The sequence below is a fragment of the Macrotis lagotis genome, chromosome 7 (assembly GCF_037893015.1).
Source record: "Macrotis lagotis isolate mMagLag1 chromosome 7, bilby.v1.9.chrom.fasta, whole genome shotgun sequence".
In the NCBI taxonomy this organism is placed as follows: domain Eukaryota; kingdom Metazoa; phylum Chordata; class Mammalia; order Peramelemorphia; family Peramelidae; genus Macrotis; species Macrotis lagotis.
In genome coordinates, this window is record NC_133664.1 from 33,398,587 (window position 1) to 33,521,379 (window position 122,793).

Consider the following 122,793-nt stretch of genomic DNA (forward strand, 5'->3'; position numbering starts at 1 on the left):
AATATAACTCTGTTCAGCCTCAACTTTTACAACTATTGTTTATAAATATCTTTTTTGTTTCATTGTTTGCTGGGGGGGGGGGGGTTCAGATCTCTGACTTCCTCTGTTTGAGAATGTACTCCAACTGATAAAAGATGTGAAAATGAGCTGCCATTTAGATCTGCAGGAGGCTAGGCAAGTGACTCCACTGTGGTTGCAGAGCCCCTGTCACAGGGAGGATTTGAATCCAAGTTCTACTGATTCCAAGACATTCCTCTAGGCACTCCCACTCTTCTGTATAACAACTAAAGGCTGGAATCTGATGGGTTCCTTGATGTCCACCTACAGAGCATATCCAGGGTGTCCTTTAACCATTTTTTTAGCTTGGCCTGATTGTGAATGTATATTTGAAGAAGGAAAGAAAGAATCTAGGCCCGTAGTTGAGAAAGAGAGAGACAGAGACAGAAACATAGAGATGAGAGACAAAGAGAGGGCAGGGAAAAGAGAGAGAGAGAGAGAAGAGAGAGAGAGAGCGCAAAGAGCCAGAGAGAGAGTGGGAGACAGATAGAGACGGGAAGGAAAGTAAAAGAAGAAGAGAAAAAGATGAAGAAGGAGAAGGAGGAGGAGGAGGAGGAGGAGGAGGAGGAGGAGGAGAAGAAGAAGAAGAAGAAGAAAGAGGAGGAGGAGGAGGAAGAAGGGGGGGACTTCGTGAATGGATACAAGAATGTTAAGTTTTCTGGTACATTGATAAAACTTTTAAATATATCTTTTCTGAAGTTTCAGTTTACCTGAAAAGGCAAATTATCTTGATTGAGTCAAGACAATTTCTTAATTGCCATTTGCTACCACAAGTTCCTAATGCCTAGATTGTTTGTAGATACTTTGAACATGAATCAGGGTTAAAAAAAAATCCTATTGAATATTTCCTTTCTCCCATTTCTTGTTTTTTAAAGCTAGAAGGGACCTTGGGGCAGCTAGGTGGCACAGTGGATAGAGAGCCCCAGCCCTGGAGTCAGGAGGACCTGAGTTCAAACTCAACCTCTTCAGACACTTAATAATTGTCTAGCTGTGTGGCCCTGGGCAAGTCACTTAACCCCATTGCCTAAAATAATTAGTAAAAGTTTTAAAAAATTATTTTAAAAAAGCTAGAAGGAACCATAAAAAGCATTGAGTTCAATTCCCTAACTTTATAGAATAAACCCAAAGATTAAGTAACTTGTACATAGCCACAAAGGCAGCAAATAGCAGAACTGATTTTTAAACTCAGTTTTTTCAATCTAAACCCACTGTTTAGGCATTTTTAAGTCAGATTTATAATTACTCTAAGGAGCTGTTGCTTGTTTGTTTTAAGTGTGGCATGAAAATCCATACAAGAAAAATGAAGTGGACAAAGAATGACTATTGTCTAGACTAGATATACAGTTGAATGGATAATACATAGAGCTAGTCCATTGGTACTTATGTCCTGGCCAGACATTACAAATGAACAATGAGCTTGACCCAGAATTGAATGTGAGGAGGAGAGTAGGCTGATTCCCTATGGAAAATTTCTGTAGATATGCATAGAATATGGGCTGGGTACTAGCATCTACTGCATGATCAAGGATCATTGAAATATAGCAAGTCCAAAGAAAGAGGGAGGTTTACTAGTGGCTGGGGGCTCAGAACTAATTTCTGATTCAGTAAATCCATAATCCACATATCTCTTGACAACACATCAGTGGTGTCCTTCAAAAACAAGTGAAGCTAAGAGATGTAAGATCTTTGACTCTCTGGCAGTCATTGAAAGCACCTTGCCCCTTCACATAGCTATGTATGTGTAGGATCACCAGGGTGATGAGAGCGTAGGAAAAACCCAGCTTCTAATCTTTCCTGTTCACTGAGATCAGATGAGTGACTATCAATACACCGTGGTGATTAAATAACCCTGGAACAAATGGGCAGGCCACATAGGGGACCTTCGAAACAACCTGCGTATTCCATTGCTATTCATATCTATGAACAAAACTGAGACATTTTCATTGAAACTAGCAATCAAAGGCAGTTCATTCAGGTGCAACTGAAAAAGTATTCAGATTGACTGAAGAAACTTAGTCATGCCTTGTGGGTTTTATTTAAAATAGCAATCCAATTTGGATGCCAGCATTTCAGTGGTGAGCCAGGACAAATAAGTTCCAGTCAAGCCAAGAGGGAGCTGTGCAAAGAGAGGAAAGGAGAGGAGAGGGAGATGAAGAGCAGAGAAATAGAATTAGAGACAGACAAAAAGAAACCTAAGACCCCTTCCTAGTGTTTAGCCCCTCTCATATCTGGACTACTGAAATAAATAAGCTCCCAACTGATCTGTCTCCAATCTCTTCCCTTATCATTCATCCTCCTAGCTAATAAAGTTATTCCAAAAACCCAGATCTGATGCTGTCCCTTAACTTATGAAAACATCTTCTAAATCTCCTTATCATTGATTATCAGAGACTGAGGAATAGAGACCTGGAGAGATAAGACACCAAGAATCAAACAGAACAGGGGTAACAGATGAAAGGAAAAAGAAAAAAGTAGAATTAAGACATGTCTGAGAAAGGAGAGAATTGTCCCTCAAAGCATTTCACAGTAGAAGATGGGGCCAAAAGCACCACTTGCACCAAAGTCTTCAAAAGGACTGAGGGAAGTCCCATGAAAAAGTCTTTCCCTTCCCCATGTTTCCCTCCCCAGTACTTATCAATTGCCTAATATCCTTGTTTCTTTACCCAGACATTTATGGTAACCTGAATTTTTTCCTTAACTACAGGGAATTTAAGGGTTATTTAGAAATAAACAGAGAGAGCAGCTAGGTAGCACCTTGAATAAAGTACAGGACCTGGAGTCAGGAAGACCCAAGTTCAAATTCTGCCTCAGAAATTATTTGTTGTGTGACCTTAGGTAAGTCACTTAGTCTTGTTTCAGTTTCCTCATTGATTAAATAAGCTGGAAAAAGAAATGGCAAACCATTCCAGTACCTGTGCCAAGAAAAACCCAAATGGAGTCATGAAGAGTCAGACAGAATTGAAAAGACTCAACAAGAGATAATTATAAATTTAGATTAAGGCAGAGAGATAGCCATCTAGTTAAATGATGGGAATATTCTAACAGAAGTTTTTGGATTGTTATTGTACTTTTGATATCTAAACTACATAAAAAAGTGTGCAGAGAAAGGAATTACATAAAACTGACTTGTTAGTTTTAGATCAAGATCTCTTTGGTAGCCTGGTGAAGCCTACAGTCCCTGTTCTCAGAACCTGTTCTCAAATGCATAAAATAACATATAAAGAAACACAAAGGAAATCAATTACATTTGTCAAAATAAATGTAAACAAGTTAAGTTTCCACATTTGACCAAAGTCAAAAAACCAAGTTATTTGTTAACAGGGTGAGGCTAATTGATTAAATCCCCAGAGACCAAGGGATCAAAGAGGAACATTGGGTCACCTGTACTTGCAGTAAAAACATCCCTGACACTCCCTTCATCCACAGGTATAACAATATAATGTCAAAGTGAGGGAGACAACACATGGAAGAGAGTTCAGTTAGAGGTCAAAAGAAAGTCCCTAAAGTCCCAGGGATTCATAAACAGGGTGGACCAGCGGGTCAATGACAATCCCTAAGGATTTGGAGAGTACAATGGCGGGGCAGATGATAAGATCTGGTGGTAGGTTCTCCATTTTGTTGGAAAGTTGGTAGTTGGTGATTGCCCATTTGCCTAAGTGATGATAGCAGCCATGTCCTTATTTTTGTCAAGTGGTCAGGATGGGGTCTGGGAGACCCTTGCTATAGGAAAGCATGAAGGGAAGAGAAGACAAGGTGGAAGGGTCTTCTCATAAAGTCATGCCTTCCCCTATACAAGAGTAATCCTATTTCCACAATTTTTTTTTTTAACATTCATTTCCTTCTTCTCACTCATATGACTCCTTCCTAGTTTCGGCTCCTCACCATCTCATATTTGGACTACTGAAATGAACAGGCTACCAATTAATCCATCTCCAGTCTCTTCCCTTATCATCCATTCTCCACAGCTATTAAACATCCATTCCTAAAAACACAGATCTGATGCTGTCACTTAACTTATGAAAACATCTAAATCTTATCTCATTGACTATCAGATAAAATATACACTTCTTAGTCTAGCATTTAAAATCCTTACCAGGATGACTCCCACAAACCTTTCTAATTTTTTTCATACTGTTTCTCTTTATGCTTTCCATTCTAGTAGTCTAACTGGTCTCAATTAACCATTCTGAGGTCCATACATACCAATTTCATCTCCCACTTTCACAACTTTTCAGTAGTTCTCAGAACTCCTAGATTTCTTTAAAGCAATCAAGTACCAACTCATAAAATTCTTCCTGATTCTCCCTCATCCAATTTTTAGAAATCCTTTAAAAAATTATTTTGTTTTATTTTTATACAATTATTATTTAATATATTTAAACTGTAACCCCAAAGTAGAATGTAAGTTCCTTGAGAGCAGACACCCTGGCGGGGGTGGGGGGGGTATCCCTTATGCTTAGCACAGTGACTTTCACATAGAAGAGACTTAGTCAATTTGTTGAATTGAACCAAATAGTCAAAATAATGTTCCCAGCCTCTGAAGATTATTTCCAGTTTATTTGCAAAGGTAGCATTTTTGTAATAAGTCCCCAGATGTCTGATTTATAGACGCCAGTGATTATGTAATGGGAGCCAATTTGATCTGCTGAACTGGGACAGGCCCAGGTACCATAGAGAGAGCATTAATTTTCACCTTTTCCAATGGGGTACATGCCCTGGCCTCTGCCTCTCTTACAAATTGTATAAACTCAATTATATGTGCCAAAAAAATTTAGTCCTATTGCTTATACTCACCCAGGGCAGGTTACTATGGTGTGAAGCACTTCCGAAGGAGACTCAAGCCAGTATAAGACTTTTCTCTTCAGTTCTGAGTGTGACCTTCATTCCTCAACCCCTTCATTTGCCAACCTATTGCTCAACAGCCATTGCCACCAGAACTACAAAGTGACTTGTGGCTAAGGATACAGTTGCTATAGAGAGGATTCCAACTCAGAAATTCTGCTCTTGCAGACCTGCGGCGCTCCAGTAAGAACTTCTGAGAAGGGGGGAGGAGAAGAGGCATGGGACAATGATCCCCCACAAAACATGTCACAAAATCTTAGTGGGTAAGTTTTCTTGAGTTTCAGCCAAGCTGAAATGATATTTGCCATGTTCCTTTATCTGGCTCTTTCCAGATATATAAATATAAATGAAATCTTGAAACCAAGTTGTGCCAAATGAGTGGCAGGGGAAATATGGATGGAATGCCACTTGCAAAATACTTTTATGCTATAAATTTGTAAAATGAGACAGGCTGTCTCCTTAGGTATTTATGATTTGGGGGAAATTTTGTTGCCACAAACTGGTACCTTGTAAGACTCTATTATTTGGTTTTTGAGATAATCCAGTATACTTGACTGTTTTTCCCCCTCTCTTTTTCTTTTGTATTATGTGTTATTTCTGTTGTTCAATACTTCATAATAGTAGCTGACAGTTATAAGGTTTGTAAAGGGCTTTATGTACCTTGTCTCATTTGAAAGCTATAACAGTTCACATTTATGTGGCACTTTAAGGTTTACCAAATGTTCTCCAGATACTATCTTGCTTGGTTCTCACAACTTTATCAGGTAGTTGGCATTTTAATCCCTATTTTAAATATGAGAAAAATAAAACTCAAAGAGGATTGCTCAAGATCTCATACTAGGAAATGGTGAAGGTAAGGATGGAACCCAAGACTTTTGGACTCCCAATCCAATACACTATTCACTACAACAGACTCTTTTCAAAGGTCTTAATCCCTTTAGGTCAATATAGTAGGTGTGGCCTCCCTTAGGGTAGAAACACAAACTGTCCATTTTTATCTCTTAGCTAAACTACCTGTTGGGATCTCAATGGAGTAGATGCTCCTCCTCACAGGTTATTGCTTGCCCTTCATTCTTTTTTCTTTTTTGGCTTTTTGTAAGGCAATGGGGTTAAGTGACTGACCCAAGGTCACACAACCAAGCAAGTATTAAGTGTCTAAGATGGGATTTGAATTTAGGTCCTCCTGACTCCAGTGCTCTATCCACTGTGCCACCTAGCTGCCCCCTTGCCCTTCTTCTTCATAAAGAGAACTATGACATCTAGGAGATGTCATGACTTGCAAGTGAATTGAGTTTACTAAGGGAAAAAAGAATACCTAGAACACTGAGGCTTCTCTGTGGAAGGACTGGCTGCTGGGCAGCATGTTGTAGGGTAAAGGTTAAAGGTGTTTGTGGTCATTAATAAAGGACTGGTCTCAGTTCCAAGACAGGAAGGAGCACAAGTACTTGTAGCCACAAAAATGTAGGGACCCACAGGCATAGTTGTGTGGTTGGTAGGAGAGAATAAAGCAGGACAGTAAGATCATCTTCTCTTCCCCTTTGAAAATTAGAGCTATAAAGGAGAGATGAGATAAATGTGAGGTAGGCTGGAGGGAGAAGGTTCACCTGGGTTATTATGCTATGAGAAAATATACCCTAGGGAAAAAAAAATGTGGATTTTCTAGGCTACTGAAGGCCTTGTTACTGCTACAGGAAAGAGGAATTGAGTAGTTTTGAGCTATTCTACATTTATATTACCTAATTTTAAGTGGGCTCTTACTAAATCAAAGCAATGCTCCTTCTCTATCTCATTCACAAGAGCAGTTGTTCCTTCTCTTTTCTCTTCTTTTCAAACTTGTTATAATACCCCCCCCCCCACCTCCATGCACTCAGGTGAGGATCTGAGCTCATACATCATCAAAAAAAAAATTGAGGTCATCCATCACATCCCTCTTCTCTTCTAATTTTCACCTCACATCTACTTGAAACCCTTCATCACTATCTCCCCTTTAATTCTAATCCCTGAGGAAGAGATGGCCTTTTTCCTTGCCAAGAAATACTTATCTCCATGTACCTTAGATCCATTTTCATCTTCTCCAATAGATTGTCTCCATGATCTAATCTTCATTCTTTCCTTGTCTTTTGGTTCCTTTCCCTATTGCTTATCCATCTCTCCTCCATTCCTAATTTGTTATTCTCTCTCCTCTTGCTTCTTTTCTAACCTGATTTAATCACTGAGAAACCCTGAGGGTTTTACCCTCCCTGCTTAATTTTTTGGTGGAGGGGAATGTTCATTCTTGGCCTCTTTTCCTCATTTCTTTCTTAACTAACCTTATTCATTGAGTGGGTGTTGCCTCCTTCAAAATGTAACCTGAAAAAGACTTACCTTTTTTTCTTTTTTTGGTTTTTGCAAGTATCATTGAAAAAGATTATTTTTATGATTATAATTTTCAAGAAATTTTAACTGATTTTGATATATTAATGGAAGAAATCTTGGATTTCTGGAAGAAGCTTTTAAGGCAGTAATTAGCAAACAATAGATACATAGTTAGAACTAAGCAGAATAGGGGCAGGAATTCACCCAAATTCTCCCAAATTCCATTCCAAACAATTTTAAAATAATGTCTCAAATAGAATTCTGCACTAAGGAGAACCAACAAAAGGTTAGGGTGAAACAGTTTTCCAGCTCAGGACAACTTAGGTAATAGGGAGGAAAGGTCTGCCTCATGGGGTGGTGGTCCAGCCTGCTACACAGTGGAAAGGCCAACAGCCAGGCTTGGAGGTACCAGCAGTTTTGTAAGCTCTCAGTCAATAGATGATAAGGGGGTTGGACAACTGATTAGAGAGAGATTATAGATGACCTTTTGCTAGCTGGGTTCAGATCCTATTGCATTGCCCTGATGCAGTTCTGGGTCATAGCTCAAGAGTGAAGAGAAAGTGCCAGAGGGGAATAGGGACCTTAGTTACAATTATAGGGTGGAGAAGATGTTTGTGGTCATTAATAAAGGACTGGTCTCAGTTCCAAGACAGGAAGGAGCACAAGTACTTGTAGCCACAAAAATGTAGGGACCCACAGGCATAGTTCTAGGGCAAAAAGGAGAGATTACACTTGTGGCTGCAGGGGAGCAGGGGCCCTGGTCAGAGTTCCAAGGTGGACGCAGTGCTTCTGGTCCTGGTCACTCACAGTTCCAAGGTAGAAAGGAACACTAGTATTTGTGGGGAACTTGGGGACAGTTCTAGGATCATGAAGAATAGGCAGGCTTTCAGAGCACATCAGATAAGCAGAACTCATCATCTCACATAAAAGAGATACAAAGGGAAGAGCTCTTACAGTGGAAGGGAAAATGTAGCCTTGGACCATACTCTCATCAGAATTGGCTGAAAGAGAAGATAACATACATACTTAGTTGAGTATATTTTCCACAGAAAGAAAAAGGAGGGGATGGGGACAAAAGAGGTAAGTGGGACTGATAGAAGGGAGGTAGTGGTAAGAAAAAAAAAGTTTTGTAAAGGAATTAGACCTAAAAGAAAAGGATTAGGTTTTTTCCTCTCTATTCTTGAGGGTTCTTATCTTCTTGGAAGGGGAGAAGGTTTATGTTTATTCCTATGTTTACTCTTATAACATTCAATTTACATCAATGTATGGCATGGAAACAATGTAGAGACTGTCAGACAGCCTTGGGGGGGGAGGAAAGGGAGGAGGGGGGAATAATTGTAGAATTCAGAGCCTTGCAAAAAATGATGGGTGCATATTACTATTGTATATAATTGGAAAACAAATAAAATGTTAAAATGTTAAAAAAAATAAAAGGAATTAGAAATCATAAGTATGAATGTGAATGGAATGAACTCACACACAAAATGGAAGCAGATAATAGAATGGATTGAAAACCAGAATCTAACAATATGTTGTTTATAAGAAACACTTGAAACAGAAAGACATGCCTAAAGTAAAAATAAGGGGCTGGAGCAGAATCTATTATGCTTCTGCTGTTTAAAAAAAAACAGTAGGGTTAGGAATAATGATCTCATACAAAACAAAAATAGAACTAATTAAGAGAGATTAACAGGGGGTGGCTAGGTGTTACAGTGGGCAGAGCACCAGTCCTGGAGTCAGGAGTACCTGGGTTCAAATTCGGTCTCAAGACACTTAATAATTACCTAGCTGTGTGGCCTTGGGCAAGCCACTTAACTCCATTTGCCTTGCAAAAACCTAAAAAAAAAAAAAGAGAGAGAGATTAACAGGGGAAATTACATTTTGCTAAAAAGTACCATAGACAATAAAGTAATATCAATACAAAACATAATATGCCAAATGGCATAGCATCCAAATTCTTAAAGGAAAAGTTAAATGAATTACTAGAGTTTATAGACAATAAAAGTATATTAATGGGAGACCTGAACTTTCCTCTTTCAGAACTAGATAAATCTAACAAAAATATGAACAAGAAGTTAAAAAGATGAATAGAATTTTAGAAAATTAGATATATACCATACCTCTGGAGAAAACTGAATAGAAATAGAAAAAATATACTTTTTTCTTAGCTGCACATGGCACCTTCACAAAAACCGATAATGCATTAGCATATAAAAACCTCACAACAAATGCAGAAAAATAGAAATATTAAAAGCATCTTTTTCAAATCATAATGCAATAAAAATTATATCCAATTAAGAACTGCAGAGATACAGATTAAAAATCAATGAGAAACTTAAATAATCTGATCCTAATGAATCAATGGGTCAAAGAACAAATCATAGAGACAATCAATAATTTCATTAAAGAGAATGATAACAATGAGACAACATACCAAAATTTATTAAATGTAACCAAAGCAATACTTAGGGAAAAATTTTATCTAAAGAGTTGCATCAATAAAATAGAGGAAAAAACAGATCACTGAATTGGGCATACAATCAAGAATTCTAGGAAAAGAACAAAATAAAAATACCTAATTAAATATTAAATTGGAAATCCAGAAAAATCAAAGGAAAGACTAATAAAATTGAAAGTAAGAAAATCATTGAACTAATAAATAAAGTAGGAGCTGATTTTATGAAAAAAATACAGGAAGGTAAAAATAAAATTACAAATAAAATTGAAAACAAAAATGACAATTACAATAAAATTACAAACAAAAATTACAATAAAATTACAAATCCAAACAATTTCATAAATATTAATTGCTCATGGAAAGGCCAAAACAATATAATAAAAATGACAATTTTGCTGAAATTAATTTACTTATTCAGTGGCAATAATTATTTTATGGAGCTAGAGAAAAAAATATAAAAATTCATCTGGAAGAACCAAAGATTATAATTTCAAAGAAATCAATGAAAAAAAATGATAGAAGTTGGTTTAGCAATAACAAGTCTCAAACTGTATTACAAAATGATAATCATTTTTTTTTAAGTTTTTTTTTTACAAGGCAATGGGGTTAAGTGGCTTGCCCAAGGCCACACAGCTAGGTAATTATTGAGTGCCTGAGGCTGTATTTGAACTTCAAGGCACTTCTGACTCCAGGGCTGGTACACTGCATCACCTAGCTGCCCCCAAAATGGCTATCATTTTTAAAAGTACTGGCTAAGAAATAGAGAATGAATCAGTGGAATAAATTAGGCACACAAAACATAATAGTAAATGACTCCAGTAATCTGGTGTTAATAAACCCAAAGATTCCAGTTTGGGGGACAAGAATTCATTATTTGACAAAGGTTCTGGGAAAACTTGAGAGCAATCTGGCAGAAATTAGGTTTAGACCAGAATTTCATCTATATATACCAAGATAAAGTCAAAATGGGTAAATGATTTAGACATTGCTAATATCATAAGCAAATTAGGGGAGCATGGAATAGTTTAACTCTCAGATCTATAGATAGGGAAATAATTTATCTTTCTAAACAAGAGATAGCCAGCATTACACAATGTAAAAAAAAGGATGATTTTGATTATATTAAACTAAAATGTTTGTACACAAAGAAAACCAATGCAGCAAAAATTAGAAGAAAAACAAAAATTGAGGAAAACATTTTTAAAGTAAACATCTCTTATAAAGGTTTCGTTTCTCAAATATATAGAGAACTGATTCAACTTTATAAGAATACAAGTTATTCCTTAGCTGATAAATGGTCAAAGGATATGAATAAGCAGCTTTCAGAAGAAGCAATCAAAGCTATCTATAATCATTTGAAAAAAATGCTCTAAATCACTACTGTTAAACCAATGCAAATAAAAACCACTTTGAGGAACCACCTCACATCTATCAGATTGGATAATATGAAAGAAAATGAAAACAACAAATTTTAGAGAGCATGTGAAAAAATCAGGACACTAATGCACAGTTAAGGAATTGTGAATCAATTCAATCATTCTGGAAAGCAATTTGGAACTATTCTCAAAGGGCTATAAAAGTGTAAATATCCTTTGACTCAGCAATATCACTACCAGGTCCGTATTCCAAAGAGAGTACAAGAAAAGGAAAAGGACCTATATATACAAAAATATTTATAGCTGCTATTTTTGGTGGCAAATAATTGGAAATTGAGGATATGTCCACAATTGCGCATATGAATGATGGAATACTGTTGTGCTGTAAGAAATGTTGAGCAGGAGAATGCCAGAAAAATCTGGGAAACTTAAATAAACTGATGGAAAGTAAAGTGAGCAGAACCAGGAGAACATTGTACATAGAAACAGCAATATTGTATGATGATCAGCTGTGAATAACTCTCAGCAATACATCGAAGGACTTATGATGAAAAAGGTTATCCACCTCCAGAGAAAGAACTGATCCTGTTTGAAAGCAGATAGAAGCATATCATTAAAACTTCCTTCTTTTCCTTTTTCATCATCTTCTCCTCCTCCTCTTCTTCTTTTTCCTCCTCCATCTCCTCCTCATTTTCATTCATATATAATTTATATAAAATTTCTTTCCTTCTTATTTAGAAGACAGGGGAAGGAGAGAATTTGGAACTCAATTCCAAATGTTATTTTTTTTTTTACATAAAATTGAGAAAAAAATATGAGAAAAAATAAAACAGTAGGCATAATGGAATTTTGCATTTGCTACATCTCCATTGCATAATGGTAAAGATAATTGTTTATTTTTTATGTATAATCTATTTTATTTCATAAACATATACATGTGTGTATAAATATATAGATATATATGCACACATATATCTAATTGAAAAAGTCCAGTAGTGCTTCCCTCCAAACATCCCTGCACCCCCCAGCAAATTCCAGACTAGACTCGACAATATTACAGTGAGGCTATGGACTAAGAATTTTATAGCTCTGTCTGTGTATCAGAAGGCTTTCCAATCATCTTAATAGACAATTCCACTTTATATAGTCTTGGACTTGATATTCAGTCTGGGTCTACAACTATATAAAAAAGGACAAAAATAAATTAACCTTTTTTTTTAAGAAATGCAGAGACCAGAATATAAAAATACTTAGGTGTTCAAGTCTATAAATCAAAGGACACTCCAGTGTCAGTGATCTTGGGTTCAAATTCTTACTTCCCCTGTCCTCATTGTGTGGAAAAATGACGAGGTCCCTGAGGGTCTGTCCAGCTCTATGGACCTATTTCTTCATTGGGATAAGGAGGTAGCTCTGGATTTTAAAGTACTAATGCTGTCAGTTCCCAGTAAAGATAATTTTTTAAAAAAATAGTTAACATTTACATAACTTCAAGATTTTTTAAATACTTCATAAATACTATCTATTTTTATCCTCACATCATTCTTAGGAAGTGGATCCTAATATTATCCCTATATTAAGAGATGAGGTTACTGAAGCAAACAGAGTAAACTGAGATAAATAAACCAGGATTACACAGGCAAATAAGAGTCTGAGGTTGAATCTGAACTTAAGTATTTTTGATTCCTAAGTAAGTGCAGGGGTACAATAGATAAAGTGCCATATCTCAAGTCATGAGTTCGAATTTGAACTCAGACATAATTTGTCCCTAGGCAAATTACTTCACCCTGTTTATCTAAGTTCCTCATCTTTAAAATGAACTGGAGTGCCAAGGAAATCCCAAATGGAGTCACAAAGAGTCATACACAATTGAATAACAACTAATTTCTGACTTCAGTGTTAAAGGTCCATGGCTCTATCCATTGTTCCACATTGTTGGCCCTGGTGAGGTTCATTTACAATATTGATTGTGATAACCTGCCTTTTATTTTTTTACTAATATCTTCATTAATTATACAGGCATACTTCATTTTATTGTGTTTCACAGATGTGTTTTGTTTTGTTAAAAACTAAAGATTTGTGGCAACCCTGTGTTGAGCTAGTCTATAGGCACTATTTTTCTAGCAGTATGTGTTCACAATATGTCTGTGGCACATTTTGGCAATTCTTACAATATTTCAAGCTATGATCAGTGATCTTTGATATTAATATTATAGTTGTTTGGGAGTGTCACAAACCATGCCCTTATAAGATGGCAAACTTAATCGATAAACTGTTGTGTGTATTCTGACTGTTCACTGATCAGGTCATTCCCCCATCTCTCTCCCTCTACCTGGGCCCTATTCCCTGAGACACACCAATATTGAAATTAAGCAATAATAATAATAATAATAATAATACAATGACCTCTAAGTGTTCAAATGAAGGATAGAGTCAATTTATCTGTCAAACTTCATTATTGTCTTATTTTAAGAAACCACCACAGCCATCCCAAACTTCAGCCACCATCACCTTCATCATTCAGCAGCCAGCAATACTGAGGAAAGATCCTTCACCAGGAAAAAGATAACTACTAGCTGCAAGCTTAGATGATGGTTAACATTTTTTGCAATATAGAATTTTTAATTAAGGTATGTTCATTGCCTTTATTTTGGATATAATACAAGTACACATATAATAGATTACATATAATTTAAATATAACTGAAACCAAATAAATTATATCTTTATTGAGATATGCACTTTATTGTGGTGAACTAGAACAAAATTTGAAATATCTCTAAGCTATACCTATATCCTTGAAAGATAGATAAAAGACAGATACAGAGAACTCCTAAAGATTGTAGTTGGGAATATAAACATACACATTAGTAACTATCAATGGTTCCTTTATACCTTTGGTTGGGGTATTAATGAGGACTGAAATTACCTTTTACTTCCTTTCCCAACACATGGTAAGTATCTAATAAATGTATAATCTAATCTTTACTTTTTTCTCAGTTATCTTGTGAATCAGTCCTTCAACTATCTCATAATCCTGTAATCTCTAGGATAGATCTATTTCCTTCATGTACTTTTTCATAAAAATCCTGCTGTTTTCTTTATTTTGTTATCTTTAATTTCTCCTCTGAACACATCTTAAACTATGATGTTAGAAGTGTTAGTATTTATGCTAGAAGTGTTAGAAAAATACTGTACTCTCTAGTGAAAAGTTTGCTATATAAATCTTTGCAGATCTTTTAAATTTTATTCTGTTCGTTGTCCTTCCATTTTCAACCTTAAATGTCCTGGGACATGGAAGATGGCTTTTTTTTTTTTAACCAAGCATCTTTTAAAAACTATTGTTACTCTCCACTGTTTCTCTTTGCTTTTAATTAAAAAAAATTTTTTTTTCAGATTTTTCAAGGCAATGGGGTTAAGTGGTTTGCCCAAGGTCACACAGCTAGGTAATTATTAAGAGTCTGAGGTCAGATTTGAATTCAGCTCTTCCTGACTCCAGGGCTGTGTTCTATTTACTGCACCAACTGGCTGCCCTGCTCTTCGCTTTTAAAAGGTAGCATCCACCATCTTTCTTCATAAGATTTTATTACCAAGTTCATTTCTTAAATTTGCCTTTGCCAACCATTTTTCTCTGTGTTAGGTAAGTAAGGCAAATGCTTTTTAGATTCTTTTGGTATCCCTGAGATACCAAATGATGTACAGCAGTTAAATCTCTGTATAAAATAATTCTAATTGGTTTCTATTGTCCATTATCCATTTTCATTTTTAAGTGCATATTTAATTAGTTCAAGATAGAGTTGTTTCGACTTTGTTTTTTAACATATTCTTTTTTAACTTTCTATTCTTTTTATTTTTTTGATAAGGCAGTAGGGTTAAGTAACTTGCCCAAGGTCATAGCTAAGTCAGTATCAAGTGTCTGAGGTTAGATTTGAACTCAGGTCCTTCTGGCTCTAGGATTGGTGCTCTATCCACTTAGCTGCCCCAACTTTTTATTAATTCTGACCTTTACTCCAACAAATCAATGATCTAAATGTTACACAGCTATTATAAGGATTATTGCCATATAAGTTATAATTATAAAAATAGCCAGTATTTGCATAGTATTTCAAGTCACAAATCTCTCTACAAATATAGTTTCATTTTACTTTCACAATAACCTTGGAGAGAGACACTATTCTTATTTCTGCCTTACAAAGGAGGGAATAGAGATTTATGATTACATAGTCAATAAGTGTTGGGAACAGAATTTGAACCCAAGTCTTCCTGCCTTCAGGTCCAGAGCTCTAGTCATATCAGCATACTACCTCTGTAATACCTGTAATACCAGCATATACATCCTGATGGTGCTTGTATTAAATCATTTCACTGCTCAGAGAGACATTTGCAAATTCTAGCTGCTTCCTGCATTTGTTAACATTTCTCCCTCTGTTTGCAGAATGCTATGGAAGTCTAGGCTCCTGAATGTTGCAGAAATTCCAATCAAGAAGGAGAGGAAGGTAGAAGCTGATACTAAGTATGAAAACTTAGTCTTTCAAAGAGAATCTTCACTGTTTCCAAGTGGAACTTTCCAAAAATCAGAAGCAGGAACATCTCAGGCCATCTCATCCTTTACAACATTAAGCTATAGAGATGATTACAGGCTCACCGTTCCCTGTTCATTATGCAATCAAGAAATATGTCCATCTGAATTTCTTATCCATAAGAGAAAACACAAAGCCATGACCACGATGGGCTACACGGTGATAGCTGGAGAAAAACTAGAAAGAGGCATTCTTATCTTAAAGAGGCGATTCCTTCTCTCTTCGATAATTGCAGCCAATTCACTTAATGAAAAAATCAAAACAAGCATTGACAAGGCTTATGAGTTCCTTTGTATGCAGGACAATCCTTCTTATTACACGATTCTTAGCAGTTCTTTCAATAGCTCTGTACACCTTAAGAAAACAAACAATCCAGTTGTTAATGCTGTTGCCATCTGTGAAGACCAAAACAAGACATGGAAACAAGTCATGGAAGACAGATATGTTTTCCGGAACAGATATGGGAAGAAATCCAATACATGTTTCTTTGGCTTGTTTGATGGACAACATGGCTCTACAGCAGCTGAATTCATGGCTGAAGAACTTCCGAAATTTTTGTTGGACCAGCTTGCTCTATTTGATTTTTCTTATAAGTTGACCAAGGGAGAACAAAGCTTTATCAACTCTTTTGACACAGTGTTTAAGGAAGCTTACAGGGAACAAGAATACTTGTTTTCTTCCCAAGTGATGAGTTCAACTTCATGCTATGATTATGAGTATATCCATAGGGCTTTTGCTAAAGCTTTCTGGAGGATGGATAGAGTTTTGAGACTTGGAAGGAAGGAAGTATCCAACTTCTATTGGAGTGGCTGTACAGCAGTTGCCTGTTTACTGGAATCTGATGACCATTTTGGTACTAGTACCTCTAGGAAAACTGCCAGTTTACCTGAGGATTCAGAAATGAAAATGGAAGAACAGCCTTCTCATTTTTCCAACCAATCAGAAAGTAACTCGGGAATATTACATATTGCTAATGTCGGTATGTAAGTTGCCTAGTAATAGCCAAAAGTTGACCTTATTATATTTCTTAGTAGCAAAGAAAATGTCTAGTGAGGAAAATACTATATGACCAATACACGCCAAATTTCAATATTATTCAGTTCAATTCCACAGATATTTATCAGGTAACTTCTGAAACTAGGGACAGCTAGGTGGTACAGTGACTAGAGTGTTGGGCCTGGAGTTAGCAAGACTCATCTTTCTGAATTCAAATCTGGCCTCTGACATTTGTTAGTTGCATGACCTTGGGCAAGTCACTTTGTCCTGTTTGCCTCAGTTTCCTCATCTGTAAAATGAGCAAAGGAAATGGCAAGCCACTTCAGTATCTTTGCCCAAAAAACCCCCAATGAGGTCATGGAGAATCAGATGTAACAGAACAAAAATAACTGAGAGTAGAGCATTATGTTGTAACCTGGGAGACATGCAAATTCTGGAAATAAAATGTGGTTACTTCTTCAAAGGAAATTACTGCCTAGTAGGGGATCTGACACACATACATACTAATTAATTCAAGATAAGTTCATAAGAGAAGTAAGTCTGAGAAGTCTGGGAAAAACTTATCGCTTACTGGGATAAAGCAGTGAAGACTTTCTAAATGGGGTAGAATTTGAATTGGACTTGGACTAATTTGGTTTGACCAGAACTCAATAGTCTGGGGTGGAAGGCAGGAAAAAAGTAGAACATTCTAAGATAAAGGAAACAAAGGCAATGAAATGGGAATATTCAGGGTGCAACAGAAACAAAGAACTGCTTAGTTGGGGCTGGATTATAGAATATCTGGAGGGCAATCTTTTAGGATAAAGTTGAAGAAGCTGACATGGTGCTAGCTCATGAAGAACAAAGAATAAATTAGGGAGTATTCATTTTCCTGATGGGATTGAGTCATTAAATGGTTTTGAGCAGAGAAGCAACATGGCCACATTTCTATATAAAGGAGAGAGGGGCAGGATGGTTTGCAAGGGGACAAGGAAGAGGGTGAATTTAGAAAGATCCATCAGGAAAGAGTAGCTTACTTAAAACTTTCAATGCAGAAGCATGTTATGTTGAAAAATATATATTTTCCGCAAGTTTTATTTGTTATTTAGTTGTTTTAGGTTCATTTATAGAGTATTAGGAAGAAACTAACATAACAGCAACTGTAATTGATCCCTTGTGAAATTTTTATTTTGGCCCAAATTTGGCACAAAATAGTCAGCACATGGGGTGGCTAGGTGGCGCAGTGGATAAAGCACCAGCCCTGGAGTCAGGACTACCTGGGTTCAAATCTGAGCTCAGACACTTAATAATTACCTAGCTGTGTGGCCTTGAGCAAGCCACTTAACCCCATCTGCCTTGCAAAATCCTAAAAAAAAAAATTGTCAGCACAGGACACAAGGAAATATTTTTTTCAATTTTGAAAAAGTCAGTAGAGTTGTGGCAATATTAGAACAGAAGAAAAGTCTGGGTCAATGTGGATAGAAAACAGGTTTTTGTAATTGATAAGATATGTGAGGGAAAGAAGACAGAGAATAACAAGTTTAGGAATTAATTTGGAAGATGGGATGAATGGTAGTGCCAATGATAAAAAAGTGGATTTAAGAGGAAACAAAACAATTTGTTCCAAATGTTTTATTTTTTCCAATTATGGTACATGTAAACATTTTTTTAATATTTGTTATTTTTTTAAATTTTGAGTTCTAAATTCTCTCCTCCATTTCTTTTCTTCTCCAGTCATTGAGAATGCAAGTAATTTGATACACATTTTTTGGTATATTGACTGCAGGGCACCTATTTTAGGTGCACTATTTTCTTTCTCACACCAAGAGATGTGGTGCACTTAGGCGGATCCAGGGGGCTGCCAAATTCCACTGCTGCTTCTAGTGAGAAGATAATCCTATGGTCTAGGCCACCTGTGTGCAGAGTTGTGACTACAGCTCCCAGTGTATCTATCCTGCTGCTTTGTCACTTGCTGGTCACCAGAGGACTTTGAGATAAAAATGGTGAAATGGAATAGATGATCTTTTGATTCCTGCATAAATTGGAGGTAGAGTTGCACAAAGTCATCAACCTTATTTTCTCTTCTAGAGTCATCACAGACCAATGGCAGGACAGGGTCAAGACTAATGGTGATAGTTCTAGATGCAGTGGATGACCTTGCCATGTTTGATGTCTAACCAAACTCTAAGCACTCTACAATGCTTACTTTGGCCACCTTCATGGCTGTTGGACTGAATTGTTCTCATCTGCCATTCCACTAGGGGAAATCTTTAGTGCTTGGGGTAGACACCTCTACCCCCACTCCAACTCATTGATGGGATTGAGACGTCTCTGTTACCCTCAACATGATTTAGCCCACCTGCCAAAACAGTTTTCCAGGCTGTGGCTACTGCAAATACTATAGCTTTTTGGGGTCACAGGTAAGAGTTAGGTGGATTAGGTGGACACCCAAGGTGGAAAGTACCCTAAACCCGAAGTACTAGTCTTCCTTGAACAGCCTAGCATGATATTTTCAACCACATTGTCAAATGCCTTCCCTGAGGATGAAAACAGCGTCTAGATCAGCTATTGTTCTAATGGTCAATTCTCCAACTTGAAAAGGCTACAAGCCAAGACTAAAGGAACGTTGATGCATAATTTTTTTAGGGTTTTTTTTTTTTGCAAGGCAAACGGGGTTAAGTGGCTTGCCCAAGGCCACACAGCTAGGTAATTATTAAGTGTCTGAGACCGGATTTGAACCCAGGTACTCCTGACTCCAGGGCCGGTGCTTTATCCACTACACCACCTAGCTGCCCCTGGTGCATAATTTTTTGTTTGTAGATGACTGTGCACTTGATGCAGCCTCTGAAGCTGAGATGCAACAAAGTATGGATCAATTTTCTGCTGCTTGTGCTAATTTTTGTCTAACAATTAATACTAAGGAAACTCAGAAGCTCCATCAGTTGGCTCCACACCATCCATATGTGGAACTATCTATTACAGCAAATGGAGAAGTTTTGAATATGGATAAGTTCACATACTTTGGTGGTATACTTTCCAGGTGATAATGTGGTTGACACATGTATTGCCTGAGCTAACTCTGTATTTGAGAGACTCCAAAGAAGGAGAGAAGAGGTATTGACTATCAAACTGAAGGAATACAGAGACATTGTGCTGACCTCATTGTTGAGGTCATTGTGAAACCTGGACAGTCTACCATCACCAAACTAAGAAACTGAATTGCTTTCATCTGAATTATCTTAGGAATATACTGAAGATCACCTGGCAGGAAAAGATACCACACACTAAAGTCCATTCTCAAGCTAAACTGTCAAGCATTCAAATCTTACTGTCGAGAGTACTATGTGCTATTCTGGCCTGGCCATGTTGCTCAAATGTCAAAGATACACCTGCCAAAAGGACTATTTTATGGAGAACTCACAAAGGGTGAGTGCTCACATGGTGGTTAGAAAAAGTGATATAAGGCCACTCTCAAGAACTTTGGAATTGATTGCATGATTTGGAAAACACTGGCACGAGACCACCCAGTAGGACATGCCATTCTCTGGGAAGGTGCTGTGCTCTATGAACAAGAAAAGAAATGTGAGATATGCAAATTTATGAGAATTTAGAGAATCCACCCCAAATGTTCACATGTCCTAATTGTGCCCACCCTGTGGGAGAGCCTACCAAACTTGACTCCAACATAATGATGTCATTTTGGTCCTCTTTAAGAACAAAAATAACAGTCACCCATTTTGATTTAGACTATACATATGCAGTCATGTAAAACATATTTCCATATTAGTCATGTTGTGAAATAAAATACAGACCAAAAAACCCCAAGAAAAATATGGAAAGTTTACAAAAGTATGCTTTGCTCTGCATTCAGACTCCATTAGCACTTTCTCTGGAGGTGGATGGCCTTTTTCATCATGAGCCCTTTGGAATGATCTTAGATAATTTTATTGCTAAGAACAGCAAAATCATAGTTGATCATTATATATTATTGCTGCTATTACATATCTGTTGTCTTGGTTCTGCTCACTTCACTTTGAATCAAGGTTTTCTGAAAGCATCTTGCTCGTCATTTCCCATCACAGTCGTATGCTACAACTTGTTCAGCTATTCCTCTCAAATTTTTTTGGACACCAGCAAAAAAGCTTCTATAAATATTTTTGTACTTATGAGTCTTTTTTACTTTTTTGTGTGATATCTTTGGTATAGATATAGTAATGGTATTGCCAAGTCAAAGGGTTTATAGCCCTTTGGGAATATTTCTACAATTTGGAATTTTGATATATTGAATTGAGTGGACAGACTGGAGTTGCAAGTGGAAATGTTATATAGGTAGTTGAAAATGTGAGGGCTTTAGCCTTAGATATTGAAGCTATTTGCAAACTGTGAATGGAGTGGTTCAAATTGGCTTGCTTATTTTGGTAACACACAAGTTAATCCTCCTAGGTCATGTTCACTCTCTGAGGCAAACAATAGCAATGATTCCCATTAGAAAAGATTTCCTGTAAGAAACAATATCATTTAGTGGCTATTGAGTTGGATAAATAAATAAAGAAGACCTAAGACCACAATCCCATTTCCAATGGTTACTAGCTGTTTGATCTTGGGCAGTCATTTTGTCAATAATCTTTCCATTTATTTATTTATTTATTTTGGCAAGGCAATGGGGTTAAGTGGCTTGCCCAAGGCCACACAGCTAAGGTAGTTATTAAGCTTCTGAGGCTGGATTTGAACTCAGGTACTCCTGACTCCAGGGCTGGTGTTCTATCCACTGTGCCACCTGGCAGCCCTTGTCAATAATATTAAATACCTGCTGTGCAGTAAGCCTGGATAGATAGAAAGACAAAACCATTCTATACTCAAAGAGCTCATGGTCAAACAACATGTATACAATATGAATACATACCAAGTCAATTCTAGTTGAGCTCTTGTCAGAGTGGGGAGGCACTAGCAGCTGGAAAAAAAGGAGAGACAGAAGAAAAGCCTTTTGAAGGAGGTGGTGTTGAGCTGAACTTTCAAGTAAGTTGAAAAGTCAAAGAGGCCAAGGTGAGGAGGTAGCAGCCAACTTGGCCAGGTTGTACAGTGCCTGAAGAGGGGTAATGAGTAATGAGCTTGGAAAGGTCATTTGGACTAATTAATTCACTGGGTTATTGTGGGGCTCAAAGATAATATAAGTAAATTTACAGTTGTGCTTTGTACATGTTAATTACTAACATCAGGGAACATGTCCTCTCATGAAGCTCATTTTAACAATACATTCTCTAAATACATCTTGCTAATAGTGTCTATTCCAGAGTATCTATCTTAGAATAACCCTTTTTAATTTTCCAAACTAGGAAACTGAGTCTCAGAAAGGTATAGTGACTTTCCTAGGGTCACACTTTGAAGTATTCAAACTCAAGGGTCTTCAGATCTATTAACAAAATCTGGTGCTTCTGTTAATTGGGTCAAGCAGCTTTGTCTTAGGACAAGTTGAATTATAAATATAAATCATCTTTTTTGAAAAAAATAGGGACTGGACTTATGATTTTATTGGTGGACAGAGGTTCCCAGGTAAGAAAATTTGTTCTACCTATGCAAGCTGTTACTTAATGTGCTAGTTATATAGTCTTTTTGCTCCTCCTCTTTAACATTTACTTTTACATTTTGAATTTTCAATTTCTCCCTTGCTCTTCCCTACCCACTAAAAAGGACAAGAACCTATATGTTCTAAAATATTTATGATAGTTTTCTTTATGGTGGCAAAGACCTGGGAGTAGAGGGAATGCCCGTTAGGGAATGTCTGAACAAGTTGTGGTATACGGTTGTGAGGGAATACTACTACTGGGCTGTAAGAAATGATGTGCTGGTTGATTAAAAAAAAAACCCAAAGAAAGGCTTGCACAGAATAATGAAAACTGAAGTGAACAGAATCAAGAGAACATTGTATACAGTAATAGCAATATTATGTGAAGAATATTTGTAAATGGTTATGGTATATGATTGTGAGGAAATACTACTATATTATACATTGTTATAAGAAATGATGAAGGGATGCTTTCAGAAAAACCTGGAAAGACATATATGAGCTGATACAAAGTGGAATAAAGAACCAGGAGAACACTGCGCACACAGTAATAGCAATATTGTATGATAATAATGTGAATGACTTAGTTATTATTCTCAACAATAAAATGATCCAAGACTACAGAAGGACTTAAGGTGGAAAATGCTATCCACAGAAAGAACTGATGGAGCCTTTTTCATTTCAAGGCAATGGGGTTAAGCGACTTGCCCAAGGCCACACAGCTAGGTCATTATTAAGTGTCTGAGGCCAGATTTGAACCCAGGTACTCCTGACTCCAGGGCCTGTGCTCTATCCACTGCGCCATCTAGCCGCCCCCTGATGGAGTCTTAAAGCAGATCAAAGCATACTTAAAAAAACCAAAACCACTTTATTTCTTTTCATTTCATTTCATTTCCCCCTGTGGTCTGTGTTTTCTTTCACAACATGACTAATATGAAAATGGGGTATAGGTCTTCAAGAAGACTAGTACTTCTTGTGTGAGGACTGCCGACCCCTTTTCAAGGATGCTTTCCACCTTTGGTGTCATCTGATTCACCCAATTCTCATCTGTGACTCTTAAGAAGCTGCAACATGCACAGCAACTATGTCCTACCTAGTAGACCATTTTTGCAGCGAGGTTAAACTAAAATATGGTTAATTGAGGGGTCTCATCAATGGAGAGTAAGCAGAGTGCTGATAATAACAATCCAAAGGAAGATTCCCTGAAAACTATTTATGGGTCAAAGACCTTTGGTGCATCTCAACTATTCAGTGAGGATGGAACCACATTCATAAGTGAGAAAGATATGACCTAGGGAGATGGGTTGAATACTTGCACAGTATTCTTAACAGACCCTCATCAATCAAAGCCATTGACCATTTACCCTGGTTGAAGTCAATTCCTCTCTAGTTGAACTTTCAACTAAAGAAAGGGTTTGAATGCCGTTAGGCTCCTCTCATGTGTCAAAGCACCTGGTGTTGATTCTACCTCAGCTGAGATCTACAAAGCAGGGGATTCACTGATCATGCCAAAATCTTCTGTTATTCCTCTAGCAGTTCAATGATGGCTCCATTGACCATCTTTACAAAGAAAAGGGAAATAAGTTGCCCTGTGACAGTTCACAGGAGCCCTGCTGGCAAGTGAAGGCTGATCCTTCACCTGGAAGATGGTCATCTACTTGAGAGCCAGTGTGGCTTCTGAAAAGATTGAATCATGGTTGATATGGTCTTTGCTGCCCAACAATTCCAAGAGAAATGCCAGGAACTGAACAGAGATCGTACACAACATTTGCCAATTTGATTCCGTCAGTTGTGAAGGTTTTGGAAGATCATGACAAAATTTGGCTGGTTGGAGTAGTTCATCAATTTCCTGATAGCATGCTTCATGGGTTCTGGATGGTAGGCAATACTCTCATGCTTTCCCAATCGCCGCTGGAGGGTAGCAAAGTTGCATCCTTGCTTCCATTCTTTTTAGCATGATAGTTTTTGATTTTGTTTTTGTTTTTTTAGGTTTTTGCAAGGCAAATGAGTTTAAGTGGTTTGCCCAACTGAGGTCGGATTTGAACTCAAGTACTCCTGACTCCAGGGCCAGTGCTCTATCCACTGTGCCACTTAGCCGCCCCTTTAGTATGATGTTTTTAGCAATGTGGTTGATGACTTCAACAAGAACGAAAATGGCATCGATATCAGTGAGTGAAATGATGGTAAATTATTTAACTTGAAAAGGCTAAAAGCAAAGACCAAATTGGAGGGAGAAGTGGTACATGACTTTTTGTTCTCAGATGATTTTACACTCCATGCAGTGTCTGAGACATGGAGAGAGCATATGGTTCAGTCCAAAATGTTAAAATGAACTGTCTGTGCTGGAGCCTACAAAGCTCATATTGGACGCACTGTACCTTGACCCCAAGAATGATGTCATTTTGGTCCTCTTCAAGAGCAAAGGACAACCAGCTAACCAATATGGAAATATATTTTGCATGACTATACTTAAACATGTGTATATCAAAAACAACATCAAATTGCTTGCCTTCTCGCCGAGGGAGGAGGAGAAGGAGGGAATTTCAAAATCAAAATTAATAAAATGTTAAAATCATTTTTATATGTAATGAAAACACATATTTGAACATAGAAAAAAAGAACTTCTAGAATTTTTCTTTTAACCAACCAATAGATTCCTTTTCTTTTCTTTTTTAAATCTCTTTGGGTTACAGACCTAGCAATAGTTTTGCTGAATCAAAAGGTATGTTTTTTTTTTTATTTTTTAAAGTTTGTACAAGGTAATGGGGTTAAGTGGCTTGCCCAAGGCCACACAGCTAGGTAATTATTAAGTGTCTGAGGCAGGATTTGAACTCAGGTACTCTGGACTCCAGGAGCGGTGCTCTATCCACTGAGCCACCTAGCTGCCCCAGGTATGTATTTTTAAAGTCCTTAGGATGTAGTTTCAAATTGTTTTCCAGAATGGTTGAATCAGTTCACAATAACATCAACAGTTCATTTGTTTCCCAACTTTTGCACGTTACCTCCAGCATTTGTCATATTCCTTTTCTATCATTTAAGCCCATTTGATAGATCAGAGATCTTTTAATTTGCATTTCTCTAATCAATGGTAATTTAAGAGTATTTTTATATGGCTATTGATTGCTCTGATTTTTTCTTCTGAAATCTGCTTTTCTTGACCACTTATCAATTGGAAAATGGCTCTTAATTTATAAGTTCCACTTCCCTTTACATTTAAGAAATGATACCTTTATCAGAGAAATTGTAATTGTAAAAATTGGTTTTATTTATGCAAAATTAAAAAAAATCATCTAGTCAAAATTATCCATTTTACCTCTTATGATCCTATCTCTAGTTGGTCATGAAACCATCCCTTATCCATAGATCTGACAGGTACAACTTTCCATGTTCCCCTAATTTGCTTTTGCTATCACCCTTTATGGCTAACTCATTTTGACCTTATCTTGGTGTATGAGATGTTAGTCTATGCCTACTTTCTTCCAGACTGCTTTCTAGTTTACCGTATTTTTAAAAATCAAATAATGAATTCTTGCCCCCAAAGTTTGGATCTTTGAGTTTTTCAGTGGTGGTCAGTTATTTCTTCATATCAGATAGCTAATCTGTGTTACTGATCAACCACTTTATTACTTATTTAGTTCCAGAAGATTTTTATGATTACCACTTTGTAACACAGACTGAAATCTGGGCTTGGTAGACTGCCTTCCTTCCCTTCTTTTTTTCTCAGTGATTCCCTTGATATTCTTGATCTATTGTTCCTGTAGATAAATTTTATTATTTTTTCTAAGTCACTTATTCCCTCAAGATACCTAGAGAACTGGGAGGTTAAGTGACTTGGGTTAAGTGCCAATGTGTCCGAGGCAGAACTGAAACTCAGGTTTTCATGAATTTGAGGCTGGCTCTCTAGTCATCAAGCCATGTTACCTCTCATAGAGCAGGAGGGTACCTGGAATGCAGGTGTGCCAGTCCTAAATCCATATTGTCCTTAATGCAAAGCCAGTCAAGTTTTAACCTAGTTCTGGGATTGGAATAAACAAAAGGCTTAACCTTAAAGGAGAATTTCAATCAAAAGCAAATTCAGATTCCTTAGCTCCCCTAGGTTCCAAGTCAATGCTGGAATTGAAGATAATTTCAGAATAGAACTACTAGTTCCAAAATCATAGTCCCGGATTGCTATCTCTTTTTGGATCAGAACAAAACTGTTGAAATTGTTCCCTAACCAATCACAAAGAGAACTGAGATTGGATGACCAGGCACTACAGTAGGTTTGTATGGCTTTTTTTTTTTAAGGTTTTTGCAAGGCAAATGGGGTTAAGTGGCTTGCCCAAGGCCACACAGCTAGGTAATTATTTATTTTTATTTTTTTTAGGTTTTTGCAAGGCAAATGGAGTTAAGTAGCTTGCCCAAGGCCACACAGCTGGATAATTATTAAAAGTCTGAGGCTGGATTTAAACTCAGGTTCTCTTGACTTCAGGGCGGTTGCTCTATGCACCTCACCATCTAGCCAGCCCTACATAGCTGTTTTTCCAGGAAAGTCAGGTTCAAATCCGGCATCAGACACCCAACAACCACCCAGCTGTGCAGCCCCAGGCAGGCCACCCAGCCCCATTTGCCCTGCACCCCCCCCCCAAAATAATAATAATAAAAAATGTGCTTCAGTCTGTGTTCCAACATCACCAACTCTTTTGTGGGTGGATCACATTCTTTATGATAAGTCCATCACAAAAGTTACTTCCATATTTTTCCACCATTGCCATTGCTGATTGCAACTCCCTCCTTTGGTATTTCTCCACTCCCATGTACTATATTTTCTCTCTCCTTTCACTCTGTCTCTGCTGTAGGGTCGCTGAGTGGCGCAGTAGACAGATCCCTGGTCCTGGGGCCAAGAGGCCCTGAGCCCCCATACCACCCCTTAGGCCCAGAATCCACCTGGCCCTATGGTCCTGGGCAGGCCTTCCAATCCCAGCCCCTTGCAAGAAGTAAAAAAGAAAATGTGTTATATCTGACTCTCCCCCCATGGTCCATCCTCTCCTCCTTTATTCACATCCCCACCCCTTCCCCCTGCTCCCCCCCTTCTTACTCCAGATGTCTATACCCCATTGAGTATATATGCTGTTTCCTCTCCTAGCCAACTCTGATGAGAGAGAAGATTCCCTCATTCCACCTTGCCTTCCTCCCTTCCATATCATTGCAATGGCTCATTGTAATAAAGAAAAATCTTATTATATGAAATATCTTGGCCTATTCCCCCTCTCCTTTTTCTTTCTCCCATTACATTTCCCTTTTTTCTACTGACTCCATTTTTACACCATATTTTATTTTCAAATTCAGCTTTCTCCTGTGCTTCATCTATAAAAGCTCCTTCTACCTGCTCTGTTAATTGAGAAGGTTCATATGAGTATTATCAGTATCATTTTTCCTATACAGGAATACATACAGTTCATCATCATTAAGTCCCTCATATTTTCCCCTTCTCCTCCAATCTCTATGCTTCACCTGAGTCCTGTACCTGAAGATCAAACCTTCTGTTCAGCTCTGGCCATTCCAACAGGAACATTTGAAATTCCCCTGGTTCATTGAAAGTCCATCCTTTTCCCTGGAAGAAGACATTCAGCCTTGCTGGGTAGTTCATTCTTGGCTGCATTCTAAGCTCTTTTGCCTTCCGCTATATTCTATTCCAAGCCCTATGAGCTTCCAATGTAGTTGCTGCTAAGTCCTGTGATACTGACTGCAGCTCCATTATATTTGAACTGTGTCCTTCTGGCTGCTTGTAATATTTTCTCTTTGACTTGGGAGTTCTGGAACTTGGCTATAATATTCCTAGGGGTTGGTTTTTGGGGATCTCTTTCTCGGGGGGATGGGTGGATTCTCTCCATTTCTATTTTGCCCTCTGCTTCTAGAATATCAGGGCAATTTTCCTGTAGTAATTCTTTGAAAATGATGTCAAGGCTCTTTTTCCTGATCATGACTTTCAGGTATTCCAATAATTTTTAAATTATCAATTTTGGGTAAAGTGTGCTGCACTTAGCATCAGAAAACCTGGGTTCAAGTCTACTATTGGCTAGGAGACTTAAGTAAATCACTGAACAGGTTTTAGTTTCCTCATCTATAAAGTGCAGATACTATTTTTACTACCTGGCTCTATGACTTGTTTACATGGGGTTGCTGTGATAAGCACAGGAGTTAATGAGAATAAAAATGTTCTGTAGATATTGCAATATTTTAAAAAGGTACATTCTGATGCTTCATGGGGATTGCAGTTGAACTTAGATTAAGCAAAACAAAAATAAAACCCCCAAACATAAAACTACTAGAGTTCTGACAAGTTCTACCCAGTTGGAAATACTTTGAGAGAAGATAGTGACAGAGTCTGCCTTCTGAACCAAGGGTTAGCCTCCTTAGGCATGTTCAGAGGGAGTCATCACCCAGTAAGTGGATATAGGTCATGAATCAATTCTTGGTCAAGGCAATGCACAAAGCAAAATGGTCTGAAGATGGATTGCCACCCGGTGAGGTCTCCTTCCATCAATGAAGGTGACTGAGTGGCTGAATACGGACAGAAGGTAAATGGTCTATAAACATTTATTTGTGAGATTCTTGTCCAGTGACTGAGTTGACAATACTATTGGAAGAACTTATCACATCAATATGGACCTTTTCATTATAAATGAAATCAGAACACATGAAGTTCATGCATATGCAAGAATGATTCTCCTTGGGGAAGCAAGGAGTGGGTTTCATTGAGTGCAAAGAAGGCACAAACATGACTTCATAGCTGATTTAATAATTTTATCTTTACTGTACTAATGAAAATAAGCAAAAAAGGCTACCACGAAAAGAAATATATCTTATCTGCAGACATCTGCTGCAGACTGATAGATTCAAAAGAAATTCCTAAGCTAAAGAAAATGAGTTTTGGAATTTCAAGGACTTAGGTTCAAAACTCACCCTTGATACTTCTTTTATAATCCTATCTGGGTTTCAGACTAGATGACCTCTAATGTTCCATTTCTAGAATTATTATTGTCCAGTCATGTCATATGTATACCTTGATATTTGGTGACATCAATGCAGAAATAGGGATAAAGGAGGATGTTGAAAATATGATCTCAGATTAAGAAATGAAGCCAGAAGCTTTTAAGACTATAAAGCATTCTATTTATAGAGCTTGAAAAATTTCTTCAAGTAAAGGTTTGGAAATAGGAGACACTGGATATAGAAAGCAATGAGAACCAGTGTAAAACATGAAATCCATATTATCTTGACAGGAAATGACTGGTTGAGCATCATCAGAATCAGCTGTTTTTAGGTATGATTGACTTGTTAATACAAATAGAAAAATAAAATTATAATAAAGATGGGAAATTGCAGTATGTAATTATAACATTTCCAACTGACCTACTCAAAACAGTTAAACAGAAAGACATAGTGGCCAAAGGCAACTTAAGTTTAAAATAAGAAAATTGTTTTCAAAATCTTAATAGTGAAGAAGAAAATTAAAGAGCATTATTGCCTCAGAAAAATAATAAATGGAGAGGGGAAAAATGAGATTGCAGAACGCTTACCATAGGACTCTTTGATAATTGAATGATCATATTTGGATTCACATTGCAGATCCTTATACTATAATGGTGAAGTGAAAATGGCACTAATGAAGGAATGAGGAAAATAGTTGTGACAGAGCAGTATAGAGAGCAAATCCATGCTGAAGGAGATAGAGCTCTGAAGGCATTTAAGCCTTATCTGCATAAGAGGGATATATTAAATTACTGGGAGAAAAAGTTCACTATCTAGAAAAGAGGGAAGACATTAATTGATGATTATTGAGTCATATGCTGTTCTTATGCCCATAAATCTTCAAGTATGACCTTTACATGTACTGAGGCTATCCATAATGCAAATATAAAATAACTCAAATAAATCTCAAAGATTTATTAGCTTGTGAAAGTTTTACTGTAGGTAGACTTTTGCAAATGACTTTCTATAGCAGAAGACAAATTTCTTAGCCACACATTATTTGAAAAGCAGAAAATACAGGATCTTACTATGTTCCTCATTTAATTACAGAAGTTTTACTTAGATCAGAGTCTTTTCTACAAGCATTTCCTGGGGCAGCTAGGTGGCACAGTGGATGGACCACCAGTCCCAGAGTAAGGAGGACTTCAAACACTTGATGATTGCCTAGCTGAATGACCTTGGGCAAGTCACTTAATCCCACTGCTTTAAATAAAAAACTAACTAAAAGCATTTCTTATATGCATGTTATCTCTCTGTAATAATTGTTGACTGTTTTCCTTAATGTCAAATGTTTGTTAAAGGATGTGATGCTATAGATGTTAAATGCCTCCAGATGCTCAGATTAACATCTGAGATCATAGGAACACAGATCTAGAGCTAAAAAGGAAAGTAATTTAATTCAAAGCCTTTGTTTTACAGATAAAAAAAAGGGAGGTCCAGGGTGGATAAGTGATTTGCTTATGGTCACAGGAATAGCATCAGAATTGAGATTTGAACTCAATTCTTCTGAGTCCAGAATCAATGGCTATTTAAATTTAGAGATGAAGGGAACTTCAGAGGTCCTATATGCCAACCTTTTCATTTTATGGTTGAGAAAAGTGGAATTCTGGGAGGCTAAAATCACTTGCCCAGTCACAAAGGTAGTAAATAAGAAGACAGGATTACCTTAATGAGAACTGTCACCACTCAAGAATTAGTCCAGAGTGAAAACAGGAAAAATTGAAGTAGGAAAGGAATGCTTATTTGTCAAGCATTCAGATGGATGAGATGGATATCCAGATGGATGAGAGCCAAACACTGAGTTGGTAGAACAGTACATATTTATTAGGACAATGAACTGGGGCTAGAATTGGGTATGAAGAAAAGGGGCTGAATTTCATTAAGGAAACCATGAAGCAGTGAACAAAGGCTCCCTTTTAAATGTTATATAGATGGGAATTATGAAATACAACAATTACAAAGAGTAGAAATACTATTCAAATGCAATTTAGAGGTTTAAGTAGCTTGGTTGCATCAGTGTTTATGCAATTTGCTCATGGTCAGTAGCTAAAATGTCATATCCAATCCTAATGAATCAAAGACCAGTTTTCTATACTATAGCACACTCTCAACATATAATAAACAATTACCATCCAACACAAAGAAACTTTTCTTGGGAAGTTCTCTTAGAGCCATACCAACATTCCTTGGTTTAACCTTCAGATTGACTTGCTACTGGAAATGATAGAACAGGGCATGAAGGGAAAAGCACTATGGAATCAGAGAATCTCCATTCAAATCCTGGATTGTACACATGCTAGCTATATTTTTTGAAACTTTAATTTCCCCCAGTTACATGTAAAACTTTTTCACATTCATTTTTAAAACTGAGTTCTGAATACTCTCCCTTCTTCCCACCCTATTCCCCTTCATTGAGAAAACAAGTTATTTGATATAGGTTAAAAATGTATAGTCATGAAAAACATTACCATAATATTCATGTTGTGAGAGTAAACACGGCCCCCCCCAAAAGCAAACAAAACAGGAACCTCAAGAAAAATGTTAAAAAAAAAAAAAGGATGCTTCGATTTGTATTCAGACACCATTAGCTCGCTCATTCCGGATGGACAGTCTTCTTCCAGTTGTCCTGAATCACAACAGGACTGAGAAAAGTCAAGTTACTCACTCAGAGTTGATCATCCTGCAGGGGGGCAGCTAGGTCACTCAATGGATAGAACATTGGCCTTGGAATCAGGAGAACAGGAGTTCAGATCCAGTCTCTTGACATTTACTAGCTTTGTGGCTTGGGGCAAGTTGCTTAAGATTGCCTCACATCCAGGGCCATCTCCAGTTGTCTTGATCCATGTCTGGCCACTGGACCCAAAATGGCTCTGAAGGAGAAAGTGAGGCTGGTGACTTATCATAGCACCCCTTCACTCAAATCCAATTCCCATGCTTGTCATGACATCACCTCCCTGATGTCGTGGTCTTCTTGAAAAATGAAGCACAGGGGCGGCTGGGTGGTGCAGTGGATAGAGCACTGGCCCTGGAGTCAGGAGTACCTGGGTTCAAATCCGGTCTCAGACACTTAATTACCTAACCGTGTGGCCTTGGGCAAGCCATTTAACCCCATTGCCTTGCAAAAACCTAAAAAAAAATTAATAATTAAAAATGAAGGACAAACATTAAAATACTATTACTACCACTCTCTCTCTATATATAATATGTTTCCCATTGCATCTGCTCATGTAAGTCTTTCCAGGTTTCTGTTCATCATCTTTTAGTATGATAGCAGTCTATTAAAAACAACATAGTACAATTTGTTCAACCATTCCCCAACTTATGGGCATCCCCTCAATTTCAAGTTGCTTGTAACCAGAAAGAGCTGCCTTATAGATTTAGATCTTTTTCCTTTCTGCTTTTTCATCTCATCTGGAATATAGACCTGGTATGGCATTGCTAGGTCAAAGAGTAGACATGGTTTAGCCCTTTGGGTATAGTTCCAAATTACACTACAGAATTACTGAATCATCTCACAACTCCTCCAACAATGCATTAATTAATGTCTGTTTCCCTACATGCCCTCCAACATTTGTCATTTTCTGTCCTATTAGCTAATCTAATAGGTAAAAGGCAGTATCTCAGATTTGTTCTAATTTGCATTTTTTTCCAATTTGATAGGACTTTTTTTTTTCAAAATGTCAAATATTTGGGTTTATGCCAAATATGGTCATTGACAAAATATATCATATGCCTATTCTATTCCATGAGTCAGGGCATTTTTAAAAAAAAACACGATCAGATATTATCGATAACCTCATCTGAAAATTATTCATATCCTTTGATCATTCATCAATTGGGGAATGGCTTTTTTTTTTACAAATTTGGCCCAGTTGTTTGAGGAGAGCTTTATCAGAGAAACTTATTTCAATATATTGTTTTCTAGTTACTATTGCTAATTGTAATTCCCTCTGTCCTATTCCCCCACCTCCATTCATTCTATTCTCTTTCATCCAGTTTCAAGTGTTTTTGTATCAGACCAACCCCCTCCCACAATCTTCCTTTCTATCACCTCCATCCCTCCAATCTCCACTCCCATCCTTTTCTCATCCCCTTCCCCTCCTACTTCTTCCAGGGGAGGAGATTTCTATACCCAATTGAGTGTGCATGTTATTCTCTTTCGGAGCCAATTTCTATGAGTAAGGCTCACCGTCTCCCACTCCATGGCAGAACCTTTTGTTTGCCTCTTTTATGTGAAATAACATACTCTATTCTACCTCCCCCTTTCCCTTTCTCCCAAAGTCTTCTCTCACCCCTGAACTCCATCTTTTAAATATATTATCCTCTCATATTCAGCCTCCGCACGTTCCTGATTATATATGCCTCACTAAATGAGAACGTTCATGAGTTATCAGTATCACCTTCCCATGCAGCTAAGTTCAACATCATTAAGTCCCTTATGAGTTGCCTTTCCTGCTTACCTTTTTATGCTTCACTTGAGTCTCATATTTGAAGATCAAATTTTCATCTTTTTTTTTTCTTGAAAGGCAATGGGGTTAAGTGGCTTGCCCAAGGCCACACAGCTAGGTAATTATTAAGTGTCTGAGCCCAGATTTGAACCCAGGTACTCCTGACTCCAGGGCTGGTGCTCTATCCACTGTGCACCTAGCTGCCCTCATCTCTGATCTTTTCATCAGGAAAAGTTGGAAAATCCCTTACTTCGTTGAATATCCATCCCCCAAGAATATGTCCAGATTTGCTGGGTAGTTGATTCTCGGGTGTAATCCAAGCTCTGTCTTCCAGAATATCAGATTCCAAGTCCTATGATCCCTTAATGTAGAAGCTACTAAATCTTGTGCTATCTTAACTGTAGCTTCACAATAATTATTTTTTTCTGGCTGCTTACAATATTTTCTCCTTGACCTGGAAGCTTTGAAATTGGACTATAATTTTTTTTCGCAGTTTTCCTTTTAGGATCTCTTTCAGATTATTTGAGGATTTGTGTGTCTCCACTATAAGCTGCTAACTCATTTTCATGACTTTTCCTGCATCACTCTCATTGCTCCTTCCAATTTTTCCTCTATCTCCTTAATTTTCATATTTTTGAGTTCTTCCAAATTCACATTTTTCTTGGAGACTTGGAATGGTGTAAGTTTTGACTTTATCTTATTCTGAGTGTGTATTTTGATCTTCCTCATCATCATAGCAACCGTCAAGATTTTTTTCTCTCCTATTGCTTGCTCATTCCCCCAGCCTGTGACTTGATTTTAACTTTCTTAAGGTAGGGTTCTGTTTCCAGGGTAGAGGGTACAACTGTCCCAAGTTTTTGGGGGTTTTTTGTAATCATTTTCAGATACTTCAAGGGACCTGAAAGTTTTCAATTCTTCTAAGGTCTTATGATCTAAAGGAGAGGTTTTTACTACTCTCCTGGCCTATGCTTTGCTCTGTGGGTGACCAGAAACACTCTTTTCTGCTGCAGAACTGTGAGGAGTGTCCCTGGTCCTCCATGGCAGCAAGTTCTGTGGTGCTTTAGCTCCATTTCCTGGGACTGGGTACCCAGACTGACCCAGATCTGAAAATAGGCAAAGCAATGGAGTCCTCCCTTGGTGAAATCTCCTTATCACTTTACTGTCCATGGGTTGAGAGTTCCAGAATAGTTGCCTCTGCTAACTCAGTGGGCTCGATTCACTGGAACCTTCTCCTTGCCTCTCTGGGCTGAAAGGACTAAAAACTGCCACCAGTGCCACTGACCCACAGTTTTCCCACTGTCTGGCTGGACAATTTTTTTTCAGTCTTTTTGTGGGTTCTACCACTGTAGCATTTGGTTATTATTTAAAGGTACTTGGGCAAATCCCTGCCTTTATTCCACCATCTTGGCTCTGTCCTACATGCTAGCTATATTACTTTGATGGAATGGAGACTGCATGATCTCAAAGCCCCTTCTAAGTTTTAAATTCTTAAGACTTAAGAAAAGTCTAAACTCTTAATTTCATTGAATATTCAATGAACAGAAGTCATAGGATGGAAGAGTTGGAACTGAGAATGCAGTTTGTCACCTTCACTCCAATGATTCTCCCTAACTAATGACAGGTCTGTTGAATAAATGCATTCCTCAAAATTATAATTCAATTTTAAAGTATTTAATGATCTTCATAAAGTTTACATAAATAGGGTAAAATTTAAAAAACTGAAGCTACATTGTTGACCCTCATCTTATAAAATTATGATCCTTAAAAAGTAGTAAATTAAAATTTTATAAACAGAAATGTGAAGGCACCAAACTTTCAAGGCATCCTGCAATAATATTTAGTTATTTAGTAATAGAAATAATTTCACACTCATTTATATTTTATATTTAGATTTTCTTAAAAATGTATATATGTAAATTTCATTTTCACTGTGGATATATTATGCCTGATGTCTGTGAATATGGTTATGGGCATTGTCAGGTTGGAATTTTTTCACACTTTTGTTTTCAAGCAAATGGTCTATTAATTAACCAATTCTTAAATCTAACCAAAGGTATTAAAAATTACCTGTTATAATAAGGAAAAGACATTAAACAGGTGGATTATATTTCATCTATTTTACTGATCAGCAGCAAACTTAAAATATTTAGATTCTACTCATGGGTATTTTTCATAAAAATTGAGTTTTGCAATGAATGTTGAAGCTCTTACTTTAACCTTTGCTTATTAGTATCTTATCTATAAAAAGATTCTAACAGGCATAAACCAATGTACTTTCTTAGATCTTTATATGTATCAACATTACTGAAAATTCCTAAAAACATTCAAAATTTCATGACGATAAATTTTGAATTAGTACTGGAAGAAACCTCATTGAATCTGCATTTTTGAAAAGTTATGGCAGCAAAAATCTAGTGATTTGTATAAGGTGTATAAAAACGTGGAGACACCAGAATCTGAATGAAGATTACATAAGCAGACTGTTGGATAGGGCACCAGCTGTGGAATTAGGAGGACCCAAGTTCATATCCACCTTTAAACATTTGACACTTAATCATGTGACCTTCGGCAAGTTATTTAATGATCACATCCAAAAAAAACTGAAGCCAGTGTCACTTTAACTATGTCATACTGCCACAATTTACCCAAGGGGAAAAAGCACAACACTAGACTTTTTATGAGACTACTTTCACTTTGCAAAATGCTTTATCTAGACTATTATGTCATTGATCTTGACAAGGACTTCGTGATATTTAAATTATCCCCATTTTATATTTGAGTAAAGGAAGGTTCAGGTCATTTATGTCTTATCAAGCTGTGAAAGGTTACAGATGGTATTTCAGTCCAGGTCTTCCTGACTTCATTCTACTCATTATAATCATCCCGATTCTTCTTCATGGACTAAAAATTGTTAAAGTTTGGGTTATTGTAAACACTTTAAAAAAATCTTAGCCCTACTTTAAGTCTCAACTAATTTATTATAGTATTAAGGAATGCTCTGATAGTACTTTGAAAAACTTTAGTTGTTTGGATTTAATGCTTTAAAAACATTAAGATGCATGTAATTATTGCTGTATTTTACTACTATAAAATTGATTATTTTTTCCTTAAAAAAAAACTCTAGGTAATGTACATGTAGTCTTATGTAAAGGTGGGAAAGCCCATCTTCTTACAAGAGAACACACAAGCCGAAGCGCACATGAAAAATACCGTGTACTTAGCAATGGAGGAAACATCAGCAGCAATGAACCACATGGATTCATCGAAGGGATTACGCAAATAACTCGTGGACTTGGGTTTCATGGAAATTTGAATCTGAGAAAGTCTGTTATTCCAGTACCCCAAACAACCTCTGTCCCTATAGATGATACGTGTCAATTTCTTATTGCTGCTACTGCTGGACTTTGGGATGTTATAAATAAAAATGAAGCTGTAGCAATAGCAATGTCATTATTTAGCATTTATGAGGAGATATATAAAATAAAGATGCAAGAAATTCACAGGTCACTCCAAAACAGAGTACCTTTTTTACCTAGTATATCTACAAGTATGAATGAAGATGGTAAAATCAAATTATTGTACCATAATATTTCAGCATTTGAGAAAACATCCCCAGAGAGCACAGATAAAAATTCACAAGTAAGCCCAAACAGCAAAAAAGGAAATTCTTCAACTTCAGAAAGACTGGATAAATATACAGATTCAAAATCTAAGTTAAATAGTAAAACATCAATTTCAAGTTCAAGACCTTTTTATTTGTATGGTACTGAAGATAGTGATGAAACAAACAGCACATCTCAAGAATCATCAAATTCAAGTATAGCAGAGCAAGAAAGAGACAGGAATTTCTTTGATAATGCAGCAGAATATGTAAGTCAAGGACTTGTCAGAGCTGCTCTTGCAGCTGGTTCCAAGGAGAACATTACTGTGCTGGTAATGCTTTTCAATGGATGTGCGCATCAGCTCTCTGGAAACAGAAGCTGATCTACCTTCTCTTCTGGACCACAAGAAGCATGTACCAAAAGATAAATAGACTGGATGTGTAGAGTGTGTGTGTGTGTGTGTGTGTGTGTGTGTGTGTGTAGGGGAGGAGAAGGGAACTGTTTCTCTTTTACATATGTGGCACAATAAATGTTTTATGATTTAAAGAAAAAGAATGCTAAATACAGTCCTGTTTTATACCACTTTATTAAAACCTGAGCACCTCAATATAAAACTAAACACTGGTGAACTCTCATTTTCCTTGCTAAGCCCCAATTACTGCAACTTTACAACCTGCACAAGTAAGTTTCCACTAGCATTTCAACATTTAAATAGATTAAATTTTCTCTGACACACTCGGTAGATTTCATATAATGAAAATAACTAAAAGAATTAGTGCAATATATGGAACAGATCAAAGTCAAATGAACTTTAGAAAACAAGGCTGCAGAGCTCGTTATCGACGGACAGCAGTACTCATGTTACAGACACAGTAGGCTTCATTTTATTACTCTAGTCATGGAGGAATAACTCAAATCCCCTTCAAATCCAAGGGAGAAGGGAAGGGAAGCGATAAAGAGGAAATAATTAGCTGTTTTAGTAACTGTACATTTTGCATACTTTGAAGCAACTCTTAAATATTACAGAACGTATTAAACATAAATGGAGACTACAATGCAGTACTCTATTTACAGTACATTTGAAGATCCAAGTTTAAAATAATCAAGTTGAATGTACATAATTGTTAGTGCATTGACTAGATCATGTCCAAAGGGATCAAAAAACCCCACCACAAAACAAAACAGAACCACCCCATGTAAATGGCTAGCAGTGATTAAAGAGAAATCACAGACACTTGGTTTGTTTCATTTGAGTTGAAGAGTTCTTATGTTTGAAAACACTTCTCTGTCAAGTTGCATTTATTAGTTTTGTCTTTATAAGAGAAAATGGGGATAAACTTGATTTTTATCACCATTTAAAAACAGGATAGGCTATAATTTAGATACCATGAACTAAAGTTCACTTTTTCTGAGGACATGGATGGTTTAAAGTCTTTTGTTTTTTTAATGGTTAAATTATTAAAATGTGGAATGTATGCTTAAAATAGATACCGGCAGAAACTATCATTTTTAAGAATACTGCAGATAAGCAGAAGTATCTTTAGGACCTGCTTCTAGAAAGAATTTTAAAAAACCCCCCCAACAATTTAAGGAGTCCCAATTCTGTGTCATAGATTATATCTGCATCAACATGGGGATTTAGAGGAACTAGCTGGTTAATTGTGGGTCCGTACAATAATTCTATATTTCTAATGGCAAGAAATGATTCCCCACCCCAACCTTCCAACGAAGCAAATATTAAGAGCTTCCACTTGTCCCTTCTATTGCTGAAACATTAGTCAAATAGTGACACATGCATGTTATTAAAAATTAAGTTCAAAACACATAAAATAATTCTGTATTAGAAACTTGACTATATTATAAGTCTCTTCTCCTTTTTAGAAGTTGTACTGGGCCAGGTTAAATGCTCCAATTCCACTGTTATTAATAATTAGGAAGCAGAAGAATATTCCACATAGAGTTTAGTTACTACAACACTGACTCCTAGTTGGTTGTGTGGGTTCGGTAAGGTCTACACCTCTTCCTCTGGCAGAATTGGCTCCTGGATTCTGTGGTTCATTCTTCGGCAACTTTTTGGCTGGAAGAGTAAACACCAAGAACCATCAAGATTAAAACAATTACAGTTGACCTCAGCTACACATGCATACATTCAAAAAAGAAAGGAAGTCACTTTATGATTCTAACCCCATTGTTTTATTGATAAAAGTTGAGATTTTGTTACCTTAAGTTCCCCCTCCCCTCCCCCTTAGCCCCAAACCATTTGATGGAGATCATAACCACGGTAGGAAGACACTACTTAATATTGGGAAGGGGAGGGATGTTTCTCCTGTACCAGACCCCTATTAGTTAAAAACTGCCAGTCACTCAACTAGCTCAGTCAGTAGGCACAAATAATTTTAGCAACACCTAGGTAGCACAGTGAATAGAGTACTGATCCTGGAGAGGGGAGGAAATTTAATACTTACTTAGCTGTTTGACCTTGGGCAAGTCACTTAAGCTCACTGCCTTGCAAGGACCAAACAAAAAGCTTCCAAAACAAGAGTTAGAATGGTGTCAAAGTGAGAAGAGCCTTGTTTATAGGTTTTCCCTCTAAACTTCTGAAGGTTACTGTGTTTTACCATTATGGTTTGGTCAGATATCGAAATACAGAACACTAACTGGTTGGTTTAATTAATATATAAATTAATTCTGACTTGGAGAAACTTTTTAAAAAAATCTCAAACGACAACTTGAAAGTGTGATATTTTAGTATTTTGATGAATGACTATTGTGAATAAGCTCTAAATATACTTGAATCAATTATTTAAAAGTCAAAATTGATAAATAAGGTTAAAACTTTTGTTACTCTAGAATTCTCTTTTGTTACTAATTCCATTCTGAAATGACTAGAAAAAAAAGTATGCAATATCCTAGACTTCTACTAAAAAGTCTTTTGGAGATTTTAAGTATGAAAACAAATGTGATAACTATGGAAACATTTAAACATTAATAGGAAAAAATATGTCCCAAATGAGAGAACACCAACACAGGAATAGGATAAAATAAGGAAAACCCAAGAGCAGACATTATCCCAGGTAAGATTCTCAAAAATTGTCCACTCTAAGAGTCCTTATGAGACAGATGAAACACAAGGGGGTAAAGGAATTTGCTCAGGGTAACACAGTATTATATGTGAAGGGGATGGAAAGTGGGAGCCTCTGCACAATGTCTGATTCACTCTACCATGGAGAGGGGAAAGGCAGAAGGGAGAAACAGAGGGGGGTAGGAGAAGGGAAGACAGTCATAAAAGGGGTTCAGTGACCTTCCCTAAGACACAATACAATTTAGCAAAACTGAGATTTGAACACAGGTGCCATGACTCTAAATTCAGCTCTATTAAGCATAGTTTTCTTTCTATTATATTTCATTTTTCTTGATACTAATTAATTGTTATCAGTGTATCTAGTAGTAAAGTAAAACAGAAGGACAGGTCTCTAGGGTAGGGGTTGGCAGATGGCAAAAAAAAAAAAAAGGAATAAGAATAGGTAATGAGGAAACAAAACTTTCACTCTGTGGAAAATATAAGAACCTTACAGCATCATTTATAAAAAACTATTTGAAACAATCAATAACAAAGTTACAAAGTATAAAGAAAATCATGTAAATCATCAGCATTTCTCTACATTACTAATAAAAACCCCAACAGCGAAGTGATAGAAAAAGAAATTCCATTTAAAATTATTATAAGATATTTGAGAGTCTATCTGTCAAGGCAAGTCCTGGGATTATATGAAGATAATTACAAATACAGAACACTTCACATAAATACAGATCTAAACAACTTGAGAAATATTAACTGTTCATGGATAGCCTGAGTCAATACAATAAAAATGGCAATTCTATCTAAATTAATTACTTACTGCCATATTAAACTACCAAATAATTATTTTATAGAAAGCTAGAAATAAAACAACAAAATTCATCTAGAAGAATGAAAAGTCAAGAATATCAAGAGAAATGATAAGAGAAAAATATGAAGGAAGTGGCCTAGCAGTATCAGATCTCAAATCATATTTCAAAAAGGTAGTAATCATCAAAATAATCTGGTACTATATAAGAAATGAGTGGATCAGTGCAATAGATTAGGTAAAGAAATCACAGCAGTAAATGCCAATAGTAATTTAGAGTTTGATAAATTCAAAGATTTAAAACTTTTGGGACAAAAATTTATTATTTAACAAAAATAACTGGGAAAACTAGAAAGCTGTCTGGCAGAAACCAGGCACAGAGTAATAACTCACAATGCACAACAAGATAAAGGCAAAATGAGTACATAATTTAGATATAAAGTATGAAAGCAAATTGGGGGATCATGAAAACATATACCTGGTTAGCTCTATAGATAAATAGTTTATGACCAAATAAGAGATGGAGAGGATCATGGGAGGTAAAATGTATAATTCTGATAAAATGAAATCAAACTGGGGAAAATTCTTTTTACGTATCACAATTCTTTGATAATAAAGAACTGATTCAAATTTATAAAAAAAAGAGCCATTCCCTAGTTGGATATGAAAGGTTACAGAGGAAGAAACAAAACTACCAAAACATGAAAAAATGCTCTAATTCAATATTGTTTAGAGAAATGAAATTTAAACCCCTTGAAGTCCTATTTCACACTCACCAAGATTGGCTAACATGATTGAAAAAACCAATGACAAATATTGGAGGGGATGTAGAAAACAGGAACTAATACTAATACACCTATGGTAAAATTGGGCAACCATTCTGGAGAACAATTTGGAATTATGCCCAAACTATAAAATATATATGCCTTCTGATTCAGCAATGTCAGTAATAGTTCTATATCCCAAAATTCTGTCCAAAAATATCACTTTTTTTGTGGTAGCAAGAGTTGGAAATTGAGGGTACGTCCATCAGTAGGAATCCCCTGAAGGAGTTGTATGTAAGATTGTGAAGGGATATTGCTGTGCTGGAGAAACAATGAAGGAGATGGTTTCAGGAAAATTTAGAAAAACTTTTGAGCTGATGCAAAGTGAAGGGGGCAGAAAACAGAACAGTGTACAGAGTAATAGCAATGATCAACTTTGAAAATTTTAGTTACTATAATTAATACAATGATCAAAGACAATTCAAAGATTCACAAAGAAGAAGGCTATTTACTTCCAGAGAGAGAAAGAACTAATGAAATGAGTATTAGATTGAAGTATATGTTTTTCTATTTTGTTTTTGGCAATGTGGCTACTACAGAAACAGGTTTTTTAATTTTTTTTTAATTTAAGGCAATAGGAGCATTAAGTGACTTGACCAAGGTCACACAGCTAGGCAATTAAGTGTCTGAGGCCGGATTTGAACTCAGGTGTTCCTGACTCCAGGGTCAGTGCTCTATCCACTGTGCCACTCAGCTGTCCCTGGAAACACACTTTACATGACTTCACATGTATAACTGATATAATACTATTTGTTTTCTCAAAGATGGGGGAGGGGCTAGAGGCAATTGTGAACTCAAATTTTTTTCAAAAGAATGTTAAGATATTATTTTTTTTAAAAAAGAAACTATTCCAGGGGTGGCTAGGTGGGGCAGTGGATAGAGCACTAGCCCTGGGGTCAGGAGTACCTGGGTTCAAATCTGGCCTCAGACACTTAATAAAAATTACCTAGCTGTGTGGCCTTAGGCAAGCCACTTAACCTCATTTGCCTTGTAAAAAACCTAAACCCCCCCCAAAACAAACAAAAAACCCCAAACCAACAACCCCCCCCCAAACAAGGTCTCTCTGTGTGTGTATATAAATGTATTCATACACCCAAATAAATAAATAAATAAACAAACAAATAAATAAGTATATGAAAATAAAGCTTTCAATACAAATAAGTAACTTTTTGACTTTCACCAGCAGTCCTCTGGACTTACAGTTAGTTGTTGCACTGCTTTTCAAAATTCTTTGTCTTTACAATGTTGCTATTTTTATATAAATTGTACTTCTCTCTCTTCATTTTACATCAATTTTTACAATTTTCCCCAGATTATAATAAAAATGCCTAAATCACTAAAAGAAAAATGCAAATTAAAATAACTTTGAAGTGTACCTCACACTTTTCACATTGGCTAATTTGAATGCCCCCCCCTAAAAAAAGGGAAAATGACAAATGCTAGAAGGTTAGTAAGAAAACAGATATTTTAATCCATTATTGGTAGAGATGTAAACTAATTCAACTTTTCTGGAAAGCAATTTGGAATTATGCCCAAAAAGCTAATCAACTATCTACAGACTCTGATCTAGGGTAAGGTATATGCTACCCTTCCAAAAAAGAGTCAAAGAAAGAAGAAAAGGATTTGTAATTTATAAAAATATTTATAGCAGCAATTTTTGTGGTGGCAAAAATTTGGAAACAGGAAGTCTATCAGTTAGGAATGGCTCAAGGTGGTGGAATACTATTATGCTTTAAGAAAAGGTGAAGAGTCAGAATTGGTTCAGAAAGGGCACGACAGACACAATGAATTGGGTATAGAAAAACTGTTACCCGAGAGGAAAAGAGGAGAGGAAAGGGATGGGGAAAAGGGGGATAGGAGAAGAGGACAGGGAATATAGAGGGAAGATAGTGGGAGAGGTTACTCAGACACAACATACTTCTGAAGAAGGACAGGGTGAAAGGAGAGAGAATAGAATAAATGGGAGTGGGGGTAAAGATGGGTGGATAAGATGGAGGGAAATACAGCTAGCAATAGTAACTGTTGGAAATAATATTGCAACAATTTGTCTGATAAATACCTCATTTCTCCAACATAGAGAACTGAGTCAAAAGCATAAAAAATAAGTCATTTCCCAACTGATAAATGAACAAGAGATAAGAACAGCTTTCAAATGAGCTTATCAATGCAATCTATTATTATTTTTTAAACATCCTACCTCACTATTGATAGGAGAAATGCAGTTTGGAACAATTCTGAGGTACCACCTTATACCTATTGGCTTGGCTAATAGAACAAAAGGAGAAAATGACAAATGTTGGAAGGGATGTAGGGAAATTGAGACACTGATGCACTGTTGAAGAGTTGTGAAATGATTCAACAATTCTGTAGAGCAATTTGTAACTATAGCCAGAGGGCTTGAAAACCATGTCTACCCTTTCATTGCTAGGTCTATATTCCAGAAGAGATGAAATACAGGAAAAGAATAACCTATATGTGTAATGGCGGGGGGATGGAGACTGAGGGGATGCCCAGCAGTTGAGGAATGGCTGAACAAATTGTGGCATATGATTGAGATGAAACACTGTTCTGTTAAGGGAAATGATAAACAGGATACTTTTAGTAAAAAACTTAGACGTACAGCTGCAATGGTAAAATGTACCTTGTACAAAGAAACAGCAATATTGCAGGATGATCAGTTGTGAATGACCTACCTTTTCTCAGCAATGTTGTGACCCAAGAGAACTCTGAAGGACTTATGATAAAGAATGCTATCCATCCCAAACACAAAAGCTGATGGTGTCTGAATACAAACTGAAGCATATTTTTTTCCCCAATTTATTTTTCTTGAGGTTACTCTGTGTGTGTGGTTATGTTTATTTTTACAACATGGCTACTGTAGTAACGTTTTTCATGGCAATACTTTTTTAACCTATACCAAGCAACTTATTTTCTCAATGAGAGGGAGAGGTGGGAAGACAGGAGAGAATATGGAACTCAAGGTTTTGGACATAAATGTTGAAACCTATTTTTGTATGTAGCTGGGGGAAAAATTTAAAAAGAAAAGATGAAGAAGAGAGTTTCAGAAAAACCCAAGACTTGTTGGAACTTCTGCAAAATGAAGTATCAAGAGCAGGAGATTAATTTATACCACAATAATATTGTAAATAAAATTTAATTTCAAAGACTCAGTAATAACTCTAACATCATAACCAACCATAGAAAGTTCCAAAGGACTTAAGATGAAACATTCTGACTACCTCCACAAAGCTGATAGTACAGAATAAAACATATTCTCCCCCCTCCCCCCGCCCCTTTCCTTCCTTTCTCCAATGCTGAAATTTGTTTTGTCTGACTTCTCAATGAGTGGGGGGAAAAGAAGACAGAATTTGGAACAAAAAAAACCCCCCAAAGCAATGAAAAAGGGGGGAGAAAGAAATTCCCTTATTTTTTTTCTTCTCCAAGCAAGAATCAAACTCACGACAACTCCAGATTTGATGTGGGGTAGGCCCGGGATTATATTTATGGCAATTAGTTTAAGTTAATGCTTTGGATCAAGTTGAGGTTGCCTCAACTAGCCTTGCAGGAATCCCTCAGCATTTTTAAGAGGAAAAAAGAAATCAATTACTGAAACAAAGTTCAGAAGTCTATCAAATTGTCTACCAGCAGTGCTGACAGGAAACATAAATGAAATAACAAAACATTTCATTAGTTCAGAAAAGTAAAATAATTTGTTTAATCTGACCTGTGAACTTCTAATGAAGACCTTCTTCCACAAATGCAAATTAGTGCCACCTGAATTAATCCTTAACAACTCTCTGATCTCAGTCCTCACAGCCAATCTGTAGTCAAAGCCTGGGGACTTCACCTCTGACACTGCCACCCCTTGAGCATCTCATCCCAGACAACCATTTGGTGGTCTATTCTCTACTCCACTCTGGGCATACAGTCACTAGTGATTTTCCTTAAGCACAGATATGATCGTCATTTCCATACTCAAAGTCCAATAGCTCATAATCACTTTCAGACTTAAATACAAAATCCTGATGGGCATTCAAAGCCCTTCAAAATGGCCAATTTTCCAACCTTCCAACAGCTGACACCCAGATTCAGTAACCTGGGTATCCCTGCTGATCCACCAAGATAGCCACCCCTCAGCTCCAGTCACTTTCTCTGCCTTGTGACTTCCAACAGATCCCAACTACAATTCTCACCTTCTCCAGGAAGCCTTTTCTAATCTTTCTTACTTCTAGTGCCTTCCTAGTCTTCTTTGTTCCTTGGTTCCCCCCGTTGGATGGTGAGCTGCTCCAGACAGGGCCTGCTTTTGGCCTTTCTCTGTCTCTTCAGTACACCGTCCAGCATGTAGTAGGTGCTTAATAAAGGCTTACTGAGTTGCCCTGGTCTCCCCTGCTGCCCCAGCCCCTCCTCCTGACTTTAGACCCACCATGTTGGATTGCTTCTCCAAAGGAAGTAATGAGAAAATCAAGCCCTGGAAGCACTGTGCTCCTGGCATCTGTGTCAATAGGAGAGGAAAGCATGCAATCACCCCCTCATAAGCACGCCTCTGCAGGGGCTGCTCCCTGTTCTCAGACTGCCACTGAGCCACATCGAGCCACACAGGGCAGGGGCACAGGAGGCCCTCAAGTTGCTGGCTGTACCCTTTGAAGGGGAGTTCATTATTTTCAGCTTCTTTCCTGCTCTCAAAAGGTGATAGGCGAAAACTGTCAAGAACAGCACAAATTTTAATAGAAGATATTCTACATATCTCTATCATCACCTGATTACAAGATCAAGGTTAAAAAATGGCTACTTATGCTCTAGTCAGAAATTGCTCTTGGTTTGGAATTTTTTTTTACCTGTAGCAAATACAAAGCACAGAAGCTCTTGGGGAACTATCATTTTTATACTATATGATTACCATGGATTTTCATCATTGAAGTCAATCTCATTCTATTCTGAGGGAGGATAGGAAGCACAGTGGGAACAGGGCTTGGAATCATGAAGACTAATTTTCCTGAGTTCAAATCTGGCCTCAGGCACTTACTTTCACCCCGTTTGCCTCAGTTTCCTCATCTGTAAAGTGATTTGGAGAAGGAAATGACAAATTACTCTATCATCTTTGCTAAGAAAATTCCAAATGGGGTTATAACTTAAACAATACAACATTCTATCTAAATAGTTTATATATAATTATCCTGAAGTATGTCTCAAGTGTTCGTATAGTTAAAGGAAAAAACAAAATCAAACCCACTTAAGATTTATACCCTCAAAATCTATCTTATGCTCTGCTTAAACATTTCTTTAAAAGGCTGTTAAGGGGAAATTTTTTTTTTTTTAGGGTTTTACAAGGCAATGGGGTTAAGTGATTTGCCCAAGGTCACACAGCTAAGTAATTAGTTTCTGAGGTTGAATTTGAACTCAGGTCCTCCTGACTCCAGGGCCCCCACCTAGCTGCCCCAAGAGAAATGTAAAAGAGAAAACTACGAGCACAGTTTCTTCAAGGACAGATTGTCCACCAGAGTCCAGACCACTAAAACAATCCCACAAAGGAGCTATATCAAGGTCCTAAACTTTACACAAATCAGAATTTTAAGAAACTAAGAATATGTTCAGATCTAATTAGCTTGCCACTGAAAGAAGATGAAGGTGTGTGTCACATGCCTTCTTGATCTCTGTTCTTCTGCTTTTGATCACACCTCTCCCAATAACTTTTGCCCAGTATCTCTGGCTCTGGAAGTCTCCCTTTGATGGTCTCCTCCACAAGTCGTGATTATGCCTTCAATCTTTGCTCTGAGTCCTAGTATTGCTCCCATGATAAGACAGTTGTGAGTTGTCTATTAATCTCTGACAATATGACATTGAGGCATCTAATGTGAGGGATAAACAGCACTATTTTTTTTTAAATGAGTCCTAACCATAAATGGATGTAGAGTATTGCTTTAACAGAAAAAGGGGAACCTGGAAGAACTCAGCAGCAAGCTGTTTAGACAAACAATACAGAGTATTCTGTAATACAGAACAGAAACCCAGGTTTTTATGCTAGTGGTACTATATTAACCTTTTAAACTCTGGATATTATCAAAAATGCTAAGAAAATTAAGAGGTCAATTTAAGGCCTCTTCACCCTTAATTATCAAATAATTGATGGTTAAAGACAAGCTTAGAGGGGTTTTTAAATTGAAAGCCCATAAAAGAACAACTTTGGTGAAAAGGTCCTTAGTAAGTTAAAGAAAAATAATAAGGTTAATGAAATTAAGAAAACAGTTCTATTTTTTGTAAAATACCATAAAATACTGGAAAAGTATGGTAGCTATGTTTCTTAAATGTGTGTGTGTGTGTGTGTGTGTGTGTGTGTGTGTGTGTGTGTATGAAATTCAGAGCAAAATTGTTTTGACTCCAAGGACAGGGAACTAGAATTCATTTGGCAAAAGCTCAACCTAAAATGCATGCAGAGTACTTAAGGAAGAAATAAAGAACTGAACACAAACTCAAATATTTATCAAGGGACAATGGTCCAATATTATTACTAAATTAAAAAAAAAAACCTGCCTTGTGAAGGGAGCTTTGAAAGCAGCAAACTATAAGCAGAGTCCAAAATAACAAAAAGAAAAGAGTAAATTAATACAGATACCAGATTTCAGAAGAAAATTTTATGTTAACTTTAGTCATTTAAAAATAGTAGCTTCTCACCGGCCTTGGAGTCAGGAGTACCTGGGTTCAAATCCAGTCTCAGACACTTAATAATTACCTAGCTGTGTGGCTCTGGGCAAGCCACTTAACTTCATTTGCCTTGCAAAAAACCAACCAACCAAACAAAAAAAACAAAACCTCCCAAAAAAGAATAGTAGCTTCTTACCTATTGCCATGAATATTTCATTTACATTCATTGATGTTTTAGCTGATGTCTCCATGAATAATAAACTGTTGTCATCTGCATAAGACTGTGCTTCCTGTTAAAAAAAATTAATTTTTTCCATTATTATTTTTTTGCAAACACTAACCTCTAATTTCCTATTATCTATTACTGATTTAGAACTTTGTTACATTGGAACAGAGAAATTGCATTAGACTTTGGCAATAGTTATTTAGAGCTCATATATAAAAATCAACATGATGACAAAAACTCCAATATTCATTGCAAGCATTTTCCATCTGGAGTAAGAAGGAGAGAGGGGGGGATGGGGAAGGGGTGGGGATGTGAATGATGGAGGAGAGGATGGACCATGGGGGGAGAGTGGTCAGATATAACACATTTTCTTTTTCACTTCTTGCAAGGGGCTGGGATTGGATGGCCTGTCCTGGACCATAAGACCAGGTGGATGCTGGGCCTAAGGGGTAGTATGGGAGCTTGGGGTCTCTTGGCCCCAGAGCCGGGGATCTGTCTGCTGCGCCACTCAGCTACCCTACAGCAGAGTCAGAGTGAAAGGAGAGAGAAAATATAGTACATGGAAGTAGAGAAATACGAAAGGAGGGAGTTGTGATCAGCAATGGCAACGGTGGAAAAATATGGAAGTAACTTTTGCCATGGACTTATTGTAAAAAATGTGATCCACCCACAACAGAGTTGTTGGTATTGGAACAAAGACTCAAGCACATTTTTTATTATTATTATTATTATTATTTGGGGGGGGGGTGCAGGGCAAATGGGGCTGGGTGGCCTGCCTGGGATCTCATAGCAGGGTGATTGTTGGGTGTCTGAGGCTGGATTTGGACTCAGGTGCTCCTGGCTCAAGGGCCAATGCTCTGTCTGCCTCCCAGCCATCCCTACTATTATTACTATTTTATTTTATTTTGGGTCTTTCCCCCCCTTTTTTTTTTGTTTTTTGCAGAGCAGTGGGCTTGCATGTCACATGGCTGGGTGATTGTTGGGTGTATGGGGTCGGATGTGGGCTCAGGTGCTTCTGGCTCCAGGGCTGGTGCTCCGTCCATTGCGCCACTTGGCCATACCTACAATTATTACTATTATTTTTTTATTTTAATCTTAATTTTTTTCTCTCTCCTTTACTTTATCATTCAATTGAGTCTGTTTTGGGGGGGTATTTTGTTTATTCTTAAACAAGAATATTTTATTAATGTATAAAAAACATTGTTTGTACAAAATGAGAATATTAAATAAAAAAGGTAAAAAAATAAAATAAAATGTTCAGCAAAAAAAAGCATTAATATATCTAACCTTCTAAACCAAATTTTGATCAATTATAAAATCTAAAATTTGCTAGAACATTTGGTTTAGGAAAGTCTGGGCTGGCTGATTTCAGAGAAAATTGGGAGAAATATTTGGGCCAACCAACCAAATTGTCTTTTACTTAACTATATTTCATTTCTCCTTATATTTTCCACAGTGATGATAAGTAGAACTATTTCCTTAAAAGCTAGAGAGTGTTTTTAAGGAGCAGAGCAATGAAAGAGGGAGAGGTCAGCATCTTATGTGAGAATTCATTCTGTTGGATTCAGAGAGAGATAGAGAGATGATATCAAAGAGTAGAATTCTGGGGTTTGCTGGAGAAATAAAAGAGTAGAGCTCCTGGGTAAAATGGGTTCTTAATCCCACATACATTGATGGTCATTTTTCTTTATTGCCTTTCTTTTCATAGAGGCAGAGGGAAAATCAAATCAAACTAACAAAATACACATGTTAGCTTCCTATCATTTACCTGGATTTTAAAACTGGCCCCCCAGACCCCTCAGAGTTCAGATCTATGATTTCATCAGTGTGGGAAATTCCCAGTATAGAATCTCCAGTGATGCAGCCCAGGAACTTAGGTTCTTTTGAGAATGGCTGTATAGCACTGATAATAATCATTAAAAACACCAGCCGAAGGTCACATAGTGAGTATATAGTGAAATGAGGTCCTGACATATACCTGTCTAGATGTAGATAGATACACACAAAACACCATTTTGATTCTAGTGAGAACTTCTACACTATAATTTGAAATCAACCAAGCAGGCATACAGAGACAAAAGTAAACTAGGTCCTCTGTTCAAGGGGCTTATATTCTACTGGAGAAATAACAAGGTCCTTTCTAAGTAAGTAAAGGAAATACTACTAAATCCTCAGTGATGGGACACTAACAACTTTGAGACTGGACTGAGGGAGGTAGTACTTGAACAAATTCTTAAGGTTTGAAAAAGAGGGAGAACATTGATTGCAAGCATGGGGAACAATCTATAAGTTGGTGAATTTAATTGAAGCAGAGTACACAAGGAATATTGTGAAATTGCTTTTAAAAGGACTTTAAATGACCAAACAGAGAAATCTGAGTATTTTATACCCTAAATGCAGCAGAAATTACTAAAAGTTTAAGAAGAAGTGATATGGGAATACCTGGGTTTTAGGAATAGTCATTTGACAGCTACATGGAGTAAGAAGTTATGTGATGCTTTGTGGCAATGGTAAAGTATGAAGTAAAGCATAATGATGGTGACTATCTCAGAAAGGATTTGTATATAACAAATTGTAGTTTCCACTCCAGAACATGCAAAAAATGACTTACAAGTAATGTTATCATTTGCAGAACCAAGTGCTACGTGTAGCCATCTTCTTCATATAACAACCTTACCCAATTCAATGAACAACAAAAACCAAATACAATATGAAAATCACCCTCTCCCATCCCAAAACTGTACTTCACCTCCTCCCCACCCTGATGTAAGAAACAGCTGAACCACCAAGAGCTGTAGGAAAAGATGAAGGCTGAGATGACTTTCAGGACTAAAGAACAGAATACAATGATAGCTTTTTATATTTGGTAATAAAAATATTTTAAACCAGTGACAAAGTGCTTAATAGATCAATTTACCATTAAGAGTCATCCTCTTAAATTGCCTATCTTTACTAAATGAATATTAGTAAAATTCTTTGATCAATTGGTAAATTAAAAATAACATGAAAATTCAGGTTCTATTACATAAACTTTGCTCATCAATTATGTCAAAACAGACTAGACATTCTTTTATATAACCATTAATCTTTAATTACAATAAAAAGTGAGTTTAGAAAAAATATTCTTTTGTGATATTTGCTTTCAAGTTAAAAAATTAAATACAACATACCTGGAAATCTACAGCTCTTTTATTTGCTAGATCAGCCTTGTTCCCTGCTAAAGCTATTACAATGTTAGGACTTGCTTGCCTCTGAAGTTCTTTAACCCAGTTTTTTGCTCTTGCAAAGGATTCCTAATTGGAAGAAAAAAAAGCCACCACAAAATCATCAATTAAAAGTCATTTAAGCTGACTAATTTATCTCTAAAACAGTCTTTAAATTGTTGGGTATGACTTTTTCAGAAATGTTCTTAAATATTATTTATAGCACTGTTCAACAAATTTTTTCTTTAAAAATCAGTTTAATTTCTTTAAAAGATAAAAATTTGACAGAAATGATGTTTGGGCTTCTGTTTTGACACAGGTGTTTCAGATTTTCTTTTAATTGAAGGGTTGTAGAGGTGAAGAGTCTATTTTCATCTTGATGAAATGATGATGAGGATAATAATAATAACTATTGTGCTAAGGGACTTACAATTATTATCTCATTTGACCATCACAAAATCCTGGTAGGCAAGTGCTCTTATTGCTCCCCATTTGATGGATGATAAATAGCTTGGTCCAGGGTCCCAGAGTGAGGAAGGATCTGAGATTCAGACTCCAGGTCCATCCACCCTGTTGCCTGGCTGTCAAGTATAAACCGAAGTCCCTTTATACTTACCTCATTTGTGATATCATACACAACTATTGCTGCTTGGGCGCCTCTGTAGTACATTGGTGCTAAGCTATGATATCTTTCTTGTCCAGCTGTATCCCATATTTCAAATTTTACTGTTGTATCATCCAGACATACAGTCTGGGTTAGAAAAGCAGCTGAAAGAAAGAAAAAAAGCTTGAAATAAGTTAATCATTGGTTTTCTTCAAGTTTATGTAATTAGATTACACTGGATTCACCTGCATTTTTTAACCTGTTGTAAAAAAATAACAAAACAATTCCTCTCTTTATATTTCAGATATTTTCTCTGGCAGCTCTGAGGCATTTTCTGATTCTAAAATTGAACACCAGGACGGTTAGGTGGCACAGTGGATAGAGCACTGGCCCTGGAGTCAGTAGTACCTGAGTTCAAATCTAGCCTCAGACACTTAATAATTACCTAGCTGTGTGGCCTTGGGCAAGTCACTTAACCCCATTTGCCTTGCAAAAACTAAAAAATGAAAGAAAGAAAATTGAACACCAAGAAAAATGCTCCCACAAGGACTTAAAGAAAGAAAAGAAACCAACAAAAAGGAGTAGTTAATTTTGGGTGTAGCCACGTCTTTACTTCTGGGCTCATTAAAGATAGCATATACATACTTGTGTATATAGACACCAAACAGGGTGGACATTATCTCATCTAAGATATAGCTACCACCATAAATTAAATTGAAAACCACTTATTAAATACTGTGATATCCTCTGTGCTATGGATGAAAACCCCCCCCCCAAAACAATCATGAAGCTTTATAATACCCAAAGAAATATAATTTGAATTAGAATGTCCTAGGTGCACAGGAGTTGAAAAAACTGACAAAAGAGAACAGAAGCAACTGTAAATGATTTAGCTATTCTCAGTAATACAATGATCCATGAAAATTCCAAAGGAGACCTGAACAAGGTATTCTCTATGCAAATATCTTCAGTGGCTTCCTTGACTGCTTCTTAAACAGAAAATCTTTATCCTAATCATTTAAAATCCTGTACACTCTGGCTCCATCCTACCTTTCTAATCTCCTCTCACCTTCTTTTAAAGACCCCAAATGGCCTATGTGTAGTTTCCCAGGATGTAGCATTGCATATCTGCCTTCTTTTGATTTTTCCACTACTTGAACCTGCTGTCTGAAATGTTCTCCTTCTTCATCTTTGCTCTCTTGGAATCCCTTAACTTCCTCAAAAGCACAGCTTAAGTGCCAACTCCTTTAGGAGGCTTTGCATGTTCCTCTTCAAATGACTCTGAATAACTCTACTTATTTCATGTCATGTGTTGTATACCTTCAGTTGTATGTAAGCTCTGTGAGGACAAGGACTATTTCATTTTGTCTTTGTATCTCTTAACTCCTAGTAAGGGTCTTGCATACAAGTGACTTAAAAATGTATGTTGAACCAAGTAGTATAAAAGCATCTATTTTTTAAATCTTCTAACTCAAGAGTAAACCAAAGAGGCAGTAGCCAAGTCTGGTTTCATGGGCAGAAAGTTAAGACTAGTTGAGAAGACATGGCAGCAGTTAAGTCAATAGCCAATTCATCACAGGAGGAGTAAACACAAAATAGGGAAAATTTTGATGGGCAATTGACAAATGTAGACTGTATTAAAAGATGGCCCTTGCCTTGAAGGCTTACATTTTTTACCACCTGCAGGGAGGGAACTGCCAGTAATAGCACCAGATTCTATTACACCACACATGCTGTGTGTGATGGATCCATGAAAGACACTTTTCCTTTTCACTTCACTTCATCCAACACTAAGGCGCACTGAAAAGGAGACACAAGGAATGAGGAGAAAAGGAATTTCTGCCTTATTCCTAAGATTTAGATTAAACAGATCCTAAGACAAAGTGTTACAAAAATAAACAAGAGGTGTGAAGGCTAGTCCAGTGCGATGAAGCATGAACAAGGTTATTACTAATGCCTGGTACAGATCCAGTGGCACCCAAGATACATAGATTACATTGATCCTGCAGAAAAAAATACACTTAGGTTGATAACCAGAATGTTTAAAAGTCTGAGCTTAAGTTAATGCATAAGGATATAAAAATGATTGGACAACCCCTGAAATTTCTTTTAAGGGCTGTCCAATTATTCCCCCCCCCCCCAATTTAAATTTCTTTTAAGATCTCAAGCTGGAATTCGGCAACTATGCCATAAAAAGGGGGTCAGAAAGCTGAAGCTGGCCTTGGTCTGACAGTTCTGTAGGACTTGTGGACTTTTACTTATTGGTTTCTTCAAAAATGAAGGACAACATTAAAGAAGTTTTATATATTACAAGAGTTCTTTAAGATAATAACAGAATTTGGGATACACTGAAATGGTTTTTGCCTTTTCATCAGTCCATAACATTATGTTCATGGAAAAATGTATTCTCAATTATGAACAACCAAAAACTCTGTAGGAAAAAAAAAGGGATTTTTAGTTTCCGCTCCTCTGGTCAGCCCTGCAGAATAGAGCAGGATAAAGGGGCAGCACACTTCCCTGCCCCACTGGAATGGAAAGGCTTGTGAGCTCAGGGCCACAGTGAGTCTACGGAAACTTTCAAACCCAGCTTTTCCTGACACCACCATTCTAGCCACTGCACTCAAGGAGATTCCAATCTAGAGGGGAAACAAGAACAACCAATGGCAAGGCAGGGAGTTTGTGATGTTGGGGACAATGTTCTCTTCCACAGGTATATTCCCCAAATCCTAGGACGGTCTTGTTATATGCAGTTAAAACCGAAAATGAAGTTTTAAGATTTAAAAAACTTTCTTGGGAAATACAGACTGTACATGCCAATGCAAAATAACAGAAGTCTGAGAGTTCCTAATAACCTGAATCTCGAAAAATAAATGGAAATTTAGCTATGTAAACAGAAAAAGGGAGAGGATTCTAAAGGAAGTGGAAAAAATCTGTCAGGTAAGATGAAGAGTTGGAGCTAATGCTGAGAAGTATGAACGACTTCAATCTAGAGGAAATCAGGACTGCTGAAAGTTTTAGATCAAGTAATATGAGTCAAAACATACAAATAGTTAAGAGGGAGAAGATTGGAGGCAGAGATTACTCAATGTTTTGGTGGTACAGGCAGGCAGCAAAAAGGGCAGGGAAAGGCCTAAGGCAAAAGTGGGAAGGGAAGATGGCACTGTGAGAATAGGTTTGGCAGTAACAGGGTGGTAAACCTGCTTTAGTCATTACTGGGTGCTAAGGGAAAGGATAGCCAGTTTGTTAAAAGAGACTTGGGGAAAATAAACTCTAGCTGTTAATTTCCTGATGTCTTTTATATGTAGAAGAGCATAATTCCATTTGAATGAATCACTAGACCCCTTATAATTATAGGGGCAGCTAGATGGCATAGTGGGTAGAGCACCAGCTCTCAATAGTCTCAGACGCTAGCTAAGTGACCCTGGGCAAGTCACTTCACCCAGATTGCCTCACATCCAGGGTCATCTCCAGTCATCCTGATTCCTATCTGGCCACTGGACCCAGATGACTCTGGAGGAGAAAGTGAGCTGGTGACTTAACACAGCACTCTATCACTCAAATCCAATTCATGTGCTTGTTATGGCATCAACTCCCTGATGTCATGGTCTTCTTCAAAAATGAAGGACAACATTAAAGAAGTTTTATATATTTCAAAAGTTCTTTAAGACTTAATACAGAAGCAGGGATATACTGTAAGTATGTGCAGTGTCAAAGCAAGTTTTGTAGCTTTACCTTCAGGATAGGTTTAAGGCTACTGTTTAATTTGTTTAAAGGAAGATTCTCCTGATAGAGAGAGGGCCAATCCAGCAGGTCTTCGGTTCAGATCCTGTGTGGAACACAAGTTAGTAGTGAAAGCCATGGGCAAAAATCACTCACCCTCTCAGTACCCCATTTATATCTCTTAAAAGACTCTTCCAGCCCTTCCTTGTTGCTTTGTAGGCAAAACCCAAGGAGCAGAGTCTGACAATTATGCTTATTACAGTTAGTTTTGGTAGCAAAAATCCTGCATCCTGGTTCCCCAGGAGCATGTTACAGTCTGTTGAAGGTTATTATTAGCTGTGGTTTCTCTAAGTCCCCACCACCATGATGAATGAATTTCAGTTCAAATATGTCTGATTATCTCCTACCTTGTTAGAGGAGGTTAGGAAACAAAGCTTTATGTTCCAGATCACAAAAAGAAATTGATTAAATACATTTCTCGGATCACTTCTCTTCAGAAAGAACTATTTAAAACTTGGGGCCCAGGCACCTGTTGTCATTCCATTTCTCTGGCCTCTGACATGAGCTCCTCTACTTTCTCTGGGTAACCCTGAGTCAATAAAGTACTTATAGCTGGAGGAAGTCACAGACTGTAGTGACTAGGTCCACCACTAATTCATTTGATTTGTTCTGAGATCTTTCAATCTAGATTCCTAAATCTCTGAATGTTTCCTTGGGCTACAATAGTAGCCTCCCAACTCTTTCTTTTTAATTCCCCAACTAAGCCTATCTTATTTGGTTAGTGATCAAGTACTAAAGTTTCCCCATCTTGTGTTTTCTCTTCTCAGAGTAAAATCTAAGTTATTTAGAAGAAAGGAAAAGAAGATCTCAGGGGACTTTATTCTGATGTTTGTCCTTCATTCTCAAAGAATAAGAAGCTCTACTTAACCTCTCCTTTGTGCCACTGATCCCAAGCAATTCCTCTATTTTGCATATTTTCTCATACTTAGAAGCCACAGAACCTGCCCTTTTCTTCCCAAACAGCAATGTCTTAGTGCAGAGCTAAGCTTGATATGAAGCACAAACTGACCATGCCACAAGCTGGGGTTCTACCGATCACTCCATTCCTGTCAATCCTGCCTTCTCTTGGCTTACCTGGCCTTTTCTCTTGGTTGTTTCCATACCTACATGCCGGCTTCCTTTCAATTTTGTCAAATTTTCCCCCATTCTCTAAGTTTTAAGCTTTAATGGCTTATAATTACACTAAGATTTTTGGAACATTGCTATTTTTGATTGCTAAACTTCAAGAAAAAGTGAGTTGATAGTTGCTATGTACATTTAGCCACTCTGTAATTGGGTTTCAATAATGTACTCTCCAGGGCAACAAAAACGTTCACATTGCCAAATTCAAGGGCCTGTTCCACAATCAGTGATTCCGCTGACCATTCTATCCTTGAAATTCTTTCTTCACCTGGTTTAGCTGCCACTTGCTTTCTCTTGGACATTTCTGACCAGCTTGACTGTTGGTTTTTTCCATCTCATAGATACAGAAGTCTCTCAGGGTTTTGAACTCAGCATCTTAACATTCTATCTTTTAGCAATCTCATAATCTGCTATGGCTTCAAAATCACCTCTACTCAGATGGCTCAAAGCTATAAATTACAGTCTTGGGGTGGCTAGGTGGCACAGTAGGTAAGAGCACAGGCCTTGGATTCAGGAGTACCTGGGTTCAAATCCAACCTCAGACAGACCTTAATAATTACCTAGCCTTGTGGCCTTGGGCAAGCCACTTAACCACATTTGCCTTGTAAAAAAAAAACCTAAAAAAAAAATAAAGTCTCCACTTTCCTCCTTGAAATCTAGTTCTTCATCTCTACCTTCAGTTCTACCTTCTACCTGCTGGATATATCCATCAAGATGTATTAAAGGTATATCCCACTCAAAATATCCAAAACTGAACTCAGACTCCCCTCATCTGCTGTTGTTCATTTCAACCACATCATTTTCTCCTAGTCACCTAGCTGCAAATCTGTATTAGTTTTGACCCTTTCCTCTCTGTCAACCCTGTATCCAATGGTTATGAAACCTGGTTGATTCCACTGCTGCATTATCTTTTGCATCTGCTCTTACCACTCCTAGACTAGTCTAGTAACCATTCATTACCTTTCTGTTCTCAAAAATCCATTCATTACATAGAAGCAGGCAAACCAACTTGTCTAATGTGCATATCAGACTATCAACCTATTATTAAAATGCTTTAAGTAACTCCTCAGAACCTACAAAACACAATACAAACTCCTTAGACTGACTTTAAAAATTCTTCACAATGTTGTGCTAACTTACCTTTGCTGTCACGTACAGTTTATCTCCTCCAGCTGTACCCAAAATCCATCTTCCTTGAATCTGCCTTGATCATCCAAATGGTCTGGGGATTAATGAATTTTCTGCACAATTCTTCCCTGTTCTGGGGCTCCTTCTAGTATGAAACTTACCATGTTCTCAGCTTTCCCAAATGGAAAGAACTTTCCTCTCAAATTTTGGCTATCACTGAACATCTCCTTTTGCTCAAATTATATTCAGTAAAATTCAACAAGTATTTAGACACAGCATGAGAGAATACAAAGGAAAGCAGATTGTAGAGCAGAGGCTCTAGGTTCAAGTCCTGATTTTTGCTATTTTTCAGTGTGTGTGTATATGCGAGAAAAATCTATTTTAGTAGTTGTTTCTTGAGATCATATTTATGGGCAAAGTACTCTCTATTCTGGTAGATACAAAGTTCTAAAAAAGTGGCCTGTTTCATCAAGGAATCTGTGCATTCTAGTCTTTTTGCTTATTTATATGAAGTGCAAGGAACTTTACAAAACCAAGCAGAGCGAGCAGGTTAAAAATCCTACTTCAGATACTTACAAGCTGTGTGATCCTGAACAAGTCATTTAATGTGTTTGCCTCAGTTTCCTCATCTGCAAAATGGAGATAATAACAACCTCTACCTCTCAGGATTGAGGATCAAATGAGATAATATTTGTAGAGTGCTTAGCACAATGTTAGTTAAGTATTATTATTATTATTATTGCTATGCTTAAATAAAATTTTAGTTATAAAGAAATGTTATCTCATTAATAAAGTGATATCGGACTAGATCATTTTTACTTCTAAAATATGGTTTCTACACTCCCAGTTTCTCTCTTTTATCCATACCATTTGTCTCTGCTAACTTGGGGCTATTGAAATTCTACCCTTGCACAATGATTTTGTGACCTCCACACCTTCCACTATGTTGCAAACAATCCTTTCCTTCTACCCTAATCACTTTTGAGATACTGGATCCCAAAAGGACTGACTAGAACTTGAGACCAGTGATTTCCATTTAGTGCTTTGTGATAATGATATTACAGATAGACTCTAAAAAGTTCTTTGATGATACTTTAAGCAGTAGATAACTGCTTAATAAAAAACATTCCCCCCCAACCCCACTGCCAAGAATGTACAGACTTGAAGTATTACAATCATGTAGTGACTTGAAACTATCATCATGATGCACACAATGAATTTGATAGTTTTTCAAACTGTTATCAGATTATTTTCAAACCATCACAAAGGTTCAACATTAGAGTAGAATCTACTTCCCCATACAAGCAGTGATCAATCAGCCATAACTGCATTTTCTCATTTTCATTCTGTATCTACACTGTATCAGAATAGCTCCTCTGTTAATTGCAGCTCATCACAGCTATGTAATTGCTTGATCAAGATTCTATGAAAAAGTCTGCAATGGGGCAAGCTAGGTGGGGCAGTGGAGAGAACACCAGCCCTGGAGTCAGGAGTCCCTGAGTTCAAATCCAGCCTCATACACTTAATAATTACCTAGCTGAGTGACCTTGGGCAAATCACTTAACTCCATTGCCTTATAAAAACCAAATCCAAACAACCCCCCCCCAAACCCCAACAAAACCCAAAACAAACAATACTAGAAAAGGTCTGTGTTAATGCAGTGCAAATGCAAGAATGCTTGAAAATTATGTTTGTGGGGTATGTGCATTACCAGTCATCCTGAAACCATCACAAACATTCTTCGGAAACAAACTTTAAACTGCCTCCACTGAAATAGAACGCTTTGTTTCAGATTCAAATTTAACTTCTGTTTATGTTACTATTCTTATATCTGGGGTACGTTCAAATATCCTGGTTGGCAATGCCAGTTATTCAGTAATTAGGGTATAGTTGTTGTTCCAGAAGAAACTTATATCTGAAAAGATTTTCCCCCTTTCCAAACATTAGTTTACATACAAATATTATTAAAAAGCAAAATATGTAATTAATCATCATCATCATGATAACAGCCAACACCTACAAAATGTGTACTGTATCTGCTTGATCCTCACCTACAATCCAGGGAGGGAGATTTTATTATTATCCTCCCACAGACAGACAAAGAAACTGAAGAAGACAAAAGGATGAGTGACTTGCCCAGGGTCAAGCTGCTATTAAGAGTCTGAGGGCAAACTTGAAATCAGGTCTTCTGACTCCAGACTCATTCATCAGTTAATGTAGCTACTTGACATTTGTCAGGATAAAAATAAATATTTTAGATTAAAACTAGTTATTTTTTTACCATTTTCATTGTTCAGATGGCTAAAAATAAAAAAATAAATTTCCCTATCTCAGCAATAGAATTTATAAAATTCTCCTGCTATTTCTACCACATATTTTCTCTTTATTGCTTTAAATCAAAATACAGAAATAAATTCAATGCAGGATGTAATTTAAGTCTGTATCTGGTAAGGAAATTTCTAAATCAAAATTAAGTTTATATGATTACAAAATTATGGTAGGCGTCTTTCAAGTTTTAACTTAATTCATTGTAAAGTATTGCTGAATTCTTTTAACTTCTGCAGAATTTTATACAAAAAAACCATAATTATTTTTATAAGTAGTTATCATAATTATAAAGGGGTTCAGTGGATAGAGTTCAAATCTGTAATTCTGAGTGACACTTAACCTGTTTGCCTCAGTTTCCTAATCTAGAAAAGGGACATTAATATAATAATAATAACAATAAAAATGATAACAAGAGTTGTTGTGAGGATCAAACATGATAATAATCATAAAGTCATAAAAGCACAGAGCCTCACACATAGGAAGGGCTATACATTTATTATTATTGAAGTTTTTGGAAGCATTTGATTAATACATCTAAAAAATGCATAAGTAATGTTAAATTTATCCATGGGATTCACAACATGTTTGCCCCCCCCCCCACATGTTTTCCCCTGTTGTTGATGAAAGGAGCTCATGAAACAAAAAATGGGGCAAAGTCAGATTTAAACAACTGGAAAACTAGTAATGGCTCATGGGTATGCTGAGCTAAGACAAAGAAAAATTACAATTCTACCTAAACTGATTGACTTGTTCTATGCTATACCAAACAACCAAATTATTTTACCAAGTTAAATAAATTTAAGGGAGTTTTTCAGATCTACAGATAAAGAATTTATGACCAAACAAGAGAAAGATAGCATTGAGATATAAAATGGATTTTGAAATAATTTTAATAATTAAAAACAATTTAATAACTAAAAAGATTTGATACAAATTTCATACAAATAAAACCAATGCAACCAAGATGAGAAGGAAAGCAGAAAACAGGGAAACAATATGTACAGCAAGCATCTCTGATAAAGTTACATTTCTCAAATAGAGAAATGAATCAAATTGCTAAGGACAGAAGTCATTCCTCAATTGATAAATGGTCAAAGGAGTTTTCAGACAAAGAAATAAAAGCTAGAAAAATGCAAATTAAACAACTTTGGGGTACTACCCTACACCTATCAGACTGGCTAATAAACAGAAAAAGAAAATAATAACTACTGGAGAGAATGTAGGAAAATTGAGACACTAACATTCTGTTGGTTGAGCTGTGAACTGATCCAACCATTTTGGATAGTAAACTGGAACTATGCCCCAAAGGCCATAAAACTGCACATTCTTGCCCCATCAATACAATTACTAGGTTTGTATACCAAAGAGATTCATAAAAGGGAAAAAGGACCTATTTGTACAAAAATATTTATAGCAGTTCTTTTTGTGATGAAAAAGAAGTAGAAATTGAGGCGGTGCCCATCAGTTGGGGAAAGGTTGAAAAAGTTGTAGTATATGAATGTGATGAAATACTATTGTACTATAAAAAATGAAAACAGAAAGGATGCTTTCAGAAAAATCTGGAAAGATTTTCAAACTCATGCAAAATGAAGTGAGCAGATCCACAGCACTGAACTCAGTAACAGCAGTTTTGTACATTGACCACCTGTGAATGATTTAGCTATTTTCAGCAATGAAATAATCAAGACAATTAAGGGTTTAGGAGGAAAAATGCTATCTACCTCCAGAGAAAGAATAGATGGAATCTGAATGCAAAGCAAATCATACTATGTTTCACTTACTTTATTTTCTTTTTAACCTGTGTCTTCTTTCACAACACAACTAATAGTCTCAATCTGAGTTAGGAACGTTCAAATTCTACCAGTTGCTACTTCTGTGAAATCAGCAAGTCATTTTACTTCTCTCAACCTCGGTGTAGTAGATAGAGCACTGGACTTGAAGCCAGGAGGACGGGAGTTCAAATCCTGACTGCCTCGCATCCAGGGACATCTCCAGTCATCCTGATTCATCTCTGGTCACTGGACCCAGTCGGTTTTAGAGTAGAAAGTGAGGCTGGGGACTTGGCACGGTACCCCTCCCCCACTCCAATTCAATTCATTGCTTGTCATGGCATCCCCTCCCTTGATGTCATGGGCTTTGTTCAGAATGAAGGACAAGCAACAACAACAACAACCACCGGGAAATATGTTTGCATGATTGGACATTTGTAACCTGTATCAGCCTGCTGACATCTTGGAAGGAGGAGGAAAAGAATTTGAAACTAAAAAAATCTTAAAAATGAATGTTGAAAACTGCCTTTAATATGTAAGAGGAAAAAATTATTAAAATAATAAGGAAATCCCATAAATGTTAAGAGCAATCGATTTAGTCCAATTTCCTTTTGTCAGAGATGAGCAAACTCAGACCTAGAAAGGTTAAACTAATTGGGATATGAACCTGAGCCCTCTGCCCTTTTCAATATACTACCTTATCTCTAGAATACTACATGTTGTTGTTACCTTTTGAAGGAACTAATATCAGTTCATGAAATTTTAAGAAACTCCAACATGATATTCAAATGAATATTAAACACACATACCCACCCCAACCCAAAGGTGAAATACTTTATTCATATTGCCACTTTTGTTTGTACTGTAAGCTGAAACCTAACTACTAAAAAGTAAAATGTACTGTACCAATCTTTAGCTGAATTACCTCTAGATCATCACATTGTCACTTTGATTTAATACAGATGTTTCCCAGTTATTTACAGATCTCTTGCACTAACTGCTCTCAGATGTACTTAGAATGACCTCATGTTTCTAGAGCCATCCTACTATTTTCCCCCCAATTACGGCAGCTGCTTTGCTATCATCTAAGTATCTAGGAGGCTGCTTTATGGCAAGCATCACTTCTATTCTGATGTTGTAAAATATCACTCTGAATAACAACCAACTTGTAACTCAACTGAAAATATGTCCCAAAAGCGAAATATGATATTTATGGTAGGGTCACATCTCAAAATCATCAACCAAATATTTTGTTATTTATCAAGGGTCTTCTCTACTTATTTTAAACACAACAATCACTTAAATGTTGCTTATTAAAGCACTGTGCTAGGCTGTCAAATATAAAGGAAGATAAGACATAGATGCTCAGTCACCAGCTCAAAGTATGCCACTTCTATTCTGCCCTCCATCCCAACTCCTTCCAACTTCGACTCCAATTCTATAATTATTCTGGGCTCTGACAGGTAAGCTCCCTGCCTTATCTTGTTGGGAATCAGACTTCTATCAACTCCAAATGATGTTGCCCCAAGTTTAGTCTCCCACATGCTTTTTTTTGCAATGCAATGGGGTTCAAGTGACTTGCCCAAGGTCATCACACAGCAAGTTAATCATTAAATGTCAGAGTCCACACTTGAACTCAGGTCCTCCTGACTCCAGGGCAGGTGCTTCTAATCACTGTGCCACCTAGCTGCCTGCCCTACACCCTTTTCTAACTCCTTTTTATATGTTTGTCTTCTCTCATGAAAATGTAAGCTCCTTGATGGTCAGGACTGTTGTTCTTTCTACATTTACATCCCAAGAAGTTAGTGCAGTGCCTAACATTGCAAATAATATATCTCCCCATAGAAGCTGAGGCTCTACTTAGGATCTAATGGATACCCAAAACCCTAATTGGATTAGTGTTTCTGTTATGGAATCTGACAATATAAACTCAAACTAACAAGTATTTACTAAGAACCCAGTAGTTCACTGAATTATGATGGGTGCCAGAGATAAAAAAACAAGATGAAAGTCTCCTATCCTAAGGAAGCTTACATTCATCTTAGGAGGACATAACACTGCAAAGAGATTGTTTATATGTTTGAGAGAGCACTCAATCTCAAGATATCAGGAAGAGGTACATAAGCTGAGGTCCTGATGAGAAAGGAGAAGATTCTATATTCAAACCAAGATTCATGTACAAACCAAGTTAAGCAGTAAATAGATTGAGTTTGGGAAACTGCAGGCAGATCAGTTTGATTAGGATGGATGAGTGCAATGTGCAAGCAACTGAGAGAAGTAGACAGATTAGGAAAGATTAAAAGGCAAGCAGAATCACACTGTTTTCTAAGAAGCAACAGGGAAAAACCCAAAGGTTCAAAAAATATAGTCAGATGTATGTTTTAGGATGAAAAATTTGACACTTGTCAAAGAGAATTAAGTGATTGAGGCAGGGAAAGCCAATTAATAGGCTACAGACAACTGTCCACGAGAGGTGAGAAAGCTGGTGATCACTGAATGCAGAAGAGATGGATGAAATATGGAAATTTAGGAAAGAAAGGTATCCAGTTTGAAATGGTTGCTGGGGAGGGATGGATAGTACAAACACCATAATGATCCCTAGAAGAATAAAAAGCAGTTGTAAATCAGAATCCATGCATCATGCACCAAGATATTAGAAGCCACTGTGTTTTTCATTACTTGGCCAATTCTTTCTTTCACAAGTCTCCCTATGCTGTGCCACACAATGACTGACCTCTTCCTCTTATTTTTTTTCAAAGTTATAGCATGAGTAACTTTTTATGCTACAAGCAAAAATGGAAACACAATGGATTATTTGTCAGGACAATCACTAAAGAAACCAAGATGACTATTCAATTGTTTCTAGGGTCACAGGCAAAGATCCAGTGAGCTATCCCTAAGAAGTTAGACTAGGGGAAACGTCTACTGAACAGTTAGTTCAATACAGTCATCTAAAAAGGTCAGGAGAGATAATTTTGGGCAAGAGAAGTGGAAAGAGCATACAGATAACAGAAATTTCAGTCCAGATTATACTGGTTAGAGTCACTGATGAGCTCCTCTGGCAGCTGTCTAGCTCTGTTTTATGCCTTGCTTAACAGCAAGAGAGGGTCAAACAAACAGGGTTGTCATTGTTTTGTCTATCAAGGAATCTTGAATGGATGAAAATCTTTTTAGATGGCATTTCATTCTCTTCAGAGAATGTTTATAAAGAAGCATTAGCTTATTATACATTCTATGTCTAAATCTTTTTTAGTTAGTTATGGGATGGTAAGATGTTTTCAACTGTAGAATGCAGCTTGTGAAATATTTTCTATTAATACTCATGGAGAATGAATGTGCAGATAATTTAAACACATTTTTTTAACATGGTTGACAGAATCAATAGCAATTAGTTTCTCAGTCCTCCCCAATTTAATAGCCTCTTTACCCCCATACACAACTATAGTCTATCTTCTGCTTCTTCAGAATCAATCCTTTTAACACCCTCATAATTGATTATGCTGTATCAAGCTCAGATTTCCCCCTGTACACTTGCTCCACTTTGCTTTTCACATCTCTATTCTTTTTAGTCACTTTTCTACCTCTTCTATAAGTACAGTAGGGACAATATTGAACATAGTAGATTCCCCACTTTTGTTGGATTGAAAAAGTTTACTGAAATCTTTGAATATCTTTCCATATGAACACATTCACACTGCCATGCTCCTTTTGCCAAGTGAAGTATAAAACTCCATTGCTTTTTTGCTTATAAGGTAATAATTTTCATCAACTGCTATCATTCTCTGTAATTTTTACAAATGAGTTTATATTCTGAATAGCTACGGTCTTTTTGTTGCCTGATGAAAATGCTCCCTAGGATGTTTTATTTTCATTCTTAATTTTGAACATAAAACACCTCTATCTCCCCAAAATCTTTCCTTATAACAGAGGAACATAAAGGAGAATTCTCTATGAAACCATAAATGTTTCATATTGTCCCCTTAAAAAAAGGATTACAATAATTTCTAAATATTACTTTCAAAACTATCTCACTCCTGGTTACTTTCTTCTAACATTTAGCCCTCTTTTTTTGGAATCAATATTGCTCTACTCCTCCAATAAAAACCTAGAGAAACTGGAGAAAAAAGCCCCTCCCCCAAAACAAAAACTTGAAACATAGTCAAGCAAAACAACTTCACCTGGTGGCATGTTCAGCAATGTCTATGACTCTAGAGGCAGCTAAGTGGTGCAAGGATAGACACCTGAGAGTAGATGTGTGACCTTGGGCAAATCATTTAACCCCATTGCCCCACCAAACAACAATATATATGTGTCTCTTGACACAATGAGACTTTATCAGGCTGTAGGTAATATGCTTCATTATAGGAAAAATATTTAACTTGAGGCTTCCTGACTCAATATCCAGGATTATTTCCACTGAACCACCTAGATACTGCCTAAATAAACTATTTTTCCAATCCATGTGATAATCATAAACCATAGTTTGTGAGGCAGCAAGATGGCACCATGGATGGGCATGGAGTCTGTAAAACCTATGTTAAAAATCTGTTTAACCTTGGGCAAGTCATTTCATCTGTTTACCTCAGTTTCTCCAATTGTAAAATAGAGGTGATAACATCTCACTCCCAAAGTGACTGTGAGAATGATACTTGTAAAGTGCTCAGTACAGGACCTGGCTCATAAGAGGAGCTCAAGAAATGCTTGTTTAAAATGTTCTACTCTGCTTGGGGGCCCTTCCCCCCTTTATTTTATCCAGTTTCTTACTCTAAAGAAAGGCAAATAGCATCTCTTGACTGCCCCTTTACACATTTACACAAAAGAGTGACTCTCTTACCTGAAGGAGAAATCTTTTCTCCTACTACCGAGTTGCCCAAATGCTTTATGCAGGCTAAAATAAAGGCCTAAATCTAGGCTGGCCATTTAATGATCAAATCTTTGGCTATGACTGCTGTGAAATAAAGTTAAAATGAAAGTGCTCAGACTCATTTGTTGGGCAGCTAGGTGGTGCAGTAGATAAGGTGCTAGGTCTAAAGTCAGAAAAACATGAATTCAGATCCACCCCTTAATAGCTTTGTGACCCTGAGCAGATGACTTTACTCTCTTTCCCTCAGTTTGCTCATCTCCAAAATGAACTGGAGAAGGAAAGGCAAACTACTCTAGTATCTTTGCCATGAAAATTCCAAATGGGGTCCTGAAAGGATATGACTTAAACAAGACTCATTTAGTTAAGCTACTGTTAACCCTAAATGAGAGTTTGTTGTCAAGTGACCAATGAAAAGACATATGTGAGATGAGGAAAAGGTCATTAAAATGAAGAATAAATAATGCCAAGGAGAGAAAAGCCGCAAGGGGAGCAAACTTCCTGATCCGAATGAAAGGTTTAAAAGATAGAGAAGGGAAAGCAAAATAGGGGGAAAGCTTTTTCCTTAAGACATTTGGAAAAACGGCATTTGTAGTATATAAATGTAATAAAACACTGTTTCATTAGAAATGATAAAGGACGGGCAGCTAGGTGGCATAGTGGATAAAGCACCGGCCTTGGAGTCAGGAGTACCTGGGTTCAAATCCTGTCTCAGACACTTAATAATTACCTAGCTGTGTGGCCTTGGGCAAGCCACTTAACCCCATTTGCCTTGCAAAAAAAACCTTAAAAGAAATGATAAAGGAAACAATTCTGATAAAGTGAGCAGAATCAGTAAAATAATTTATCCACTTACCCAGCCTGCATCCTGATGTAGATGGTACTTATCATCTTCCACCTGGACTATTCCAATGGCCTTGGATTTCCTGCTCTTCACTCTCCACTCAGCTACCAGAGTGATCTTCCTAAAGCACAGGTGTGGTGAGGCCACCTCCACTCCCCTCTTCTTAAACTTCAGCAGCTACTTTTACCACCAATATGTATATATATACATATATATATACATATATATATATATATAAAACTTCAGCTTGATTTTTTTTCATTACAGATTTTATTTATTTTGAGTTTTAAAATTTTTCCCCTAATCTTACTTCCCTCCTCCCACCCCCCACAGAAGGTAGTCTGTTAGTCTTCACACTGTGTCCATGGTATGCTTTGATTTAAGTTGAATGTGATAAGAGAGAAATTATATCCTTAAGGAAGAAACATAAAGTATAAGAGATAACAGGATCAGACAATAAGATATCAGTTTTTTTTTCCTAAATTAAAGGAAGTAGTCCTTGGACTTTGTTCAAACTCCATGGTTCTTTATTTGGATACAGATGGTTATTCTCCATTGCAGACCCCCAAATTGTCCCTGATTGTTGCATTGATGGAATGAGCAAGTCCATCGAGGTTGATCATCACCCCCATGTTACTGTTAGGGTGGACAGTGTTCTTCTGGTTCTGCTCATCTCTCATCTCCTTCATTCAGCTTGACTTTTAAAGCTTCCTAGATCTTGGCCCCTTCCTACTTTTCCATTTTCTGGCTTTACCCTCCTCTACACACTGTGATTGAGCCACATTGACCTTGCTGTTTCTCATACACTAGGTACATTTCTCCTCCTGGATGTTCTCCCTCCTGTTCACCTTTTGCCTTCTGGTTTCCTTCAAGATTTCAGTTTTTCCTGTGCATCCCTGCCCTCACTCTTCATTACCTTCCCTCTGACATTATGGGACTTCCATTTAGACTTTGCATATGGTCTCTCCTCTTAGAATGGCATCTACTTGTTTTTCCCTTTCGTTATACACAGTGTCTGGCTCATAGTAAAGTATTTATAATTGCTTGCTTTAGTAGTAGTTTTTTTGGGAAAAGTAACTGCCCCTTAGGCTTCTGCAGAATAGTGTTACGATCCTTTAACTTTATGAAGTTCAAGGCCCAGATCCCAAATATTAAAAAAACCTCTGTTTATACATGTGACCTTTTCCATCTGATTTAAGACTCAAATAGAAAAGAAATGAGATCTCTTTTTTTTTCTCTTATGCATTCGGATGTATTCCCGTGACATTTTGTCCTTTTCTGCTAGTGGATCCAATTCATAATCTTCAAACCACCATGGTGCATTGAAACATGACAAGAACAACTATTCCTTGACTGGACACCCTTTGTCTATTTGATTTGCTGAGTCTTGCTCTTTTTTATTAGTTATCTCTAACACTTACTTTGCAGCTAAGTAACTATTGACTTAACTGTAGAAATGATCTCGGGAGTAATTCATGATTTTGTTGGCCATGGGACAAGAGAGATAGAAGGGATTATAAAGGTCATTCAATACGATTATGTAATTGTACAAATGAGGAAACAGGGAAGGGATTTCCCCAAAATCACAGATAGTGGCAGAACTGATCTTTATGTCCTAGCTTATGTCTCTCTGTGCTTATGTCTCCATGCTTCCCCTTCTTGCCTCTCAGAGAGGAAGTTCTTTTTTTTTTTTTTTTTTTTTTTTTTTTAGATTTTTCAAGGCAATGGGGTTAAGTGGCTTGCCCAAGGCCACACAGCTAGGTAATTATTAAGTGTCTGAGACAGGATTTGAACCTAGGTGCTCCTGACTCCAGGGCCAGTACTTTATCCATTGCACCACCTAGCCATCCCAAGTTCTTAACCTGGGATCAGTGAATATGTCTTTCTCAAAATATATATTTTGATAACTTTGTTGTTCAGTCATTTTTCATTCATGTCTTGGTCATTTGGGGGTCCCTTAAGAATATGTAACAAATTCCCCTTCTATGATATTTTCCCTCCTCCTTCTAATGTGGATCTCCTGAAAAGTGACCCCAGCTTTGAGGCATTCTGTGGATCAAAAGCAATTTAAATCCATAGCTCAAAAACATATTCTGGTATTTGTTTTTACCTCTCAATCAAATTATCAGTTAAAAGCAAAAGACTTGATGAAGCAAGACTACAACATTTGGTATCTTTGTCTCCCCAGAACCTAGGTTATGGCATAGTAGGCAACTAATAAATGGTTGTTTTGTTGAATAGAATATTTCCTTTGGGACCCCAGGGACCTCCTGACTCTAACGACAAGCTCATTTAGATCAAGAAGATTCTTTCTGGTATCTGATAATGAGTGTGGTGTTGATGATTTTCTTGAAGAAGACCATGACATCAGGGAAGTGATACCATGACATGCAAGTGAATTAGATTGGGGGGGCACTGTGCTAAGTCATCAGCCTCACTTTCTCCTCTAGAGCTACCAGGGTCTAGTGGTCAGATAAGGATCAGAATGGCTGGAGATAGTTTTGGATGTGGGGCAATCAGAGTTAAGTGAATTACCCACAGTTAGTAAGTGTCTGAGGTCAGATTTGAACTCAATTTCTCTTGACTTCAGGGCAGTTCACTGAACCAGGGCAGAAGACATGTATGACCACAAAGCCACAGACATGGAGAGTCTACTTGACCAGGGTGTACAAATAGAATACACACATGAAGAGAAGAGTCTAAGCATTTATACAGCACCTATAAATGGTGTCTCATTTGATTCATACAACAACTCTAATTATTATCACCATTTTGTAGATGAAGAAACTGAGGCAAACAGAGATTAAGGGACTTGCCTGGGATCACACAGCATGTGTCTGAAGTTAGATTTGAACTGAGGTTTTTCTGACTCCAGGTCATCTCTGTACCCACTGTGTCCTCCAATTGCCTCTAGGGTAAACATATGGCTAGGGGAGATGTGTGAAGGGGAGACCTTTGCCAAGAGCCTGTGCTGCCAGGGGTACATTTATGGAGTGTGCATGTGAGAGTTCACATGTGGCCAGGGGATTGATTATTCATGCTTCTGACCAATATTTATAATTTGTTATCTATCTAATATAGTATCTACAAGATAAAAATCAATTCAGCTTAATGATGGTTACTGATATAGATATGTAACCTTATGAAATAGTAAGCTAAGTGACAATTATTTCATTTGAACAAGGTGAGAGACAATCCCCATGGAGCAGTATGTAGGAACAGAACATGTTTTTGTTTTTCTACCTTTTTTCTAACAGAATGGAGATGGGTTTATAGACAAACAAGAGCTCCAGAGAGCCTGTATTCAGATGAACTTAGAACTGGATGAGCCACTTCTAGATGAACTGTTTAATTTTTGTGATTTGGATAAGGATGGTAGGATTAACTACCTAGAATTTGCCAATTTTCTGAACTGGAAAGACAAAATGCCTATTAAGGAATTAGAAGAAAAGATCCTCCTTAGAGGTTTGTGATTTTTTACAATGATTTGAATGAATGGATTAATAAATATTGATAACCTTGGCCTGATCGTACATGCCTGTACTTCCCATTTCTTTTTTTTTAATTTCATTTAAGACAGTGGGGTTAAGTGACTTGTCCAAGGTCACAAAATGAAGTCATTATTAAGTGTCTGAGGCTGCATTTGAACTCAGGTCCTCCTGACTCCAGGGCCAGTATTCTATCCACTGTGCCACTTATCTGCCCCAGTGCTTCCAATTTCTAATAGACTGAGGATGGCCCATTTCCAGAGCTCTGATGTGGACGATGCCTCTTGAGTGTCTTCAATAAGTATAACATCAGTGTGGTGAGCCCCTGGAAATGGGTCAACTGGATTGCTTAGAGAAGGGGTGATCCTGTTCTGGTGGATGAAGAGCCAGTCCAAACTTCTAGTGCTGGTCAGTGATGGGATTGGGTCTCTGAGTGGCTTCTAGCCTGGACAAGATGGGGAGGTAGAGGTTCTGTTGAAGGTCTGTCCTAATTTGTCCAGTTACATCCTTTCTAAGATGACCACCCATCTATTCTCTACATTTTGTGTGTACCAACTTATTTGCATGTTTTCATTAAAATGAAAGCTCCTTTGCAAGGAGGGGAGGTTGAGGTTGGTGGATCACTTGAGTTTGGGGGCTCTGAGCTGCAATGGGCTATGCTGATTGGGTGTCCACATTTACTAGGATGCAAATTATGATGAGCCCGTGTTTGGAGAACTACCAGGCCACAAAAGAAGGGGCAGATGACCCCGGTTGGAAAAAATAGAGTCAGCTAAAGCTGGTCTATATTGGGATTGACCCATAAGTGGTCATTGTCCTTCCAACTTGGGCAAATTAGGGAGAGTCAGCTTCAAAAAAACTGCCACAAAATAAAGATGTAAGCTGCTTGAGATCAGGAGATACCCCCCCCCTTTTTTTGCCTGTCACACAATGAGCCTTATTAAAGGAATAACTGATTGATTTAAGTAAGAAACAGAAAATTTCATCATGTGACTAAGTAATGGCAACTGAAAATGTCTGGTGCTGATCATAGTAGATATTTTCTACTACTTTCTTAAAGGGAAAAAAAAGTCAGAAGATTGTGAGTACCCCCACACTACTGGTACAGAACTGCAGGGCCAGTGGGTTCCTCTGATCAAACCTGAAGATATTGTACAAGAAGATCCTGGGGAACCAATGAAGACTCCTCGGACTCTCTCACGACCAACAGATAAAGTATTTGCTGATTATAAAACAACATCTTCTCAGATTAATTCAGTTGTGGGAGGCATTTCTCCACTGAGTGAGTATGTTATACTTTTTTCTTTAAAGAACCATGGAGACATCAAGAAAGCATTTTATTTTAGCTAGGTTGAAACAATGGCAAATCAGGAGCTAAACATAATGGGCCTTTTACAAAAAATTGATTTCCACTGTGGTTAGTTACTAAGGAAGGGTATTATAATATTTTAAGAATAGAGTGGACATCATTTACTCAGGCAAGGAGAAGATGGAATGATTTCTTTGGTTCTCTTCACCCTTCTCCATCTCTTCCTTCTTCCCCAATCTCCTCTTCTTCCTCATTCTTCTTCCCTTCACTCCCTTTTCCTCCTTTTTTCTTTTCTTTTTATCAATGTAATTTTCAGATAATATTATTCATGATGAATCATTCAAAAGCCAATTGACACAGTGATGGCAACTTGAAGTGTATGCAACATTACACATTCACAATCACCTACCAGCTCTCTCCTGAAAGGATGGAAGTATATTTCCTCATCTTTGGGGCCATAATTGGTTCTTATAATTACTTGGAGTTTTTCATTTTGATGTTTTTGAAATTATGTTGTTGTAGTCACTGTAGAGATTTAGTTGCTGGCTTTACTGTTTTGGCTCCATTATAATGACATTGGAGGAGAAAGAGATGAAGAGGAGCTGCATGTAAGAGGTAGTTGGAAGTGGAACTAGATGTCTCAGGAAATAGCATCTTCTCTCTAGTGGAAACAGTTTGTACAGTGGGTAGAGATCAATGCTGTCTCAGATATATATAGTGTGACCCTGGACAAATTGCTTAATCTCTCTGGACCTCAGTTTAATTATTTGTAAAATGGGAATAATGTGAGCACCTACTTCCCAGAGCTGTTGGGAGGATCAAATAAATTAAGTCCTTTTTGCAAACCTTAAAGTGCTATATAAACTCAATCTATTTATTATTATTATTATTATTATTATTATTATTATTATTATTATTATTCCTGTTTTCCTGAATTCCTTTTATTCAATATTTGTTATGGCCCAAATAAGATTTCATGATATTTATATGGTTATTCACTTTGTTTCCTATTTTTTGCTATCACAAAGTGTTTTGCTCTGACTATATATGTGCATACACATAAATATATGTAATATATATATATATATATATACACTAAATAAATATATATAAGAGAGAGACAGATGGACAGAGAGAGAGAGAGAGAGAGAGAGAGAGAGAGAGAGAGAGAGAGAGAATATAACCTTTATGTCTTTGATCTTTCTGGGGTAACTGGTCAGTAGTGGCAATGGATAGAGCACTGGACTTAAAGTCAGGAAGATAAGTTCAAATATTGCCTTCATATATATATATGTATATGTATATATATACATATATATATATATATATATATAGAGAGAGAGAGAGAGAGAGAGAGAGAGAGAGACAAAATAGAGATAGAGATAGAGATAGTTGTATGATTCTGGGGAAGGAGTGTAACTTCTTTTATCCTCAGTTTCCTTGCCTGCAAAATGGGGATAATAGTACCTACCCCGTAAGGTTGTGGTGATTAAGTGATACACTTACTTAAAGTGCTCTGTAAAACTAAGGGTTCTCTAAAGGTTCGCCATTATTATTGGTGGAGTTTCTGGATCAAAGGGCATGAATGTTATTATTGTTACATAATTACAAATTATTTTCCATAATATACGGATCCATTCCCAGCTCCCCTAAGATGTATTAGAGTGCTTCTATCCAAGGGGTTCCAGCACGGAGTGTCTCTTCTGCCCTTTACCTCTTGGCCAGTTTCTAGTCCCATAATTCCTTTGTCCATCATATGCATCTTCAGAGGATTGAAGGGGAACTTGTAGAGAGAGAGGTTCTCATCTCTCCACTGAGGAGGAAAGAACAATGGACTTAATGCTTTACCTTAAATCTATCCATGTGAAATAGAGATTAACATACATAATAACATACATAATATTTGTGTGTATTAACATACATAATAACATACATAATATTTGAAGATCCAGAGAATGGTAACTAGAAATTTCCATGTTTGGGAAAAGTATAGTGTAGGGGTAGAGAAGATGGGGGTGGGGAACAGATCTCTGAGAAAAGAGATTTCTTGCTGCAGGAAACTCCTTGGGGACTTGTTGGGCAGGGAGCAGGTGAGATCTGGGGACATTACAGGGAGGCCTCAGGATCCCATCTCCAGATTGTCTTTCATTTTCATAATTTTACAGCGACTTTCAAGCAATCAGCTTGTATTCAGGCTCAGGAATGCCAGGGCAAGGGACCTGTCTTTCATAGAGTCTAGCTTATACCCCTGAAATGCACTTGATCTGATACGCCCCCCCCCCCCCCCCAGAAAGAAGGGAAGAGAAGTTGTGGCTGCCAGGGAGGCATGGTAGTTGGAGAAAGTGCATCTGTGATCAACTCGCTTTACCGCAGGATGCAGTGAGAACCATGCAAGAGGACATGATGAACGACAGGTAGAAGCTGGAGGAGAGGAGGAAAGCTTGCTGAAGGTCCACTAGAGATGCTATATGCCCCTCTAGGTTTTAGTGGCTTGGAATAAGAGGGCCTGCAATAATTATATCACTGCAGGTTGAGTGATTAATTTAGAACATGAGAAATGACCATGGTTACTATTATCAAACTTTGGTAGATCAATGAATCACTCTTATTTTTCTCTTCTCTCTCTCTCTCTCTCCTTCCCTCGCTCCCTTCCCCCTCCCTCCCTGCCTGCCTCCCTCCCTTCCTTCCTTCCTTCCTTCCTTCCTTCCTTCCTTCCTTCCTTCCTCCCTCCCTCCCTCCCTTCCTTCTCTTTTTCCTTCCTTTTCTCTTTTCCTCTACAAGTTTCATATTGACCCAACTACACTAATATCCAGACTCCATATCTCCATCTAGTGCACAAACATAATATAAGAGATTGTCAAATTCCTCCCTAAAATCCAGACTCGATCCTGATTTCCTTGTTAAAAAGAAAAAAAATCCAACAAGAAGGAAGTCTGGCTTGTCATTCTTGAACTTGTGCTATCTCTTAGTGGTCCCAATTTTCCTTTCCAAGTGCTCATATATGATTCCTTTAAACAGTGCTCTAGAAATTTGCTGAGAGTCAAAGTGAAGCTCATCAGTTTGTAACTGGAGGAATCCACCTTCTTCCTCCTTTTGAAAACCAGGCTATCATCCCCTTCTAGCCCTCTGACAGTTGGGCTACCAAAGATCATTGACCATGTCCCAGTAGTCTCTTTAGGAAGTTCTTTCAGGACCTTGAGATGGAGAGCAGAGGAGTTATGATCATCTCATCTATCTTTAGTGTCTACTTTGTTAGCCATTTTTGTGCTATCTTTCCTAGTCCAAAGACTTTTTTTTCCCCTTGGCAGAGATAATACAAATAAAATAGGAGTTGAGTAGTTCATAGATTAAGAACTGCCAGGATCCAGTCTGCCCTTCTCATTTTACAGGTGATGAACTGAGACCCAATGTCTCAAGTAAGAAGGCAGCAATCTTATACAGGATTCTAACCCAGATCCTTTGCCTGCAGATTCTGGCTAGCCTTCTGTTGCACCATGTTATCTGCCTTTCTCGTCTTTCCATCATTTGTTACTTTTGTGCTACCCCAGCAGCAGGTCTAGCCCTTCTTTTCTCGTCTCTTGCTTGCCTCAAACATAATAAAAAAGTCCCTTCCTTGTCCTTAGATTTATTGCCAGCCCCAGTTCATTTTGACCTTCCCTGTTCCTGAAACCAAACTCTCAAGGATTATATTTCTCTATTGTTTTCATCCTCAATTTTACTAGCTTTCCTTCAGTTTTCTAAATATGACTCAAAAAATTTCTGTTGGTCAGTGAAATAACTTTTCACTTTTTCTTTTTTGACTTTTCATTGAAATGGAGTAACAGCCCCCCTCCCCAATCAGGAAACATGCTCTGCCAACACAGATTTCCACCCTCTCTTCAATTTATAGTCTTAGATAGTTGTCTGGGGACAGTGGGAGATTCCCTGCTCAAGGTCACACAGTTCAGTACATGTCAGTCAATGAAATGTTTCCCCATTTACTTCAATCTCTTGTTATAGTTTCTTCTTCCTCATCTGAATCTTTTGCAACTATGAAGTCAAAATTATTTTCTTGATAGTCATCCTCCCTCCAGAACTAGTATCTCTATTCAAAGCTATGGTCTCCTACTAATCCTTTCTCTGCACTTCCCAAATCAACTCTTCAAAAAATATAGAGGGCATCTGACTTTGCCAAGAAACTCCCTTTTTATTCACTCCCAAACTCTAGGGTCACTTTCTTCCAAGGTTTTTATTTATTTTCACTTCCAAGGTTGACAATATGTCATTGATATTTTAGAAGGGATTCACTGTCAGGTCAGTTTGGATTGAATGGGAGGACTCTGAAACCCTTCCCTTCTCTGTCATTCTTTGATTCTGTGATTCCTGGAATTTTTGCTTTATTAAATGGATCTTCTTTATTGGTCACCAGATATAGAAAAGCTATTTCCCTTTGGTTTCTACTTTTTTTAAAGAATGAAACCAGGTCAAATCAAAGAAATTATTAACTACTGCACTTTCAATAGAGTTCTCTAGCAATGTCCAGATAGTTGAAATCCTTCATCATTATGATATGTATTTTGCTAAGATTGTTATTTGTTCCTTAAACTCATTATTCCTTTCTTCTTTTTGATCAAAAGCTCTGTAGTAGAATTCAATATGATTTTTTTCCATATTAATATGAATGGGCCTCTGTTATGGGAAATATTTTTTAAAATTTTATTTATTTAAGGCAGTGGGGTTATGTGACTTGCTCAAGGTCACATTGTTAAGCAATTAAGTGTCTGAGGCCAGATTTGAACTCTGGCCTTCTTGACTCCAGGGTTGTTAAACTGCATCACCTAGCTGCCCCTCTGCCTCCTCTATTGATGCTAGCTTCCTCCCTGCCCCCCCCATTTGAGAGTTTTTGTTACTTTTTCACACTAATTTTCATTTTGTAGGTATCCACACGTGTGGTATTCCAACGATTCGTTCGGACATTCCTGCCCCTCGATACCGTCGAGTCAGCGATAGAACCGATTATGGTGATTTAGGCAATGCTTATGCATTAATACACCCATCTATCTTCAGTGAAAAGGGAGTGTTTGAAAGAGACTTCTTTAAGGCTAGATCAAAAGATGAGGTACAGTATATTATTTCAAAGTATCAAGTAAATATTAACTCTATCAATATCTTCCTTTTTAGACTTTAAAAAACAAAACAAAACTTGAAAGGTTTTGCTGCAAAATTAATCAGAACACCTGAAGCAGAGCATCTTTTGGATAACCCTGAATTTGATTGTGAAGGTTTTGCACAGTTCTGGAAAAAAGAGAAGTAGAATGAATCTGTTTGTATTTACAAATCATTTGTACACACTTAATTCTTTAGATAGCAAAAGGGAATCAAAATCTGGACAACTAAAAGTAGAAGTGAAAAAAAATTAAACAGAAGAAGAAAAAACTCTTGTGGAGTACTAGTTCCAACTCTGAATTTTCTGGTACATAACTTCATTTCACAGGTATCTCACCTTGGTTTCAGCAAGACTTTATAGGTAAGCACAAAGTCATGGTCACTGTGGTAACTGGTCCTCCTTGTCTCACAGAGAGAAATTTATGTTTGCCAAATTGACCATATGATAAATGCTTCTTTCTCCCCATATATTCACTATGATATTAACTTCTTTCTCTATTTCTTAAAAAAAGTGTTTTATAGATTCCAATTATTTTAATTAGAGTCACTTTCCAGAGACAACTGCCTTGTGGAATCACGAGAACTCAAGTTCAAATCCTCATTATGCCTCCTTCTGAAATCCCTTTAAGGGATTTCATTTGTGATGATGATGTTTGTTCTTTGTTCCTTTTTTCCTTTTTTTCATATTTTATTTAATTTTTATTATTTACTTAACAAGCATCAATAAACTTGAGTATTTCCATAGAGAACTATAAAATAGAGGATTATATATGTTATTCTAGAAGAAGACCATGACATTAAGGAGGTGATGCCATGACATTCATCTGAATTGTATTTGAATGAGGGGGGCTGTGCTAAGTCCCCAGCCTCACTTTCTCCTCCAGAGCCATCTGGGTCCAGTGGCCAGATATGGATCAGGATGACTGGAGATGGCCCTGTATATGAAGCAATCAGGGTTATATGACTTGTCCAAGGGCACACAGCTAGTAAGTATATGAGGACAGATTTGAACTCAGGTCCTTTTGACTTCAGGACCAGAGCTCTATGGACTGAACCATAGCTGCCCCCAAATTTATAGTGTATTGGTCAGGAATCAAAGTCAGACCACCTGTGTGGCAGGTGAGAATTCTACTACTGAACCAAAAATGCAAAAAGATGGCACTAGAGCACTCTAAGTTCCTTTTTTTTTTTTTTTTTTTTTTTGCAAGGCAAATGGGGTTAAGTGGCTTGCCCAAGGCCACACAGCTAGGTAATTATTAAGTGTCTGAGACTGGATTTGAACCCAGGTACTCCTGACTCCAAGGCCGGTGCTTTATCCACTACTCCACCTAGCCGCCCCTCTAAGTTCCTTTTATCAGTGATCCCATTTACTGTAGATATCTCCCTTCCCTTTCCATGCAGCCTGAGAAAATGTTGGACCTTCTCAGCAACTTTCTTAAATATATAACCCAGTTCTTATCTCCTCTCCCTTCTACCCCCTCTTCCTGTGAACTTGGGACTTCTAGATCTTTTATTTGCGTATTTATCATTTTTTTTTATTATTTAATGCTCTCAGATCCCCAATCCTATTCTTTTCTCATTGTGCCACACTGGCCCCTTAAAGAGAAGCAAAACTGAGACAACTATGCATCCAATTTAGTTGTATGGAATGGGTCATTCTGTCAGTTATAGATAATTGTCTGGGACCTGAAAGGTAGAGAAGTCTAGAATGGGTTATCATTGATAAGGGGAAATGTCCCAAAAGAATCTTGGAACTTGGAATAAAAATTCTGAAAGACTCCATTATTTTGACTAGTTTGAGCTATCCATGTGTGATGAAAGCTAGAGTATAATTGAAAACTGAATACCCAGAATCAGCATTTCAAATTGTTGTGCTGAAGAAGACTATGGAGAGTTCCTTGGACAACAAGGAGATCAAATCAGATAATACTTGAATTAATTCAGACCATTCACCAAATAGAAGGGTCTGACATACCGTGTCTACTGGGTCACCAAGAGTCGGCCATGGCTGGATGATTGAATCACAGCAAAGATGATGATGACCTTACTTATTTCTTGTTGAATGTGAATGAGCAGAAATGGGATGGGGTATTGTTATTCTTGTATAAAGGTAGATTTCTCTACTATGATAGTTTTTTTTTAAGAAAAAATTTTCCAGAACCACTGTTTTATTTTTTCATTTTTATCTCAATGATACTTGCCATGATTGCCTTCCCTGTTCCCAATGTATTCTTTCTTTGTTTCCCTTTCCCCTAACATTTTCACAGTTATAAAATTTTTCTTAATTTTGTTTCCTCTTGTTTCTCATCCTTCTTCATAACCTTGCATTTTCCATTTAGTTATCTTTTTCTTTCCTACCTTTTCCTTCCCCTCTTTTCTCATTATCTCTAAGTGCCTGCTAATACAAACTGTCTTAAAAACTATTGTGTCTTTGAGCCTTGCTCCCTACCATCTCTCTAGTATGCAAAGACATAACCTAATGCTTAATTTATATTACTTTTTAAAATGACACTCAGATTTTAAAATCATATCTTTTAGATTGCCCAGATTTTACGGAATATTGGTGTCAATCTTACTGATGAGAACTTTGAACATGTATGGAATTTGGCTTCTCAGAAAGATCACAAGGGAGAAGTTTGTGTAGAGTCTGTGAGAAATGTTCTGGATGAAATGCAGCATGCCACAAGAATCAGAAGAAATCAAGTATAATGAGCCTTGTGGTTTTTGTGGAGTTGGTCTCTTTCCAAAAAGGAATGAGCCTTCATATGTTCCTATAAACATTTACTTTTATATAGATTCAGATTTATTCTAGACATAGATATTATATTCTAATTCTGTAATCACTGGAAGATCTCATATGCTATCTATTGCTATCCTCCCAATTTTTCCTTATAACTAATTTTTCTAAACAAATATTTTTAAAGACATGTTCTTTCTTTTCATCTATAATTAAAAATATTTTGATTTCAGTTAGCAAACATTTATTTTATCCTCCCATCTCTGACTAACTACTCATGTAATCTTGGACGAGCAACTATATTTCCCTGGGTTGCAGTTTCTTGAATAACATCCTTGGCCTCAGTCAAGTTTGAGCTTAAACCAGAACACCTTCCTGTTGGGATTCTATTATCCAAAGCCTATATCAATTATATCAAACAGCTCCTGTGAATGCTGCTATTCTCACAAGTCCAGTCCCAGATGTCTTGGAACTTTGTTATGGGATGCTTCCATGAGATACTCAGAGATGAACAGATTGCTATGTTCTCTTAAGAAGACAGCTCTGTTTCCCTCCCAGTTGTACTCACTCCATCTGGTATTCATCACTGATCTAAACTGGTTCTCCTGGTTACTATCCTTTTTCAGTTGTTAAGGACAGCCAGTTCTCCCTGGTCATGCTAATGGGGAGCCTATACGTTCTCCTGGTTTTGGACGATACACAGAGTTCTTCCTCATAGCTCATATATGTATCAGTGCTAGTCCCTTCTCTATACATACACAACTCATTCAAATCAAGATCATTGATTTCAAAGCTGGTGGAGCTTCTTTTTATAGATGAAACATTATGAGGTACATTATTACTTAATTTTGGAGATTGATAGTGACAGGAGCTCACTGTGATATGGGCAGATTTATACTTTAGAATGATTATCTTGGCACTGAGGGGAAGATGGTTTGTAGTAGAAGGAAATTTCAATAATCCAGGCAAGAGTTGCTAAAAGACCTGCAACTAAGGTTATGGCAATGTGAGTCTCTTGGGGACACATTAGAAATATGAATGTAGAAACCTTAACAGCAAGATTTGGTAATAGATTGCATATTTGGGGTCAATGAAAGTGGGGAGTCATGGATAGATAAAACTGAGTTTAGAAGTCTGGAAGCTGAAGGATGGTGGAATTCTTGTCAGTAATTGTTAAGTTTGGAAAAGGAGGCAATATAAGGATGAGTTCCAATTTGGACACATGGAGTTGGGATGCTTATGGGTCTATTAGAGATGTGTGATTTTATTTTAACAGAGGGATTAGGGCTGGTGACACACAGATATATGTATGTATAAATACATAATACATATATACATATATATAAACAATGTATATATATTTCTGAGATATCCCTATATATATATATATATATATATATATATATATATACATATATCTTAGTCATCTACATAGAACTTTTATCTATTTGTCTGTCTGCTGACAGTCCATCCATCTGTTCATCCATTCATCTGTCCATCTATATAGATAGATATATCTGAGAATCATCTACATAGTACTGATCATGTACCTTTGAAAGTGGATGAGTTCACTGAGTAAGTCAGTATAGAGGGAGAAGAGGGTCCAAGATAAAGCCCTACTGCTCAATATCTCACCTCGGTTTGCTTATCTGTACAGTTTAGTCATTGGATTAGAAGATCTCTGTGCTCCCTTCTACTTCCTTTTTTTTCTTTTTGCAAGGCAATGGGGTTAAGTGGCTTGCCCAAGGCCACATAGCTAGGTAATATATTAAGTATCTGAGACCGGATTTGAACCCAGGTACTCCTGACTCCAGGGCCGGTGCTTTATCCATTGCACCACCTAGCTGCCCCGACTCAATAATCTCTTGACATGAATCGACAAAAGAATAAATATACAAATATATGTATATACATACATACATACATCTGTATGTATATCTACACAAACATACACACATATTTTTAGAAATTATTATTCTTCAGACTGGCTATGGATACAAAGCAATGTAGAAAATTTGGGCCAAATCTCAAATCTCACTGATTACTTGGGTATTTCAAATTCATTCCACTAAAAAATTCACAATAAGTTATGACTTCTGTTCTCCATGTTATTTTACTATATAGACTACTACCTTCAGTGTCCTAGTTATGCATTTTATAGGTCAAATAAATACTTAAGTAGTTTCCATACCACCATTTTTTCCAGATGAGTTTCTGTTTCTGTACAAAATGGCATACTTGATAATAAAATCAGGGATCATGGAAACCATTATTAAACTCCTATTTCTCGTAGCAATTTATTTTTCTTGTTTTCATTGTCTAATGCTCAGAAGATGCACAGAAAAGAAATTGAAAAAATTGAAATATTTCTAGCATTTTCTGACCAAGGAACAGGACAAGTGACCCACTTGTGTATTGATTTAAGATTCACTTGCTTTGACTCATGGATAATTTCACAATATGTGCCATACTCTTGAGTGCTTGATGGTATCTACTGAATCTAGTGATTGAATATACCTTACTACAATGAGGGAAGTCTTTCAAACAGCTAAAAAACAATGGATAGACTCAGATAACAGTACAGGATAAGATGTACCGGATGATAATGTATTTTCCTGCAGTGATTGTAATCATTTTGAATGAAGCAGTTTTTTGTTCTTTCTGACTTGTTTACAAGATGTCATTCACTTGAAGATGGCTGGAAGGATAGCCATCTGAAGTAGAAATAAAATAGTAGACAACAGATAAGGTATGAACATTTTTATTATCAAAGGAAATATGCTATTTCTTTGGCCTTGTAAAATTGTTTATATATAATTATATCAATACCCATTTTTACATATATTTCAAAGAAAAAAGAAACATATATTTGGTGATAGAAATGAGATGTTTCTATTCATATTTCTATTGTCAGAATTAATTAAAATATTGCATGCAAGAAGTATAAAAACTATCAAGAAAATTTATAGATGGAAAAGGGGTTGGAGCCATCATGTAGCAAGAATGAGAGGTAGCTGATGTTCAGTTCCATTGTTGTACTGGTTTTTATAACAAAATTCAAGAACCATAGAAAGGTTAGAAGAACATTGTAGATAATTGATGATAGGAGAATTTGCACTAGAATTACAGAGAAGGAATGGTGAGGTTGTGATCTGCAATATTAGGGGTAATTCTACTTTGATGAAGTCATAAATCTGATGATGTTTCAAAATATGTCCTTTAAACTATTGCAAAATATTGATTTTTATGATCAAACTGAAGACATAAACAATAATTCAGTGAAAGTAAGTATGATATAGTACCTGTCTTCAAGCAACTTACCAGTTTGGGGAATATAAGACTTATACAAAAATAAAAATAATGCATGTTAGAAGATGATTGTTGGATCTTTCTCATGTAAATAGACTGGTGTTAATCATCCAGGAAAAGGTGGTCAATTTCATTTATGAGATTCATTATAGAGGTGGCATCTGGCTAGACCTTGGGGGAAGAGTAGGATTTTAACAGGCAGAAATGGGCAAGTCCATTCCAATATGAGAGATGAACATAAATATGTGGAACTGGGAGGTAAAAAAATTTATGAGTCATTTAATTTATCTTCAATTCACTCTAAAATGGAGTAACTTAGGCTTTACTTGATGGTACCCAAAACTGTGAAGGATGGAGGAAATAACTTCTTCCCTGAGGCAGTCTTCTGATCCATCTTCTAACCCAATCCATGTAATCTTCCATCAGCCTTTACTACATGTTGTAACTTCTTATTCCCCCAGGCTGTCCTGGACATCTATCCCTTAGGGACCCATTGTCATGGCATCTCTCTTCTAGGACCTACTTTTCCTCATTGTTCCACTCTTTCATCATCTTCTGAGAAATGAAGAGGTTGGGAACTATTTGTTATGCCATGAAGGTATAGTCCAGATTTTGGTGAGGGTATGGAAAGTTTCTTCTTCTGGGATGGATGTGCCTAAGGCAGATTGTCCTCTGTCTGATTGCATGTTAAATCCCATTTCACAAATTGAATTTGTTCTTGGTACAAGAATTCCTATTTAAGACTCTGGATGGAACATAATATTTGTGAAGGAGGGTGATGGTAACTGAAAAATAAGTGTTGAAAGGCAGATGGGAACCAAATTATTAAAGGTCTTGACTCAAGACTATGGAATTTATATTTATTCCAATGGTGGGGAACCTTTTTCTGCCAAGGGACATGTTGATATAAGATCATTTGCAAACTATATTTGGTCAAACATTTAATGCACCTTAAAAAGCTACTAGATTTATTGAATTTTGAACCCTGCTATGTCTGCCTTGACAATGTCAGACCTTTACAGCCAGTGGACAGTAAGTTCCCCATCCCTGTTTTATACAATAAATGCCAAATTCATGTTTTTTAGAAAGGAAGTAATAGGATCAGATCTATTTACTGGGCAAGTTATATTGCCAGCAATATGAAGCATGGTTTGAGGGGTGAGAGTGAAAACAAGACCACCAGTTAGGATACTATCCAAGAAAGAGGTAATAAAGGTTGGCAATAATGTGGGTGATTGTGGAAATGTAATAGAGGAAATAGAGACAAGACATATTACAGAGATAAATCTGACAAAACTTGGTGACTCATCGAATGTGTGTTGGGGTGTATGAAGTATACAGAAGAGTTATTGATGATTCCAAAGTTTTGATGTTTGATACTAGTGATTCCAACAGGCTGGGAAAAGAAAGGAATGCATTCCAGGCATGGGAGACCTCTTATACAAAGACATAGAAGTGGGAAATGGAATACTGTATCTAGGAAACAGGAAGATAGCAAAAGGGGTATGTTGGTGGTACTCTCAATTTTGAATTAGATATGTTTAGTTAAGATGTGGGTGGAGTATTTACATTGATTTGTTCAAGAGGAATTATAAATAAGACCAAAGGAAGAGAGATTATATACATAAAAGTGATCATTTGGGGGTGGAGCCAAGATGGTGGTGTGAAGGCAGGAATTCCCAGAAATTCGTTCCCCCAAAATTCCAAAAGTCATCAAATTATGACTCTAGCCAAAATCTAGAGGGGCAGAACCCACAGAAAGATTGAATGATACAATTTCCCAGTCTAAGATCTCCAGGACAGGTCTGTTCCACTGGGACCGGGATTGGGAAAAGCTGCAATGCAGCAGCAGCCTCAGGGCAGCACAGCTGGGTGGGACATCTGGGTCCCTGGCAGAGGGTGAAGTTTAATTATCCAGGACAGCTGGAAGGGGTGGTGAGAGAACTCTGCTGCATCAGAGTGAGTCGAAGTGCAACTCCCGCCTCAGAGCAACCCTGTGGTGAGAACCTGCAGCAAAGTTGGCAGAGCCACCCAGCATCAGAATTCTCAGTCCATAGACAGTAAAGGGGTTGGGGGGGAGACTACAGAGGTATCTGCTCTCCCTGGGGCAGGACTCAGCTGTTTGCCTACACTCAGGTCCAGGTTGCATTCTGAGTCCCCATAACACCACCATAGTTGAGCAGGGCCATCCTCACAGCTCCAGGGCAGGAGGGGAGGGCCTGAAGTCTCTCATAAGACTTTGGAAGAATTAAGGTTCCTGTGGATTGTCCTCCAAACCTACCAAAACCTTGGAAGTGCAGTAAATCAGTCATAGGCTGAGGAAATGAGCAAACAATAGAAAAAAGAAGAATCAGACCACAGAAAATTACTTTGGTCCAATGAAGGACCAAAATATATACTCAGAAGATAATACAATTGAAGCTTCTGTATCCAAAAACCTCTAAGAGAAATAGAAAATGGGTTCAGGCTATGGATAAGCTAAAAAAAAAAAGACTTTGAAAAGCAATTAAGGGAGGTAGAGGAAAAATTGGGAGGAGAAATGAGAACGATACAGATAAATCATGAAAACCAAGTCAGCAGCTTGGTGGAAGAAATACAAAAAGTACTGAAGAAAACAATATGTTAAAAACAGTATAGGCCAAATGGAAAGAGCAATACATAAGGCAAATGAGAAGAATGTCTTAAAAAGCAGAATTGACCAGCTAGAAAAGGAGATAAAAAACACTCTGAAGAAAATAACTCCTTCAAATGTAGAATGGAACTAAAGAAAGCAGATGACTTTGCGAGAACCTAGGAAGAAATAAAACTGAACCAAAAAATAAAAAAAATTAGAAGAAAATATGAAATAATTCATTGGAAAAACAACTGACCTTGGAAACAGATCCAAAAAATATTGGAAAAACAACTGACCCTGAAAACAGATCCAAAATAGATAATTAAAAAATTATTGGGCTAGGGGTGGCTAGGTGGCGCAGTGGATAGAGCACTGGCCTTGGAGTCAGGAGTACCTGAGTTCAAATCCGGCCTCAGACACTTAATAATTACCTAGCCGTGTGGCCTGGGGCAAGCCACTTAACCCCATTGCCTTGAAAAAAAAAACATAAAAAAAATTATTGGGCTACCTGAAAGTCACAACCAGGGAAAAGAGCTTAGACTTCATTTTTCAAACAATAATACAGAAAAATTGCCCTGAGATCCTAGAAGCAGGGGGTAAAATAGAAATTGAGGGAATTTACCGATCATCTCCTGAAAAAGATCCCAAAAGAAAAACTTCTAGGAATATTATGGCCAAATTCCCAAACTCCCAAATCAAAGAGAAAATACCAAAACCTGCCTGAAACAAGCAACTCAACTACTGTGGCTCTATAGTCAGAATTACACAGGATCTGGCAGCATCTACATTAAGGGCTTTTAGGGCTTAGAATATGATATTTCACAAGTCAAAAGATCTTGGTTTACAACTGAGAATCAACTCAGCAAAACTGAACATCCTCTTTCAGGGGAAAAGATGGACTTTCAATGAAACAGGGTACTTTCAAACTTTCCTATCGAAACAACCAGAGCCGAACAGAAATGCTGATCTCCAAGTACAGGACTCAGGGTGATCCATAGAGGGGGTGGAAGAGAAGGACTAATTATGAGGAACTTAATGATGGTGAACTGTTTATATTTCTGCATGGGAAGAAGATAGTGATATCTCATATGAACTTTCTCATTCATAAGAGTAGTTAGAAGGAGCATATATAGACAGGACACAGGAAGGAGTGGAATATAATGGTATAATATAATAAAAAGATGCAGTCAATGGGTGATAAAGGAAAGTACTGGGAGGAAGGAAAAGGAGATGAAGAAGAAGCTAAGAAATTTCACATGAGTCAAGAAAAAGCTTTTACAATGGAACAGAATGGGGGAAGGCGAGGGGGAATGAGTGAGCCTTCATTCTCATCAGAAATGGCTCAGAGAGGAAATAACATACATACTTAATAGGGTAGAGAAATCCATCTTACCCTAGAGAAAAATGAGAGGAAAAGGATGGGATAAGGGGGAAAGGGGGGTGGGAAGGAGGGAATAAGTGACAGAAGAGAGGGAAGATGGTGGGAGAGGATACTCAGATCCAACACACTTCTGAGCAGGGTTAAAGGACAGAGAGAGAATGGAATAAATGAAAGTGGGATGGAATATAGTGGAGGGAATACAGCTAGTAATGGCAACTGTGGGAAAAATATTGAAGCAACTTCTCTGGTGCACTTATGATAAAGAAGACAACTCATCCCAGAGACAGAGCCATTGGAATCTGAACACAGGCTGAAGGACATTTTTTTTTTCTCTCACTATTTTTGAATTTTTTCCATACTTTTTTTTGGGGGGGGGAGAGGTCTATGATTACTCTCACAATAAGATTATTATAATATAAAAAATTTTCATCGTTTACATCATGATCAAATTGTCAAGGGAGAAGGCATCAGAAGAGAAGGGACAAAGATAGAAATGTAGAGAGATCTACTTAGGGATCAGAGAGGAAAGAAGGAACCATGAAGGAGATCTGTTGACTAAATTTAGTAAGCTCAACCCTAATTCTCAACAAGCAAATACAATCAACTATTCATACATATTCATTATTTTAATTATTTGTATATACCATAAAAAAATTTGTAGATAATCTTTCTAAGTCTTCTGGAATCAAGAAAACAATATAGGCAACACTGAGGGCAGGGTCTTTTTATTTGTATTTCTTTTGCTTCCTGATTACTATAAAATATGAATTGGAAACTACCAGAGTGGACCTTTCTGTTTTTATTGGGAGAAAGAATAATGCTTTTAATAATAAAAATGTATGTCTAACAAATTTGGCTGAAATGGAAGAGGAAGTGGTTTTTTACCCTGCACTATTGATATCCTATATTGTTTTCTTTCCTAGATTGTAAGCTTCTGTAGGGTAGGAACCCTGTTTTTGCATGCCCTTCAGTGCTTGTTCTGCCTCTTGCAGAGTGACCATTCAGTTGATGATTGGTTTAGGAATTCATTGACTATTTTGATGAATAATAACAGCAGAGGAGGCTATAAAGACTTCTTCCAACTCTTTCTTAATTGCCCCTATCCAGAACATCTGGGCACTTCACTACCTGACATTACCCCATGTATTGTTGCCAACTTCCTTTACAAATACATGCATTACAATTCTTAAAAAAAGTTCATAAAGTTAAAAATTTATTGATGGCTCAAAAAACCCCAAAGACTCCTTGGGTTAAATGACTTCCATTGCTCCCTATTAGTGCTATGACAGAATTCAACAAACTGCTCTGTTTGGCATTTTTGAGTCCCTCACAGTGTGGCTCTCTTCTGTCTCTCCAAACTGATCTCTTATGCCCTATTCTACATCAAAGTCAAACTGTTCTATTTGCTCTTCCCTTTCACAACATTTCGGTTCCCAATTCCAGGTTTTCATTTAGGATATTTCCCAAGCCTGGAATGTTTTCGTTTCTTATCTCAGCCTCTTGGATTCCCTTGGTTCACTTAAGCTCAGGCACCACAACATACTCCCCCACCCCACTGTATTCTTCCACCCTTTTGTCCTCCAAATAAATTTGAGTGTATTATATGAATTTGGATGCATTTTTGTACTGGTTGACTTGTAAAGATGTCCTTTCTCCTTTCCAGAGAAGAAAGCCTTTCCTAATTCCCCCAGCCATTGGTGACCTCCCTCCCTGACTACCTAGTGTATCACCACTTTATGCATTTATGATTATTCATTTTGAGTTATTTGGGGTGTTAAACCCCACTGTTGTGGAGGCTTGTTGAGCTCTTCTGGGGCTGCACATCTACCTTTTGTGTTTATCTATTACTCAACGCTCACCTGTGGCTCTAAGAAGCTGTCTCAGGCCCTGGGTAAAATTGTGCCTATAGACTAGTTTAACCAGATTGAGGGTATCTGATGGGACTCAATGTATTGGTGAGTTAGGGGGATGTCTACCTCAAGTGTGTGATGCTGTTTCCTGGCAAATGGTCATAGGAGAACAATTTGTTCCAAAGACTTTGAAGGCAGATGAAGCTTAGAAGTGGAGTGCTTAGAGCTAGGTCAGACAGTCAAGATCATTCACTGCATCTTGGGCCATTGACAATTATCTCCTCTTTTGTCTTGCCGCTGGACTTCAAAGAAAGAGAGGTTGATGATAATCCAATTCACACATGAGTCAAGATATTATCATGTGATGTCATTCTTTGAGAATGAAGGATGAACAGCATTTATTCACTCAATAAATATTAAATGAATGAGTATCTGCATAAAATCACTACTTTAGATACTCAATTGCTGTGGATGTGGTAAAAAGAAACCTTGATGGGGAATCAGAAGACCTGGGTTCTGAACTCTTTCCTGACTTTTTCTTTCTGTAATATCTTAGACACATAAGTTCACCTTTTTAATCTGTAAATCAAAGAGGACTTCTGTCCTCTTTTGGTTTTAAGATTCAATCAGATAGTATATTTTATTTATTTCTAATCAAACACATTTCAAACTATGTTTCAGCTGATTTTTAAATTTTGGATGGGGAAGGTGGAAGTAGGTGGTGGTGGTGGTGGTGAGAATTGAAAGAACCCTAGATGAAGAACTCGGACATCTGGGTGCTTGTCCTTGCTCTGAGGCTAGCTCACTATGTACCTTGGAAAAATCCTTGTTGCCTTTTTCCACCCACTTCCTTGTCTATAAAATAAGGGAATTGGATCAGTTGAGTACAGGGATCTTAGTATAAACCTCTCTTTAAAGATGAAAAATTCAGGTCTGGAGGGGCTAACTAGCCCAGGTCTCACAAATAGAGAATGACAGAACTGGGATTTGGACTCTGCTCTTTTGACTTCAATCTTAGGCTCTTTCCACTGTGTCCATTTCATGTCCTTTTTAACTTGAAAATTCTACCATTCTATCAAGTGGGACACTATGGCTATATGTGTATGTATAGAATATACTTATATTCATTCTTGTAAGTAGTAAATTTTTCTCATTCTGTACTTGGCTTAAATATTACTTTGGAGTCCAGGAGAACATAAGCAACTGTAAATTCAAGCCACATTTCAACAGTAGGTGGCAACCTAGCCTTTCCATAAGTCAGAAAAGTTCAGTTTCTCTCAAATTCTCTTAAATCCTGAGATCAATTACGGGGAAAATAGTGTCTAACCCAACCAGGTTGCCAAACAGAAACTAAAGTCCTTTGCAGAGAGAGTGATCGCTTATTGGGGCACTTTCCTTAATGTGGTATTTAGGAAAATACAGATTTTTTTCTTCTATTGTTTGGGGGGAAGGTCATTAAAAACACCAAAAATCAGATATGTTAAAAGTATTTCAAATTGAATAAAAATAAAACAGATGTTAGTTTGGGTCATGTGCCCCTCTTCTGGAGGGAATTAGCCAACCATCAATTAACATTTTTCCTACTGTCTGTCAAATACTATATTAGGTACTCAGGAAGAATAAAATGAAAAAGAAATGTAGGATGGAGATAAACATCCCATTGTAGTTACAAGTCCTTCCTTCCTTCCTTCCTTCCTTCCTGCCTTCCTCCTTCCTTCCTTCCTTCCTTCCTTCCTTCCTTCCTTCCTTCCTTCCTTCCTTCCTTCCTTCCTCCCTCCCTCCCTCCCTCCCTCCCTCCCTCCCTCCCTCCCTCCTTCCTTCCTTCCTTCCTTCCTTCCTTCCTTCCTTCCTTCCTTCCTTCCTTCCTTCCTTCCTTCCTTCCTTCCTTCCACAAGATTTTTAATCAACCCAGTCAAATCATGAATTAGAATTTTCTGTTTCATGTCCAGACTTAGGATTTCTTTGATGTAGGGAGACCCCGGGAAGGAAATTCCCTCTTCTAATAGTGATCCCCACCTCCTCTGCAGTTTAAAGGTTTAGTGAGTCTCCTGAGAAGTAAAGGGACTTCCCTGGATCCCATAACCACTATGGGTCAGAGTCACTGATAATGAGGATCATTTTTAAACCATAATGCTATACACTTATTTGAAATCATATAGAAATAGGTTAAAGGCTTTAAAAATTTCAGCAAGTTTCTTCTTTCATGCTCTGGTTTTTGATCTTTGACTTACCTAACAAACTCACAGAGTGAACTTGTCAGAAACATTATGTGGGCCAATAAAGGATAATTTTATTCTGTGCAATAACCATGGTTGAAAACTTACTGTGTCTTGAAGTGAAAAGCTGGGGCTGGCTGGAGGTTAATGGACTGATCATAAACCTGCAATAAGGGTAGAACTGAAGGGCAGGTTTTTTTTTTTTTAAGCATGAAACTGTTACAATAATAACCTTGTAAAAATAATGGGATCTATTTAAAGCTCATTCATTCCCCAACTAAGTGGCAATTTTCCATCACTCAAAATGCTGAAACTTCTGAAACACTAGGAATAAACTCATTCTGTGCATTTGATTTAAAAAAAAAGATACATAATGAAACAAACCTTCATTGGTTGAAGACGAGCAGGTCATTCTGCATTTATAATACTAGTACTGCAAAAAATAATGTCTTATATTTTAAAAATTTTTAATAGTTACATTTTGTAGCCCCATAACATCTTTATATGTGTTATCTCATTTGATCTTCACAACCCTTTGAATTAGGTTTTCTTATTATGCCCATTTTATAGATGAGGAAAGGGAGGCTAAGAAGTATTAAATAACTTTCCTGGGATCGCAGAGCTAGTCAGTCTGAGACAGGATTTGATTTCTGAGCTTCCTGACTCCCAAGTTCAATGTTTTCTCTACTATACCACCAAGCTGTCTCCATTACTTATGGTTATAAAATACTATAAATTATTTCACTCACAGTGAAAATACTATAAGATAAATTTTGCTGTGCAGCTAGGTGGGATAAGTGAATCAAAAGCTTAGCCTGGAATCAGGATGACTCATCTTCTTGAGTTCAAGTCCAGTCTCAGCTTACTAGCTGTATGATCCTGGGTAAGTCACTTAATTGTTTTCCTCAGTTTCCTCATCTATAAAATGAGCTGGAAGATGATATGATAACCTACTCTAGTATCTGCCAAGAAAATTCCAAATGGGATGATGAATAGTTGAACATGACTGAAACAACTGAATAACAACAACACAGATAAGTATTTTCTCTGGAGATCTCCTTCCAAAGCCAGCTGAATCTGCCATTCAGATGCCAACTGAAGGTCCGCTTGGAACAGATCCCAAGAAGCTCTTACCTTTCTTGCCATAACCCTTACTGTCCAGTTTCCACTGGTACTAGACAATCTATCCAGGCTGAATATGCTGAATTTTTATCATTCCCATCTCTCCCTTTGGTAATACAGAACTATATTCAACATTTGGACACTTATACCCCTCTCAACAAGTCAATGGGGGAATCTTCTGCTTTGCCATTTCTCTCCGGGTCTTACCATCCGACTCTGCTGCTACCTGCAATCTCCTGGCCCTTTTCATCTTCACTAATACTAACACCTCTTCTATGTTTATCTCCCTTAATAAAAAATGTGAGCTCCTTAAGAGCAGGAACTACCTTGTTTTTCTATCCATAAGTCTAGTTTTTTTGCACAGAGTACTTTATAAGTGTTTTCCAATTGTAATTCATTTTATAGATGAAAAAACTGATATATGGCAGACTCTCTATGGACAAGGAGCTAGGAATTGCCATAGCATAAACTCTGATTTTTATTATATCTGTTCCTCATGTTGCAAATAAGTATGATGGCAATGGATTTCCTTTGGAAATCAAAGAATTTTCTTATTGTGAAATTGGTTATGTATTGCACAGCTATTGGAGGGGCTATTTTAAGAAACCTGCTAGACTCCTTAAATACTGAGAATTCTCATCCTTGTTTCATTCCAGCTGTTATCTCTGGTGTGTTCCACCCTGCAATGAAAAAATACTCACCTTTTCTCATACCAAGGTGCATCTTATCCATTCCCTCCTGGAATTGAATTCTTATTCATCAATTGCTTGAGTTTATCAACATTTATATATATATATATATATATATTTTTTTTTCTTTTTTAAAAAAGATTCTTCATTATAACTCTTCAAATCAGACTTTATTTATTTTGTTGCCAAAAAGCTGACTTATTATTATTATTATTTCTATTTTAGAGTTGAGGAAACAATTGTCAGGGCTTAAGTAACTTTCTCATAACATAGTCAGGAAATAGCAAAGTCAACAAGGAAAGAACTCATTATCTATGACTTCTTGGTCATCATCCTTTAGGATGGTGTGTTTATTCCTTACCTGACTGATGATATTTGGGAAATTTTTTTTTCTTTCTCCCACACTTAATAGGAGGAAAGAGTTAAAATTAATTTTCTTAATTTATCACACTGTTAAAAAATAGAGAAACCAGTTCCTAAAATGAGTTTGGGGACTGTCTGTGGATATTACAAAATCAGAATTCTTTCTATTTTATTTCTTGCCCATATATGATTAAATGTCTAAAAATGGCATAATATACACTTTTCTGTGTATATTTGCTATGAAAAAAATCTAAACTTTAGTTATTTGTAGATAAAATATTCTAATTTCATGGTAAATTTTATTTGACTTTAAAAAAGCAAACTAAACTTTTTCTTAAGAGGTTATTAATTATTGAAGCCTGAAACTGAAGATTTAAGGCTAATGAGTTCTCTTCTTGTACATTGATTTGTTGCATGACTTAAACTGTATCCCCCAGAAGGATTGTTGTGGTAAAGAATTACACTAGATCTGATTGGCCCCAGAAGGTAGGACTAAGAGAAATGGGTACAAATTGCAAAACTAAAAACTCAAAAAAAAAAAAAATAAAAAATAAAAAAACCCTCACAGTTGGAGCTGTCCAAAAGAGGTTGTGTGTGTTGCTTCACACTTTAAGTTTTTAACAGAGACTAGATGATCACTTATTGGATGTATTATTGATATAGCTAGATAATATAGGTGGGTGGGTAGGTAGGGTAAGTAGATGGGTAGTTAGATAGATAGATGGATAGATGGATGGATGGATGGATGGATGGATGGAAATACATAACAGAAAATTGGAAAGAGGGGAAGGGGAAAATAGTACTCAATTAGGGACTTTGCAAGGAGACTATAGGAAGTAGCATGAAGGCCTGATTTCCAGTTAGGCAAGCATCTTGGTAGAGTGAGAGATGGGAGTAGAATTTTAAAGAGCAGTAGAGAGTCAGAAAGAGACAGAGACAGAGACAAAAAGATAGAGAAACAAAGAAGAGTCAGAGAGAGACAGTGACAGAAAATTAGAAACAGAGAGACAGAATAGAGAGAGAATAGAGACAGAGAAAGTGAGACAGAGATAGGGACAGACAGAAAGTTAGAGACAGAGACTAAGACAGAACCTCAGGTCCTGAGTGGTTTTTTTTTTCTCTTTCATTTTGTTTTGTAAACCCTTGCCTGTACAATGCATCCATTGTGCACTGGACAATGATATGATCTTATCTCATAAGTTGCTGCTTCATCATAACTTGCTACTGAATTGATTCCTTGTCCTCCTAAGAGTAGGTTTCTTTTAGAGGTCAAGATCTTTAACTGACTTATTCAAGGTCACAGATCTACTTAGCATATAGAACCCAGATTTCTTTTCTCCTGGTTCTGCTACTCTCCATCACTTCGTATTTACTTTTTGTATTCTTTTAGCAGGTGGTTCCTTAGTATGTTTTATGTGACTTTGCACGTAGGAACATACTCATATGAAAATTGTATGTGTCCTTGTTGGAACTCTGAATATATTAGCTTTCAGCAGCTGTGTGGACTTTCTTAGCCTAGTAATGAATGAATGGTTGGAGTGAAAGATAAGGAAAATGTTTGGGAGAAAAATGGAGTTTCTTTGGGCCTTATTACCTTTTTACAAAAATCTGTTCAATTAATTTAGAGATATTACTTGAGTTCATGTCTTATTGATTTAATGTAGCATTGTGCAAGCATTCATTGTGCAAGCATTTTCAGAAGCCCAATGAATAGTCACTTTATATTCCAACTTTCTTTCTTTCTTTCTTTCTTTCTTTCTTTCTTTCTTTCTTTCTTTCTTTCTTTCTCTCTCTCTCTCTTTCTTTCTTTCTCTCTTTCTCTCTTGCAGTTAGTTACCTTTCTCTAAAAAAGTCAAATGGAGAAAAATTATATTTACTTTAATTTTTTAAAGGATGTGAGCTTCTTGAAGGCCAAGGACTGTCTAATTTTTATATTTATATCTTTAGTATCTAGCATAGTACCTAGCACATAAACATTTGCTTATCACCATTTAACTGATGCTAAGTTAACCAGATTTCCATGACAAGAATGCCAGAAGAGTCCAGAAATTGCCTCAAGTAGAAAACTTTGGCCCTCCTTGTAACTGGAAAGATTTGGCAGCCCAGGGTAATATTTCTTTATTTGAAAAACAATTTTAAAAGGTGTTGATAAAAGATTGGGATCAATATCTTCATATATACATACATGTACAATGTATATACAAACACATATATAAACATATATACACACATATAAACACACACACATATATGAAATGGAAGAGAAAATTGACTTTCAGAAATCTTGGTGTAATTCCCAGCTAGGCTAGATCAGTCCAATAACATTTCTACATTAAACTGGATAGATAACAAATTGACATTAAGTAGAACAAATTTGCCAAGATTTCTATAGAGCTCTATTGTCAGCGATAGTAGAACCACAATATTTGGATTCTAATAACTCAGTCCCTAATGTAACATGTGAGGAAGAAGAAATAGTAGTTAAAGAGATTATCAGGAAGAATTGCTGTACAAATTGAGTGAATACAGAAGGACTGTCCTAGAAGTGATACAATTCATTTTGCATAAGGATCAATTTTCAAGCTATTTCAAAAAGAAGACAAAAAAATGGAAACTATCATAGATAATATAAAAAAAGATGGATGAAGAGATATCAGTAGTTCCTTATTCTTATGTTTGCTCACTTGATTCTGTAAAATCATTATGGGGATGGTTTATGCAAGTATCAAAAGTCTCTGTGATTAAAAAAAGCCCCTAAAATAGAGCATGTAGGCTTTTGTAGATGATTATAGAAGATAAGATTATAGATCTTCACAGTTATGTAATTATGAAAGAAAAAAGGAAACATGCATTTATTAAACCCCTATTATGTGCCCTAATACTTTATAAATATTATCTCATTTGACTCCCACAACAATTCTGGGAGATAAATACTCTTATTTACCTTATCTAATAGTTAAGGAAACAGAGATAGATAGGGTTAAGTGACTTGCCCAGGGTCATCAAGCTTAAAGATGTCTGAGACTAGATTAAACTCATGTCCTCCTGACTTCATATTCAGTGCTCTATCCATTTTTCTAATTGACTAAAAAGTAGAGAAAATATAACATCCCATTTTATTTACTGTTTCTTGATCTCTCTCTCTCTCTCTCTTTCTCTCTCTCTCTCTCATGCACAAATCTATTTGACTTGGCAAAATATAGCTTTAAAATTTCTCTTCCAACAAAGTATCTCCCATGCATATGTTGACATTATAATATTCCTTAATTGATCTAACCATTGAGGCAGCTTTATCCAGTGATCTGAGGGCTGAAATTAAGTGAGACATAAAAGAAGGAGAAGTATTCTTATCTTTTTTCTTTTAGGTTATTGCAAGGCAAATGAGGTTATGTAGCTTGCCCAAGGTAATTATTAAGTATCTGAGGCTGGATTTGAACTCAGGTACTCTTGACTCCAGGGCCAGTGCTCTATCCACTGTGCCACCTAGCTGCCTGTAGATGTACTCTTATCAAAAAAGTTCATTAATATCATGCACTGAGCTCAAATGGAACAGAGATTTCCATCAGATAGTATGGTTCAGCAACTGTGCCTATTGAGAAAGGCATTTTGCAGATTTTAACAAATCAATCTTCATACAACTTACTGTTAAGAATATTGAGTAGCATAGAACCAAGCAGAGATATTGGTGTCATTCCTTTGGAGAATTACTTCACTAATATCTACTCATTAATGGACTATAACACTGCTTATATAACATTATCCATCATTTAGTATTGTAAGTATGGGGTAACACATAGTAAGCTAGGGGGTAACAATAAATAGGAAATCAGAACTAAGGGGGAGAAAGAGACAAATGAAGTCCTAATATGGCTTTCTGGGAGAACAACAGGGTCCCAGCTGGGTCAAATAGGTGTGTGTGTGTGTGTGTGTGTGTGTGTGTGTGTGTGTGTGTGAAAATGAAACAATAAAGGGAACTATCTCATCTCATCCATCATTCCAAAATTAGTTAAGGACACATTTAGATACTATTTGAAAATTAAGAGAAGTCAACTAGACCTCAATAAATGGCCCTTAACTTGCAAAGCTGCAGATTAGCACCAGACCAGCATTAAAGCCAGAAAACATTATGTTAATGAGGTAACCTTAAGGTGGTTCATAAAAGACTTAAGTCATCCCCATACTAGAGTCCTATAACAATGGAACTCCCATTTTTGACCTCTTCTCTAATTGTTATGGATCCATGTTGCTCTAGGGCTTCCAACTTCAATGTAAATGGAGTCTATTTAAGTGGATTTTATGTGACTCTATGTGAATCTCCCCCTCCCCCATCCATTCCATGCTGTCTGTCTCCCTCTCTCACCTTATTTTCTGTATCTTCCTCTGCTATCTGTCCTTGTATTTTATGTGCCTTATTAACTGTGTGTGGTTGATGTCTTGTTTCTCCCTTGCTACCAGTGTGATCTTTTCATACGAGTAGCCAAAGAACCAAGCTTGTTTGCCTTGACACAACTGGGATCCCTCTCCCAGAAATCTGGGTTAGAACTTAATTTGTCAGTAGCTACCTCTACCATGGGGAAGCATGGCACCAAAAATCCACCCCAATAGAAATCAATGACTGCTGAAGGAACCCTGTGCCCCTTCTGAGGACTTCTTGTGGTTGGTCTTAATAGAACAGATGTTGAGAAGTGTAGGAAGCACTGGATTCTGAGTCAGGGAGACCTGAGGTCAAATTCAGTCTCAGATTCTTACCAGTTACACAATGTGGAAATCACTTAATCTCCATCAGCTTTGGTAAAACAGGAATAATGATAACATCCATCAGGGCTATTGTGAGGGTCAAATGAGATGATATTTGTAAAGTGTTTTGCAAACCATAGGGTTACATACATATTGATGATGATGATGATGATGAATCATGATAAGTACTCAAAATACCAATAGATTCTAAAGGAGAGAGAATACATATGGGGAGAGGTGACTAGGGATGGGTGCTTTGATCCAGGGGGTTCTATAACTCCAATTAACATACCATTTCCTTTGTTTACTTCAGTTTCTTTAACTGTAAAATGTAATAACAATAGCCTTGTAACTCCCAGCATTGTTGTGAGGATCAAATGAGATATTTGTAAAGCAACTAACACAGTCCACTTTCTCACTACCCCCCTTTCCTTCTCTACCTCTTTTTCTTCCTCCTTCTTTCCTCCCTCTCTCCCTTCCTTCCTTCCTTCCTTCCTTCCTTCCTTCCTTCTTTTCTCTCCCTCCGTTCCTTCTTTCCTTTTTTTCCATTGCAAACTTAACTTGATTACTTTTCTCAGTGTAAGAGATGGAAAAAAGGGAGGGTAGACCTTATATACATAGCAGTATGCCAGAACAATGACCAGAGTCTGGAGCCAGATCAGTGCTGGGTTCTCATCAATCAGGGCAACAGGTTGCCAGAATAGGAGTTGTGGCAGCAGAGTGACATTGAAGAAAGGTGATCAAGGTTGAAGAGGATATAAGGTCGGTGAGTTCATTAGGTAGACCTGGGGATAGACCCAAGATACTATTCAGACCTCCCAGTTCCTAGTCCAGTATCATTTCTACCACACTCCACACTGCCTTGTTGGAAACTTGTAGTGTTTTGGAATCTTGACATTGAACAAAGCTTTACTTAAGGTCAGAGAGGCTCCATAGCTTACAGTTGGTACTTTTCATTGTTCACCAACAAAAATAGGGCTACTCTGAATACTTTTGTCAATTATCTCTTCTTCTTGGTAAGAGTACCCTTTAAAAAAATCAGTTTTTTTACAAACAAAAGCATGATGTTTGACTGACACCTGTGAATTTTCATATATGTTTGAATGTTGCAGCAAAACATCACTTCTGATGGTCTTTGAGAGCTTTTGCAAAGAAAATGGAGATAATTAAAGGAGATCCTGTTAATTTGTGACCATCCCAATGTGTGGAATCAGAACAGTGTGGTATAGCATTGGTTCTCCTTAAACAAAATAATCAGAGGACCCAGACCAGAGAACAAAAAGGAGTTTATTTGTTCTTCAAGAAGAGGTCACAACTTCCGTAACATGTGTTACAGTTCTGGGAGGAGTGCAAAGTATGGAGGCGCGCAAGCCTCCTTTTGTCTTAGTCCCTACCCCAGTTGCACCCCCTAGCCCGCTAACTCTCCGTTAGATAGCTGGGTTCCCAATCTTTCCTCCAGTATCTAGCTAATTGAAGTAAAGCATTTCAAGCCCTATTTCATAATGATTCAGATCCAGAGAGATAGTTCTGTATCCTTCCATGTCACAGTGCTGTATAATCCTTGTTACCACTTGACCTAGGGGAAGTGGAGACTACAACTGTTGTTGACATGACTTTGGGAAAAAGGAAGATCATTTAAACCATGAGAGAGGCCTCCCTCAGTTATAATGCCATATGCCATCCCACCCTCAAGGAACTTACATTCCAAGGAAGGCAGTTCCTAAAAGGGAACCAAATGGGAGGGAGAGGAAAGGTACCCTCCTAAGAGGAATGTGGAAGGCGAGGAGAGGGAAAATTTGGATAAACCATGAGACAGGCTTCATTTAGTTATAGTCACACTCACTGATGTTCATTCACATTATTCTCCTCGCCTCCTCAATTCTGTTCCTCTGGTAATGAGGTCCCCACTGTCTTTGGACTTAATTGCCTTCAGGCAAGAAGTTGGTACCAGTTGGCAAGATTGTTGAAAATAATGGTGGTGTACTGGACGTGACTGACATCCTGTCAGGACAGATCAGCTTCCATAGCAAAAAAGATATCTGAAGACACTGGGGCTTCCTGAAACATCATAAAATAACACCCAGGAGAGCATTGTAGAGGTCATGAAGGGAAGGGCTGGGGTTTCTCAAAGTCATCCAGTGGGGTAACCACAGGGAATGAATGCGTTTGGATAGTGATTAATATGATTCACAGTCAATGAAGGGAAAGATAGGCAAATCAGGAAAATGAGCAACTAAGGACTGTATTTATACAGTTCCTAAGACAAATGGAACTGAAAAAAAATGGATAAACTATGGGTTCTCTTTCTGACTCCATTGCCAACCAACTGTGTGATGTTGGATGATTAGGATGAATTCAGCAATTGTTTATTGGGCATCTATAATGTGACTGCATCTATGATTCATGAGATACTGTGCTAGGTAATAGGATATGATGATTTTAAAGGAAATGATAGATTTTTCCCCTTAAGAAGTTTATATTCTATGGGTAATGAGGATGGGAATATTATGATGTATATGCAGATACCGATAATGCAAATTAAGGTGTAATGGAATCTTTAATAAAAACCACTAAGATTTAATAATTAAAGTTAGTTAAAGATTAAGAATTAGTTTCAGAGCTCAGAATTGTTTTATTTGCTGACTTTTGGTTTTTGAGTGGATTCCTTCATTTCCCCCCTTCTTTTCTTTCCTTTTCTATCCTCTTTCCTTCTTTCTTTCCTTCTCTCTTTTCTTTCTTCTTTCCTTCTTTCCTTTCTTTTTTCCATCATGAACTCATTTGGTTTTTTTTTTTTTTTTGCCAAGGTACTGGAGGAAACTAAGGCAAATAGGGCTAAATGACTTGGCCAGGGTCACCCAGTTTAGTAAGTACTTGGGATCAGATTTGAACTCAGGAAGATATCTTACTGATTCCAGCTAAGTCCTCTATCTAATGTGTTATCTACGTGCCCTAGTTCTGACATATAGTAGGCATTTAATAAATGTTTGAATTGATTTATGGCTTTTTAAATTTAATTTTCATTAAATTAATAAATATTAATTTTACTCTGATCCTTTCCCCTGTGAAAAAAAAGAGAAACAAAATCTTTGTAAGAAATATGCTGTTGGGGGTGGCTAGGTGGTGCAGTGGATAGAGCACCGGCCCTGGAGTCAGGAGTGCCTGAATTCAAATCCAACCTCAGACACTTAATAATGACCCAGCTATGCAGCCTTGGGGAAGCCACTTAACCCCATTGCCTTGCCAAAAAAAAAAAAAAGAAAAGAAAAAGAAATATGCTGTCAAAAATATGCAATGTTTCTCAAATTTGTTCAGAGGACATGCAGATCTTCATCGTATGATTCCAAATTCAGTCAAGCATGCTGCTGAAGTAAACATTACATTAAATTAAAATGTTTGTTAAATTATTATTATTCAATGCGTCTGTATTGTTTTTCTTTAAATATTTTTTTATTTATTTAAGGTGATGAGGTTAAGAGTGACTTGCCCAAGATTACATAGCTAAGCAATTATTAAATATCTGAGGTCACATTTGAACTCAGGCACTCCTGACTCCAGGGCCGGTGCTCTATCCACTGCACCACCTAGCCACCCCTTCCAATGTTTTTCAACATGTGGAATTCACAGTGTGGAAATGACCTTCACGGACACCACTTGGAGAATGAGCTTTGAAGTAAAGTCTAGAGTTGCCTTGGATACTGAGAAGTTGATCAACTTGACCAAGGCCACACTGCGAGGGGGCAAAGGAAGCGGTATTAGAGCCTATGGCTTCCTCCAAAGCACGCGTGCTAATCATTGACCCATTCTATTTTTCCTCAAGCAACAGATTTCAAAATCTTATTTAATTGTCTTTCCACAATTAGTTGATAAAAAAAAAACCCAGTCCTCCAAAACCCCTCTCCTTATAGGTAATTCTTTTGCCAATGTTTCTGACTGGTCGTTATATTGTGATAAGAAATACATTTCCTTTTCTTCTGGGATCATGATGATAGCCTCAATGAGTTTGGCTGTTATAAAGAATTAAATTAAACATGGTGTTAACCTCCAGAGTTTGTCCTAATAAGGGACAAATGTTAGCCTCCAGAGTCTGTTCTCAAGAAAGAACAAACAGAATTAGATAACACTTGTTTATTGAATTCTCTTAGCTTACTGATTGTGCAGCTGTGCACAGAGGCCCATTTAGAAAACTGGACCCCAAAGTTGAGTTTTGGAGAGGGAGTCTTATTCAATTCTGCTATCATAAGAAGGGATCTGAAAAAAGCTGCTTCTGGTTTGTCCATCAAGGGAGTGGCCTGCAACTTAGGATAGAGTTGGATATTAGACATTCCTATTAGGCCAGGGGGAATATCCCCTCCAAACTCAGGACCTCTTTGTCTTTTTAGTTATGTTAAAGACTTCACAAAGCATGTGAATCTCCCCCCCCCCCCAGGATGTTAGCATCATCCAATGGCCATTGATATAATGAGGAGATTCATATGTGTTATTAGAGAGGGAAAAAAGCAAACAAAATTTATATTTGAATTTAGGTGATGTCAACAATGGTTATTCCTCAACATGATCCTAATAATTCCATGTTCCTTGTGTTCAAAGAGTATGTTGAGAGTGCTTGAGATACCCAACAGTGAAAAAAACAAGGGCTCTAGAGTAAAGAGCCCTGATATCAAATTTGACCTTTATACTTACTTACCTTACAATCTTGCACCAGTATCTCCATCTCTGTGAGACTCAGTTTCCTCAACAATAAATAAGGGGAATAGACTAGATGGTTTCTGAGGTCTCCTGGGATCTTTAGTGGTTGTGGATGTGCAGGAAGGCTTCACTTTACATTGTCAAGTAGGTTATCATAAAAAGAATAGTTCCCCCCACCCCTCCAGAACACCTATTGATTCTTCTTATTTATATGTTTTCCTTTGTTTTTTTTGGGGGGGGGACAGTGAGGTGGGTTGGATGACATGCATTTCTGACAAGGGACTTCTCCTCTATTCTGCACATATAATAAAAAGACACAAATAATTATGACACTATAGAGTGAATCAACAGTGTCCTAAGATAGTAACTAAAATTGACATAGATAAATCCTAATTTAGTGAGGCATAGTACGGACTCAGTCTTAGAGTAACGAAGACCTAGGTTCAAGTATCAACTCCAAAACATAATGATTGGTCCAATATATAATTCTGATCAAGTCATTTAAATCTCTTGGCACCCCAGGTAATAGTTACTTGCTGATCTATATTACATCAGAGAGTTTCCACAGAGTTCTTCACACTGTTAAAATCAGAGATCTAGAATCAAAGAAAATTAAAACCAGTGAAATTAGATTCTAAGGCCTATGAAACATGTGCAGAGTTGATCTACACATTGAATAGCTAAGATGCTTTGATAAACTATAAAATTTATAACTTTGAGGATCCATGATTTCACTCATGTGGGATCTATCTAATGATGCAACTCGTAACCCTTGTGTATCTAAGTATGCGATGTAAAGAACTGTAATGCTCGAAGAATACTTATCACCTATGGTTGTGAGCTTCTCTGTATTTCTCCATGTCAATCTTAAGATAACAGACAATGATGATCTCCATGAGTTTGGCATAAAAATAATAATTAAATTAAAAACATGTTAACCTTGAGAGTCTGTCCCAACAAGGGACAAATGTTCATCTCCAGAGTATGGCCTCAAGAAAGTGCAAAATAGAATTAGGTGAATTAGGTGATCATACACAGTTAATATATTTTTTGAAGTTTTCTAATTATGCAGGCATATGTCGGGGGGGGGGGGGTGTCTTAGAAATGGAGTTTTTGAAAGGGTTTTTTTTATACAATTTCACTACCAGAAAGCAAGATCCGAAAAGCTATTTCTGGCTTTATCTATCAAGGGAGTGGTCCTTAATTCTGATGGAGCTGGATATCATTCACAACTTCTAATAGGTGTGTCCAGGAGGACATGTCAGGGGGGATGGATCCTCTCAAAACCTTTGCCCTTTATCAGTTATGATAAGACCTCTACAGAGCAATGTAATTTTTCTCTCTCCCAGATGTCTGACCCTTAATGAGGATTAGATGTTTTTGATGAGTTTTTTTTTGTTCTTCATTCTCAAAGAAGTACATGTCATCAGGGAGGTGATAACATGAAAAGCACATGAATTGGATTTCAGTGATAGACTATACTAAAGTCACTAGTCTCATTTTCTCCTCTAAAGTCATCTGGGTCCATTGACCAGTTAAGAATCAGAATGACTGGAGGTGGTCTTGGGTGTGAGGCAATCAGGGTTAAGTAACTTGCCCAAGGTCACACACCTAGTAAGTGTAAAGTGTCTGAGGTTGGATTTGAACTCCCATCCTCCTGACTCCAAGGCCAGTGCTCTATCCACCATGCCACCTAGCTGTCCAATGAGGACAGATCAACAGACATACTCCAACTATTATGTCCCTGAGATGATACCCTGGGTTCTCTGGCCTTGAGACTTTTGTTCATGCTGTTCTCTCTACCTGGAATGCCCTCTCTTTTTTCTTATTTTATTGAATTCTCACCCAGTTGTTCAACTCAAATGCCCTTCCTTCATGCATTTAACTTCACAAACATTTATAAAATACCAAGACGCAATATGGTAGCTACTATGGGAACAGAGAGGTACATAGTGGCATGAGTAAATAATCATTCACCAACCATATATTAAACTACTACTATGCCCCAGAAAGCATGCTAGGCACTGGGGAGACAAAGGCAAAGACCCTGCCTTCAAGAAGTTCATATTTAATGGGGAGACAAAATGGAAATAAGATACAAACAACTGCATGCAAAACAACTTACATATAAGATAAATTAGAGATAATAGTAGGAAAGTGCTAACATTAAAGTGGATCTGGGAAAGGTTTCTTGTAGAAGATTAAATTTTAGCTGGGACTTGAATAAACTAAGGGAAGAGTTACAACTAGGAGATGAGGACAGAAAATTTCTATGAATGGGGAATAGAAAAATCCATGGAACCAGAAGATAGAATATCTTGTATGAGGGACACAAAGGAAACTGATGTCAATAGATTATAGGTTATGGGAGAGGCAATAAGGTATAAGAAGACTGGAACAGTAGAATGAAGGCAAGGTATGTAGGGAATTGAAGGTCAAACAGAGGATTTTATAGGGCATCAATGCAATTTTTTGAGTGGGGCCATGGTCAGAATTGACTTTTAGAAAAATAACTGATAGCTTTCTGAAAGAACTCTGATAAAACAGTATAAATTATTTATATGAAGAAAGAGATGATTGGAAAACAAATTGGTTTGGTTTTATGCTAAGAATTGGAGATAATAAATAGAGAATTGGAATTCATAGCTCATCCAGTGGTGGATCAATGCTTGAACTACCACAGTTCATGCGACATCAATTATTTTCATATTTTTATCCTCTTTGATAATTTGGTGGGTATGTATTTTTATTTATGTATTCATTTATTTAGGTTTTTTCCTTATTATTAGTGCCATTTCCCCCCATGACTATTGATGTTCGGCACTTTTTTATTCACCCATTTTGTAAAACGTATTTAAGGCAATGGGGTTAAGTGACTTGCCCAAGGTCAAACAGCTAGGCAATTATTAAGTGTCGGAGGTACTCCTAACTGGCACTCTACCCACTGTACCACCTAGCTTCCCCTGATGACCCATTTTTAAAGAGAAGATGAAGAGGCTTCAATATATATTAAAAATAGAAAGAATGCAGTCTTTTTTTTTTCCCCTAAAAGAAAGGGTAGTAATGCAAGGTGGTTCTGGAGAAGAGTTATAAGAAATCAAAAAGGGAAAACAAATGAAAAAAGTAGCTTGTAAATAAAGTTTTCTTAATTGCTCAGCAATAAAATGGAAGCATGATAGAAAATGAGAAAAAAAGAGTTTTTGGTCAGCCACAGTCCCATTATTTTAGCCCATGAAATGCTGTACGTAGTTTTTAGAAAGCTTTCAAAAACAGATGACCTATAAAATCATGGCTAGAGAAGTAGATGCTGAATATTTTTAAGATCCAGTTATATGGAGATGGAAAGAGTTTCCATTTTATCCCTTGGATGCATATTCTACTTCCTGATAGCAGGCTTCGAGCTGACACCATCAGACTCTTCTCACAAAGAGAAGTTGTAACAAATTCTGTAAATGCTTTGATGGCTGAAATCTGGAATAAGATGGGTGCTTCATGGCTAAAACAGGTTCTTGCTGCTCAACTATTGACTTCTCTTAGGGAGAAATCTCTTATATCTAAGTAAATGTTTCCCTGGTCCCTGGAAAAGGAAGGAATACAGAGTGATATTATTCGAGGATCACTAAATTTAAGTTAGAAAGTCAGAGAAACTGGACTTGGATTCCAACTCCTTCGTTAATTGGCCGTGCTACCTTAATCAAATCATGGATCTTCTTTGGGTCTCAGTTTTATTATTTTTTTAAATGGGGGGGTTTCCATCTTTAAATGCTATACTCTCCTGGTAATTTCTAATACAGGTTATTAAAAGAAATTATTTAGAAATTGATAGCAAAGTCAATAAAATGTTTTGCCTGTTAGAATAGTTTAACTATGAGAACAGTATGACAGATCATAAAATTTTTTTTTTTGTTCTGGAGTTAGTTTAAAAAAGTAAAAAAGAGTTTTTATTATTCCAGGGGAGATTTGAAGAATGGTCTAATGACAGGACAGAGGAGAGTGGGAGTACTTGATAAATGTTAAGCCAAAATCATCATCACCTAGAGTTTTTAAAAATGAAAAGATTTTATACTGTCATTGTATAGACCTTTCCAATGAAATGGGTTTTGGTTACATCACTTGTACTCTCCTTCCTCCCATGGAGAAGGAGAAGAGATTATGAACACCAAGAATAGCAAGGAATATTTTAGGGATGGATAGCATACATCACAAGGAGGATGCTGGATGGTCCTCAAAAGCATTTAGTAAGTATTTACTTTTAGTGGTGCAATGATAAGCATAGTATAAAAGTGAGTCTGATATAGATAGGCTTATGGTACATGCATCAGGTTTTGGACCTGGATTTAGGAAGAGCTAAATTTAAATTTAGTCTCAGACATGTATTAGCTTTGTGACTTTGGGCAAGTCACAATCTTGCCTCAGTTTCCTCAATTGTTAAAATGGTATAATAATAGTACCTATCTCCCAGTGTTGCTATGAGGATCAAAGGAGATAATTATTTGCAAAGTACTTAGCATATTGTCTGAATGACAGTAGACATAGAAATGTTTTTTTTTGTTTAGATAACCTTAAGGAGTTCAGTGAACTGGGATGAGAAATTTATATCTTTATTTCAGTCTACTCGGTTTCCTTTGTAATTGTATGCATTTAGTTTAAACACATGCAAATGAAATCTGAGGAGTCATTAGCTTTATCAGACTATCAAAGGAATCCTTGATCCAGAAAAGTAGCTCTGTTCTAATAATTACCAAGGAAACTAAGGTTCGTCATTCCTTTGTTGGATCTAATCTGTTTGGAGTTTGTCTGATGAGCTCTTCCTGTCATGAAGAATACAGATGAATAAGTGTATACATTCCAGGATGACATTAATGGTGAAAACCATTGAAAGGAGGACACACATTTCCTTTGAATGTGAATTTCTAATCTAATAATTCAATTCTAGGTAAGATATTGCACCTTGGGAGTGAAATGAATGACTCTGGCCAAGTTTTCATTTGTTGCATCTGAGATTATCATTGTAAACCACCTAAAGGAAGGAAAAGTCTTAATCATTTTACACATTTCTGTTAGAGAATTATCTTTCTCTGTAAACTAATGGAAGCATTAGAGTTCCTTCTAAAGATATCCTTAGCTTATTTTTTTCAATTACATGTTAACAACAATTTTAAACTTTAGGGGCAGCAAGATGGTTCAGTGGATAGAGCACCTGCCCTGGAGTCAGGAGTACCTGAGTTCAAATCTGACCTCAGACACTTAATAATTACCTAGCTGTGTGGCCTTGGGCAAGCCACTTAACCCCACTGTCTTGCAAAAAAAAAACTAAAAAAATTAAACTTTTGAAAAAAAACTTGAGTTCTAAATGATCTCCCTTCCTCCCTTTTCTGCCCTACCTTGAGAAGGCAAGCAATTTGACATAGATTATACATGTACAGTCATACCAAACATTTTCATATCCTCCCAAAAACATCCTAGGGAAACAATGGTAACAATCTAGACTCTTGTGTAATTTTTGAGAAGTTAGTGTATTATTTGCCTTGGTGGCCCCATTTAAGGCTATAATTGAATACCTTGCACATTTTCCACAATATTGGCAGTCTAACCTTGTCGTGTTATATGAGGCAATAATGCCTTAGTTAGTGAGGGACTAGAAACAAGAGGCAATTGTTTGAGCCTATTATCAGAATGACTAACAGACGATATTAAGGAAGCAAAGGGTCAGAGCAGGAGAAGTATTACAAATCTGGAAGTATAGGTTGATAGTGAAGTGGTAGGCAGGTGGTAGGTGCAATGGATAAAATACGCCAGTTGAAGTAAAAATGACCTGAGTTGAAATTCTTCCTCAAATCCTTATTAAGTTGTTCGACCCTGGGAAAGCCACTTAGCATCTCTCAGTCTCAGTTTTCTCATTTGTAAAATGGAAATAATGATAACAGCTTCTTTACAGGATTGTGGTGAGAATCAAATGAAATGATACGTAAAGTTCTTTGCAACTATAAAGCTCCAAAAACACTAGCTATTTTCCAGATCCAAAAGACAAAAACAGGAAAATGTGGTCAGTTATACAAAAAAGTTTGAGCTTACATGAAAGTACATTTGCAAGCAACCTACTTGATGCAGGGGTTGTGCTGGGGGATCTTTGAAACCCTGATAACTTTGGCTAATTGGACTCCTTGTTTGTCTGAATAGCTTTCAGCTGTGGACAGCTCCCTTTAGCTAGCAGCTGCTTCACGGGAAGCATCTATTTGTTTTTCAGTGGCGATTGGGAGAGTGAGAGTAGATGAAGACAGACTGTTGGATATCACATTTGGTAAGTGTGTGTATGCTCTAGTCCTCTTATTCTGATCAGTCCACAGGTATGTCTCGAAAAGCTAATACACACTGAAGTGTCTATGTACCTCTTCCTACTTGTATGAGAGAAGACTCTCTCTGGTAGAAGTTGACAAGGAGTCATCCTGAACAAATCTGTCCTTATAGAATGAAGCCTGAGTGATCCATCAAAGATATCAGACAGACAGCAAGTAAATTGTTTGTTCATTTGGCATAAATGAACATTTTTGGCAAAAAGTTCTTCCTGTCAGTTACATGAAATACAATTCTGATTTCAAATGAATTCAATTCAGTAAGTCTTTATCAGGAACTTACTATATGCCAGTTGGTGCTAGAAAAAGAAAGACAGAAACAAAATAGCCCTTGCCTATTGGAAGGAAACAATATGTATGCAAATATGTCAAGGAAAGTCAACCCTTAATAAATATTTACTATGTTTCAGAAATTAAAACAATTTATATATATATATATATATATATATATATATATATATGTATATAACACAGTACCAGATCTCAAGGAGATCATATTCTAATGGGGAGACAAAAAGAAAATAATTATACACAAATAGGACCTAGAAAGTATCAAAATAAAATAAAAGTAAACAGAAAATATTTTAGAAAGGGAGGAGATCCCTAACAAAATGGAGAGATCAAGTAGTCTTTTGTGTAAGAGGTATCATTTGAGCTAAGGTTTGAGGGAAGTTAGAAATACTAGCAAGGTAGAGGCAATGAGGAAGAGCATTCCAGGCATAGGAGGCAGGCTGTGCAAGGGTGGAGGAGGAATATGTAATATCATGTATGGAAAACAGTATTCTATTGCATTTAAAATCCAATTATTACAGACTATTCCTTTTAGTTAAACTATTGCCTCTTCAGGAGGTAGAGACCTTGGAGGGGATCATCTTATTAAGAGCATATTGCCTGTCATTAAGACCTTGGCAGAGATTAGGATCTGAGAACGATCAATTTTAAAACAAAGAGCAGGACTCTGGAAATGGGACCACAGGACAGTGCCATGGACAAAATTGCCACTAAATTAATGTCTATTTAATGACATATGTCTTGATAAGTTTTTGTTACTGTTCTGCTCATCTTTAAATGAGAACTAAGAGCTTAGGATGGCTAGATAGTGATAACTAGAAAAAGGTAAGGTCAGGGATGTAGGTAGGCTTTTTGACAGTGGCACATTTTTCAAAGCCATCCAAAATGCCTCTTTAATTATCCTGGCTGTTCTCTACTGAACTCTCTCCAAATTTCCCACATCAAAAAGTCTTCTCATGGGGACTGCCAAAGATGTAAATGATTAAAATGCTATAAACCCCTGCTTCTCTCCTGGTTTCATCATATGGATGAACTCTGGGGCTCTTGTGGTCCCAGATGTCTAGTGGACTCCCTGGTTGCTTTGGAAACCATTCAGTTCTCCAAAAGAAAAGAAAAAAAAATCCTGAGGAAGTCTTTCAGAGCTGCTTGGTAAGATCATATTGTATGAAATAATTTGAATGGCATTTAAAAAAATCTCCTTTTGGGGGAATTTACAGAAGAGGATTTTCCATGAAAAATATTCACTACGAGTCATTTATGTTTGTTTTATAAAAATCTGGTTAAAGTTCACGTTTCATATGTTCTGTATTATTCCATTAAATGCAATGAATACAAATATATTAAATGTTACCTTTGCTTATTTACAATCTAATGAATATATCCAAAATTCTGTCTTTGCATGGCAGTTTCTCATCTCTATAATAGTATTCCTCCACATCTCTGTTCCCTCCAGCTCTGAGAATCAATTTCTCTCATATCATAAGCACTTAATAAATATTTGTTGATAGATTGAGTCAAATCCCTAGCTTCTTTTAGGATTTAGCTAACCTTTTATAAAGGACTTTTCCTCATTTCTTAAGTTGAAATTGTCCTGGAGTTTCCTTATTTTGTATATACTTCATGTTTATCTGGGTACATGTTAATGTGCTCTACCCTTCCTTCAAAATGTGAGCTTCTAGAGGGCAGGGACTTTCATTATTTTTCTTTGAATTCCTATAGAGGTATCTTACATATGATCTGAACTGTCTGGACACCTATCTAGGGAGGTTTTTATATTTCTGTTTCTATTTCTCCATTCTCTTCCACCATCCAAAACACCGATGCCATGAGTTAATCATAAATTTGAAATTTGGTCATTGATGTTTTAATTCCTAGCAAGAGTCCAAAGTTCATTTGGGGAACAGAAGAATGACATTCTACCTTGCAGTTTTCCAGTTTATGCTAAGAAAAAGTTTCCTCATTGTTATGACCAGTCAGATTTCAATTTTTTTATAATCTTTGAATATGGTAAGATCATATTGAAAATCAAAAATTCAATTTTATTAAATACTGAGCATTAGGACTATCCATCTATCCATATTGACATTAAAACAATTTAAGACAATGGTCTAGGGGCAGCCAGGTGGCTCAGTGAATAAAGCACTGGTCCTGGAGTCAGGAGGACCTGTGTTCAAATCCAGTCTCAGATGCTTAATAATTATCTAGCTGTGTGGCCTTAGGCAAGTCATTTAACCACATTGTCTTGCAAAAACCAAAAAAAAAAAAGACAATGGTGTCCATTGAGTTTTATGTGACTTATTTTTTAATATCATTGACATTTGTTGAGAGAATTAGGGTACCTGGGTAATCTTTGGTCAATTTCAAGAGGAAAATCTCAAACCATTCTTTAAAAAATATACAAAAAATTGGGGCAGCTAGGTGGTGCAGTGGATAGAGCACCAGCCCTAGAGTCAAGAGCCTGAGTTCAAATCCAGCCTCAGACACTTAATAATTACCTAGCTGTGTGGCCTTGGCCAAGTCACTTAACCCCATTGCCTTGCAAAAACCTTAAAAAAAGTGAGTGAATGATGAATGTTGAAAAATATACAAAAAATCAAAAGTCTTATTCCAATGAAGTTTAAACTAAAATGTTTGTAGACTGAAACCATTTGTGGCAAATCCATATCAACGTGAAAGACTTCTAACTTTGGGCTTGGGACAATTTTTGCTGGAATTAGATATATTAGGGAGAGATTTTCTATGTCTTTTTTCAAGATGATAAAAATGAGAAGCATTACAAACCTGAAACCTCCCTGAAAATGATTCTATTCTAGAAACAATACTATTGGATGGAATAAGTGACCAGAAATAAAACCTGCCCTGTACTGCCTTTCTTATCCCAAGAGCAAATTTATCTTCTCTACAAGGGCTTTTTAATATAGTCTACCAGGGAATTAATCAAATTCACCTGAGATTCTAACAATTTCCCTCTTCCTTTTTATTCTTTGTTTTTTCTTTCTTGTTGTTAACATCTCTGCATACATAATTCAGGGAAAGAATAATGGGAAAAATGAATATCTCTGAACTTGGCACATGGGCAACTTGGGTTTGGTAGATATTGGATGACAATGGGCAAATAGAATAAGCAAGGCACCGGCTATATGTGGTCAAATTTATTAAAACTATGGTTTCCCATGGGGTGGGAAAAGAAACAATGGTACTTGGTGATGTCAATTCTGGGTTGCTTTTTTATTTAATGTACGCTGTATGAGGAAAGAATGGATTTGTTTGGGTGAACAAGTAATAAAGAAATAATCCAGGCCACCAAAAGAAGAAAGACTGAAATTGAATATAGCTGATCAAATATTAGATGATTTCTTAGATTTCTTGCTCAGGATAATAATGATGTTAAATGCTAGATGCCTATGTCTCATGACCATTATGAATAGCATGTCTTCTTGAATTTCTAGATAAGAGGTACTGTACAGATTACCAAGCCTATCTAGCTAAGAAGCCTAGTGTTTTTTCTCCTTTTGTATTAAGATTAGACTGACCTCTAAATAAGTTGATGGGGCTGAGAGGCTACATGTGTTGGCAATCATTCAAGCTGTCCAAGTAAAAGAATGGAACAGTGGTAGGTGAGAATGTGATTCTCTATTATACATGAATGGAGTTTCTGAGAAAGATCTCCCAGCTGAGATTAGAGTAAATGGTTGTGCAAGCTGTTGAGAAGGAATCGCAGGAAACTCATACCCTCTGCTACTGCTGCTACTGACAGTTCCTTCATCCATGAAACGAATTGGATCGGAGGGTTTCTCAAGTCCCTTTCAGTTCTACGAGACAATCAAGTCTAGTCTTTGAATTGGCCATTTCAACATTCATTCTACCAACTGAGGTAGTTCTCTGAGTTGCAGGATAACTAGTCAAGTTGACTTGGGTTCACTTGGATATTGTCCTGAGGAATCTTACTGCTGTTCGATCTTTTGATTTCCCCCTTTTCTCTAAGGCTCTTTTTTTGCCAGATGGCTTTTTCTCTCTGCCTGTTAACTTTTGATCAGCTCATTCTAGGATCTTTATTTCCTCAATGTCCTGCACACAAACTTGTTTTGAAAAAAGTCCCTTATTCTATCTCAACTACAACCATCCACATAATCAGAATACCTTTTATTCTAGTGACATGTCATGAAATCCCTTTTACTTATCCCTTTTTCAGATATACAATGCATATTTGGCCATGTCTTAACAGGATGGAATCATATAAATATCCTGAAAGATTAATCTAGCATCAAACCTTTGGTTAACCTTTGGCTAGACTGACTCCAGGGATAATCAAAGGAATATATCAGTTCAATATCTCAGTTCGATCAAAGGAACATATCAATTCAATAGAAAGGAATGTATCAGTTTAATAGATTGACTCCAGGGAGACTCAAAGGAATATATCAGTATGAAAGATCAAGGTAAACAACATTGAAATACATAATTCATTCAACAATTAGACATAGCCATATCCTATTATACATCATTTATGTTACTATCACACATGAAACTGTTATGACAATTTTTGAAGATATCTTGCCCTTCATCTTGATTTTGTTGATGGTTACTAGATTTATAATACAAATAAAATTAAAGAAATTTGGTTAGAGAATCTCAAAGGTTCTAATCAGCTCGATTATTCTTTAGTTCAACCCCATTCATAAGCTTTCTTTCCTCTGCCTCCCACAGCATCTTCTGTGGTAGTTCATCTACCGAATGGACATTTGAAAGAAGATGGCACAAATCAAGGTTTAGATCAGATGTTAGCTTTTCTGGTATCATGGTCACTTTTGACAGTTTGTTGATGTCTATGAACACTTTCTCGAGTTTTAGTTTATTATCTGCATTCCCAATAGAAAGAAATATTAAATTTCTGTTAGAGGACTGTGGAAATAAAGATGTATTTTTCTCATCCATGTTCATAGACTCACTGAAATCTGGGGGTGATGGTTAAGAACTCCTGGCCTGGACTTATTTACAATAGACTTGAAGATCAAGGATATCCAGATTTTATATTGCAAGACATCTTTTGAGTTGTCACTTTCTTTTTGATTCTGATTTTAAACCATTGTATGACTGCCTAAAGTAACAGGGGGTAAAAACAAAAATCCCAAACTTTAGAAAAACTAATGAAAGTCTGTGAGTTGATTTTTGAAACAGCAGGATAGGAAAGGAGTTGGAAACCCATTTCTTTTCCAGCAGGAGAGCTAAGCTATGGAAAGCCAGGAATAAAGAAGAAATGGTTGAAATGAAAAAAGGGAGGGAGCCAGCAAGTCAGGCCTTGGGGCTTCTTTGGGGAGGGGGAATAGAGAAAGTGTTAGTAGAAGAAATAGACAAGAACCAAGATGTTTCTCCAGGGATTTGACACTGGATGAATCTTTCTCTTCCCACCTACTTTTTTTGCCATGCCTTCTGGCATCAGAGGATGAAAATATCTAAATTATTTCCAGGAGATTTAGATAGATTTGTGGATAACCCATTCCCAATAGGTTCTAAAGTGTGTGTGGGGAATCATGAGTCAATTCATTTTGGCATTATAGAATATAAGCCTTACTCATCATGCTGTCAAGGAAGATGACTAGCCATGCCCTTCCACATCCCATTTCATGGTGTTATTTTCAGAATGGGACCACTCTATTGGCATACATGCCATGTCAAGGAAACTAGAATATGGTTTCTAGCACATTGGGTGGAATTCTATAGAGGATTCATGGGAGGAAACAGATAAAGATGACCCTGCTAAGAAAGCATGAGTGGTTTGTGATCTGTATTTTTGATTACTCCTTGCCCCATAAAAACACCACAAATCCATCAAAGAATGTGAATAATGAATCATAGAAGCACAGTCAGAATTGGACCATGATTCCAGTGAGGTAGGCCAACTAGCATGGTATTTATTATCTTATTCTATGTTTCTTAAATATTGCAGTAATGATAGGTTGAGAGATTTTTACTTTTCTCAGGGAGATTACCTTATTAGACTTGACAGCTCTGATATTTTAGCCAGCAAAATTTTCTTTCTTTATACCATAGATGATCTTTCACGGAATGGTTGAGAAATGAATAAGCATTATAAATGTAAGTGGCTTTTTTCTCTGATCTCTTGGAAATAGTTTTCATTTAAATTTGGCTCTTATGTTACTTATTGTAATCACAGTACAGATGAAGCAATGATTGGTACAACTTTCATAGGAAATTTGAAATTACTTTATCAGTTTATTTTAGTGAGGCTTAGTTATTGACATTTTACTCAGAGGACTATGTATTAAGGTTTTCTGGCAAGAAAAAGTATTTTTGTGACTGAGCTAATGCCTAGAAATTGAGGGATTCTAAATGCAAATCCTGTTAGCTTTTTTTGGGGGGGGTGGAGAATTCTCTGAGTTAGGGACACTTCTAGGCTTGAAAAATCCTATTCTCTCTCTCTCTCTCTTTCTCTCTCTCTCTCTCTCTCTCTCTGATCATGGCTTTTAAGTAGTAAAGTAATTCTTAGATTATCTCTTCTGGATCTACTTTCCAGGTCAGTTGTTTTACCAATGAGATAGTTTACATTTTCTTCTATGTTTTCATTTTTAGATTTTGCTTGACTGATTTTTGAGGTCTTATAGAGTCATTAATTTTCGCTTGTCCAAGTCAATTTTTCAAGGAATTATTTTCTTCAGTTCAGCTTTTGCATTTTTTCCTAACTGGTCAGTGTTATTTTTAAAGGAGCTGCTCTCTTTTTATATTTACCCAATTGTATTTTTGAAGGAATTATTTTCTTCAGTAAATTATTGTGCTTCCTTTTGCAAGATGTTGAAGTTTTCTTGCATTTCTTTTCTCAATTTTTCTATATGATTTTAAAAACCCTTTTTGAGCTCTTCCAGGAAGGTTTTTGGACTGGAGAAGGGAATTTCCTTCTGGTACTTCTCATAGTAATTTTTTCTCCTGTCTCTTCTGAAATAGTCTTGTGCTTTTCCTTGTCTCTGCAGTAGCTTTCTCTAGTCTTGGCTTTTCACTGAGTTCTCTTACTCATTTTGAATTCTGCTCCTGGGTCATAAGGGAGCTGTCCAAACTTCTTATGTTGAGGGAAGGGGCCACTGGCAGACCTTCAATGTTGAGACCATTAGTAGCTTACTCACTGGACTGGGGCAGTCCAGGGATAGACCTTCCACATTAAAAATTCCAGGAGTTTTCTCACTGAGCCTGGGGCCTTCCACATTGAGAACACGAAAGGCTCACTTACTAGGTTGGGCCAACCAGCCCAGCTGCTCTGGCTGAACAGGGGGTCTGGAGCCCCTGTGTTGAAACCCTCCCAACTTGCCGGCTGCATTGATGGCCTGCTGATGGACCCAGGGACTTTTACCTTAGATCTCTTCTATGGTTGAGAATCTCTGACTGTTCTTCTTTGTACCCCATCAGCTCCCTGCTCTGGGTTCTACTCCCTGCTCCAGGCCACACTACCTCTCTATACTACCAGGCAGACCTTGCTAAAAAATGCTCACTCTGTTTTGTGAGCTCTGTTGCTCAGGAATTCATTTATAGGCTTGATTAATATTGTTTCTGAGAAAAGTCTAGGAGAGCTTAAGGAAGTTCCTGGCTTCTTTCAGCCATCTTATTCTCAATGAGAAGTGAACTATATGGTGTGTGTTGGAGTTTGAGAATTAGCCTTAGAGGTCCATATTGGTTTTGTGACCATTGGAAAATCACGTAACCTCTCAGTGCTCTTGAGGCAACCTTCTAAGACTATAATAGAGGAGATACTGACCAGTATGATTATGGGGAGTTTTGTCATTGTGAGTTCATATTAGTTAAATCTCAGGGGTAGTCCTTTTTATGAAAGAATATTGAAAATAGAAAATATTAAGCCCTTTGGGCCTCAAGTCCCTGATCCATAGAATGAAAAGTATACATACACACACATATATGTAGATATAACTTGTAACTACCAAGTTCAAGTCTTAAATGCTTCCCCATTGCCCCTAGAATCAACTGCAATGGAAACTCTTTAGGTTGGCATTAAAAACTCTTCAAAGTTTAGCTTCAGTCTCATTTTTACGTGAATCTCCTTTCATATACTTGATGTTTCAGTCAACCTGGCCTATTTGTGAAGCCCTGAATTTGACACTTAATTTTCTGGCTCCATGCCTCGGCATAGATTGATTGATTCCTATACCTATAATTCATTCCCTCCTCACCTTTTTTATAATGCCAAGTCTCTTTCAAGGTTCAGCTTTTAGTCAACCTCAAGGACTTCCTGAAACCTTTAGCTAATATGCTCTGATTACATATTGGATCCCTCCAGCAAAATGTAAGCTTGCTGAGGACACGGATTCTTTTTTGCTTGATTATTTTTGTCCTTAGTACCTTTACAATATCTTGCATGTTTGTATTTGCTCAGTCATGTCTAACTCTATATGACCTCATTAACTTTTGTCTGTGGGTTTTTTGGTAAAGGTCCTGGACTTGGGGCGGCTAGGTGGCACAGTGGATAAAGCACTGGCCGGCCCTGGAGTCAGGAGTACCTGGGTTCAAATCCCAGTCTCAGACACTTAATAATTACCCAGCTGTGTGACCTTGGGCAAGCCACTTAACCCCATTTGCCTTGCAAAAAAACCCTTCCTGACTCTAGGCACAGGATGATGATGATGTTTGTTCTCCATTCTTTTTTTGTTTGTTTTTTTGCAATACAATGGGATTAAGTGACTTGTCCAAGGTGACACAGCTAGGTAATTATTAAGTGTCAGAGGTCAGATTTTTACTCAGGTCATCCCGAGTACAGGGCTGGTGCTCTATCCACTGCTCCATCCAGCTACCCCTTGTCCTGCATTCTTGAAGAGACCATGATATTAGGGAGGTGATGCCATGATAAGCACATGAATTGGATTTGGGTGAGGAGGGACTGTGCTAAGTCTCCAGCCTCACTTTCTCCCCCAGAGTTATCTGGGTCCAATGGCCAGATGTGAATCGGGACAACTGGAGATGGCTCTTGATGCAAGGTAGTCAAGATAAAGTGACTTGCTCAAGGTCACACGACTGGTAAGTGGCAAGTGTCTGAGGCTGGATTCGAACTCCCATCCTCCTGACTCTATCCATTGCAGCACCTAGCTTCCCAGGGCTCTATCTACTGTGCACTTATTTGACTTGCATGTAGTAGGTGCTTAGTAAATGCTTGTTGGATTGGATTATATTGGATCAAATGAGTTTTTTTAGGTTTTTTTTTTTTTTTTTTTTTGCAAGGCAGATGGGTTAAGTGGCTTGCCCAAGGCCACACAGCTAGGTAATTATTAAGTGTCTGGGATCAAATGATTTTAAAGGTAAATTCCATCTTTGAATTCTGTGATTTCAATTCTTATTTCTTTGAAAAAAAATGAACCAGGGCCCTAGTCATAAATTGATCAATTTATGATCTATCCATCTAGGCTCACTCTGACTTGGGTCCAGAGGACTGGAGGAAGGCTGAGTTCTTTTTCTATGTGCTGTTTCTGGGTATTCCAGAACTGGAAAGTTGTCTGTGGTTCAGGATGGGGTAGAAGTAGATTCAACAAGGACTGATCAAGTGTCGCCCTCCAGGATAAGCCTTTTAACAACAGCTGCTATCAAACATGCGTAGAGTTGATTTCAGTGCCATTCAAGTGTCATGCTAATTCTCTTTAAGTGTGAGCTGATGGAATGTAACACTTTGGGCCCTCCTGCCTCTTCTAAAGTGGTGTTTATGCTAGATCATAATTTGGTCAAATTACCTTTAGCATCATTGAAAACATAAATTCCTAGAGAGAAATAGTGGAGGGATTGAGTGCTCAGATGTCATGGCTAGAGAGTTCAAATCACTCCCTTCAATTACTGCTACCCTTCTCGCACCAAGTTTTACTCCTTTCTATTCAGAATCCACTCTGGAATCTAATGAAGCCCTGGGAAACTAGGTGAAGAGTGGGTTGGGAGGATGGCAGGACTGAATGGTAGGTTTACCATGAGCTTTGTCTCAACTTTGTGCTAGATGAGGAAACTGAGGCTTAGGCTTGCTTTGGGAGTATTCAGAGTATAATTTTCAAAAGAAACGCAAGATGGGCAAATTTAGAGAATCCACCCCCAGATGTTCATATGGACAATTTGTGCCTGACCTGTGGTAGAACATTCCAAGCTTGTATTGGTCTGATCAGTCACAGCTAGATACCCTGTAACTTGACTCCAACAGTAATGCCATTTTGGTTCCCATTGAGAATAAAGGACAACCAATCAACCAATACAATTCTTGACATTCAAGACTAATATGAGAATATTTAGAGAGGCAACATCAAGATGGGACCTTTCAATCATGAAGACTTGATTTAAAGTCCTGGTCTGAACTGGATGTCTTCTAGAAATCTGAAAGTTACCATGTCCCAAACTGAATTATTCTCAACCTCTCTACTTCTGAATTTAGCTGTTATTCTTGAAGGCACTATCCATCCTCCAAGTCACCCAGATTTACAAATTAGATGTCGTTTGCAATTTCCCACTATTCTGCCCCCCTCCCTCCAGTTTGCTACGTTGGCATGACTTGTTGAGTTCAACTTTGTCACAACTCTAGAATACGTCCCTTTTTCTTCTCTTACATTACCACTACCCTGATAGAGACTCTCATCACGTCTCAACTGGAGCACTGCAACAGCCCACAGGGAAATCTGCTACAAGTCTCTCCCGACCCTGGTCTATCCTCCATTCAGCTTTCAAAGTGATCTCACTAAAACATAGGTTTTACTAAGTCACTACCTATCCCTACTAAAAAATTCCAGTGACGCCCTTTCATTTGCAAATATGAAATACTCCGTTTGGTATTCAAAACCATTCATAAACTAGCCTTATCCACCCCCACCTTTTTTTTTTTACGCCTTACCCAACACGTATGCAACAATCTAGTGACACTAGTCACCTAGCTGTTCCTCACTTAAGACTCTCTACCTCCCAAGTGCAGGCATTTTTATTGGCTTCCCCATGCTTAGACTATTTTCCCTCCTCAATTCTGCCTCTTAAATTCCCTGGCTTCCTTCAAGCCCCAGCTGAAATCCCTTCTTCTACAGAAAGCATTTTCCTCTCTTCTTAATTCTGGTGCTTTTTCTCTGTTGATTATTTCCAATTTATTCTGTTTAGTTTGTTTATGTATAGTTGTTTTCATGTTGTCTCCTCCATTAGATTGTGAGCTGCTTGAGAATAGGAACTGTCTTTTGCCTTTCTATTTCTATGATATACAGAAGGTGCTTAATAAATGTTTTTCGACTGACTGTGGGCTGAACTGAAACGTCTCACTGCCCCAAGCAAGTTTGTAAGCCTATAAATTAAAGACCAATTGTTGATCTACATCAATGAAGGGAATTTCTTCTTCCAGGGGTTCTATATACTAAAGAAATAATCAATTTGTTCCAAAACCAAATACAAAAATACAAAAGCAAATATAAAATCGACCTGGACATGTAGTTTCCCTCTAGATTCTTAGGGCTACATCAGATTTACCCCCAAATGGATTCAAAACTCTCTTGAGTCCTTTAAACTGTTGCAACTGAATTAAGAACAGCTAATAATTATATAGCATTTTAATATTTACAAAATGATATTTTAGCTATGATCGCATTTGATTTTCTTTCTTTTTTTGTGGGGCAATGGGGTTAAATGACTTGCCTAAGATCACACAGTTAGTATTAAGTGTTTGAAACTAGATTTGAACTCATGTCCTGCTGTTTCCAGGGTCAGTATTCTATCCAGTGAGCCACCTAGCTGCCCCCATCTTATTTGGTCTTTTACAAAAACCTTACAAAGTAGGCACTTTAAATTTCAGTACTAGAATTTTTCATTATCTCCATTTTCCAGATTGGAAAACTAAAACTCAGAGAGATTTGAATGCTTGCTCATGGTAACAAAATAAACATCACAGACATGATTGAGACCCTGTTCTCTCTTGTTTCTAAAACCAATATGCTGTCTTTGAGACTAGGTTGACTGAATTGATCCTGACCAACTGAAGGAACCACACCTGGAGTGTGAAGGTTTTGAG

At 37.2% G+C, this 122,793-nt stretch overlaps 3 protein-coding genes across 3 annotated transcripts; 2 read left to right on the plus strand and 1 right to left on the minus strand.

Moving 5' to 3' along the window:
* The first annotated feature begins 5,031 nt into the window (after positions 1-5,031).
* PP2D1 (protein phosphatase 2C like domain containing 1) lies at positions 5,032-18,230 on the plus strand. The gene is made up of 2 exons (XM_074195725.1): positions 5,032-5,162; positions 15,520-18,230. Exons 1-2 carry the CDS (start codon positions 5,143-5,145, stop codon positions 16,649-16,651), a joined length of 1,152 nt encoding a protein of 383 aa, XP_074051826.1. The 5' UTR covers positions 5,032-5,142; the 3' UTR covers positions 16,652-18,230.
* A 20,008-nt stretch (positions 18,231-38,238) lies between these two features.
* On the minus strand, positions 38,239-61,930 carry RAB5A (RAB5A, member RAS oncogene family). The gene is made up of 5 exons (XM_074195726.1): positions 60,391-61,930; positions 52,662-52,813; positions 52,013-52,135; positions 48,813-48,906; positions 38,239-39,343 (listed from the first exon to the last, which is right to left on the minus strand). The coding sequence occupies exons 1-5, from the start codon at positions 60,395-60,397 to the stop codon at positions 39,228-39,230; spliced, it is 492 nt and encodes a 163-aa protein (XP_074051827.1). The 5' UTR covers positions 60,398-61,930; the 3' UTR covers positions 38,239-39,227.
* A 6,584-nt stretch (positions 61,931-68,514) lies between these two features.
* On the plus strand, positions 68,515-81,298 carry EFHB (EF-hand domain family member B). Its single transcript, XM_074195211.1, has 5 exons — positions 68,515-68,613; positions 71,739-71,946; positions 73,030-73,251; positions 78,195-78,376; positions 80,962-81,298. Exons 1-5 carry the CDS (start codon positions 68,515-68,517, stop codon positions 81,130-81,132), a joined length of 882 nt encoding a protein of 293 aa, XP_074051312.1. The 3' UTR covers positions 81,133-81,298.
* Positions 81,299-122,793: the final 41,495 nt, after the last annotated feature.

Excerpts from the sequence above, each read along its gene's own strand:
- RAB5A (XM_074195726.1), bottom strand. Across the intron at positions 52,136-52,661 it reads TGTATGATATCACAAATGAG|GAATCCTTTGCAAGAGCAAA; the intron begins GTAAGTATAAAG and ends TCTTCCAATTAG. Across the intron at positions 48,907-52,012 it reads AAAGAGCTGTAGATTTCCAG|GAAGCACAGTCTTATGCAGA; the intron begins GTATGTTGTATT and ends TTTTTTTAACAG.
- EFHB (XM_074195211.1), top strand. The coding sequence starts at position 68,515 with ATGGTACTTATCATCTTCCACCTGGACTATTCCAATGGCCTTGGATTT. Across the intron at positions 71,947-73,029 it reads AGAAAAGATCCTCCTTAGAG|GGAAAAAAAAGTCAGAAGAT; the intron begins GTTTGTGATTTT and ends ACTTTCTTAAAG. Across the intron at positions 78,377-80,961 it reads AGGCTAGATCAAAAGATGAG|ATTGCCCAGATTTTACGGAA; the intron begins GTACAGTATATT and ends CATATCTTTTAG.
- PP2D1 (XM_074195725.1), top strand. The coding sequence starts at position 5,143 with ATGTCACAAAATCTTAGTGG. Across the intron at positions 5,163-15,519 it reads ATGTCACAAAATCTTAGTGG|AATGCTATGGAAGTCTAGGC; the intron begins GTAAGTTTTCTT and ends CTCTGTTTGCAG.